We start from the raw sequence: 135436 nt of genomic DNA on the forward strand, positions 1-135436 counted from the left end.
GCCTAAATTGGTTACATTTTGTAAAAATTAGCATTTTATTTTTTATTGTTGGACATAAAAGACTGTAAAAACACCAGGAAATCAGCTTCAAGTGACTTTAATTTTGGAAAACTGTTCCCAAGTATTCCCCGGACAGTAGATCTTATACAAACGTAAGCAAGGCTTGAAATGATTATTTTAGTCAAATAATATATCTGTTTGGGTAGTCTACAAATGATTTGTAATTATGTTCCGGCCACCCACTCAATAAAATAATCATCCCGCGGCTGAATCTATTCGATGATCCCTGCTGTAGCCTATACAATATAATAGTATATAATGTGATTTTTTTTTTCTTCAGAAAAGGCAAAAAGACCAGGAGTTAACGTTGTCGCAAAATTTATTAGGAATTGTATCAAATAAAATAAAAACATGTCCATTATGAATCAAAAGGCCTCAACAAAACATGATGGAAAAACAGCTTACATCTTCAAAACCATTCTCTGGGTGATGTTGGAGCAGTAGCAAATGTTTCAGTTTTAATTGAAGGCCTATTTTCATGTTGGTGTAACACCCAAAGCTTAAAAAATCCACATAAATACTGTTAGGGCAAATATATCTTCCTCTCAACAAATCAATTCAGTGTTTGTTATGATCAAAGCAATCCTATCCAAGCATGAATAATAAAATTAGGACCCTGTGCGTCGGACTATCAACAGGACTAAACTGATGGAAATGAAAAACGGTGGGCCATATAAAGCTAGCTTTAGTTTTTTGTCATTTAGTACATAGCTACATACATACAGTACATATTGTGCTTGAACATCCCATTCCAAAATGGTTTGTTTGAACTTTAATCAGTTCCTCTCAGCTCTTTTTCCAGATGCTAAAAACAACAAGGATACGCGTAAGAATATAATAAATATTTTGGCCTTCTTGAACTCCCTGAGCAAGTTTTCCTAAATACAGAGGTACAATATGCGTTCATCAGCAGTCTCCCAATAGATCACATCGACATACGTCTCATCTATGATCGACTCTTGAAAACACACATTTGGATATGTTGAAAGTTGAAGCCGGGGCATTCTGTCAGGTAACAGCTTCCCGAGGGTCCTTCCTCCCGGGTTAAAACCATCAAGGTAGAGGATACTTATAAATCAGGAGGTATGACCACCATTCACAACTAGTTGAATAAAAAAGCATTTGATAAACAAGTGGATGGTTTCCTTTGACCCAACACTACATTCCTATATTTTCTAAATCCTTTCTATTGTCAGATAATACTTTGTACAGATCTTTGGTTATAATCTCATGCCGACAGAGTTTTGTGCAAAGTGGCAAACTTTGTGGCCCAACTCTTCTTTGTCAGTCTGAGTACCTCCGATCTGCAGGGTGTTCTTAAGGACCCGGGCTCCTGGAGGCCCCCAGAGCTGGGCTCTAGCCCTCTGCAAAGGGTCTGTGTCTGGGGGTCAGTGGCTCCATCTCCAGTACTAGGTCTCGTGGTCGTGGCCCTTTATTCTGCTCCACAACCCGTGGCACCACCGTGGACCAGCGATCTACATGGGTTGGGGAAAGAAAGTAAAATGTTGGCTGATGTGATTTGGCTTGCCCTTATACGCGGTGTATTTGCCTTGGTGAACTGTACGTATGCATCAGCGCATTTTGTTTAGAGAACGCAGTCAAAGAGTCTCACCTCTCCTTAGGCCACGGACGGTTTGATGCACTGTACCAGGGCATTGCTGGGTCTCTGTTATGTTCTTGCCCGGGTCTTCGTTGATTATGGCCAGGTTCTGATTCCAGTGGCACCAGTTGACCTCGTCCACCCTGAAATGACCACAGAAGATGTTTGCCTTTGACTTACCAATCAGACACGTTTCTCTGACGCAGAGAGGGGTGAGAGTTCAGTGAAATTAGCATGTGTACCTGAAGCACCAGCGGCGGTCAGGGGTACCGTCCCAGTTCTTCCCCACTGTCACCATCTCCCCGGACCGGAAGGACTTCCGCAGACACACAGGGAAGGAGCGCTCGATGTCCAGGATTGTCGTAGCCCACTGTTGTTGAAGCATAACGTCAACCAACATGCAGTAATGTTTTTCATACCATACTAATGTGACCGAGAACTAGAGGATGCACTGTGCATAAGGCCATCACCAGGGGTTCCCAGGGTCATATTTACTAGGCACCAAACGTAAGAAAAATGACTGAAACAGGAGGGACTTCCAATAATAAATGTTTATTTTTGTTTTCCGTGACATTTGCTGCGTTGTGCTTTCATGAATAGTGTTTACTGCATAGGGAACCTAGCTGTCCATCAGCTGTTCTCCTCACTCACCTGCAGCTTCCAGATCTTCTTGCTCTCCTTGGACACCTGGCTCACTGTCTCTCCCATCAGAGCGATCAACATGTTGAGCAGCAGCACGAAGGTGAGGATGATGTAGGTGACCAGCAGGATGAGGAAGACAGCTGGGTACTGGGCGCTGCTGACCATGTCCAGATCACCCATTCCGATGGTCAGCTTGAACAGGTCCAGCAGGAAGTTGCTGAAGGTGTCCGTGTCCCGGCACTGGGGGTAGGTGGGGCAGCCGCCTTCCTCCGGACACACCTCGTCAGGCCCGGGGCACACCGCCAGGAGGGACACCAGAGCTGGGGGGTGACATGGGAAACAGGAGGAGATGATAAGGTAGCGTTCTCCTCTGTTTCAACTGGCCGACCGACTGCTGACAAGAAGTGCGCAGTAGGGAACACTGTACCTGACGAGTATCCAATCATGAAGAGCACGTAGACCAGCAGAAACCGGAACAGGTCTTTGAAGAGAATCTGAGTGCCAAGGAAGAAGGATAAATTGTGATCAGGTGTCTAGTGTCCAATTAGTCCATTTGGATTTCAAATTCAATGTGATGAATGAAAGAGTGAAGGAGTCGATACCTTCTGTATCATGATGCTGTAGGTGCCAGTGAGCTTCAGGCCTCTAGTGAAGTATAAAGTGTTCATCCAGCCCAGGACCAGCGCAAACACCATCACAGACAGATAGGCCTCGATACCCGACAGGTAGAGGGCCGCAGTCACTATCACCAGCAAAGAGTAGATGAAGCTAGAGATACAGGAGACTTGTCCAGTAAGAAACCCGTTTTCATTTTCCGATTCAAAATGTTTGGCAACAGTGTACCCTAATGGCCCTTGTGTTCAGATTCCAGGAAACAGCAATAATCCTTATCCTTTCCTACGTGTTAGACACAGAGAACATTCCCAGTACACAGGAATGCCATTCGGGATTTAACGGACATCATGTTGGCTCTCGCAGATGCAGCACTAATGATGCAAACAAAACACCCTTCGGAGCGGCGCTCAACATCCTCCGCTCTTTGTTGGGATCGTGAGTTTAATTAAAGAAGATGTAAACTAGAAAACGTGCCAGGAAAAGGGGGGCTTTAATGTGGAATTAAACCGAAGACTCAATTAAGAGAGGATGATAAATTAGCCTCGGGTACAAGTCAGAGGGTGTTACAAAGGAGCTGAAGGTTAAGGAGGGGGAGCTGGAGTCTTACTAGAGCAGTTGAAAGGAGCCGTCGACAAATAGGGAGTTCACCCCGGGGCATTTCTTCAGGAAGAGGTCCTTAATCTACAAAGAGGGGACAGGGAGAGAGAGATTTTGAGAGAGAGAGAGAGAGAGAGAGAGAGAGAGGGAGATATTTTGAAAGAGAGAGAGATTTTGAGAGAGATAGAGATTTTGAGAGAGAGAGAGATTTTGAGAGAGAGAGATTTTGAGAGAGAGAGATTTTGAGAAAGAGAGAGAGAGAGAGAGAGAGATTTTGAGAGAGAGAGAGAGATCCATTTACAGGGGCGGTCGAAGATCTCTTATAGTGAAAGTGTGTGTTTGTGTACACATCTTGAGGCCTCTTCAAAAACAAGTTGTTAATTGTAGAGTCAACATTCAAAGCTGTAACTCTGATTGGATGGTTCAACCGGAGAGAAGGTGTAGTGGCTGCAGGCTGCAGACTTACGTTGGTGAGAAAGAAGAAGACTCCGGAGCCCAAGGTGATAACCTCCCCTCCCAGACGCAAATAGTCTGTGGAGGTGGTGTAAGGGTACGGAGGCTGGGCAGGGACAAACAGAGTTAAAGCTTTGCTGATCATGGCACCCATACTGTTTATACAATACACATAATAATAATAATAATAATAATAATAATAATAATAATAATAATAATGCCCCTTGGCAAACACTTTCATCCAAACCGACATTGAATAAGTGCATATATTTGTGGCATTTGTATTTGAGTTGTTGGTCATGTACGTACCGTTCCCTGGGATGGGCGGTAGTAGGCCACCAGGGTGAAGATGATCATGGTCACCAGGTAGGAGACAACGCTGATGTAAAAGGTGACGGCAGCAAACTTCTGCCACTTGGCCCTCAACAGCTCGTTGATGGGCTCCACAGCCAGCATCTCATGGCGATTCTACGGACAGTGCAGGAAAACTCACAATAATGATAGGAAGAGCGTATGGTGTGAAAGAGAAATCATACTCCATCTTTCCTACCATGCTGGCTCTCCCTTTATCTCAGGTAAACAAATCTATTACAGACAAAAAGGCAAAAAATCCACACTTGGCCTCTGTCTGCCCCGTCCCACCTCACAATCTCAGCCACACAACAAAAGACACTGTAGACTTGCGTTCGCTCCCAGAGCTTTAGAGTCAAGGCTTTATCGAAGCAGGCTTTCACGCACCTCGATGCGGCTGTTGTAGACCAGGATCTCCAGTACGGACACCTCCTCTCCACAGGTGTCCAGCGAGGAGAGGTCGTACAGGGAGGAGTACACGGGGCCGTACGCCCAGTCCTTGAACTTCCGTGAGAGGTGACGCGCTTCCTCGTCCTTGATCTCCCTGCGAATGATGTGCTGGAAAACCTGGGAGAAATAATAACAACCAAAGCTGACCTTTAGTGTCCGTTTTACAATGCATGCGATTGTTTCTTCTGTCAATAATATGATACAGAATCCAACAAGGCACCACACGGTTATACAAACTATCCCGTTAAGAGTATGATTCCTCATACACGTGACATACGAGTTGGTTCTCACCCCAATTTTTCCCAGCTTTGCTGCCATCATAAGGGGAGACATGCCATCGTTGTTGAGAATGTCCTCCAGGCTGCATTCTGGGTAGAGTTTGGCACACTTGGTCAGCAGCAGGTCGTACATCTTGGTGAGGAAACGGGTGTTGTCCCGGGTGTTGTCGGCGATGTGCACCAGGCCGTGTAGCACTGTGTTGCCGCGCGAGTCCTGCCGTCGAAGGTCAGCCTTCTTATGGGCGTTCTCGGTCAAGTAGTGCACCATGTTCGGCTGGTTGGTGCACGCTGCCAGCGACAGAGGCAGCTCGCCTGGCCAAAGAGATACAGTCAGACACACACAGCAACAAACACATCAATCAAGGGGATCCCATTTTTACAACGGAAGCAATAGAAAAAGACCCAAAAGTGCAAACCCTGCCCAACTGGCATTCAGGCAGTCTCTTTCCACTCTGGGAAGTGATGTAAATTCATATAGAACAGCAAACCACTTTCAACATGTCTTTGAAGGCTCTTTGCCTGGCTACCCAGACTCCTTACCCAGACTCCTTACTCAGGCCAAACGCTACACCGGGCCTATGGATGTGGCAGACAAAAATATGTAGCGAACAACAGAGCTGGCGGAAGAATTTAGTGTGAGTCATCAGGCTAAGCCTACCTATAAGTGGATCAAAAATTGGATTTAGAAACCTTGCAACGAAAAGGGCACAATTAGTACTACTTGTCTGAGGGAGGGGCCTGTGCATTGAAACCAGTGTGCCAAAAGCAGCTACTGAAAACGAGCCGTTGCCACGGGTAACAGATTACCCTGTCACCTCGCATGGGAAATGCTCTTCTTCATGGATTTGCACGGGTGCTTGCGGAGTGTTGGAGTAAGCGCTAAATCACATTAGCCGTCGCCTCTCTGCCAGGTTTCCTGGTTCCCTTAGCGCAAAGCTCCATAGTGAATGACTTGCACTGTGCCACAGACACGACAGGAGTTTGGAATGATTTGGGAATGATAGTCGCACTTAGTGCCACTGGATATAATCCCTCGTGTGATGGAACGTAAAGCATTAATACAATAACAATGGCAGTAGTGAGTTTCTTGGGGGAAATAATTGCCTACTCAAATCTCCTGTCTTTTGCATGTATCTCCTTTATATCCCTTTCACATTCCTGAGCAGAGCTGTAGGTTTCTGCACTGGCCTGGTAAAGCATTCACCATAGTTGCAAACACAGTGCCAGAAAAGACCATGTCAAAATGAAATATCAGTCAGCACAGTCTAGTTCGGGTCAACAGGAAAGTGTGAAAAGGGTATTAGTTTGTTGAACTTGAGGCTGGAAGGGCTGTTGAGGTGAATGGGATGTAGGCTCGTCTACTCCGTCTACTCTGGAGGATCTTCATTTGTGCCAGTTTGCTACAACAGGAAAATAATCCTGCAACAACAGAAAATGTGAATTGTTATGTGGATTATAATTAATGGCAATTTTTGTATGGGTTGATACATTTTTCGTCAAGGGAAAAACAAGTGTGAAATTTCAAAGTGGAAATTTTTAAACCTCAAATACACTACAAGTTTTACATTTCCAGGAAAGTTCTCCTGCAACAGGGTGATCAATTAAGATCCTACACCTGTAGTGGGATGTTGGGATCAGGGATGAGAGTTGCAGGGATATTCTCCAATTAGCAGAGGGCAATATGGAGTGGCAGGTTTTATTTGGAGGCTCTCTGTCAATGGATCAGCAACCTCGGTGAGGTCAGCAAAACAGAGGCAGCCCGCCCATTTGAAGGGAAGTATGTATGTTGGGGGTTTTTCTGTAGCAAGACACAGACACCTTTCATTAAACTGTTTGGAAATACTTGTTGAACTTGTGACATAATTGTTTTCTTTTCTTTTTTGGAGAAGCCTACTACTAATAATGACATTTCTGATGATGTGACTTCAGACTAGTTTTGGGTGGTTATACGAGTTTATCATTAGCCTGGCGAACTGTTCTGACTGTGTTTTCCCAGCCCAAACCTGCCATGTAAAAAGGGAAGGGTGGGCTCTAATCTCACTTAATTTTACCATCAGTGGTGTAAGGTACTTAAGTAAAAATACTATAAAGTACTACTTGTCATTTTTGGGGGTATCTGTACTTTACTATTTTTTTTTATACATTTGCATGTACATTTACTTTTGATACTTAAGTATATTTAGAACCAAATACTTTTAGACTTTTACTCAAGTAGTATTTTAATGAGTGACTAACTTTTACTTGAGTAACTTTCAATTAAAAGGTATCTATACTTTTATTCAAGTATCACAATTGGGTCATTTTTCCACCGCTGTTTACCATGGCAACTGAGAGCATTTTCCAAAAGTTGCTTAACACTACCTTAGTAGTGTAATAGTACTCCAAGTTATCCAACTGCGCAGCGATGCAGTCTTTGTAGGCCAAACCTCTGGGCATGTAAAATAAAAGGCACACTGAGGTAGCTAGAAAACCACTTTTCAAGTGCACTGCTTTTAGACACACTGACATGACCTCACAGTGTCGGGAACCCAGGCGCCTGTCATGGAAAACTACAGACGTGTCATTAAAAAACCAAGAGGAATAGAATATGACTTTAACAGTATCAAAATACTTCCAAAGTTCAATAATACAATGCTAGGGCATGAATGTTACCATAAATCGAACATGTATGAAGTCTCATCATGTGCTTAACTCTTAAATGTAACTACATGTAATCTAAAATGTAAACTACTGTCACGTTCTGACCTTTATTTCCTTTGTTTTGTATTTATTTAGTATGGTCAGGGCGTGAGTTGGGTGGGCAGTCTATGTTTGTTTTTCTATGTTTTGGGGTATTTCTATGTTTCGGCCTAGTATGGTTCTCAATCAGAGGCAGGTGTCATTAGTTGTCTCTGATTGAGAATCATACTTAGGTAGCCTGGGTTTCACTGTGTGTTTGTGGGTGATTGTTCCTGTCTCTGTGTTTGCACCAGATAGGACTGTTTTAGGTTTTCGCACGTTTGTTGTTTTGTTAGTTTATTCGTGTACAGTTTCTTTATTAAAGTACAATGAATAACAACCACGCTGCATTTTGGTCCGCCTCTACTTCACCTAAGGAAAGCCGTTACAACTACGTGATCCCCGAAAGTAATTATTTATCATGAGAGGACCATAAACAATAACTAGCAACGCTGCATACTCCAAGAAAGGCTAAAACCTCACCTTTCTGGTAAAAAAAAGTTAGAAATTGCTGAGGTGCAGTCACTTTTGAGGACACAAGCTCAAGTAAACAGTGCAAATATGATACAAATATGAAAAGATGAAATATTTTATATGACGTATTTCCTATTCAACAAAACTGTTTGAATAAGGCTTGAAATGATTTTATGCTTTCTAAATATAGTATCATCAAATTATAAAATCACTAACTATAATATTTCACCTTATAACTGTAAAATACACTACCGGTCAAAAGTTTTAGAACACCGACTCATTCAAGGGTTTTCTTCATTTTTACTATTTTCTAAATTGTAGAATAATAGTGAAGACATTAAAAACTATGAAATAACATATATCGAATCATGTAGTAACCAAAAAAGTGTTAAACAAATCTAAATATATTTTATATATGAGATTCTGCAAATAGCCACCCTTTACAACCATTGAATCTATATGTTTTGACCATGACAGTTTACAATCGAAGGTAACAGCAAGTAATATAGTCTCCTCAACTTGTTCAACAGCCACACCAATCATTACAGGATTCAGCTGAGGTCTAGAGCTTAGGGAATTATTTGTAACAAATACAATGCTCTTAGTTTTAGAGATGTTCAGGACCAGTTTATTACAAGCCATCCATTCCAAAACTGACGACAACTCCTTGTTAAGGGTTTCAATGACTTCATTAGCTGTGGTTGCTAACACGTATGTGGTTGAATCATCAGCATACATGGACACACTGGATTGTTTAATGCCAGTGGCATGTCATTGGTAAAAAAATAGAAAAAAGTAGAGGGCCTAGAGAGCTTCCCGGTGGTGCACCACACCCTACATGTTTGACATTAGACAAGCTCCCATTAAAGAAACCCAGATTGCTCTGAATCCACGATATGGCAGAGGTTGAAAAGCAATGAAATATTCACTACCGTTCAAAAGGTTGGGGTCATTTACAAATGTCCTTGTTTTTGAAAGAAAATCACATTTTGTCCATTAAAATATCATCAAATTGATCAGAAATACAGTGTAGACATTGTTAATGTTGTAAATGACTACTGTAGCTGGAAACAGCTGATTTTTTAGGGAATATCTAGGCGTACCCATTATCAGCAACCATCACTCCTGTGTTCCAATGGCACGTTGTGTTAGCTAATCCAAGTTTAGCATTTTAGAAGGCTAATTGATCATTAGAAACCCCTTTTGTGATTATGTTAGCACAGCTGAAAACTGTTGTACTGATTAAAGAAGCAATAAAAAACTGGCCTTCTTTAGACTAGTTGAGTATCTGAGCATCAGCATTTGTGGGTTCAATTACATGCTCAAAATGGCCAGAAACAAAGACCTTTCTTCTGAAACTCGTCAGGCTATTCCTGTTCTGAGTAACGAAGGCTATTCCAGGCGAGAAATTGCCAAGAAACTGAAGATCTCATACAAAGCTGTGTACTACTCCCTTCACAGAACAGCGCAAACTGGCTCTAACCAGAACAGAAATGGGAGTGGGAGGCCCCGGTGCACAACTAAGCAAGAGGACAAGTACATTAGTGTCTAGTTTGAGAAACAGACGACTCACAAGTCCTCAACTGGCAGCTTCATTAAATAATACCCGCAAAACACCGGTCTCAACGTCAACAGTGAAGAGGCAACTCCAGGATGCTGGACTTCTAGGCAGAGTCGCAAAGAAAAAGCCATATCTCAGACTGGCCAAAAAAAAGAAAATATTAAGACGGGCAAAAGAACCCAGACACTGGACAGAGGAACTCTACCTAGAAGTCCAGCATCCCGAAGTCGCCTCTTCACTGTTGACATTGAGACTGGTGTTTTTAATGAAGGTGCCAGTCAGTTTGAAGCTGCCAGTCTGTTAACAGGTGCATGTTTATCATCAATTAGAAAAATACATTTCATAAATTCCTCAAGTGCAGCGTCTGGATGCTCCTTGTTAATCAAATCAGACCAACAAATATTTTTTACATCATCCACATTAGTCACAGCAAAAGAAAATCCAAGATCTCTTATACACTATTCTTGGCCCTTCTTTTGGAACCTTGGTTCTCCTAGATATAGCCACTATATTGTGATCACTGCATCCAATGGGTACGGATACAGCTTTAGTTCAGAGTTGTACAGTATTAGTAAAAAATGTGATCAAAACCTGAATGATCTTGTTCCTGTAGTGTTAGTAAACACACTGGTAGGTTGATTAATAACCGGAACAAGATTACAGGCATTGTTACAGTGAGAAACGTCCTCGAGCGGAGAGCTTGATGAAAACCAGTCAATATTCAGGTCCCCAAGAAAGTAGACCTCTCAACCTGTTAGAGCTCTAGGGGCGCTATTTCATTTTTGGATAAAAAACGTTCCCGTTTTAAGCGCGATATTTTGTCACGAAAAGATGCTCGACTATGCATATTCTTGACAGTTTTGGAAAGAAAACACTCTGAAGTTTCAGAATCTGCAAAGATTTTGTCTGTAAGTGCCCCAGAACTCATTCTACAGGCGAAACCAAGATGATGCATCACCCAGGAATTAGCAGAATTTCTGAAGCTCTGTTTTCCATTCTCTCCTTATATGGCTGTGATTGCGCAACGAATGAGCCTACACTTTCTGTCGTTCGCCCAAGGTCTTAGCAGCATTGTGACGTATTTGTAGGCATATCATTGGAAGATTGACCATAAGAGACTACATTTTCCAAGTGTCCGCCTGGTGTCCTGCGTCGAATTCGGTGCGCAATTGCCAGCTGCTTCTACTTTACCATTTGATTCAGGGGAGAAAGCATGTGTCCAAGAACGATGTATCAATGAAGAGATATGTGAAAAACACCTTGATGATTGATTCTAAACAACGTTTGCCATGTTTTCAGTCGATATTATGGAGTTAATTTGGAAAAAAGTTTGCGTTTTGAGGACTGAATTTATGGATTTTTTTTGGTAGCCAAATGTGATGTATAAAACGGAGCTATTTCTAATACACAAGGAATCTTTTTGGAAAAACTGAGCATCTGCTATCTAACTGAGAGTATCCTCATTGAAAACATCAAAAGTTCTTCAAAGGTAAATGATTTTATTTGAAGGCTTTTATGTTTTTGTTAATGTTGCGTGCTGGATGCTAACGCTAATGCTAACGCTAAATGCTAACGCGAAATGCTAACTCTAGCTAGCTACTTTTACACAAATTATTGTTTTCCTATGGTTGAGAAGCATATTTTGAAAATCTGAGATGACAGTGTTGTTTACAAAAGGCTAAGCTTGAGAGATGGCATATTTATTTCATTTCATTTGCGATTTTCATAAATAGTTAACGTTGTGTTATGCTAATGAGCTTGCTGATAGATTTACACAATCCTGGATACAGGGGTTTTTTCATAGCTAAACGTGACGCAGAAAACGGAGCGATTTGTCCTAAACAAATAATCTTTCAGGAAAAACTGAACATTTGCTATCTGAGAGTCTCCTCATTGAAAACATCTGAAGTTCTTCAAAGGTAAATGATTTTTTTGAATGCTTTTCTGTTTTTTTGTGTAAATGTTGCCAGCTGAATGCTAATGCTAAATGCGACGTTAGCCATCAATACTGTTACACAAATGCTTGTTTTGCAATGGTTGAGAAGCATATTTTGAAAATCTGAGATGACAGTGTTGTTAACAAAAGGCTAAGCTTGAGAGCTAGCATATTTATTTCATTTCATTTGCGATTTTCATGAATAGTTAACGTTGCGTTATGGTAATGAGCTTGAGTCTGTATTCACGAACCCGGATCCGGGATGGGGAGATCAGAAAGGTTAACATCATAAACCCTATCTAGAATTTCATACATATTATTTAGATACTGACTGTTAGCACTTGTTGGCCAACAGCAACACCTCAAAATAATAAGCTTTAGATGACTGTAAAATAGATATACGTTCCCTTCAAGTTCTTGGCTTTTTTCAGAACCGCTACCTTGTCCTTGAACCTCAGGATGTCACACCCTGATCTGTTTCACCTGTCTTGTGCTTGTCTCCACCCCTCTCCAGGTGTCTCCCATTTTTCCCATTATCCCCTGTGCTTTTATACCTGCGTTTCTGATTGCCTGTTGCCAGTTCGTCTTGTCCCGTCATGTCCCACCAGCATGTTGCCATGTTTCCTGTGCTCTAGTTTTTGTTTTTCCTACTCTTCCCCTGACCTTTCTGCCTGTCCTGACCCTGATCCTGCCTGCCGTCCTGTACCTGCTTGACTATGATTTGGAATACGACTCTTTGCCTGTGTCGTGATGTTGGTACCATTAATGCGATGACGATTATTTCATCAAATGAATGAACTATGTTTAATTATTACGATGATTACATTCATCTTGTAACAATGAACTCACACGCAATCTTGAGGCACCACGGAAAAAGTTTGTTTAATGTGTTACCGTTTTCCAGACGTAACTCAAGAATATCAGAGTATATCGTTATCATCTTAGTCATCCATGAATTATTATCACCTCATGTCAGTCTCATTCTGAACGTCGCATTATCCGTTAAATATGCATGAACCCCAGTCTCCATGATGACTCAGCGATACACAAATTGGCCTAGTTATTTACATACTAACTAAATAATCACACAGAATGACATAAACACACACACAGGATCGATTATACGTTGATTACTAACAATGCAATGAAAGGTCCCTGGTAGACTAACCCGATATAACGGCTTGGAAAGAGCGGGAGAAGGAGAGACAAAGGAATTCAACTATCGTACATACAGTTGAATAATACGCTCATCATAAATATGGGTATTTAGCACCTAAACAACCGCTCATTCGGATTTAGAAACGCAATGTACATATTTATGCTTGTATGTCTTTGTCGTCTCTCTCTGTTGAAATCACCCAATCAGTATGTGACGACTAGTTTCAAAGAAAGTCTCTGGTTGTCCACCAGAGGTCACTATGCCCTTAGTAGTAGCTTTCTTTGCTGGAAGTGTTCGTTAGACTGGATACAACACGTTCTGATAAGGAAATGTTCTTTTCTCATCTTTGGTTGAGTTTCCTAGACTACATTACATGCAGAGCTGCATGTCTAGTCTTCGTCTTCGTTGAGTTACCCTTTTCTGGTCTGGTAGAGTCTAACCATTTTACCATCGAACCATAGCTCTACACTTTCTGGTCTAGTAATTTTAAACCATTTGTGACGTCTGGCTTACCGTCTGTACAGTTGTACAACTGAAATGTGTCTTCTGCATTTAACCCAACCCCTCTGAATCAGGGAGGTGTGGCGGGCTGCCATAATCGACATCCATGTCCTCATTGCCCAGGGAACAGTGCCTTGCTCAGGCAGTTCGACAGATTTTTACCTTGTCAGCTCGGGGATTTGTTCCAGCAACCTTTCGGTTACTGGCCCTACGCTCCAACCACTAGGCTACCTGCCACCCCTGGTCTGTATTTAAATTACAACCATTTCCATGTGTATCCACCACTCCACGTTTTCTGGTCTAATGTACATTTTGTTAGGAGTCGTTTTATAAGCACTCTGGAATAAGGGGCGTTCCATCCTTTTGGCATAATGTCTGTGCTCACGTGGGCGTGGTTACTAACTGGGTAAAACTTTACATGAAAAACAATTATCTAATTTAGAAGGATAAAATCACATTTCATCTTCTCACAAATAGTTTCATATTTAATCATATGAGTTTTACAACATTTAGACTACAACAACTCTGTACATTGTGAAAGCTCTTAAAGTTACAATGTTTCTGTTACAACATCTTTAATGATACCACAAAATCACAAATGATATGACATCATCATTGTTTTTCATCCCCACCGACCATTTCCCACATTCTTTATGTTAGGAATATTGTTTAATTATCCCCTTTTGGATATTGAAGTTCTTTGGGCAAGAATCTCTTTATACCACTCAAACATTCCATTCGTGGATACTGAGAGGCAGAGGGAGAGAGTTAGAAACCATTTACAACTGGTCGTTAAGTCATAAAACCGACCCCCCCCCCCTTCCTCTCTGGCGGGAGAGAAAGAGAGAGGGGGGGGGCTCTCTTTGATCCTCACCCAGGAGTGAAAGTCATGACACTATCCTTGACCTACCGATTGCCTGCCATCCTGTACCTGCCGGACTCGGATTTGGACTACGACCCTTTGCCTGCCTTGACTTACCTTTTGCCTGCCCCTTGTACTATAATAAACTCTGAGACTTGTACTATCCACCTTGACAACTATCAGCCTGGGCCTGTTACCTGGGCCGGTGTTGGGTTCTCCAGTCCTGTGGGCGCATTCTAACTCTATCTTCATGTGCTCCGTCTTCAGTTTCTCCGAGATAATTTTCCTCACTATGTCCTCAAACTCCGTCCAGATCTCATGTGGAGATTCTGCAATTCCATCTACAACAATGATGTTCCATTTTGATTGTCCCTCGAGATAATCTGATTTCTCTGGCATTGTTATCATGGATTCACATATAGAACGGATGTCCTCTCTCAATGATTTATAGATTTTTGCCATCTTGCCGTTTTCCTGTTTAAACTCATCTAGCTGACCCTGTGAGAACTGCAAACTGCAAACTTCTTCAGGTCCTGGACTTCTCTGCTCCATTATTCTATTAGTTGACTGCCCCAGTATTTGAACACAATACTTGAAGCTATTTTCTTGTTGTTGTAACAACTGCTTGTAGAACTCTTTTTGTTTGTTTAAAAGATCCTTCACCTGTGATCGAGAGACACCACTGTCCTCAACGGTACTCCCACCAGATTTGGTCTTTGTCATGGTAACAACGTAGGCTATGCTGCTACTCCCTGCAATTCCAGGCAGGGCAGGTCACAGGGAAGATAGAAACAGCACCAAAATAGGGATCTAGACAACCACAAGACCAGGATAATCCGCGGTCTCAGCCACAAGGGAAAACCACGTTGTGGGCTGCGTTCAAGTTCTCAAGGAAACCCCTCTAGCTTGATCGGCAGCTAACAGTGGCAGCTAGGTTAACTGCTACGCCAAGCAGCTCATCATCAGACCCTTGGTCGTCAGGATCCCTGGACAGATAGCAGCGGTCCCAGCAACTGACGCCAACCGCGTCGCGGGATCCAAAATCAAAAAGGTACAGTAGCTAGCTAATAACCAAGCTTTTCCAATCAAACACTTTTTCAGCCACATTGTCAGTGGCTTTGACGTGGGGTTCAGCCAGGAGTTGGCCAGTTGGAAGAGAGAATGAAATGGTAGGCGAGACATCTCAGCTTCAAATTGTTTTTGATTTCACATCCCAAGTCACACAGGCACAAAAAACATACTACTGTGTTCGTGGGATGATTTATATGCAAAAATGTTAGTCGGAAGCGGTACCAGCACCTCGCAGGTCCCCTAAACAGGGGACTTTAAATCTAAGAGGTTTTAAACTATACTCCTACACTTAATGTACTGCCACTTTAAGCCCCTGCTGACTGAAGACTTAACAATATTGAAAATATTGAATCTCAAATCTGAATCTTGCGGTTTCTGTAGACAGAAGAATGGATCAGATCTGATCCTAACGTTATGGTGTCTTACCAAAGTAGAAGTAGCCCCCCTCGTCCCTGGGTTGGAAGAAGCGTCCGCGGGCCTGGGCGTGAACATCTGCCCCTTTCTCCACCAGCAGCTCCACGTACTGCTTACAGCGCCTCTCAATGGCGATGTGGAGCGCCGTCTGGCCTGTCAAACCACACAACAGTCAGTCAACACATTGGGTAAAGGGACAAGTGGTTAAATTGGGATTCTTAGATCATTCATATATTCTCTATTCCAGCCTTGCCTGAGAGGGACTGAACTCTACAGTCGATTTATTACATTGTTTGGAGTCTCACTGCCACCTTCAGCAGTGAGGAAAGGTGCATTGACTAGAGGTCTCGGACAAAGACGCAAAAATGACTGGGTCGAAGGTCAACCGCTTTCTTCTCCTATCCACATTTCAACAATGGTATTGTTGAAACTAAGGCGATACCACATTCACTAAGTCCCTGTATCTCATCAATAAATGTGTTTTACTTTTTATGCTCAACAAAGGTGGCTTGGTTCTGCTGCAGTGTCAAATCTGTGAACAGTCATGGCACACAGGCATACAGACATAAACACATTCCTTCTTGCTTGTATGTTCATTAAAGGGGACCTGTACCAACAGTAAGTAGACCATATGGCTGCCATGGGCTCCTCAGCAATCACCATATGTCTACTACTTCATTACTGTGTGGAGGTGGACTATGGTTGTGTTTGAAATGGCATCCTATTCCCTATATAGTGCACTACCTTTGACCAGAGCCCTATGGAAAAAAGTGCACTACATAGGGAGTCATTTCAGACACACGGAATGTGAGATATCCTGGCAAAAGTGTGAAATCCCATTCTAACAGCAAATCTTGAAGTGGCTGACATAGTGTGTGATGAGTGAAGTGTTTTTTAGACAAGGAGTTCATTGTGCTTAGACCTAAGACAGTGGATGGAAGAAATAGGTGTGCTGCACTGCGGTTTCCAAGCTGTAAAGGCAAATCTTGTAGGTGTAACAGCCACATCATCCAGCCTTCCTCTGGAAATAGAAGCCCCATAGAGCAGCCCAGTGTTGGCCCGGAGACTAGGATGTGTGGTCTCTTTGTGCAGAAGGGGCAGTGGAGGACTCGTTGTAGGTAAGTGCGTCTCTATTAAGCCTGCCTTCGTGGAAGTAGTACTGGGCTACGTGTGCATAGTTGGCACTACATTTCAGGTAGGTACTTTTATCTGTGATAATATCAAATTATTGACACAGTCCAAGTTTGAAACAATCTACTTCAATCCTAGTCAAATGACTGGTTAATACAGGGTCGTGTTCATTCGGGCACACAATTAATAATTATAAAGGTTCACAACAGAAACCAAAAGTGAGCATTTCAGTCAATGTGGTACCTATTGAACAGGACCATGGTGTTTTTAGGGGCTAAAATGTGAAGAGAGTTTACCTCTGTAGTAGACGTCTCTGAAGGGCGTGTTGATGAACTCATGGAGGTTGACTGTCTGCTCTGCGATGTCCATCAGCATAGGAATGGTGTCATTCTGGCCACTGTACAGGTTCAGAAGGGCTTTGGGCAGGCATGTCTTGCCTGTAGAAGGTTCTGGGAGAAAATAAAACCAAATTGATGAGGGGAGGGGTACTCCGAAACGACATGTACATGTATAGTTCTGGACATAAAAAAAATGACTTTTAAAATATCCTTTGAGGCAGCAAGGTACATTGTTCATGTGACAAACGGTCTTGCAACCACGGCGACACCAAGTGTCAAGTTCATAAGCAATCACCAAATAAACGATGTAATGAAATGCATTTCTGAAATATACCCTGCACCTCTCTGATTCAGAGGGGTGGGGTTAAATGCGGAAGACACATTTCAGTTGAATGCATTCAGTTGTACAACTGACTAGGTATCCACTTTCCCCAGACGGAGCAGGACCCTCCATTTTGAAGCAAATTCTTTTTCACTGTGCTGCAGTACAGGTTGGTTGAAAAAGTAAAAACTGGTGATAAATCGTTAGTGATAAAATAAGAAAGGAAAGGGAAGCAAGCAAGACATTTCACTAAACATGAAAATGCCTAAAAAACAGGAGAAACAACAGCCAAACTAAATGTGGTGGTCAAGTAAGTTGTCTGCTTCTATTGTTTACTTTTAGTCTGAGTTTTTCATGTAGTCTGTCAAGCCACTTGAGTCATTTTCTTCCCTGAAGGAGACAGTTTGCTGTGATTTCTCTCTGCTCTCTGTTATAAAGCACACACACATACACACACAAACTGGCAACAGGATGCTGTCCTTGGACCCACCTTTGACAGGACAAAATCTCTGACATCCCAGTAGATTCTTTCTCATTACTCTATGGCAGGGGTGTCAGTTATTCAATGGAGGGCCTAGTGTTTGCAGGTTTTGTGGTTTTCAATTAAGGCCTAGACAACCAGTTAAGAGGAGTTCTTTACTAATTAGTGACCTTAATTCATCAATCGAGTACAAGGAAGGAGTGAAAACCCAGACACTCGTCGCTAAGTGGAATGAGTGCTCTATGGAGCCAAGAACAACGGGGAAAGAGAGGACGGTGGAAAAATTAGAATTCAGAGACAGATAACCAAGTCACAGGACAAAAAGGTCTGTTTAGACATCGATACCTATTATCAATACATAAAGTCATGACAAAACTCCAGGATGACACATTAACTGAAGGTGTTAGTCACAGGGCTAAGTGGACTAAAAAGTAAGGCTTCTCCTTTAGTAAGGCAACTGTAACAGATGTGAGATGTTTTGTTGCTTCATGACACCCAATTGGTAGTTACAGTCTTGTCCCATCGCTGCAACTTCCGTACGGACTCGGGAGGTGGCGAAGGTCGAGAGCCATGCGTCCTCTGAAAAACACAACCCTGCCAAGCCGCACTGCATCTTGACACAGTGCTCGCTTAACCCTGAAGCCAGGAAACACTGTACAACTGGCGACCGGAGTCAGCGTGCATGCACCCAACCCACCACAAGGACTCGCTAGAGCGCGATGGAACAAGGACATTCTGGCCGGCCAAACCCTCCCCTAACAACGCTGACCTCTGTGCCACTCGGGAGGCCAGATGTGGCATGTTTGAGATAAAGTTCTGATGCTATCTTAGTCGTACCCCTTAAGCCCCACCCCTTGGGGCGGCAGGTAGCCTAGTGGTTAGAGCGTTGGGCCAATAACCGAAAGGTTGCTAGATCGAATCCCAGAGCTGACAAGGTAAAAATCTGTTGTTCTGCCCAAGAACAAGGCAGTTAACCCACTGTTCCTACGCCGTCATTGTAAATAAAAGTTTGTTCTTAACTGAATTGCCTAGTTAAATAAAATCTAATTCAACAAACACACACTTTCTTTCTTTTCCTCCGACCTTTCTGCGTTTGGCTGTGAAAGCTGAGACAAGAGATATTTGGCACCACAGGGCTCCACCCACCACACCACCAATGGGGTCGTCTCACCTTTGAACTCCTCGTCGGTGAGCCTTTTTTCGTGACCCTGTAGGTACTCCAGCAGGCCGGAGAGGGCCTCTGGGTCGGCCCGTGACACACCATCGAAGAGCAGCACGCGGTTAAACACCTTCAACACCTTGGGTGGGTCCAAGCCCGGAGGGTCCAGACTTTCATTGCAGGACGTCTCAGTCTTACTATGTAGGGACATACATATACTCACATACACTGAGTGTACATTAGGAACACCTGTATTTCCATGACATAACCAGGTGAGTACAGGTGAAAGCTATGACGTCACTTGTTAAATCCACTTCAATCCGTATAGATAAAGGGGAGGAGACAGGTTAAAGAAGGATTTTTAAGCCTTGAGACAATTGAGACGTGGATTGTGTATGTGTGCCATTCAGAAGGTGAATAGGCTAGCGAAAATCTTTAAGTGCCTTTGAACGGGGTATGATAGTAGGTGCCAGGCGCACCGGTTTGAGTGTGTCAAGAACTGCAACTGTGTTTTTCACACTCAACAGTTTCACTGAGTGTACAAAACAGTAGGCACATCTTCCTAATATTGAGTTGCTCTGCCTTTTGCCTTCAGAATAGCCTCAATTCGTCGGGGCATGGACTCTACAGTACAAGGTGTTGAAAGCGTTCCACAGGGATGCTAGCCCACGTTGACAGTTGTGTCAAGTTGGCTGGACGTTCTTTGGGCGGTGGACCATTCTTGATAGAGTCCATGCCCCGACGAATTGAGGCTGTTCTGAGGGCAAAAGGAGGAGCGCCTCAGTATTAGGAAGGTGTTCCTAATGTTTTGTACACTCAGTGTATAACACATACTCTAAGTGTTTATAGACATCATTGGTAGGGACACAGAAATCCCTCAGTGTTACATTACTGATCCGAAATGAAAGATGGCGGCTGTTTACTGGATGATTTTTTAAATGGTGATCTCTGGCGTCTATAGGCCTACAGGTGGTGGGACTAAACAGTGGGGGGTCAAGAATGGCAGTTGGGCCACCACTTTATTTAAAGCCAACAGTAAAATAATGCTTTATCACTTGTTATAAGCATATATGAGCCTTTTTAAATATCTTATTATGAGGCTTTTATGCTTTGTCTCTCTAGCAAATGTTCAATACACTCAAAATGGCTGGTATTTAGTCAGGATCATAAAAATATATGATATGGGGGTCATATATGCTTATGACAAGTCTAACAATGCATTATAACTTCATCACAATTCATCATACCTGTGGACTATATAAAGCGTTACCAGTGGTTCTAGCCTAGAAAAAAAGTTGAAAGTTAAACCATATAAAGTGAACCGGTGTCCAAATTCTACTACTGAACTACTCAATAAATAGACCTCACTGTGAAACAGGTAGCCAGGAACAAGCTCCAGCCTAAATATTACCTCAACGGCTGCGAGGAGGGAAACAACAACACACTCTCTGTTAGATGACTGAATGTCCCTCTGACTAGCCCTTCTGTTTACGAAGTTCCACATGAGAGGGACACACCTCTGTGACTAAACAGTGGCAGCTGAAGGAGTTTCTATATTTTTGCAATGAGCCATTTTTTCCAAGCCAAGCCTCTGATTAATAATGAAAACTGCAATGTATTGTAAAATAGAATATTAATACAACTCTCAGCTCAGAAACCAAGCCAATTTGATCAACATTTTTAGGGGAAATCTCTTATATGGTAGAAATATATAGCCACAATCATAGAGGCAGTTTTTGTGTATCTATAAACCAGATCATCTCTTACGGGAATTTGTCCTTTATATTATATGGTGAGGTGTTAAACATGTCGAACAACCTTCGGTTCCAAGTACAAACCCTATGGTGTGGTCTGTGTAACAGAGATAGTTAGGTGAATCACAATTGTGTGATAAACAACCTTGCCTGACACCTGAAGACTTGCGTTCACTCTCCAAGCCGATGCCTAGGCTTTAAGCTCAGGGGGTTAACACAGTCTTGTGGCATGCAGGAGAAACCGAGTTCGAACCCAGTCGGTCACATTTACACCCCAGAAGTGATTGACTATGCTGCTTCTAACTCCACATGTTGTTCAACAATCTACGCCTCTGCATGCCTCTGCTCCTAGACTCCTGAAAGCCACCATAACGAATGATAGTGTCTACTTCAAAACCGAGGGCCCTCCTCACCCTCGCGGGAGCTTCTTCCTGCGTGGCTTCTTGTTGTTGGTGTGCCTGTAGGTACCATAGTCAAAGAGAGAGTCCATGGGGGCTTTCTTGGGGCCGGGCGCCACGGGTGACTCGTAGATGGTCGACTCCAACATGTCCATGGGGTTAGAGATGCCCTTCTTAAAGGCACCGTGGAACTTCATGCGGAGGTTTTGTCGGCCGTCCCCTGGCTGCAGCTGTCCTGGCCGGTCGATGTCCGGAGCCGGGTCCTGAGGTGACTGGGAGCCCTCCTCACTCTCAAACAGGTCGGCCAGTGCCGACAGATCAGGACAGGTACCATCAGCATCAGGTTGTCCCTCGCCACTTCCTCCTCCCTCCCCTGAGCCCGAGGACAGGGCAGCCTTGTTCGCAGCCGAGGGAGGCGTGTCCGTCTCTGTCATGGCGATGCGGCACCTTCTCAGTAGAGTGGCAGGGGAGCGGTTCTAAAAAACACCATAGCAAAATACACAGGTTATAATTCCATCTGGGTCATAGGTCAAAGGCACGGGAGAGAAACTTAGCAGTCCAATCATAAACCTTGTATTTGGTCTCACTCAACTGTGAATGACCTGGGTCGTGTTCATTTGGGCACACAAGCAGAAAATAGTTTTGCCACAGAAAACGAATAAAAAGTTTCCTGTTTCAGTCTGTTTTCTGTGCTTAATGAACAGGACCCTGAACAAGTATCACTGATTGCACGACAAACAGTTACTTGAATAGAATGAGCCTTTGGGTGATTGGACTGTGTATTTCAAGAAAGAAAATGTATGTCTAAAAGTGATTCTCCTGTATGTAGCCTTGATCCTGAAGTAGCCAGGGCTAAAATGGTACCCTATTTCCTTTCTAGTGCACTACGGGGGTAATACCCTATGGGCCCTGGTCAAATGTAGTGCACTGCAACCCAGATGTGTGTGGGCAGAGCTCTGGCATCCTGCTCATCTTGTGGGCCACGTTGATGGCACAGAATGTCCACCAGTCAGCCATTTGCAGCCGCTGGCAGCCTGGGAACATCATCTGTAAATATTGAGCAATGCATTGCCTGACCATTACTGGCCCAAGATCAGTGCATGGTAGTGGTGCCCAGATTTTTCCATTTGGGGTCGGAGAACAGAGTGGGATGCCTCTGAATTTCCAACCAGTTTACTGACCAGACGGAGAACACAACAGAGGATGACTTCAAATACACTTTTCCCATGACTGAGTATTTTCTCCAAAGCATTTTCTCTTCTTTCCAACAGACACTGGGAGACAAATTCACCTTTCAGCAGGACAATAACCTAAAAGGCCAAATCTACACTGGATTTGCTTACCGAGACCACAATATTTCTGAGTGGCCTAGTTTTTACTTAAATCATCTTGAAAAAGTATGGCAAGACATGAAAATGTTTTTAAAAATGTTAGCAATGATCAACAACCAACTTGACAGAGCTTGAAGAATTTAAATAAGCATAATGGGCAAATATTGTATAATCCAGGTGTGCAAATATCTCAAGAGACGTACCCAAAAAGACTCCCAGCTGTAATCGCTGCCAAAGGTGATTCTACCATATATTGTCTCCGGGGGTTGAATACTTATCTAATCAAGATATATTAGTGTTGGTCGTTGCCGATCTACACAAGATGTTAAACAACAACATCTGGAAAAAGTAAAGCGGTGTGAATACTTCCTGAAGTCACTGTACACAAGTAACCCATTACTTACCCATTACTTACATTATAGTAACGCTATGTAATTTGTGTCTCCCTTTCTTTTGCCGATGCTAACCTGACTAAAACAGAGAGGGAACTACCTGGTTCAAGTAAGGAAAAAAAAACAATTTTGTGCTGCAAAACATGTATCTAATGGCCACGGCCCAGAAGCCTTTTCAAGTGGGGAAACATGCAACCGCCACCTGACAAATTCTGAATGGCTACACAGCTAAATGGTGCATTTTCTACTCGGGGATGACAGAAACAGAAAGCTGGTAAAGACCTATGACCCCTGCGAGTGGAAAGGGCAAATCCCACGTGTGTTCCCCTGGGGTCCTGGGTTCTATTCAGATGGTCCCTTAATCCCTCCGTACCTCATTCATCCCTTATGTCACGCTGAGGTGCTGAGTTCTTCTTCAGGGGAAACTGGAAGTGACGGGGGGGGGGGGGGGGGGGGGGGGTCCTGTTTAAGCAAAAAACAAAAACATTTGTATTTATTAACAGCATTAATACAGACTGGTCGACTGGCAGGAGAGCTTGATAAACTGATGAAAGAGAAGGGTGTCAGAGTAAGTAGAGGTTAGTCCACAGTCACTCCATGGGAAGCTCCATTTGTCACTATGGGCAAAATGTGTGTTCTGGTTGATCTTTTGGTTACTAAACATACACTACATGACCAAAGGTATGTGGACACCTGCTCGTCGAACATCTCATTCCAAAATCCTGGGCATTAATTTGGAGTTGGTCCGCCCTTTGCTGGTATTACAGCTTCCATTATTCTGGGAAGGCTTTCCATTTGGTGATGCTGCGAGGACCTGCTTCCATTCAGCCACAAGAGCATTAGTGAGGTTGGGCACTGATGTTGGAGCGATTAGGCCTGGCTCGCAGTCGGCGTTCCAATTCATCCCAAAGGTGTTCGATGGGGTTGAGGTCAGGGCTTTGTGCAGGCCAGTCAAGTTCTTCCACACCGATCTCGACAAACCATTTCTGTATGGACCTCGCTTTGTGCACGAGGGCATTGTGATGTTGAAACAGGAAAGGGCCTTCCCTAAACTGTTGTCACAATGTTGGAAGCACAGAATCGCCTAGAATGCCGTTGTATGCTGTAGTGTTAAGATTTCCCTTCACAGGAACTAATGGTCCTAGCCCGAACCATGAAAAACAGCTCCAGACCATTAATCCTCCTCCACCAAACTTTACAGTTAGCACTATGTATTCGGGCAGGTAAAGTTATCCTGGCATCCACCAAACACAGATTTGTCCGTCAGACTGTCAGATGTGAAGCGTGATTTATCACTCCAGAGAACGCATTTCCACTGCTCCAGAGTCCAATGGAAACCCATTTCATGAAGCTCCAGAAGACCAGTTCTTGTGCTGACATTGCTTCCAGAGGCAGTTTGGAACTCGGTAGTGAGTGTTGCAACCGAGGACAAACTATTTTTATGCTACATGCTTCAGCACTCGGCGGTCCTGTTCTGTGAGCTTGTGTGGCCTACCACTTTGCGGCTGAGCTGTTGTTGCTCCTAGACGTTTCCACTTCACAATAACAGCACTCACAGTTGACCGGGGAAGCTGTAGCAGGACAAACATTTTACGAACTGACTTGTTGGAAAGGTGGTATCCTCTCGGTATGGGCATTCTATTGCCAGTGTTTGTCTATGGAGATTGCATGGCGGTGTGCTTGATTTTATACACCTGTCAGCAATGGGTGTGGCTGATATAGCCGAATCCACTAATTTGAAGGGGTGTCCACATACTTTTGTATATATAGTGTCGCTTTGCACAAATCAAGCTGTATCCTGTTGGGGAATCATTGGAAACCCAAGTTAAGGTCTCCTGTCAGAATCAACCATACAGTTGCGGGCTGTGTCTGGCCTTTACTATGACAAATCCAGCAACATATTTTTGTTTCAGAGATACACATGCATGCACTTGCACACACACACAGACAAGCACGCACGCGCACACACAGACACACACACACAGAGAGAGACAGCAATGCTGTGTCATCATTCTGGATTCCCCAGGATGTAGTCACCTTGTCTAGGCATTCCTTTAACAGTGAGTTATACAGTACATCCTTGGTATCAACTACAAACATCATAAACTGTAGCATGTCCTTGGCTGTAGAATGTTCTCACTCTCTCTGACAGCACATGGGGTTGACATGTAAACTTCCTCCAAGAGGAGCAACACAAATAGAGAGACTGCAATCCAGTCAGGGAAAAGAGAGTGCCTCTAGTACACTCCAACAAATAGGATTATCAGACTTTACTGTGGAAGGTGAAAAGATGAAAGGATGAAGAGCGGCTTTCTTTGATAAACTCTCCAAACAGAGGGGTGACAAATGAACGAGTCATCCACCAGGCGTGTTTGAGACTACTCTGTTTGAGTTCAAACAAAGAATGAGTCCAGAACCAGGAGCTAATACTATTGTGTGTTCACACCAGTGGAAGCTGGCTTCAATTTAATGGTTCAATGCAGCCATTTTTATCTCAATATCAAAGAATTTCTGGGTAACAATGAAGTACCTTAAGGTGATCGTTTTCAATTAAAATGGTTAAAAAAATAACAAAAATGGCCTCTTAGCAGCTTCTTCAAGCAAGAATTATGCTAGGACTGTCTGGGAGTGGTCTGAGTGGGGATGGGAAAACTAAAAATGTGCTGTTATTGGCAAAGAAGCTTGTAACTCTCTTCTTATTGGTCTATTAACTAATTTACCGCATGGTGATGTCACCATGGAAGGCTAAGACTCCATCCAACAAAAACAGGCTGAACCTTCAGGCAGTCTTTTCAAACAGCTCTTACACTAAAAGGGGATCATTATAAATTGCACATATTCATATTATTATTCCAAACTCATAGTATGGAAATGTATATAAAACATAGGCAAATCAAGTTTTTGACTGCACTGGGCCTTTAAATCAGAGGACAGGCTAATTAATGCAATGGAACTGTGTCAAATACAAAATGTGTACCATTCCATTAATTTAATTCCAGCCACTACTATGAGCTGTCCTGCCTTCATCAGTCTCCACACATTCACACACTCCTCCAACATATTGGTAGTAGTAATGATTTATGATGACATGTCAGCTGGGTCAGACTGAGGATAACCATCCCCTTAGAGACACAGTGTGACTTCCTTAATCCTCCTCATGGATTTAGTGGATATGATCCAGACCACTGGGGAATGTCTGGGTGCAAATATGGTCGTGGGAAAATGGAGGTTAGCAAAAAAAAGTTCCACTATTGTTTCAACCACAGCCCCCGAACTCTACAATAGGTCACCTTGTCTAGGCATTCCTCTACAATTCATGTGGATGCATGCCTGACAGCAGAGGATATGTTCATAACCCCAATGTCTTAAAGCTACAATATGTCACTTTCGGGGGAATCTGAGCAAATTCACATGGAAATGTGAGTTGCAGATCTTTCATTCCCGTTGAAAGCAAGTCTAAGAAGCAGTAGATCTGTTCTATGTGTGCAATTTCTATGCTTCCCATTCTGAAGTTTCGTTTTAGTGTCTTTTACTTTCGGTTTTGAACAGCAGCTTTAAACAGCTGAATATACAAATATGTTTGGTTATGGAAATATATTTCACAGCGGGTTAGATGGTACAATGATTCTCTACACAATGACTGAAATTAGGCAAACTATTAGAATTTTAGCAACTAGGAAATGGCGGAGCGATTTAATTTAATTTTATATTTTTCCCTTTTTACTCAAATCTGAATAGAAAAATTAAAATAAAAAGCAATTAAAGATGCACTATGCAGAAATGGCTCTGTCATTTCCTGGTTGTAAAAATTATAATAAATCGCCTAATTTCAGTTTTTGTGACAAAACAAATAGTCATTGTGAAGAGAATCATTGTAGGCCTACCATCTAAACCACTATGACATATTTTTTCCATAACCAGAAAGATTGTATATTCAGCTGTTTGAAGATGGTGTACAAAACCGATTTTAAAAGACACAAAAACTTCAAAACGGAAAGCTCAGAAATAGCACACATAGAATGGCCACAATATGGTAGATACCTTCATAAAGTGTTCTTCAAATGCAGTTCTAAAAATATGAAATACATAGTTAAACACAAAATACTCTCTGTTGAAAATAGGAACCCTTAATGGGGTAAAACGTGTTCGTGCTTACCTTGTCCTGTAATCAATAGACCTTTTGTGCGGCGCAGTTTTTCTTTCTTAACGATAGGAAAAGTTCTAAAAAGTTTGTGGACAAAACATTTGGATCGACTTCCTCCCGATTTTAGTACCCTAGTTACTTCTTTCTTCAACTATTTTGAATAAATTGGTGATCTGATTTCGCGTGTAGCCTAGTCCAGTCACACACTGCTACAGCGGCATACCTCAGTCCTTTGCTTTCCATGTTCACGCATCCAACTCACCGCCCACCTAAACAAGGGGAGCTTTATTAAAAGTGTTTGTGTGGGGACTAACGGTACAGTGACTACTCTTAACGTCAGTCCCACAGGAGGACTTTTTTGTTTGTAAAACTATAAACATCTTTGTAGTGGAGTTTTTCCTAATTCCATTAATTGTCTATAATCACATGCAGTCTAAATCAGATAGGATACAATAATAACTCAGTCTGAAAACCACCAGAAAGTAACCCAGACGCACCCCAAGTGGATTATAAAACAACTTGACCTGTTTATTTTACCCATAAATGTATCTAACTGAACAAAAATATAAACGCAACATACAACAACTTCAAAGATTTCACTGAGTTACAGTCAATGTAATAAATTCATTTGCCAGCAGCATACTTTCCTGCATCCCACTTCCAGCTTGCTTTTGAAGCTAAACAGGGTTGGTCTCTGGATTGGAGACCAGAAACTGCTGGAGTGGTGTTGGAGGGCCAGTAGGAGGCACCCTTTCCTCTGGTCGAAAGAAAATATTGCAATGCCCTGTGTAGGGTGCTGTCTTTCAGATGGGATGTTAAACAGGTGTCCTGACTATCTGTGGTCTCTAAAGATCCCATGGCACTTATTGTAAGAGTATGGGTGTTAACCCCGGTGTCCTGGCTAAAGTCCGAATCTGGCCCTCATACCATCATGGTTACCTAATCATCCCCAGCTTACAATTGGCTCCTTCATCCCACCTCCTCTCCCTTGTAACTATTCCCCGGGTTGTTGCTTAAATGAGAACGGGTTCTCAGTCCTTACCTGGTAAGGTAAGGGTTAAATAAATAGAAAATAGAACCTTATCTATTGATTTCACATGACAGCGCAAGGGTGCAGCCATGGGAAGCCCACCCACTTGGAAGCCATGCCCACCCACTGGGGAGCCAGTCCCAGCCAATCAGAGTATTTTTGCCCACAAAAGGGTTTTATTACAGACATAAATACTCCTCAGCACCCCCCCCCAGAAGATAAAGAAGCCGGATGTGGAGGTCCTGGGCTGACGTGGCTACACGTGGTCTGCAGTTGTGAGGTCGGTTGGACATGCTGCCAAATTCTCTAAAACAACGTTGGTGGTGGCTTATTGTAGAGAAATTGTGTTGAGTGGCATTTTGTCTCCGGCACAAGGTGCACCTGTGTAATGAGCATGTTGTTCAATCATCTTTTTGATATGCCACACCTGTCAGGTGGATGGATTATCTTGGCAAAGGAGAAATGCTCCCTAACATGGATGTAAACAAACTTGTGCAAAACATTTGATAGAAATAAGCTTTTTGTGCAGATGGAAAATTTCTGGGATCTTTTATTTCAGCTCATGAAAGCAACACTTTACATGTTGCGCTTATAATATACTTTAAACCTAGGCTACCTCAAGAGGCAGCCATTCAGTAAATTTGCACTTTTGGATGAAGACAACTGAAGTGTGTGGCCATGCACCATTGAATTTCACAAAATACGCACACACATTCAGTCATAACAATGCACGATTCAATATGAAATTACAAACAATTGGTCATGGTTTATTGTGAAAATGAGTTTACAATATCAGTTGAAAATAATGTAAATTATCTTGCAGCATTAATGCACTGCAATTAAATGCTTTTCATCACACAAATGTTTTCAGAGTTAAATACATTTTCATAGCCAGAAAAGGAAAAACGGTTCAAATAAGCAATCAATTTTCAGTGTATTTAACGGTTAATTGAAATGTTCTATAATTCCACAAAGGCTTATGACATTGTTTGATGTCCAGGCAACCACACTAATTCCTATTGCATAGGGCATGGAGAGGGAAACATCTCACCAAAACATTCATTTTATAAGATTAAACTAGTTTATTCAGCAATGACAGAGTATGTCAATGTACAAACAAACTTACACAAAGATTATATTGATGCACATGAGATGGTATTAGGAAGAAATTCAGAATTGAAACGGAGGCATCCCAAGCTAAGATACATGACATGGCGCATGATGGAGCAAGACAAACTGTCTACAAGTGTTGTGTTCATTATAAACACACAGTAATAAAACATTTTGGAACCGTAATGAAAAACATGCATTTCTTCCGTTTGGTGCGTAATGAACATGACCCAACTCAAGAGGCAGCCATTCAGTAAATTTGCACTGTTGGATGAAGACAAAGACAGTGAGTTCACCACCTCCCCTGTGTCACTAGCAGAAGGCACAGTTAGATTAACAATATTAGAGGGCAATAGTCTATGGCTTGAATCACCCACTCCAATTACAAAGCACACTTCAAATAAACCTGGTTTACTATTCATATTGAACACGGAATCATGATTTTATTTCACAATTAAATCACATTTATTAAAACAGCCTAAAATTAAATGTTCCCATGGATTGATTTCAATGTCACTCATCAAGTAACGGTAATACAATATTTCCTAACAAAATGGCTTTATTTTTAACACAACACTTTAAGTCTCACTTATTTGAATCTTAAACCTATAAAACAAATCATCACTTTGACTTGAGTGTTTACTTTTGCAGGTTTATTGACGATATGAAAACCAGAGAGATTTAGTTGAGTTCAAAGATGTGATTACATAAAATGACATTTGTATGATTATATAAAGACACTAATCAATAACACAATATATTTAATAACACACAATTCCATTGATGTACCAATGGAATCAGCTCTTAGGATGGAGAATTAATAAAGAATAAATAAAAAAAAAAAAAAAAAAATGTATATTTACTGTCCTAGTGATACAGAGTTGCATTATCAAAGTCAGAAAATTCTAACATGTAAACAAATAAGAAATAGATTACATTTAAGTAGATAGAATCAATAAATCACATACCAGCAGGGTTTAAGGTTCATTAATATAAAATATAAATATTTGTATATAATTATTCAAATATGAGAAAATACATAATTATGAATTAAATATATTTTTGGTTTTGATATTCATTTACCACAATCCTCTAAACATTCTCAAAGTGCATAGGTTACTCATGTGATTGCAAACAATTACCAAATAGCAATTACTAATACAATTACTAATACAATCATTTCCTCTATCTCTACTGTTAGTAGTTTTAAAAGAGTACTATGGAACTGTCCGCTATGCGGTTGTGTATAATAAAATGAAACGTACCTACACAAAGTAATAATACCCAAGTAACTTGTGTAAGATTAATTTATAATTACGGTAATAAAAACATTAAAAATGTATTTCAGTGAAAATAAACTACAGTTGACTGAAATGTTTATCCATAAACTATACTTTCGACAGTCCAGAAGCATCTGCAGTTTTGGTCTATGAAACTGGGTCATGTTCATTGGGGCAAGAAATGGCAAATGGTTTAAAACGGTTTGCAGTGGAAAACAAAAATGATAATTTCTTATTGGACAAGTCCAGGTAGTTCCTCCCCATTTCAGTAAGTTTTCTTTGATTTTGTGCCTAGTGAACCTGATAACGATCAAACACCCATCGCCACTCGGGTCATATTGAAAGCTATTCCCTGTAAGAAAGTTTGAGGCTTTGAAAATAAGCCACAAAAAACAGTTGACAGAGAAATTAAGAGCAGCAAGCAAATGCACTCAAAGGAGATCTTAGAAAGAGCACAGACTGGATGTGTGACAACACCGGATCTAACACACACACACACACAAACCTGTAGGAAAGCATAGCAACTCTCACTGCTTGTAATTGTCCCAATGGGAGGGGCAGATCATTGGTTAGCTTGCGTGGTCACACGGTGTACTCTAGCTCGGCATTCATCTTGGTGTACATCTCATAGATGGCATCATTAGCAGCAGTAAAGTTGACTAGAAACTGTCGGATTTTGTCCAGGCAGTCCTCTTCCTTGACCTTCCGCCCCTTGGACAGTGCCTTCAGGAAATCTGCCTTGTAGGGAGCTGCAAACACGGCTGCCTTCAGTGGAAGACATTCAAGTAAAGTCAGTTCAAAATGCAGACTCGTCAGAACAATAAACAAAGGTTGCCTTTTAGATCTCAGTGAAGGTGACATCACTTGAATTATGGCCACTACTAGCACAACTAACTACCAATCGATTTATTTATTTTTTTAAATCTCTCATTATATATATATATATATATATATAAAAATATCAGCTACACTTGCACAGTTTAAATGGCAATGGAGAAGCTGCGTAATCAAGCAGTAATCCAAAGCAATCATGCTATGGTGAGACGCTTACCTTGAAGAGCTTCTGCACCAGCCAGCCATGGTACTTCTTCAGGGCCAACTCATAAGCTTTGGTGCAATTTACACGGATGAGGTCGGGGTTGTTTTCATCCTTCTCCCCATCCACCAGACTCTGCAGCAGGACCTGGATGAATCGGAGTCCCCTGGTCAATGAAGAACAAGGAAACAAACAAGTCACATAATCAGACAGACAATACAAAAACATGGACCAACATACAGTACCTCTACGTAGACAGACTCAAGGGGAACACATACATTTCAGGGAGAGCGCTTTATATTAAAGCAATTAGGTCCATCCCTTTATTATTATGAGCAGATATGAGGCTTTATAATGTCTTATAATAAGGATGATATACATATCCCTCTATTGAAGTTTCTACTGAATCAAAACGGCTGGTACTTATTAGAATCATTATGAGATGACACGCTCATGACAAGTCTTATAATGCATTATATCTGCATCATAATGCATTACAGCTGTAGGCATTAAGAACCGACTCAAGATCCAAAAGTAAAAAGTTGTCTGACCTCTTTAGCCACATAAGTGCCAGGGTGGCTCCCACTTTGGGCCAGTCTGCTCCATGCAGCTCCTTCTCTGCCTCCAGGATTTTTTGGAGTGTCTTGAACCTGCTAGGGTTGCTGTCAAAAACTGCTTTGATTGTCTAAACAGGGATAGTACAGTAACAGAGTTTGTTTCCATATGGATCTAAGGTTACCAGTTTGAACTTTGACCGTATTAAAATGTTGCTGTAGGCTACTTACCGTGATGTTCCCTACAATGTCTGCTTTAATTGGAGCAAAAACAGTAGAGCCAAGGCAGTCTGTCGAGAGACGTAAAAATACCATGTTTGCCCATACTGGAGAAATAACATCCTCCACAATTCACATGTCAGCTTTGTCTACATTCCCAAGAGCTAGGATAATACAGGAGAGAGGGATACAATTAGCATTATTGCAAAACTATTTTGCTGAAACTTCTTTGTAACTATGAGTAAGACATGAATCCATTTTTTTTGTCAAAAAGCCACCCATGGACATCCCACACCAATCCCAACAACAGGCTGCAGTATCTCTATGTCTGATGAGTAGTATGGAGCTGCGGCTCAAAGTATTGTTTCTTCATCCTATGTAATGTATTCAGTGATGGGTTCTCCCCCCTTACTGTTCAGAGAAATTAGTTATTGAAGTTGTTAGGTTCATGTCCCATCCTGCATCCTGATATTACCAGGTTCTGACAACTGCAAGTAACATCATGGAGTTAAACAATCCAAGGCCTCCCGAGTGGCGCAGCAGTCTAAGGCGTTACTACAGACCCGGGTCCATTCCTGGGCTGTGGTACAACCGGCCGTGTCCGGGTGTCCCATAGGACGGCGCACAATTGGCCCAGCTTCGTCCGGGTTAGCGGAGGGTTTGGACTGTGGAGGAGGGCTTTACTTGGGTCATCGCGCTCTAGCGATTCCTTGTGGCAGGCCGGGTGCCTGCAGGCTGACCCTGGTCACCAGTTGAACAGTGTTTCCTCCGACACATTGGTGCTACTGGCTTCCGGGTTAAGCTGACGGTGTTAACCTCTCTGTGAAATGTGGGACGGTAGCGTCCCACCTCGCCAACAGCCCGTGAAAGTGCAGGGCGCCAAATTCAAAACAAAAATCTCATAATTAAAATTCCTCAAGCATACAAGTACATATTTATATCCAAAAATCTCATTTTACATTGGCGTGTTATGTTCAGTAGTTCCAAAACATACAGTGATTTTGCAGAGAGCCACATCGATTTACAGAAATACTCATAAACATTGATAAGAGATACAACTATTATACATGGAACTTTAGATAAACTTCTCAGTGCAACCGCTGTGTCCGATTTTTGTAAAAACTTTACGGAAAGAGCATACCATGCAATAATCTGAGTACAGCGCTTAGAGCCCAAACAAGCCATAAAGATATCCGCCATGTTGTGGAGTCAACATTAGTCAGAAATAGCATTATAAATATTCACTTACCTTTGATGATCTTCATCAGAATGCACTCCCAGGAATCCCAGTTCCACAATAAATGTTTGATTTGTTCAATAAAGTTCATTATTTATGTCCAAACACCTCTTTTTGTTAGCGCGTTTGGTAAACAAATCCAAACTCAGACGCGCGTGCAAGTCCAGCGGAAAGGTCGGACGAAAAGTCCAAAAAGTTACGTTACACTCCGTAGAAACATGTCAAATGATGTATAGAATCAATCTTTAGGATGTTTTTATCATAAATCTTCAATAATGTTCCAACCGGAGAATTCCTTTGTCTGTAGAAAAGCAATGGAACGAGAGGTAACGCTCACATGAACGCGCGTCACGAGCCCATGGCACTCTGCCAGACACCTGGCTCAATCCCCACTCCTTCAGCCCCCCTTCACAGTAGAAGCCTGAAACAAGGTTCTAAAGACAGTTGACATCTAGTGGAAGCCTTAGGAAGTGCAAAATGACCCTACAGACACTGTATATTGGAATGACAATGAGTTGAAAAACTACAAACCTCAGATTTCCCACTTCCTGGTTGGATTTTTCTCAGGTTTTCATCTGCCATATGAGTTATGTTATACTCACAGACATCATTCAAACAGTTTTAGAAACTTTAGAGTGTTTTCTATCCAAATATACTAATTATATGCATCTTCTAGCTATTATGGCTGAGTAGCAGGCAGTTTACTCTGGGCACCTTATTCATCCAAGCTACTCAATACTGCCCTCCAGTCACCAAGAAGTTAAGGAGCGCGGTTGGTGGGTCATGCTTCAGAGGATGCATGACTCTGACTTCACCTCTACTGAGCCCGTTGGGGAGTTGCAGCGATGAGACAAGATCAAAAATTGGGGAGAAAAAGGTGGGTGAAAATACAACAAAAAAATTATACAATTTAGGACACTTAAACATGGTGTAAAAATGCTAATATAGGTACAATTTATTTGCATTGGATTTGTGCCACAATTGCTTAAAAGTTAGCAGTTGAAACAGTGACCAACAAAACCAAAGCACGGGTGGCTGTCATACTTTGTCAATAGATTGCTTACAGGGTAAGAAAATTAATGTAATTTGGGTGAACTATTCCTTTAACATTGAAGGGAGGGGGGGGGGGGGATTCAAACTTGTGGTCAGAACTTGGTAATATCAAGATGTAGGATGGAACATGAGCCTAACAACTTCAATAACATTTCTCTGAAATATGGAAAATAAACCACCAAATTCACTGGGAATACATTACATAGGATGAAGGAACAAAAAAATACTCTGAGGGGAAGCTCCATACTATATACTTGTTTTTGGGGTGGGATTGGTGTGGGGTGTGTGAGGGGTCCGTGGGTAGCTTTTGACCACTCCTCTGGATTCCTTGTGTCAAATTTTTTTACATTTAAGTTTGGTCCAATTGAGATGTTTGTTACTATATTTGAATATTATATGAATCCTATACATTAAAATTGTCAATTTGGATGCAATCATTTAGATCAAATTATATTTCAACAAAATGACCTTCTGTTTCTAATAACGTACATCATTTCAGAACAATCTGAGATGGTGGGTGTGCTTTTTGAGGTGGAACGAGAGCGAGAGAGAATGAGAGCGAGAGAGAAAGAGACAGGACTACCTGTGGCCTGAATGGCTCACGTCCCTTGAAGATTAACAAAGCAGCCTAATAAACCCCTACGCTCTGTCAAATACTTTTGAGAGGCATACGTTGGAAAAACAAAGCCTTTTCATTAGAACTAGAAAAACACAGGGTTGAGACAAACAGAGAACAGCATTCTGAGCTGCAACATGATCATGTACTTGAATGCTTTTGATACAAAATGGTAGGTCGACAGCAAACTCTTATTGAACTTGAAAATCAACAAAATGCTAAATAATTCACTCTGCTCAGAGCACCTGACAGATTTCTGAAAGCACCAGAGAGACTCATAAAACTTTAAGTAGGTCCTAGTATCGTGCCAAATCCAAATGGGTCTAATCCAATGCATCCCATCATTGGCCCTAGGCCTATCTATGCAACCGGAAAAGGAAATATATCCTCACATCCTCGGTCTCTTTGATCCCTGGCGAGACCTCGAACAGGACCAACATTTTGCCCCAAATTTTCAAACAGTTTTTTCTTCTTCATAGCAAGGTATAGGCTAGTTCTGTATAGTAACCTAGATATGTGCATTCAGTTTAAAGACCTCCAACAGTTTGTAACAATGCATTTCTTCACTTGGCAAAATCTCCCAATAGATAAGGCTAAACAACTTTCCCCAGGCCATTGACATAACTACATAAAAGGGGGCCAGGCTGTTCATTTGGGGTAGCCCAGTGGACGACATACATTCCGACAACACACGGCTTAAAGTGGAGTACAACTGACAACCGTTAGCCCTCAGTTCCAGAAGGCTACCCATTGTGCAAGTGGTAAAGGTATCTTCTCTAGTTACAGAGAAGCCCCACCTTTGTCCTTATCATTTAGAGAGAGACATGAATCCATTGATCCTGAATGTTATTCATTCATGACTACCACCAAAGATGCCCATCTCTCATTTTCCACCCCATACAAACGAAAACCTTTTTCTCTCTCTCTCTCTCTCTCTCTCTCTCTCTCTCAATTGCTTCCACATAATGCTTTTGTGCAGTTGCTTTGGGAGGTCCAGGCTACGTGATGAAAGCAGAGATCATCAATTGTATTGTCGATGAATCCTAACACCAGGTGTAAACATACAACTGAGTTAAAGGTTGGTGGAAAAACAAAGAGAAGATCCTATCCTAGGCATATCCTCCAAAGAAATGTGAAATTCCAACATTATACACACTAGTCACAAATCAATGTAGCAGTTATGTATAATTGAGTTGTGACTGATTATATCATGACAAAATTAATTACAGCATTTTTTTTTTAAGAACACAAAATAAACCATACAAACACTTATCCAGTTTCTTGAGTTGATCAAATGGAAAGTTATCTAAGAAATTATTAGGTCAGTTGGATCAATGACAACGAAATGGAAAGATGTTAATATCAACACCAGACTTCGGTGTTTTCAGAGGTTTCACCTGCCTAATTCAATAGCGTATCTTTGGCATACAGGATGAAGCCACACAATGATGCCCGGTGGGCTACACAGTCAGTGAATGGCCAAGGGGAACTCAACACCGTGCTAATCAATTTTAACAACTTCAAATCGAGGCCAGTGAATTAAATTATTAATGCAAAAGGTTTGTTGACTGCTTGATAAAGAGACATACGATCCCAAAAAAAGATTGTCCCTTATGGCATTTAATTGCTTGGGATTGACAGAGGTGTTTTGACAGATTGCTTCTCACATTCTGAAATCCCAAAAGCAAACTACCCCACAGGCAAATCAGACTATGAAGTTAATTTAAGTCCGTATTCTACACATATGAATACTTCTCCTCACTCCTGGCATTGTCAGGTCAATCAAATGTTGATAACTCTACCCTTGCAGGCATACAACATATTCAGAGAAAAGCAATTTGCTTATGACAAGCTGATGGCTAGCCACAAGAGTATGATCATAAAATTGTCTTTATCCATAATGGGCTGTATTAAATGGTGTGGCTTAACGGACAATAGGTTGTTTGTTGCAACAAAATAGCGAGCAATTTGGATGGTAGTCTATGCACATACTGTGGCTAGAATTCATGTAGCAAGCTCAAATCATAGTTTGCAAGCTACTTACCAAAGAATGGCGGAAGATATGACACCGACTCCAAGAATGATCTAGTTTCCACTTGTTTATCGGCTGGAAGCTGTTTAAATTGGTGCTCCATAAGAAGAGCCATCGTGAACACTACACACAATATCTCTGACAATAACCGCGACCAGTGAAGTGATTTGTAAAACCCGGAACTGCCACCGAAGTGAGTTTGTGAGCCTCTCCAACAGTGCACGCCCCTTTCTGGTCTGAAAGCTGCCTGGGAAGAGCAGAAGCTGACTCAGAATGCTCATTTAAATAGATGGGAAGTAGTGCATCGATCAAGTGAAAAATGAGGGTTAAAACCCTACATGGAATTGTGCATAGGTATCTATCCGACAGCAGAACGTCTCAACATGTAGGACATTATGTAATAGTAGCCTATGCAACTTGTAAAAGCTGCCTTTTTAAATGCTGAATTGGTCAGGGAGCTGGCTACTTTTTAGTGAGGGACATCATTATACGGTCAAGTGGATTATATCCCGTGGTGTAATCATTAGCCAAACAGTTGCAACTAAAACAAGAGTTTCTATTGGACACATTCATATAGTTTCCTCCCAGTTTCGTTCCGTTTAAGAAAGGTTTTGCATCAGAATCGGCGTAATGAATATGCCCCTATTGTTTGCTGCTTTGGTGTCAGTAGATGGATGATGCTCACTCATGTGGTCATTGAAAAGGACTTGTGAAAGTGATGTAGGTATTCCTGCAACTGTCTAGTGATCAACAATACAATTAGAATAAAATTAGCATACTATATTCAAATGTAACATTGTGCACTGCTAGACGTTTCGCAGAGAAAGGAAGATAAAACCTTGTAATTCTGGTCTAATTCCTTGATATAGCAGATACAGATGACAAAGGCCTAGAATTATCTGTTCTCCATTAAATATTTAGCTATATATAAATAATTCATCAGACAATTATGTCTCCACTTTAGGCCTACTCCTGGTGTGCTTCTTTATGCAATGTGGAATCACAACTAGGTGACAGTGGGCCAAGAACGGATTTGCATACAATTGCTGCAGGAAATGTACTCCCGCAAATTCTGAGGGTTACCTCTACCCAGGTCACTGCGACTGTCAGTCCAACACCTTACCTGCTATGCAAAGACGTCTTGACAAGGCCGCTAGGTGTTGTACTTATAGGTGTATACACACAACCCCTGTCTTCAGAAAGCTCGTCCCGTCCCAGATTTCACTCTAACAAGTCCCTTGATCTTGCGCCTACGTTGGGATATGCTGTCGAAGACTACCCAGGTACGTTTCTCACACTGAGCGCTTAGAAGACATCGATGTCTGTTGGGTCATCCCTCTTCTAACACCAATGTAGCGAAGTCAGAGGGCACATTGAACCACATACATAATAGAACTGTCACCCAACTGTTAGCCGTTACGGAGAGATCTGAACACTCATGGTGAGGTCGCTAGGTGTTTGGTTAGAGTCGCTACAGTAGCATACAGTATGTTGCACTGGCCAATATGAAGGCATGCGCTGTTCCTTTCGCTGATTTGTCCCAATCAGGGAAACCACCTACCCATTACCTCACCAATCAATCAATCAGCAAATTCACTAGTTTCAGTTGTTGGCAAAATTCAATACCACCAGCTGGTCTAATGATAAAACGCTGAATTAAAATCATGGATTTGGGTTGAAGTGCTGCGTGTATGCTTGGCATACATTCATCAATTGCCAATCATTTACAACGCCATTCTCGTTGCGCTGTTTGACCCTTGTGATGCGCCATAGTGTAACTAGGAAGAGAATTTGTTACTAAGTGAAACGGGAAGAGAAAGAAATGCAAGGATGTTCTCCAGTTGCAATCCAACATAGCTAGCTAATTTAAATGAAATTATATTTTGGAGAAGGAACGTAGACCGGTAAGCAATGTTATTCAACAGTATCTCTGTAAATACAAATGCGAATTTTACGCTAGCTAACGTTTGCTACGACTTGATAATGTTTTGCTAGTGTCATGATACGTCATGATATTTTGAATCTACGTTAGCTAAATTAGCAAACGTTAATAACCTAGCCAGTAACGGCTTTGTCCATTGCGATTGTCTTTAACAGCAGCAGTTTTGTCTGTTTCTAAATAGCTAACTGAATAGGTGAGTTTTTCAATCTGGATCAATGGCTCTACCAACCCTCTCTGCCCACATTGGCCGAGTCGAGTTCGTTCCTTGGAAAGCCAGATGGTGCGGCAGGGGGAACAGGAGGCACGTTGGCGGCAACACTGGGAGCTGCACTCAATGCACTAAAGGCAACAACAGAACATTGTAAGCAGGCACACTGGAGTTCTCGTCAATCATACCAGCCGAGGTAGGCTAGTTAACAACGCAACTGCATTTTCTGGCCACTGTTTCGTTGATACTCTTGAAAATTATTCAGCCCCCTTAAATTCATACTTTGTAGCGCCACCTTTTGCTGCGATTACAGCTGTAAGTCGCTTGGGGTATGTCTCTATCAGTTTTGCAGATCGAGAGACTGAAATTTTTCCCCATTCCTCCTTGCAAAACAGCTCGAGCTCAGTGAGGTTGGATGGAGAGCATTTGTGAACAGCAGTTTTTAGTTCTTTCCACAGATTCTCGATTGGATTCAGGTCTGGACTTTGACTTGGCCATTCTAACACCTGGATATGTTTATTTTTGAATCCATTCCATTGTAGATTTTGCTTTATGTTTTGGATCATTGTCTTGTTGGAAGACAAATCTCCGTCCCAGTCTCAGGTCTTTTGCAGACTCCATCAGGTTCTCTTCCAGAATGGTCCTGTATTTGGCTCCATCCATCTTCCCATCAATTTTAACCATCTTCCCTGTCCCTGCTGAAGAAAAGCAGGCCCAAACCATGATGCTGCCACCACCATGTTTGACAGTGGGGATGGTGGGTTCAGCTGTGTTGCTTTTACGCCAAACATAACATTTTGCATTGTTGCCAAAAAGTTCAATTTTGGTTTCATCTGACCAGAGCACCTTCTTCCACATGTTTGGTGTGTCTCCCAGGTGGCTTGTGGCAAACTTTAAACAACACTTTTTATGGATATCTTTAAGAAATGGCTTTCTTCTTGCCACTCTTCCATAAAGGCCAGATTTGTGCAATATACGACTGATTGTTGTCCTATGGACAGAGTCTCCCACCTCAGCTGTAGATCTCTGCAGTTCATCCAGAGTGATCATGGGCCTCTTGGCTGCATCTCTGATCAGTCTTCTCCTTGTATGAGCTGAAAGTTTAGAGGGACGGCCAGGTCTTGGTAGATTTGCAGTGGTCTGATACTCCTTCCATTTCAATATTATCGCTTGCACAGTGCTCCTTGGGATGTTTAAAGCTTGGGAAATCTTTTTGTATCCAAATCCGGCTTTAAACTTCTTCACTTCTTCTGCGCTTTTAACGGACCTCTGAGACTATCACAGTGCAGGTGCATTTATACGGAGACTTGATTACACACAGGTGGATTGTATTTATCATCATTAGTCATTTAGGTCAACATTGGATCATTCAGAGATCCTCACTGAACTTCTGGAGAGAGTTTGCTGCACTGAAAGTAAAGGGGCTGAATAATTTTGCACGCCTAATTTTTCCGTTTTTGATTTGTTAAAAAAGTTTGAAATATCCAATAAATGTCGTTCCACTTCATGATTGTGTCCCACTTGTTGTTGATTCTTCACCAAAAAATACAGTTTTATATCTTTATGTTTGAAGCCAGAAATGTGGCAAAAGGTCGCAAAGTTCAAGGGGGCCGAATACTTTCGCAAGGCACTGTATGTGTATATATATATATATATATACACGTTGGAAGTTTACATACACTTAGGTTGGAGTCATTAAAACTGTTTTTTCAACCACTCCACAAATTTGGCTGATTTCTTTTTGCTTGACATCATGGGGAAATCAAAAGAAATCAGCAATTTGGTTGAAAAACAAGTTTTAATGACTACAACCTAAGTGTATGTAAACTTCTGACATCAACTGTGTGTGTGTGTGTATATATATATATACATAACACACACACACACGTATATGTATATATATGGGGTGTCAGGTAGCCTAGTGTTTAGAGCATTGGACTAGTAACCGAAAGGTTGCAAGATCGAATCCCGGAGCTGACAATGTAAAACCTGTCGTTCAGGGGCAGAACAAGGTAGTTAACCCACTGTTCCTAGGCCGTCATTGAAAATAAGAATTTGTTCTTAAATTACTTGCCTAGTTAAATAAATAATATATATATACACACACACACACACACACACAGTTGAAGTCAAAAGTTTGCATACACCATAGCCAAATACATTTAAACTCAGTTTTTCACAATTCCTGACATTTAATCCTAGTAGAAATTCCCTGTCTTAGGTTAGTTAGGATCACCACTTTATTTTAAGAATGTGAAATGTTAGAAGGAATGGTTTATTTAAACTTTTATTTCTTTCATCACATTCCCAGTGGGTCAGAAGTTTACATACACTCAATTAGTATTTGGTAGTATTGCCTTTTTTTTGGGTAGCCTTCCATAAGCCTCCCACAATTAGTTGGGTGAATTTTGGCCCATTCCTTCTGACAGAGTTGGTGTATCTGAGTCAGGTTTGTAGGCCTTCTTGCTCGCACACTTTTTCAGTTCTGCCCACAAATTTTCTATAGGATTGAGGTCAGGGCTTTGTGATGGCCACTCCAATACCTTGACTTTGATGTCCTTAAGCTATTTTGCCATAACTTTGGAAGTATGCTTGGGGTCATTGTCCGTTTGGATGAATCATTTGCGACCAAGCTTTAACTTTAACTGATGTCTTGAGATGTTGCTTCAATATATCCGCATAATTGTCCTCCCTCATGATGCCATCTATTTTGTGAAGTGTACCAGTCCCTCCTGCAGCAAAGCACCCCCACAACATGAAGCTGCCACCCCTGTGCTTCATGGTTGAGATGGTGTTCTTCGGCTTGCAAGCATCACCCTTTTTCCTCCAACCATAACGATGGTCATTATGGCCAAACATTTTTTGTTTGTTTCATCAGACGAGAGGACATTTCTCCAAAAAGTACAATCTTTGTCCCCATGTGCAGTTGCAAACCGTAGTCTGGCTTTTTTATGGCGGTTTTGGAGCAGTGGCTTCTTCCTTGCTGAGCAGCCTTTCAGGTAAATGTCGATACAGGACTCATTTTACTGTGGATATAGATACTTTTGTACCTGTTTCCTCCAGAATCTTAACAAGGTAATTTGCTGTTCTGGGATTGATTTGCACTTTTCGCACCAAAGTACGTTCATCTCTAGGAGACGGAACACGTCTCCTTCCTGAGCGGTATGATGGCTGCGTGGTCCCATGGTGTTTATTCCTGTGTACTATTGTTTGTACAGATGAACGTGGTACCTTCAGGCATTTGGAAATTGCTCCCAAGGATGAACCAGACTTGTGGAGGTCTACAATTGTTTTTTCTTAGGTCTTGGCTGATATCTTTTGATTTTCCCATGATGTCAAGCAAAGAGGCACTGAGTTTGAAGGTAGTCCTTGAAATACATCCACAGGTACACCTCCAATTGACTCAAATGATGTCAATTAGCCTATCAGAAGCTTCTAAAGCCATCATCATTTTCTGGAATTTTCCAAGCTGTTTAAAGGCACAGTCAACTTAGTGTATGTAAACTTCTGACCCACTGGAATTGTGATACAGTGGATGATAAGTGAAATAATATGTCTATAAACAATTGTTGGAAAAATTACTTGCGTCATGCACAAGGTAGATGTCCTAACCAAATATATATATATATATATATATATATATATATATATATATATATATATATATATATATATATATATACTGCTATATATAACACTTAAACAACTGTCCACTTAGGAAGCAACACTGATTGACAATACATTTCACATGCTGTTGTGCAAATGGAATAGACAACAGGTGTAAATTATAGGCAATTAGCAAGACACCCCCAATAAAGGAGTGGTTCTGCAGGTGGTGACCACAGACCACTTCTCAGTTCCTATGCTTCCTGGCTGATGTTTTGGTCACTTTTGAATGCTGGCGGTGCTTTCACTCTAGTGGTAGCATGAGACGGAGTCTACAACCCACACAAGTGGCTCAGGTAGTGCAGCTCATCCAGGATGGCACATCAATGCGAGCTGTGGCAAGAAGGTTTGCTGTGTCTGTCAGCATAGTGTCCAGAGCATGGAGGCGCTACAAGGAGACGTGGAGGAGGCCGTAGGAGGGCAACAACCCAGCAGCAGGACCGCTACCTCCGCCTTTGTGCAAGGAGGAGCAGGAGGAGCACTGCCAGAGCCCTGCAAAATGACCTCCAGCAGGCCACAAATGTGCATGTGTCTGCTCAAACGGTCAGAAACAGACTCCATGAGGGTGGTATGAGGGCCCGACGTCCACAGGTGGGGGTTGTGCTTACAGCCCAACACCGTGCAGAACGTTTGGCATTTGCCAGAGAACACCAAGATTGGCAAATTTGCCACTGGCGCCCTGTGCTCTTCACAGATTAAAGCAGGTTCACACTGAGCACATGTGACAGACGTGACAGAGTCTGGAGACGCCGTGGAGAATGTTCTGCTGCCTGCAACATCCTCCAGCATGACCGGTTTGGCGGTGGGTCAGTCATGGTGTGGGGTGGCATTTCTTTGGGGGGCCGTACAGCCCTCTATGTGCTCGCCAGAGGTAGCCTGACTGCCATTAGGTACCGAGATGAGATCCTCAGACCCCTTGTGAGACCATATGCTGGTGCGGTTGGCCCTGGGTTCCTCCTAATGCAAGACTATGCTAGACCTCATGTGGCTGGAGTGTGTCAGCAGTTCCTGCAAGAGGAAGGCATTGATGCTATGGACTGGCCCGCCCGTTCCCCAGACCTGAATCCAAGTGAGCACATCTGGGACATCATGTCTCGCTCCATCCACCAATGCCACGTTGCACCACAGACTGTCCAGGACTTGGCAGATGCTTTAGTCCAGGTCTGGGAGGAGATCCCTCAGGAGACCATCCACCACCTCATCAGGAGCATGCCCAGGCGTTGTAGGGAGGTCATACAGGCACGTGGAGGCCACACACTACTGAGCCTCATTTTGACTGGTTTTAAGGACATTACATCAGTTGGATCAGCCTGTAGTGTGGTTTTCCCACTTTAATTTTGAGTGTGACTCCAAATCCAGACCTCCATGGGTTGATAAATTTGATTTCCATTGATCAGTTTTGTGATTTTGTTGTCAGCACATTCAACTATGTAAAGAAAAAAGTATTTAATAGGAATATTTCATTCATTCAGATTTAGGATGTGTTATTTTAGTGTTCCCTTTATTCTTTTGAGCAGTATGTATGTATGTATATATGTATGTATATATATATATATATATATATATGTATATATGTGTATATATACATATATATACATATATACATATATATATATATATCTATATATATATATATATATATATATAGATACATATATATATATATATATATATATATCTATATATATATATATATATATAGATGAAGTTGGAAGTTTACATACACCTTAGCCAAATACATTTTAACTCAGTTAAGAAGCGAAGGAGTCCACACTTTGGCAGCTATTTATTAAATAACTAACAAAGTATAAAACTACAAAGGAAACTAACCTGTGATGTGTGAAAGTAGGCATGTGAGGGGTGTAATGGAGATATAGGTCAAATGTGTTGAAGGGTGCTCCTAATCCTTAAACAATCAACCAGATCACAAAACAAAATGGTGCTTATGGAGAGAGCCAGGACTGGGCACCAGGAACTTTTATATCCTCGATGAGCCCAAACCCATGTGCAACTTGTCACCTTAACGACCCAATCAGCTCCACCTGTTCCCGATCTGCGAAGAAGACGAGTCAAGTGACACAAGCCTCATTTGGGGCTATCGCACTGTCCAACTAAGAGAGCCCAGGAGGAGCTTGCATGTCCCCCTTGTTTTTTTTAACTGCATGTGAATTGACACAATGGGATCATCCCCTTTCACCAAAGTGACCTCTGCTTGAAATGTCTGTGTTGTCCACCAGGAGGCGGACTGCAGACTCCTGCCAGACCTGTTGTAGTAGGAGCAAGGGGGAGGGCGGTGGGGGGTGGCGGACGTCGCCTGGAAGAAGATGTCATCGAGGAATAGCTGCAGTTGGAGAGGCGGTGGGAGGCTGTTTGCTGTCCTGTACAGGTTAGTAGTATCACCACTTATGACTCCCACTGCCAGTCTAGGTCTTACTTGAGGGTGGAGATCTGCATTTGTGTTGCAAAGTTAATTGAATGTCTTGTCCTGTCAGGGAGAAGTCCCAGCGTGTTTGGGAGAAGTGGGAGGCAGAGAAGGAGAGGAGAGCCAGGGAGAGGCTCATTCAGGAGGTGAGTGGACTTGAGGGGAGGGCATGTGCAACACACGAAGGAGTGCCAAGCTTGTGTCTTTGTAGTGACAGCAGACGAGAGAATCCCAGCTCTCTCCCTTTGCTCCCTGAAAGGCTCTTGCAGATGGAGCTCAAGATGCAGGAGAACCGTCAGGCTCAGGATGAGTCTCTGAGGAGGCGGGGGGAGGGCTGATCCAGGAGCTGGAGAGGCAGACCAGACGCCGAGAGGGTGGAGGAAGAGGGTCAAAGGACGGCGAACAGGAACAGCCTGTGTTGACTGGGGTCAGTTGTTGGCCTGGGTTAGATTGAGTGGAGGGAGGCCCAATGATGTGGCTCATTGTTCTCTCTCCCCTGCAGGTGTCGCAGGTGAAGGAGAGGGATGCCCTAAGGCTGCAGGAGGATGAACAGAGGCTGGAGACTCATAGGATGGCCCAGCAGAGCTACCAGGACAAGTACTGATCCAGGGTCCAGTTCATTAGGGCAAGCAAAGCCAACGTTTTTACCTGGTAGCTAAACAGATGACAATCAATTTGGCAAATATACACACCCCTCTGTATGTATTTGGAGATAAAAATGGCTAATTTCTAAATAGTAAATCAGATATGCATGAAAATACCTTAAGACAACAGTACAGAATGTCACCTTTTATTTTGACACATTTGATCTTAAATCCAAAATGCTGGAGTATAGAGCCACATCTAGCATCACTGTCCAAATGCATACAGAGTGGGATGTAAGCCTATTGCAGTTGATTTGCATTGCTATTTCTTACCATTTTTTTTGTTAATTGCTAAAGCAATTGATTAGTTTTGTCCCCTGTATATACTCTTGCCTTCCTCCGCTCATAGATTTGTAGCAGACCTCGATCAGCCTGGACGTGAGGCCAAAAGACACAATCATGTTTTCATACAAATAATTATTCTTAATGGGTTTAAAATGTGTCAAGTATTCCTACACCATGCTTATATCAGCTGCTGCATGTGGTGGTTGTAAAGTGTTACATATTTAGCAAACTGGTTGAAGGGTGTTGTAATCTTGGTGTGGGTTTATGTTTGTAGGTTTTTCATGAACTAAAATCATATTTTCCTTTCTTTGCACATCACAATAGTCCATAAGGTTGTACAGTACGTGGCCAAATACGACATGGCACGAGGTTACAATTATAAATTAAGTTTATTTAAAAAAATAAGGATTCCCCTCCCACTGTAGCTATGATTACTGCACAACTGACACATTGTTTGAAGTCCATTCAGAACAAGAGTCAAACACAGAGGGACATTTCCTTGATTACATTTCAAGTACAACACAGCTCTGAACCATCTGCTGACGGCAACCATGCACTTGCAGAATTGTAGTGGAGATATCTACAATCCTATCCAATTAGTTGCACATGTCAAAGCTAGCAGCATTACAGAACGGAGCACAAAAACACATGGAAGAGTTCAAATGATTATTTGCGCTGCAAATCTATCCACTGTCACAGCACTAACACTGTTCTAGCACAAGACTGTGTCTAGCATCTTAGCTTATAAATAAAACATTCACTAGAACTCAATACAAGTAGTACAACATATTGCTGGTGAAGAGCATAATTTGCCCCCCTGAACAAGCATTGAAATGCAATAATAGGCATAGATGGTTCTAGTAGATGCATTTTGAAATGAAAGCAATTACACTTGGATGGGGGAGACATGGACATTGCAGGGATACAAAAATGTGCACAGATGAGTGATGGTTCGACAGATCCAAATCTCCCAACATTCCTCCCTACGCTTGCTGGAATTGTATTAAATGGTATATTAGAATCCCATAGTTATTTATGTAGCTCCAAGGTGTGTAAAGTTTATACACTTATGGCTTATTCATAGCTTTCGCAACATCCTTAACCATGTGGAATACTATGCTGGATCACATTAAATCTGCTTACAGGACGCATTTGGCCTGGAGGCCGCCAGTTTGAGATCCCTGGTTCCAACAAGGAGCATCAAAGTGGATGAGAGGCCTTTCTAAGGAGGGTATAGGTGTTGGGGAGTTTTTAAAAAATTACCAAAAACATGGCTTCATTGGTGTGGGAAATACTGTGTCTGGAAGTATGTAGAACCACAAAACTGCATATTAGCGACAAAGGATCTCCTGGGAACGCCCAATCATCTTGTCAGTATTTGGCTGTACTGTAGATTCCTGTTGTAGCTCAAGACAAAAACAGCTTCTCCCTTCCAGTTAGTAGAGCTACGGATGATTTCCCATAGCTGTTCAGTCTTTTTGTCCCAATATTTATACTCTCATTTTGTAAATAAATAAATTACATGCAAATATCAACAACACTGATTTAAAAAACGACCACAGTAAAACAATGTTTGTTTTTTTCTAACCAGAAGTTAAAGGATGAGAACAATACATTAACAAAATGGAGACGTTACAGGGTATCTAAAAGCCCTGCGACGGTGGTCATGATGGTCAGTTGCTGTTCTCCTTGGTGGTGATGGTGACAAGCTGCTTGGCAGCTTTGGCAATGTCATAGGCACACTGGATAACCTGCTGGGTGACCAGCTGCATGTCGGGCCCTGGGCCTTCCTCAGGGGGCGCTGCCTTCCGACACTCACCCTGGAGCCGAAAGGAGCTAGACGTCAACAGGCGCAGGGGGCCTCTCACCATCTCTGAATGGGGTCTCTGGAAAGCACAAGGTAAGGTGAGATGAGGTTAAACGCATCATGCGACTATGAGCTGGGTTGTGTTCATTAGGCATCAAACAGAAGAGAAAGTTACTTTACAAAACATTTTTAAATACCTTTGCATGTGAGTGATGGAACCATGGAGCATTTGTAAGCTTACCTTGGGAAAGAGAGCAGCCATCTCGGTTACGGCCACATATATTCTTTCGGAGCAGGGTATAAAGCTGTAAAAGAAAAGGCATCAGGAGAGTGGTTAATAAGACAGCCTCTTAACGGAATTATTTCATGGAGGAAACCTTTTTGCAATCCCAAAAGAAGTCACAAGTAAACGTTTTAGTCTGGGGGAGGCAAAACACAACACTGGCAGAGCTACATGCTGGAAAACAAACCCGCAGTCCCAGGTTAGTGCTTGGTTAATCTATTTTACTATTCCAAATATTGCATTCTGACATAGTCAGACAGAAGCTACCATAATTCATGTAGCCTGGATGCCAATCTGTTTCTGCACTATGGAGTAGGCAAGAGAGCAGAGGTAGTGGCAACCAAGCTACTGTATAATTCACGGTTAAACGATGGGAGTGAGGGATTAGAGCTGATCATGTGATAAACTATCAGCTACACCAAAACAAGAAAATATATATATTTTTGAATTGCTCATTTGGATATTAGACAACAGGGCACAATTCCTTAACCTAAACGCATACATCAATTATCTAGAATTGATAAGACTGCTTGGTGATGGACTACTATGGATGCAACTAGCTCCAGCTCTACTCTAAAACACACGGAATACCACACGTGGGTACCTTGAATATCAAAAGCCCTTTGATGGGTTGTCTGAGTTTAGTTGAGGTAGTGGTGTTTGCGCCGATGTTTTGCAACGGAAGAAATTAAGAGAGTAGGTGAGTGAGAGTTGATTAAGATCAGTCTTTCACTCTGCCTAGCAGACGACAACACCATAGCAAAGGAGGAAATCATCGGAATTGGGCAACAGAGCAGGGGCAGGAGAGAGAGAGCGAGAGCGAGAAAAGACACTGTGCCTGAGAGGCAGGGACAGAGGCTAGTAGAGTACCGGGAGACAGGATCTGGGGAGCACTTGCTGAGGGGCTGCACGGGAGAGGGGGCCTTCTCAGCCCAGGGCACCAGGGTGCTGAAACAGCCCAGACTGTGCCTGAGCCGGCGCACACCCTCACAAGGTCTGCTTACAGGAATGGGAAAGGCACGGGGAGACACCCCCACCCCCGAAAGAACGAAATGCCAGCGGGAGGAGGGGAGAACACAGAAAGTGAAAGAGGTGAAATCATAGGGAAGATTTTTTATATATATATATATTTTTAAAAAAACTGAACTGAGAAGAACACACTGTAAAAATGCAGAACTTTAATAAACAGTAACAGTGGGGGAACTCGAGAAGAATCTAGAAAGTGGAAGTACTTTGAATACAAAAAAGGGAAAAGGCGACGCTGCAATAATGAATTTGTTTAAGCAAAAGTGGGGTAGCTATCTGGAACCTTTTCAGGAAACACAGAAAAAGCCTTGTTTTATCTCCATAGAACTCTGTTGTAACTATCTCTGTTTAATTCGGCTTCATTGTTCGAGCTTGTGGCCTGTCACTTCTTCCTCACCTGTCGTGCTTGTTCTCCTGCGCGGCACGGAGCAGCTCCTGGATGTTCTTGGTGATCTGTTCCGTCTTACGGATGACATCCTCAGTGCTGGGGAGCGCTGGGTCCGGTTCTGCCCCCAGGTCATCCAGCTCAGGGATGGAGCTGCCCTCCCCCAGCCAGCCACTGCTCCTCAACCTCCCACGTCTACTAGGGGGTAGATAGGATCATCCAGGATGTTACTACAATCTCTGCACCCTACATCCAGCCCTAACTGTCCACCTGATGTGCAACACAGAAAGCAGGGGCAACTTCAAAGTGACAGTGTGTGTGTGTTCCTACCCAGAGTCCTTCATCTCATAGTCATTGGTTGTGTTGTCATAGTCACTGTCTGGCATGCTGCTCTGCTTGTCCAGCTTGGAGGCCTAACATGAGGGAGAGAAAACGAGAGTAACAAAAAATGTGTCACAGTGACAAATGCCAATGATAATGCAAGCAGAAAGAGGACATAGAATTATAGATACAATCACAATTTCAATGCACTGCATCATACTCAAAACATACAAAATCGTTTCTAGCAGTGTAGCACAAACCATTGCATTATATTCTAGGCCTAAAACGTAAATAGTAGCTGACAGAAATTTGACTTTGAAACAGTTTTACTAACAACTTACATCGTTGTATGGCAGTGACAAATGAAATGAACTAAAACCATGGGAAAGCAACATGGAGAACGACAATGCATTAAACAAGTCAACAAACAAAAGCATGGAAGCACGACAGAAAATCATAGTAAAGCCTTTTACATTTCATTGCCAGGGTTAGTAAAAAGAGGTTATCCGGGGGTTCAAAACATGTTTATTTTCTACCCTCACACAATTGGAAAAAATTGCAAGTTCAATGTCTATAAGCTATTGTGACAGAAACCACACTGGACAAATGGAATGGCTGATTGATTGATTGGTACCATGCCAAGTGGAGATGCTAGGCTGGTTCAATGTCTATATAAACCTTTGAACTCCTGCGTGTAAAAGATGGAGACTTATAGACGATATTCATTAAACCATGGCGATGAAGCAAGGGCCAAATGCATAGTCCAGGAAAAGCTTCAAACACTGCCGCGCTGGCTGCACCCCCTTTTTAAAGGCATATGCCAAGACAGATGAGGTCAGGGATGTTTGAGGAGAGAGAGAAATCACTGGATAGCTATCACACAGAAAGAAACAACCGCTACGGAATTACATCAGAACCATGATCCATTCCAGGTCTCTGATCCAAGACTTTCATTAAGAGTCATAATAACTTTCATGACATGGAATCAAGGTTCCGATGAATTCGGGTCAAAAGTCAAGAGGGGGAAAAAAAGCACTGTGACAATGGACAATTGTGTGGCACAAATTGAACGTAAGTCATTGGCTAAGACGATGCTGATGGAGATACTGCTTAACAAAACGTGTATTTGACCATCTAAAGTTGTCTGTACTCAATACGCAATACTGTGTGGTGCTCCACCCAGCCTGTAAGCGTTTGTGCTGCGTCACGAGACTGGTGGACAATATCGCTTGAGCTGTACTCTTAATATCAGATAGGAAGCTTTGGGTGCACAGCACTGACCCCGCACTGTCACATCCGCGCAGATCCCGCCCTCTTTCTGCACAGAAGAGAAACTATGTAGAGGAGGTGCGTTTTCAAAGAAAGGAGCAGAGACAAACACCAAGAGGGACACAGGCCACATACCGTACAGTTACATACCCTTTCCAGCCTAGCCCAAAAGACCCGCTCAAACAACATCCTCTTCCTGTCTGCCGTGCAAGATGCCAAGACCCGCACAAACACACACTACAGCAAACTGCCGAAAGTGGGATTAGCTCATACAGGTGTTTTGTTGATTTCTCTCCCACTGGGCTTGCAGTTCTGCACATGTCAGTCAAAGGCCCAGTCCAGAAACAACCTCTAGCCCCTACCACCTAGACACTTGTGGAGATCTGAGGAGATTTGATAGGTTTGAGCAATATGGTGATAGCTTCACCTTGCCCTCTGATAGGTTCGGTGGAATTGTTTTCATATTGCTTTAAATCTACTAAATCCTCTCAGATCTTCGACAAGATCTCAGCAAGTGTCTAGGGGGTAGGGGCTGTTTGCTTCTGGAAAGGTCCACAGTCTCAGTGAGGAACAGACTCTTGGATAACCGGAGAGTTTGGGTGTTACTAGAAGGGAGGGAGGGAGTGCGTGCTGGATGAAGCTCACTGGGCGACAGCCGTGTGCTGATTAGAGATGGAGAAAAGAGGTCATCAATTTTTTTTCAATATAGCAAAATGTTGGCTCTGGAGGTGGAAGGAGCCCAAGGCTTTTTGGGGGGTTAAAATTAAGAGCATGAGGAATGTAAGAAAGAAATCTCAATAGGCTGAGCGCTTAACCTGGCAGCTGGTCTCAAAGAGGGTTGGCAAACCTTCACATTGAGATGGGTGTGTGATCTTGACGCATAGTGCTGCTACATTGAAAACCTTCTAGCTGATTGTAACAGGCGCGAGGATGAGGACAGTGATGGTGATGAAGGGAAGGCAGCCCATGGGGTGGTGGTTTGGCTCATGCAGCAGGACAGGTAGGGAGGGAGAACAGCCCCCCCCCAGTAGATTTGCTGCGTCCCGAGAGGCACAGACCAAGTGAGGAGGTACTTAACCCGTAGAGCAATTTTGTCAGGACAGGGTGGATGGGAAGGAGGGGAGGGATGAAGAGGTCACAAAAGCACCCCTTCCTGTCTAGAAAGGTGTTCAAATTATGTTTGTTTTTTAACTAGTTAGTGCTCTCAGGAACAAAGCCTTGTTTAAACCACATCATGCACTAAAATAAAAATAATTATTCAAGAAAACAAAACCATAGTAAGAATGAAGAACACCATAAATTGTGATTATGACAAGGAATTACACTTAAATAACTGCATTTCAATTCCTTGCTGGATCTGAGCATACTGTACCTCAAATCCCATACCTTGAACATTATAAAACATCTAGACAATGAACATGTTTTATTATTTGATATCGCAGAGTACACGTTTGTTTCCTGGACATTGAAAGGGGCAATCCGGGATTCGAACAGCAACAAAGCGTCACCCGCCACCGGTTTTGGTGAACAGCTGAGGGAATGGGGCTGGAGAAATGCAAACCCTCAAATTCACAGAGCTTCAGATGAAAGGACAGACCATCCATGAGATTGCAGGGTAAAGCTAACTTCTTTTAAAAACATTTTTTAAGCTAGACTATTGTTTACAATTACATTGTTAACAAATAATGGCGTGAAACAATCTTGCACTTTTGAGTTCTGACGGTGTAGAACAAATAAATGTGCCAACCCCGAATTGCTCCTCTTGAAAATACTGTACCAGAACTAAGAGATTCGTGACAATTAGAAAAACACTACATTCCCGTACATGTTTAATTAAAAGAGAAATGACAATGCACCTGATTAGAACCACAAATGATCTTGTTAGTCGGAGACAGAATCAAATAAACACTGAACAAATGTTGAATGGGATGTTTAATTCGGATTTGAAGTTACATGAAAACCTTCAAAATATTTCAGATTCAACCTTGAAATAAACAAAAAAGGGATCATGACATCTTTCCTACTGTCTACCTGAGAAAATGTCTGAACAGAGTACCTCCGAATACCTTCGAATGCACCCAGACTTTTCTTTGAGGAAATCGCTGATCTAAACACAGCAACATTGGTGAAAGCAATAAAGAGTGGAAATGTTCGCACACGTCCATCCACTTAAAGATCAGTGGTTATCTCAAGGGAGAGAGGAAGGATGTGTATTAAAAGGAATTAAAACAGAGCCCAGGTAAACATTGTGGAAACCAACAGCCCTGAGAAGAATCCTATGAGCCTGCAGCCATTCAGAGCAGACACCGAGTTGAGAGTGGCTATGTGTGACCTGTGCGCTCGGCATTGTATTGGCTGATTATCACCATCAGGTTCCAAATCACAGCTACAGGCAAACACTACCGGTACACCCAAAAAACAACAGATTTGAGTAAAAGTAGAAAGGAAAGGGAACAATCAGAAAGAAAAAGGACTGCAGAAACGGACAAAATGAGATAAAAAGGAGGAGGAAGAGGAGAAGATGCCTAAAAGATGGAAATGGGAGAGGAAATAGCAAAGGCTGGATGCGTGATTTTTACTTACATGAGGTGGGAAGAAGGGTTGCAGGGTGGGGGCACCCTCCTCTAGGTAGGGGGTGTCCCCCTGAGGGAGGTAGGGCTTCAGACCTGAGCCAGTCTCATAAATAGACATGGACATGGGCCGGCTGGCCCGCGCCGACTGCCGGCGCTTCATGGCCGAGGGACTGGAGGAAGAAGGGTCAGTGTACTCTGACCCGCTGCTGATGGGGACCTGATAGATATGGGTGGTTGGGCCCTGCCGCCTGAGAGACGTGTTCTCGCTTTGCAGAGAATGCAGCTGGAAGAGACGAGTCAGCAAATAACACTAAGAGGACGCTTTTCTTATCAGCGAGCAGGGTGACTTGTTTCGGTCTAGCTTCAACGCATGCTTTATTCTCCACAGGGCGAAATCCTAACTTTCACCTAAGTTGAATTTCACTTGGTCATGAATTGATGTCAATAGGAGACGAAGTGAAAACGTAACTCAAGCGGATGTTAGGATTTGTCCCCATTTCCCTACCTCTAAATGTTCAGGTGTTGGGAACTGTCAGCATCCATCTGTACGAAGCGAAGGCCAACGCCAACACTCATGTCTTTATCACGTCTTTATAACAGTCTTGTTAAGCATTTCCCCGCTTGTGTTACTCATGCTAGGCATCCGAAAACTTCACTCAAAAAGCAAGGGGTAAGAGCAAGTAGAAAGTGTTGCAGGCAAGCAAAACAGTTCAGATAGCTTGTCTCTGTCTAGTCTATCTGCCAGAGACAGGAGCTATCTGAACTAGATAGATAGGACAGATGGAAAGCCCTCAATGGCGCCCTCTAACCAACCCTGTGGTCTGTGCTATTTATTCAAAGAGGGCAACAGGGAAGTTCTCTGACAGCTAAGACAATCGAATGTGCCATCAGTTCAGTAAATGCCAGCCCACACAGCCAAATCACATACTGTACACGTCCACCACTGAGGAATGCCAGTTTGACTTCTGTCTTTTCCACAGAATATTACTGAGATCATTTTTTATTTTTTTATTTTAAAGGATGCACGACCCAGGATAAAGAAGGGGTTCAAATGCACGATCCGGAGCCTACATGTCTGCAACAACAGCTGTTCAGCCCACGACAAGAGCATCTCACCACCGTGTAGAGTCATACCCTATATTTCTATGGTTACTCAATAGTTCTCGTAAAAGGCCGTTTGTCACCATTTATGCCTTTTAGGTTGAACAGAGGCTGTTGATTGGGGCAACGACAGTTTGGTCTATTGACAAATCAAGTGGTGGGCCTGCTGTCGGGCTGAAACACACTCCGGATTGTGACTTTAAAATCATGAAGGATTTTGTATGATAAATCATAGGGGTCATATGGATAAGGAAGACTCTAATTTTAGAGTCAAACGATAGTGTAACACCGACTGTGGAGGAGAACTCTGAAAGTGACAGTACTCCTGGGCATTAAAGATCCTTATGAATGGACACAGGGGCCCTGACCCTAGATCAGCACTCCTACTCTGAGACGCTTCAGAAATACAGCTTTGGTAGGAAACAATCAGATGTAAAGAGTCCTACTAAAACCACAGCAGAGGACAATTGGAATGTTTTTCGAATGGCAAAGGCAAATGGTGCACCATCCAACACCTTCGAGAGGAGTATTCTGATGAGCGAACATTAAGGTTAAGAAGAAAATCCCGTATAATTGATGAGCTTGCTGAAATCACAATGCAGGGTCACACAGATAGAACACAAAATAACAACAACAATGCTGTGCTTACTATGTTAAGTCACCATAGAAACGACTAGAGGAGGGAAATTCACAGTGCGAGTGATGTCATGCTGTTTACTTGAGCATGCCTGTTAGTCGTACCATAAGAAAGAACACCACTTTTAGTGTATGATACACTGTATCCAGGGGGAGGGAGACAGTTTCCCACAATAAAGAGATGTATTCTTGCTCCACTCTAACACAAGTAAACAAATAAAAATGCTAAGAATTTGTCAAGCTATAGAAGGCATTGTCTGAACATGGACTGGCCCAAATAGTGGAGCTAGATGGAGAGCAGTCTTGCATTGCAGGAGAACCTTCCCAGCAGCCTGGTGGTTACCGGTTAGCATCCTCACTCGAACCAGTGTGTGAAGGGAGGTTACCGTGAGGGGAGGGACCAGAGCTCGGCTGACCAACCGCTGTGCCCCCCTCAGTCCAGCCCTCCGTCTCATTGGTCGAGTGGCAGACGGACCGAACGGTGTTAGTGATCTGATTGGTGGATCTCTGCAGTGGGCGGTACCTTTTTCTGCATCAGCCGCAGCTCGTCGCTCAGGTTGCTGTTGACCTTCATCAGCTGCTGGATCTTGGCCTCCGAGGCCGACAGGGCGTTCTTCACCTCCAGGAACTCCTGCACTGTGACAGGCCCGTCTGACAGGTCTGAGTCCAGACTCTGTAGGGGGAAAAGTCAGAGAGGTTGGGCTTTAGGACTTGTCTGAGTCCAGACTCCGGGCGCTCATTTTCAGGATAAGTAAGTACTACTTGAAACCCTTTACTTGGTTTGCGTGCCAAGAGATCACATTAGTTACCTTGGTCCGGTCCTTGCCCGAGGGTGGCTCCTTATCCGTGTCCTCGTCAGAGGCCACGCTGTCGTAGTCCGGTTGGTCGTTGTCCAGACCCTCGCCACCACTCCGGCTTTTTAGGATAAGTTCAACGTTTTCTGTAACCACAAAGCAAAAGTGATCCCTTTCTCATTTCATAGAAAGACATGCAATTTTAATTATGACCATTAGCCATGTGTGTCTGAGATAGTAGGTTCATTATCTTCCAGTACTTTACCTTTGGGACTTATCATAGAGTTCCCCAGCTGTCGACGTTTCGAGTCACTTAATATGTCGATGACAAGAGTTGCAAATTCATGTGCGTTAAATCTCGCAAGCTTTTGCCGTCCCTGGAGAAAAAAGAAAAAAGCCTAGCAAAATGCATCCTCTCCTACTGCATCTGCAGAAACTTCACTGAGGCAACCGAGGATCAGTCATATTTAAAGGAATGTATTTAACTAAAGCAATCAGTATCAAAGGGTTAACTAGGGAAGGACTTGTGCAGCAGGCTTGCCTGGTTTCGTGTTGATGAGTACTCTGGGTTCACAGGAAGGAAAGGCACCACTGTGGTCTCTGTCACCAGGGTGCTGTGGTTCTGTGTTGCCAGCCATACTGTGCAGAACATAGGAGTGTTGCATCAGGGCCATATTCATTAGGAAACGCAAACGGAAAATGTTTTGCAACGGAAAAAAAAGTGTATTTCTTATTGAATAAGTCTAGGTAGCCCCTCCCTGTTTCCGTCCGTTTGGTGCCAAATTAACACCACCCAGATGTTTGACTGGACATGGTGGACTGAATGCTTAAAAAACATGCACCGACCGTTACGCCACTACTTCGCATCACCGTCTTACCAGCATCGGTCTCCCTTCGGTCCACTTCGTCAAACACGTCCATCGCCAGCTCCTCAAATAAATGATTACTGAGCTGAAATGAAATGTGCGATTTGTGGAAAAAAAATCAACACAGAACTAGTTGTATGAATATGGTTTTGATCACATATGTCTCTAGATTGTAATATCATACATCTAATCCATTCGAATCTTAAAGTGAACACTTACAGACTGGAGTTTCTTCTTTGCCGCCTTTGCCAGTTCTGATAAATCTAAACTGCTATACATGGGGGGGGGGGGGGGGGGGGGAGATAAATCTGCTTAGCCTCATGTTGAATGGGAGGGGAAATGGTCAAACCTCATTATGATAAAATACTTACATGTTCCTTATCCATCAAGACAGCAATAAAAAAAGACAACATGTTTTGTTTGAGTTGAAATATCAGAACTATGCTAAAATAAGTTAATAATATGCTATAATAAGACCAGCCCAACTGTAGCAATTTAACTCAGATATGTATTATTATGGTGCAATAATAATAACAATACTGTAACAATACTGGGCACAGTCACACTATTCAGATTAATAAAATAGTTTGACTAAAATGTTTACGTGCTTTGCAAGAAGAACAATTTCCCTAATAATCCGGTTTACATGGACACATCTGAAATCAGGCTACCTGAAGGGACTTTGACAAATGCCAAAAATGGTCAATCAAAATAAATGTTCTACCATGTTATTTTTTGGAAGCCATTTTGATTCTGAGTTCGGCCTACTGCCATAATCTAATTATTAGTGTGCATGTAAACATACACAACGATTTAAGGGGAAGATTATGATCTTGACAACATGTAACAATTGCTTCAGCCTGTTTCATCTCATGCCTGTTACAAAAAGCCACAAAATATGTCCTGGCAGGCTCTAGAGTTGGATTGCACTGTCAAACAGCCCACGTTTTCTTTGCCCTCCCCAAAAAAACACATTTAAAACTTCCTCCGTTTTACTTTCTGGTCCCAGAATGGTTTAAGCCGTCTCGCCAACTCCTACGGTCATTGTCATTTGGCAATGACAACGACGAAAGGGTTCGGCTATACAACACAAAGTCTGGGACCAGGCTACTATTTTATACATCGCGCCACACAATGCTTCCTTACCTGTCAGCCATCTGTGGGACGATGAAGTGTTGGCCATTTTTATGATCTGAAAGTAAGCACAGATGGGTTGTGGCGATAAGAAACTTCATGGGAGACACTGTATGCGATCAGTTGAGTAACCCCTGAAACTAGGCTGCAAGCATTGCGTATGCATTGTTTCTTGCCTGCTATACCAGAACCGTAGAGGCAAACATGTCTCTGCCTTAGACGTGAAGCGGAAAAAATGACATTTTTAGCGACCAACGCTTTGCTTCACTGACGTGCTATTTCTGTGGCTGGTGTAGCATTTCTCACTGATTACTGTGGGTTTGTTTCAGCTGTGGCTGATGGACGCTAGGATAAGCGGACACGCAACACTTGCAGTCTAAATTTGAGGAGGCGAAAGCCTCTTCTCACTTACTAGGCTTTCTTCCACAGAGATAGAAAGCCAGTCTGTCAGTGAGTTCATACTGGATCTCTACCAGCCTATCAGCTAGGTCATGGTAGCCAGCTTGCCTGAGAAAGAGACACACAATAGAAATCAGTTATGCCTCTTTTCTTGCCCACAAAGCCTACCTGGTCACACAGCCACTAAGACATGAAAAAAAAATGACTTTGATAAAATAAGTTTACATCCTAAAGGTTAAACTATGAATGTTGCAGTACCTTGCATAGTTGATGGGGGTCTTGGCGTTGGAGTCGGGGGCTCCGGGGTCGGCCCCGTAGACGGTCAGCAGCTCTGCCTGAGACACCTGCCCTGCCTTGGCAGCAACATGCAGCGGCGTATTCCCTTTTTCCTGGAGAGAAGGTAAGACACCACCCATACGGGGACAATTAAAACTGGGGGGGGGAATGTACTAAAATACATAGATAGGGTATGAGAAAGGGTAAGGATCGGTTCACTCTGCTTGCCGACATTTAACTGGTTGTAGCGCAAGGTTGCAATTAATCCAATGAAAAGGTTTCCTTTTTGGCATAGTTTTTTTTCTTCCACAAGCAGTGTGAACGGCCCTTCCCTCTTTCTATTAAGTTGCTCTCGTACCTGTGTGGCAAAGCAGTATTTATGGAAGTAACACTGTTGTATTAACATGTTGTTAAGGATATGTTTAGAAGCTGGATTGGGGGAGAAATGAGATCTCTTACTGGGTCAAAGAAATTGGCCTGGGCTCCAAGAGAGAGTAACCTCAGGCACGTCTCCAAGTTACCAGTGCGGACGCTGGAGTGAAGTTGCTGAGGGAAAAATAAAATCAACATTTATTAGTAAAATATTTCTCATTCAAGCTTGATACACCTTCATTAGGGAGTTGTGTGGGCACAGAGTGGCAGATGTCTCACCTTGCTTAAGTCCTTGGCTGTGAAGCTGTCGTCATCTCGACAAGGCATCCGGTGGACAAAAGCCAGCATTTGGTATTTGGCCTTTATGAACTCTGTCTTGTTTGGGCTTCGGGAATAACATAAAACAGAGGGGGTTAAACAGAACAGTAGAGCATTATAGGAGGATTTCAATTGAAGCACTTCCAATTTCAAGCAACAATAGCTTTTAGGTTCAGGTGAATTGACCCGATCATAAGTTAACTGAAGCAATTCAGGTTTCTCCAGCATTGTGTGTTCCTGCTGAAACCCACACACGTTTCATGCTATCATGCTGAACCAAACCAGTACATTGGCGGATGTGTATCCAGGCCAGTGCAGTTCAGCCAGTTAATTTCTCATTTGGGTCTCGAGCTGAAAAAGCTTAAGAACCAATGTACTAGTGAAACTGGGCCAATTGCCTCTCCTTCACTAGTGATCAAACTGCACTCCTGGCTCACTCGGCAGCCATCAAAAATACATGACTCACTGCACTTTGTCCTGAGGGTTGGCCTTGCGTTTACCACTCATCATCGGGTCCAGTAGACAGTGCTCCCATATCGAATTTGCACCGTTGTTGTATAACGTCTGAACCATCTGATTAAAAGACAAAAGAGAGATTATCCATTAAATGAAATATACAGACCGCCTATTCTATCACAAAAGCAGAAAAGGGGATACCTTTGACCAAGGTAAAGACTAGTGTGTGTGTGGAGATCTTACTTGTAGCTGTGTAGGAGCCCATGGTGTGTGAGTCAGGTGACGCACTTGGGAGCTGTGTCTGCCCAGACTCCGATGAACACCACAGCACTCGTCGCAGATCAGCACGCCCCTGTTCACAGAGGCCCAGCGGGGCTCTAAGCATAAAGGAAACAAATACGTGTACTAAATAAACACAAAGACAATCATCTGAACATCACCTCAATTGCAAAGCCTTATTTAGCTTTAGTTCATTCATTCGTAATGCCACGTAGTAAATATACTGCGGGAGGACACGTGGGAGTAAATACACTGACACAGTGCTTGTAACCTATTCTTAAAAACCTATTGCTTAATAGTCACTCATTTTAATAACTGGGCAATTCCACAGTAACAGAATTGCAAAAATCTAAAAAATATATTTCACTTCAAATATATTCCAAACAAAAAAAACATTTGATTTCAAAGTTTAACTCTATGCACAAGGAGTACTTTTAACCATTTACACTGAACATTTAACAAAACCACATTTACTGGAACAACTGTGCAGATCGTCGTGGCTGAATCAGAATTAGTTAGGTGACGTAGATAAGATGTATTATCTTATTTTTATGCTTCGTAAGAAGCATTTCAAGGTCCTGGAGTGGCCTAGCCAGTCTCCAGATCTCAACCCCATAGAAAATCTTTGGAGGGAGTTGAAAGTCTGTGTTGCCCAGCAACAGCCCCAAAACATCACTGCTCTAGAGATCTGCATGTAGGAATGGGCCAAAATACCAGCAACAGTGTGTGAAAACCTTGTCAAACGTTTTCTGTAAGTCTTCACCTCTGTCATTGCCAACAAAGGGTATATAACAAAGTATTGAGATAAACTTCTGTTATTGACCAAATACTTATTTTCCACCATAATTTGCAAATAAATTCATTAAAAATCCTACAATGTGATTTTCTGGATTTTTTTTCTCCTTTTGTTTGTCATAGTTGAAGTGTACCTATGATGAAAATTACATTTTTTTGTGTGTGTAAACAACAAACTCAAATATCTTCTCTGAATTAAGATTCGAATATGTCTGAAGAAAGAATTGGGTGTCAGCTATGACTTGACATGCTTGACTTTGAAAAAGTTTTACACCAGGTAACGGAATTGCAGTAACGGAATTTCCTTATGGGTCCCTTATCTGTAAGACACAGATATGAATAATTATGGAAAGGAACATCATTACCTTCATAGTAATGTCCTGTATTATAAATAGGTACACAAATGTAGAAATATGCAATATCCTCATTTGCATATTATTCTACACACTGGCTATTATTTTAATGAGCTCTCCTCCAAACAAGACCATATTTGGTTGGTCCGAACGAACCAAATCTGAACCAATCATAGGCATCTATGTTTCACAAGTTTGGACATCAAAGTACAGCACAGTAGAGTCAGGGTTTCTATTAGGAAAATGTTGCCTGTCAAATGTTCAGTGCCACATATTAATTTACAGGACTTTTGGCGTAAACTAATTAGGGCGTCCACCCACGGTGCTCAGAATTGCATAATTCCCATTTAGAATATGGTAGGCTAATTCATATTAACAGAACATGCAAGTGTAGGATGCAACCATTCTTACTGAATTCTGATGTGCACTTTGAACATGTTAGAATAACTGCCCACATTTACTTTTCCTCGAGTACCAAAAAGCAAAATCACTAGGCTACGTTAATCTACTATAGTAGAAAAGTTTAGGCTATTCTATTGGTCAGCTTGTCGTGAATGAAATTGCCTATTCCGAACAGACTCTGGGACAGTTGTGGGACGACAGATCCCAAATTCATACAACCTAGGCCACACTAAAAAAAATATATAATAATTAAAACACACTTTTAAAAGCAATAACTTTGATGCAACAGATCAGAACGTTTAAGCTTAAAATGTTGAAAAACTATTATTTTTTCACATTATAAGCGCAGCAATGCACACAAGGCAGTATGTTACACATGAATGTTCGTTCTATAATTAGTGGGGAAACGCCGTTATCAAAAGGGCACCGCACATCAAATCAAATTTTATTTGTCACATACACATGGTTACCAGATGTTAATGCGAGTGTAGCGAAATGCTTGTGCTTCTAGTTCCGACAATGCAATAACTAGGAACGCGAAGCGAGGCGGCCATCTCTGTCGGCGCCGAAAGTCGCCACAGTAAGCGGTTTCACGTGACAGAGGTGAAAATATCTGTTAGAGATTTTGAAAGAGAGGAGACATAATTGGCATTCCTCATAATATGTATAAAAACGTTCAGGTTTCAAAACAAGTATAGGCTATTTGTATGCTGTACGATTCTGATTAATAAGATACATTACTAATATACTGTAACGACCCTGGGTTTATAAGCGCGGAAAATCGACTCTGCCGTTCGAGCATGCTTTTGCGGAACAGTCGATAGCGCGCCGGACCTCGGGCTCGAAGGTCGAGGGTTCGAGACCTGCTTCCTGCTGTTTCATTACACTGGTGTCTGTACACACACACACCAATTTAAATGACACAAAATTATGGAAACTACCTATAGACGAATAAGCATGACCTGTCAAATGTATTTCCATCAATTAATAAGTTAAAAAGCATTATTTCGCAATGGGATTTCTTCTTCTCCCAGACAGTTGGCCAGTGCCTATTTATTTAAATCGGCTTTTCTATATATCCTTTTTTATAAATCGGACAAAAGCCGGCTATTACCGGCTAATGGAAACCCTGAGTAGAGTAGAGTTCAGTGCAGTATAGTAGATTTCAGTACATTAGTGTACTCAACTCTAATGTGCTCTACTGTGTACTGTAATGAACTCTACAGTACAGTACTCTAATTTACTGTACTCTACTGTGCTATCCAAACTTGTGAACCCAACCGCAGTTTGCAGACTACTATGATATCCCACCTCCCCCCCATTTTCAAACAGTCCATTTATATTTTCCAACTGACCTGTAGCTGCTGCTCATTCCGTTTGCTCGAAAATGGATAAATTGTTTTTTTAAAAGTAAGGCCCGCGTCCTGCTACTTACCAGCAGTACTACACCTGCACCTGTCGATGACACAAGTTGTTCTGCTTCCACGAGCACATCCAATGCTAGCATCAGTAATTCTACATTTGTTTTTAGCCCAGCTAGCATGGACAATGACGGTTGTGAATCTGATGCAAAGAGCTACTGCCCCCTTACCCGGGAAAGCACCGAACAACAGACAGGGACATTGGATCATCGAAGAGGCACAAATATGATGAGAACTACATTGATTTGGGGTTCACTTATATTGGGAGTAGTGCCTTTCCTCAGGCACAGTGTGTTATATGAGCAAAAGTACTCTCAACTTGATGAAGCCTTCATTCTTGCGCAGACATTTAGAAACAAAACATGCCAATTTGAAAAATAAGCCACGGGAGTTTGAGTGAGAATTAAGACGACTTTCGAGTAGTTAGACATGTATCAAAGCAACAAATACCATTAATAAGAAGGGTCTCTAGAAGCTCTTATATGGTGAGCTACCAAGTGGCTAGGACAGGCAAGCCCCATACTATTATGGAGGACTTAATTCTTCCTGCTGCTGAGGATATGGCTGGGACAATGCTGGGGGAAAAGGCAAAAAAAAAAACTATACAGACTAGAGGTCGACCGGTTAATCGGATTGGCCGATTAATTAGGGCCGATTTCAAGTTTTCCTAACAATCGGTAAATCTGTATTTTTGGACACCGTTTATGGCCGATTACATTGCACTCCATGAGGAGACTGCGTGGCAGGCTGACTACCTGTTACGCGAGTGCAGCAAGGAGCCAAGGTAAGTTTCTAGCTAGCATTAAAATCTTATAAAAAACAATCAATCTTAACATAATCACTAGTTAATTACACATGGTTGATGATATTACTAGTTTATCTAGCTTGTCCTGCATTGCATCAAATCAATGCATCGAATCACAGCCTACTTCGCCAAACGAGTGATTTAACAAGCGCATTCGCGAAAAAAGCACCGTCGTTGCACCAATGTGTACCTAACCATAAACATCAATGCCTTTCTTAAAATCAGTACACAAGTATAGATTTTTAAACCTGCATATTTACCGTAGTTAAGATTGCCTGCTAACATGAATTGCTTTTAACTAGGGAAATTGTGTTACTTCTCTTGTGTTCCGTGCAAGCTGAGTCAGGGTATATGCAGCAGTTTGGGACACCTGGCTCGTTGCGAATTGTGCGAAGATCATTTCTTCCTGACAAAGACCGTAATGAATTTGCCAGAATTGTACATAATTATGACATAACATTGAAGGTTGTGCAATGTAACAGTAATATTTAGACTTAGGGATGCCACCCGTTAGATAAAATACGGAACGGTTCCGTATTTCACTTGAAAGAATAAACGTTTTGTTTTCGAAATGATAGTTTCCGGATTAGACCATATCAATGCCCTAATGCTCGTATTTCTCTGTGTTATTATATTATAATTAAGTCTATGATTTTATATTTGATAGAGCAGCCAGACTGAGGGGTGGTAGGCAGCAGCAGCCACGTAAGCATTCATTCAAACAGCACTTTACTGCTTTTGCTTCAAGTATTGCGCTGTTTATGACTTCAAGCCTCTCAACTCTCAACCGAGATTAGGCTGGCAATACTATAGTGCCAATAAGAACATCCAATAGTCAAAGGTATATGAAATACAAATGGTACAGAGAGAAATAGTCCTACAATCCCTATAATAACTACAACCTGAAACCTCTTACCTGGGAATATTGAAGACTCATGTTAAAAGGAACCACCATCTTTCATATGTTCTCATGTTCTGAGCAAGGAGCTTAAACGTAGCTTTTTTACATGGCACATATTGCACTTTTACTTTCTTCTCCAACACTTTGTTTTTGCATTATTTAAACCAAATTCAACATGTTTCATTATTTATTTGAGACTAAATAGATGATGTATTATATTAAGTTAAAATAAAGGTGTTCATTCAGTATTGTTGTAATCGTCATTATTACAAATATATATATATATTTTTTAAATCGGTTGACCTCTAATACAGACAATGCCTTCATCAAACAACACTGTTTCACGACACATCAGTGACATGGCAGGAGAAGTTTTGAAACAATTACTGTTTCGCATACAAGCCAGTGAACTCTATGCGTTACAGCTGGATGAGTCAACAGATGTGGCGGGCCTGGCACAGCTCCTGGTATATGTCCGTTACGTTTATGGGGGGGTCAATTAAGGAAGACATCCTCTTCTGCAAACCACTGGAAACCAGGACAACAGGAGAGGATATTTCTTAAGTACTGGACAGCTTTGTGACATCAAATGGACTTTGGTGGTCAAGATGTGTTGGTATCTGTTCTGATGGCTCAAAAGCCATGACATGAAGACATTGCGGAGTGGTAACGAGCATACAAGCAGTTGCTCCCGACGCCACTTGGGTACACGAGAGGCTCTTGCTGCCAAGGGAATGCCTGACAGCTTGAAAGACGTTTTGGAAACTACAGCGAAAATGGTTAACTTTGTTAAAGCAAGGTCTTGAACTCTCGTGTATTTTCTGCATTATGCAATGATATGAGCAGCGGCCATGTAACACTTTTACAACACACAGAAATGGGCTGGTTATCAAGGAGCAAAGTATTGACATGTTTTTTTTAAATTGAGAGACGAGCTTAAGTTCTTTACTGACCATCATTTTCACTTGTCTGACCGCTTGCATGATGACAAGTTTCTCACACCACTGGTCTATCTGGGTGATGTTTTTTCTCACCTGAATGATCTGAATCTAGGATTACAGGGACTCTCTGCAGCTATATTCAATGTGTGGACCAGAATTGAGGCTATGATTAAGAAGGAGCTCTTCTCTATCTGCATTAACAGGGACAACACACAGGTCTTTCCATCATTGTATGAATTTTTTGTGTGCAAATGAACTCAAGCTTCCGGACAATGTCAAATGTCATATAGAGCAGCACCTGAGTGAGTTGGGTGCGCAATTACGCAGGTACTTTCCCGAAACGGATGACACAAACAACTGGATTCGTTATCCTTTTCATGCCCTGCCTCCAGTCCACTTACCGATATCTGAACAAGAGAGTCTCATTGACATTACAACAAGCAGTTCTGTGAAAATGTCATTTAAATCAGAAGCTACTGCCAGATTTCTGGATTGGGCTGCGCTCAGAGTATCCTGCCTTGGCAAATCACGTTGTTAAGACACTGATGCCCTTTGCAACCACGTACCTATGTGAGAGTGGATTCTCGACCCTCACTAGCATGAAAACTAAATACAGGCACAGACTGTGTGTGGAAAATGATTTAAGATGGTGACTCTCTCCAATACAACCCAACATCGCAGAGTTATGTGCATCCTTTCAAGCACACCCTTCTCATTAACCTGTGGTGAGTTATTCACAATTTTCAGTGAAACAAATAAGGTTTTAAATGTAAGATGGTTAAATAAAAAGAGCAAAATGATTGATTATTATTTGTTCGCTGGTCCTATAAGAGCTCTGTCACTTCCCACGAGCCTGGTTGTGACAAAAACTCACATTTATTAAACATAAAAATGTGTGTATAGTGTGTGTGTGTGTGGCAGGCTAACAATGATGGCAAAAAACAATATTTGAGAGTGCGCTGACCCTGTTGCTAGAGGGGATACGCCGCTGGAGGTTGAATGTTTGAAGGGGTACGGGACTATAAAAAGTTTGGGAACCACTGCCTTAGACCTATCAATTAGTTAGAGTTTATCATCTTTACTTGTTACTTCTGTGAACTTTCATTATTCTCCCTCATGAGGGAGAGAAATTAGAATATATCTTAAAGATGTGGGTATTGGTAACGGAATTTCATGTTTCTTAAAAAACTTACAGAAGGCAGAAACATTTCCCCAAAAACAAATTGTTGAAATTAGTTGGCAGGAGTTTATTTATATCAACATTGTGTTTTGCTGTATTTGGAAAACTTTTAAAGACTTAAGTCTTGTTTACCAAGACTCCTTTTCCATCTATTTGACCAGAAATCTAAGCATTTGCTTACTCCAAATTTTTAGGATGGAAAATGGTTCTGAACTCATGGATACCATTTGTATGTCTCTGCGTGAAGTTTGAAAGAAGTTGCTAACCAGCACTAGCGCCATTGCTAACTTGCGCTAGCACAATGACTGGAAGTCTATGGGTATCTGTGAAAATGCTACCAGACACCAACAGACGTCCAGTCATTGTGCTAACGCTCAATAGCATTGGCTTACAAAACTACCTCTAATTTCATACTGGACACAAACATAGAAATCATTTCCACAAGTTCATCTGACTCTAGGGAAGTACAATTAGGGCCCCAATGCCAAAATCCCAAAGTGTCCTTTTAAGTCCAGAGAAGTTTCTGAAATCCATCTTCAAGCTAACACTTAAGGCGTCCACATGCTTCCCAGCCGAAACAGTTTGGAAGTTTGTGCATATAGGATGACAACATTTTGTGGCGTTCTCATTATTATTATTATTTTTTACTTCGGTAAGGGTTTTTCCGGAGTTGATCAGGCACAAAACATTTTGAGGCAAGCCGGAGTCGGTATCCGAAGTCTACACCCCTTCGTCAGTGATTGGTCAGCAGTAAGGATTCTTCAGTAAAGTCTGTCATTCAACGAGAGACGACTCGTTTTCATGCACGTTTTTTCATTGAGAAATACTGCACCAATCAAACATCTTAGATGTAAAATTGCATGACTAAGATCTCCTCAGCAAAAACGTTATAATTAGTGACAGATTTCTTGAATTATCTTAGATTATTTCTGACTATTTTGAGGAAGTGGCTACTGTCTATGGCGTCTCAAAATGAACAAACAGTGCAATTGACACGTAAAAAAAAATATATATATAGTTTTTCAACAAAAGGTCTTTCAAAAAAGTATCCAAGCACACTTGTTTGGTTTGCATAGCCGCCTTCGGCTAGCTGAACTGAAGCATGCTGATGTCTTTAAACAATCACAGCTTATCTTGGTTTCTTACACGTTCCTTATGACTGGGTTTTTCCACTGCTCCTCACATTCATTATTCAAATCTCTGGCATGCCACCTTTGGCCTCTAGGCCACTTCACGTCTCACTCAGCTGCAAACTCACTTTGGCCCCAGCCTCTCCATTCTTGTGGCATCCCAGTTAGGCTACATTGACGGGACAGCCGATCCAGACACACCTTTGGAACCTATATGCCTGAGGTCGAACTGGTCCCCCATAAATTTTCCTTGTGAGTATTGAAATAGATTTTCCATGTGTCCTTATTCTCCTTTTTAATAGATGCCTTTGTTGATTAAGGAAACCCTATTTAGGCTCATGTAACCTGGAGACAACCTCGGGGCACACTATTCTGATAGCAGATAAGAGTGAGGCATCTAGTCTGGTCAGTTAACTTATTGTGAGTTTTTTTCATAGCTGGCATATGCAGTGCATTCGGAAAGTATTACGACCCCTTGACTTTGTCCACATTTTGTTACATTACAGCCTTATTCTAAAATGCATTTTTTTTTTTTTAAATTGTCAATCTACACACAATACCCCATAATGACAAAGAAAAGTTATTGTGCAAATGCATTACATTTGGTTTTATTTACTTAAGTATTCAGAGCCTTTGCTCAGGACTTTGTTGACGCTTTTGGCAGCGATTACAGCCATGTCGTCTTGGGTATGACGCTACAAGCTTGGCACACCTGTATTTGGGGAGTGTCTCCCATTCTTCTCTGCAGATCCTCTCATGCTCTGTCAGGTTGGATGGTGAGTGACGCTGCACAGCTATTTTCAGGTCTCTCCAGAGATGTTCGATCGGGTTCAAGCCCGGGCTCTGGCTGGGCCACTCAAGGATATTCAGAGACTTGCCCCAAAGCCACTCCCGCATTGTCTTGGCTGTGTGCTTAAGGTCATTGTCCTGTTGGAAGGTGAACCTTAACCTGCTCAGGACCTCGGACTGGGGTGTTCATCAAGGATCTCTATACTTTGCCCCGTTTATCTTTCTCTCAATCCTGACTAGTCTCCCAGTCCCTGAAAAACATCCCCACAGCATGATGCTGCCACCACCATGCTTCACCATAGATATGGTGCCAGGTTTCCTCCAGATGTGACGCTTGGCATTTAGTCCAGAGTTCAATCTTGGTTTCATCAGACCAGAGAATCTTGTTTCTCATGGTCGGAGTCCTCTAGGTGCCTTTTGGCAAACTCCAAGCAGGCTGTCATGTGCCTTTTACTGAGGAATAGCTTCCATCTGGCCACTCTAACATAAATGCCTAATTGGTGGTGTGCTGCAGAGATGGTTATCCTTCTTGAAGGTTCTCCCATCTCTACAGAGAAACTCTTGAGCTCTGTCAAAGTGACCATCGGGTCCTTGGTCACCTCTAGGAAGAGTCTTGGTTGTTCCAAACTTCTCCCATTTAAGAATTATGGAAGCCACTGTGTTCTTGGGTACCTTCAATGCTGCAGAAATGTTTTGGTACCCTTCCCCAGATTTGTGTCTCGACACAATCCTGTCTTAGAGTGCTTCGATCCCATGGCTTGGCTTTTTGCTCTGACATGCACTGTCAACTGTGGGACCTTATATAGACAGTTGTGTGCCTTTCCAAACCATGTCCAATCAATTTAATTCACCACAGGTGGACTCCAATCAAGTTGTAGATACATCAAGTATGATCAATGGAAACAAGATACACCTGAGCTCAATTTTGAGTCTCATAGCAAAGGGTTTGAATACTTATGTAAATAAGGCATCAGTTTTTAATTTTGTATAAATGAGCAAAAACATTTTTAAACTGTTTTCGCTTTGTCATTATAGGTTAGTGTGTAGATTGATAAGGAAAAACATTTATTGAATTCATTTTAGAATAAGGGTGTAACATAACAAAATGTGGAAAGGGGGAAGAGGTCTGAATACTATCCAAATGCACTGTAATTACAATGCTAGTAATAAGAAATAGCAAATAGCTCCCATATACACTCAGTGTCCAGTTTATTAGGTATACCATCTCGTTCACAAAAATGGTTTGCTTCTACAGACAGTGAGTCACGTGGCAGTGGTTTGCTATATAAAGCAGCCATACAGGCATCCAGTTACTATTCGATTGGCCGTTAGAATGGGCAAAAAGAGGCTGGTGGCAGTGGTGTAACTGTGTGTGGAATGTTTTCCCTTGATACAACGTTTCCATGCCCCAGACAATTCAGGCTGTTCTGGAGGCAAAGGGGGGTCTAACCCAGTACTAGATGGGTTGACCTAATAAACTGGCCATCTAGTGTAATTGGCCTATAGCGATAGATAGATAGATATCTATCTATAACTCTAAACTGTGCAACCCCCAGTTCACTACATTTAGGTAGTGACGTCATGCAGAACGCAAAGGGGAAGTTAAACCACACACTTCCATATATGGACAGTGTCAAAGAGACTGCACCAACATCTCGTCCTCTTATGTTTTGTAGCTGAGAGAGCAAAAGAGACATTTCCTCTTTCACCTACTTCCGTACAACCAGCCACAAAATATATGCACTTCACAGGCATGTGCACTCCACTAACCAATACATGGGGATGGTAGTCTCATTCTAGACTCATGATGTATTGCAGGGGTCTGAGTGGATACAATGACAAAAGGACTGTGCAAGAGACATTCAGCGTAGATCACACAGAGCTTCAAAGAGGATCGCTAACTGCAGAGAGAAATGAAACTTGTTTGAACTTGTGCATACCGTGCTGCTGGTAAAGTAACAGCAAACACACAGAGAGAGGGAGGGATAGGCCTTCTGAGACAGACACAGTCTCTACAAAATAAAATAAAAGTCTGTATTAAAAGGCTTGCCATTAGATTTCTCTGACTTCCTACTTGAAGCAACAGTCGTTCCCCTAATTTAATTTATTTTACTTCCTACTTGAAGCAACAGTCGTTCCCCTAATTTAATTTCTTTGAAGGTGTGGGCGCAAAGGCATCCAAAACATGTTAATCTATTCTAATCTTTATTTGTCAATTGAAACCAATAGAAGGCAAGCTTCCTTTGAGGTAGGGGGCAACAGAAGTAACATGAGGACTGCCTCAACGCCCCAGGCATGCATTCTCCTCATGTGATCCCATAAGCCCAAGGAGAGAAGTGATCAACTGATCTGCATCTCCATTTAGAGAACTCTCTGTATTCTCTACAACTGAGCCCTAGAGTCAAAACTAAATAGGGTAGGCTGTGGTTTCCCTTCTGAACCAGTTTATAAAAATACTGAACAAAAATATGAACGCAACATGTAAAGTGTTGGTCCCATGTTTCTTGAGCTGAAATAACAGATCCCAGAAATGTTCCTTACGCACAAAATGCGTATATCCACCTGACAGGTGTGGAATATCAAGAAGCTGCTTAAACGGCATTATCAATAAAAGGCCACTTTAAAATGTGCAGTTTTGTCAAACACAACAATGCCACAGATGTCTCAAGTTGAGGGCTGACTGAAGGAATGTCCACCAGAGATGTTGCCGGAGAATTTAATGTTAATTTCTCTACCATAAGCTGCCTCTAACATCGTTTTAGAGAATTTGGCAGTACGTACAACCGACCTCATAACCGCAGACCACGTGTAACCACACCAGCCCAGGAGTCTGGACCGCCGCATCCAGCTTCTTCGCCTGCAGGATCGTATGAGACCAGCCACCCGGACAGCCAAGGAAGGTGTGGGTTTGCACAACCAAATCATTTCTGCACAAACAAACTGTCTCAGGAAAGCTCATCTGGGTTCTCGTCGTACTCTCCAAGGTCATAAGCTGACTGCAGTTTGGCATTGTAACCAACTCCAGTGGGGAAATGCTCACCTTTGATGGCCACTGGCATGCTGGAGAAGTGTTCTCTTCACAAATGAATTCCGGTTTCAGATGAACCGGGCAGATGGCAGACAACGTGTATAGCATTGTGTGGGCGAGGGGTTTGCTGATGTCAACGTTGTGAACAGAGTGCCCCATGGCTGCAGTGGGGTTATGGTATGGGCAGGCATAAGCTATGGACAATGAACACAATTGCATTTTATCAATGGCAATTTGAATGAACACATATAACGTGACGAGTTCCTGAGTCCCATTATCGTACCATTCATCCGCCGCCATCACCTCATGTTTCAGCATGATAATCTACAGCCCCATGTCACAAAGATTGGTACACAATTCTTGGAAGCTGAAAATGTCCCAGTTCTTCCATGGCCTGCATATTCTCCAGATTTGTCACCCATTGAGCATGTTTGGGATGCTCTGGATGTATGTGTACGACAGCCTGTTCCAGTTCCCGCCAATATCCAGCGACTTCGCACAGCCATTGAAGAGGAGTGAGACAAGATTCCACAAGCCACAATCAACAGCCTGATGAACTCTATGCGAAGGGGATGTGTCGTGCTGCATGAGGCAAATGGTGGTCACACCAGACACGGACTGGTTTACTGATCCACGCCCATACTTTTTTTTTTTAAAGGTATCAGTGACTAACAGATGCATATCTGTATCCCAGTCATGTGAAATCCATAGATTAGGGCCTAATAAATGTATTTCAATTGACTGTTTTCTTTATATGAACTGTAACTCAGTCAAATCTTTGAAATTGTTGCACGTTGTGTTTATATTTTTGTTCAGTGTATGTTTTGAGATTAGACGTTCACCTTCCTTCCCTGGGTGACTTGCTCTAGCACTTCCTTATGGTTCAATATAGACATGTAGAACCTTCAGTCAAGAATTTTGGCGAGTACTGCAATGAATATCTAAATATAATGTTGGGGGCAGTGTGTTAGCTTAAAATATTGTTTATGTGGCATTCTATTGAGCTGAATGTTGCTAGCTCAAGTTACACTGACCAATTTATAGGCTATTGACATAACGGGAGCAATCATAACATCTAAAATGACTGAGTTTCACTGACAAACTTACCAACATATACTGTTGGTTGGCTGCCAGATTGACCGACAAACTAACAAACAAAATTGCAACTCATAAACAGACATGCAAAAATTGCAAATGAGTGGCAGTGGGGTTGTCACATCTCCCTGGCGACAGCTGAAGTGTGTGTTTAGGGGAGGGGGGAGAAGAGGGGGACATGGGCTGTGGACCAGGCTCTGACACCTGGTCCACCGTTCTTTTTTAATTTCACTAGGCAAGTCAGTTAAGAACAAAATCTTATTTTGTGATACAGCCCTGGATCGAACCAGGGTGTGTATTGACGCCTACTAGCACTGTGATGCAGTGCCTTAGACCACTGCGCCACTTGGGAGCCGGAGCTCTGTTTGTCTCTTCGTCTTCCTTTCCAGTGAGAGATGGGTGTTATCAAGCCTAGTCAACAACTGGTAACAGACCCACAGAGGGGCAGTCCAGGCCAACTGGTGTTGGGAGGGAGGGACCTTGACAAATTCATTGTGATGGTCAGAGAATTGGATATTCGGGGCGGCAGGGTAGCCTAGTGGCTAGAGCGTTGGACTAGTAATCGAAAGGTTTCATGTTCAAATCCCAGAGCTGACAAGGTACAAATCTATCGTTCTGCCCGTGAACAGGCAGTTAACCCATTGTACCTAGGCCGTCATTGAAAATAAGAATTTGTTCTTTAACTGACTTGCCTAGTTAAATAAAGGTAAATATAGAAATATGCTGAAATGGATGTAATGAACTGCAGTGAGTGGTCTATCTGTTGGTAAATCCATTAGAAACCTTTTTTACAGCATTTATTTTCTATTTTTTTGCCCATGGAAGAAATGGTCAGAATGTGACTTTTTGGAACTGAATGCTAAAACATTCCAGAGATAAGTGTTCAAAGTTGACCCATTTTGCATATGAGAGATCCATGTCTTCATCACTGGAAAAGAAAAACTGATGACTTTGATATAATTTAAAAGCTTACCAACAGGGTATGCAAAAGGGGTCAACTTCGAGCATTTTTATCTCTTTAATGGTTTTGTCATTCAGGTCCAAAAAGTTACTTTCTGAGCACTTTGGAGTTGTGGCTGAACAAAGACATGGATATTATACATCTAGCTGTTTTTTCTATGCATAGTCAAGACTGAACGGCAGCTTCGGGTAAGGTTAAGGGGGAGGTGTGTGTGTCTCTTTGTTAACAACAGCTGGTGCGCAATCTCTAATGTTAAGGAAGACTAAAGGTTTTGCTTGCCTGTGTTAGAATACCTCGTGATAAGCTGCAAACCATACTATTTATTAAGAGAGTTTTCATCTATATTTTTCATAGCCGTCCATTTACCACCTCAAACCAATGCTGCCACTAAGACCACATCAACGAGCTATATAGGCCCATAAGCAAACAAGAAAATGCACATCCAGAGGCGGCGCTCCTAGTGGCCGGTGATTTTAATGCAAGGAAACTGAACTCCATCTTACCTCATTTTTACCAGCATGTCACCTGTGCAACTAGAGTTGAAATAACTATAGATCATCTTTACTTTACACACAGAAATGCATACAAATCTCTCTCGACCTCCATTTGGCAAAGCTGACCATAACGCTATCCTCCTGATTCCTGCTTACAAGAAAAACTCAAAATAGGATGTACCAGTGACGTGCTCAATATGTAAGTGGTATGATGAAGCGGATGCTAAGCTACTGGACTGTTTCGCAAGCGCAGACAGGAATATGTTCCGGGATTCATCCGATAACATTGAAGAATTTACCACATCAGTCACCGGTGTCATTATTAAAATGCATCAACGACGTCGTCCCCACAGTGACCATACGTACATATCCCAACCAGAAGCCATGGATAACAGGCACCATCCTCACTGAGCTAAAGGTTAGAGCTTCCGCTTTCAAGGAGCGGGACACTTATCCGGACGCGTATCAGAAATCCCGCTACGACTAAGATCAAATCCTACCACACCGCCTCTGACGTGCGTCAGATGTGGCAGGGATTGCAAACTATCATAGATTATAAAGGGAAACCCAGCAGAGAGCTGCCCAATGACGCATGCTTACCAGACAATCTAAATTTCTTCTATGCTCATTTCGAGGCAAGCAACACAACCATGTATGAGAGCACCAGCTGTTCCAGACAACAGTGCGATCTCGCTCTCCATAGCTGATGTGAGCGGGCGGAATACCGGTATTGATGTACGGAGTGGTTTGGGTTTTAAATTGGCCTTATATAACGGTATTTGAATTTTTGGTTTGTTAAATGTGAGATGCCGTATGTAACATCCATTTTTACAGTTTACTCCACTACTTGAGTCATCTCTCTCCACGCCGCATTCCACGCAGACCTAGCCCCGAACCCTGCCTTTCCTCGACCATGAGACACTTGTGTTCAGTCTGCATGGTCAATGCAGCACATGCAACAATGTTGATGACAACAATGCTGTTTTCACTTTGCTTCTTAATATAAATCCACTAGCATTCTAAAATTACACTATTAGTTTTTTTCTACATCTGCAAACAGCTAGTTTGTCTTTTCTTAGCAAGTTGGGCCTAAATCGTGTCAGCAGCTAATGCTAATTGCTAGTTAGCTAGCTAGCTAATAAATGTACTGAGTCAGAGCAAACATAACTAGCTATACAGCCTGATAACACCAGTGATACTGCAGACTAGAGGTCGACCGATTATGATTTTTCAACGCCGATACCGATTATTGGAGGACCAAAAAAGCCGATAACGATTAATCGGACGATTTTTTAAATATTTTTTTTCTGTATTTGTAATAATGCCAATTACAACAATACTGAATGAACACTTATTTTAACTTAATATAATACATCAATAAAATCTATTTAGCCTCAAGTAAATAATGAAACATGTTCAATTTGGTTTAAATAATGCAAAAACAAAGTGTTGGAGAAGAAAGTAAAAGTGCTATATGTGCTATGTAAGAAAGCTAACGTTTCAGTTCCTTGCTCAGAACATGAGAACATTTGAAAGCTGGTGGTTCCTTTTAACATGAGTCTTCAATATTCCCAGGTAAGAAGTTTTAGGTTGTAGTTATTATAGGAATTATAGGACTATTCCCCTCTATACCATTTGTATTTAATTAACCGTTGACTATTGGATGTTCTTATAGTCACTTCAGTATTGCCAGTGTAACAGTATAGCTTCCGTCCCTCTCCTCGCTCCTCCCTGGGCTCGAACCAGCAACACAACGACAACAGCCACCATATCGAAGCTGCGTTACCCATGCAGAGCAAGGGAAACAACCACCCCAAGGCTCAGAGCGAGTAGCGCGTGCTAACTAGCCAGCCATTTCACTTCGGTTACACCAGCCACATCTCGGGAGTTGATAGGCTTGAAGTCATAAACAGCGCAATGCTTGACACACAACGAAGAGCTGCTGGCAAAACACACGAGAGTGCTGTTTGAATGAATGTTTACGCGCCTGCTTCTTCCTACCACCGCTCAGTCAGATACTTAGATACTTGTGTGCTTGTATGCTCAGTCAGATCATATGCAACGCAGGACACGCTAGATAATATCTAGTAATATCATTAACCATGTGTAGTTAACTAGTGATTATGATTGATTGTTTTTTATAAGATAAGCTAGCTAGCAACTTACCTTGGCTTACTGCATTTGCGTAACATGCAGTCTCCTTGGTCGGCATGCAGCTCCTTGGCAGGTCGTTATTCGTTGGACTCGTTAACTGTAAGGTTGCAAGATTGGATCCCCCGAGCTGACAAGGTGAAAATCTGTTGTTCTGCCCCCTGAACGAGGCAGTTAACCCACCGTTTCTAGGCCGTCATTGAAAATAAGAATGTATTCTTAACTGACTTTCCAAGTTAAATAAAGATTAAATAAAGGTGTAAAAAAATAAATAATAATAATCTGCAAATCAGCGCCCAAAAATACAGATTTCCGATTGTTATGAAAACTTGAAATCAGCCCTAATTAATCGGCCATTCCGATTAATAGGTCGACCTCTACTGCAGACCTAAATCAACATGCTGTTTGTGCAACAGTATCTTCAAAATCAAAGAGGAATACGCAAAGCATGAATATGTTAGCTACATGAAGTAGCTAAGACAAAAAAATGTAATGTAGCCAAAGATTATAGTGCCCCCTAGGAAACATTCCTACCCTGTCACAATAACTCCTCCCTGGCAGTTCCATTCATTGTCATGTCAAACAACACTAAGTGCCCAATATTATATTCTAACTATTTCCATGATTTCTACAGTCCACCCAAGAGTTTGGCTCTAAATCACAATATATATATATATTTTTTTGAAGTCCTAAATTGTTTGCCCATATTGTGCATGGCAGTGTGGAAATGATCTCAAATGAGCACAGGAAATGCAGAAATTGATCAATTATTTTTGGTTGAAGTTGAATTGAACAGTATAAAACAAATCAGAATGTAGAAAGACCCATCGAAATCACAGAATGTATGTGTTGCCACCCTAGGGTCGCGTACTACTCATAGAAAATGTATAACTTTTATTATTCAAAAACATAAATACAGTCATACCGTCATTTTATTTTTAAATACCGTGATAGGATATTTTGGCCATGTCGCCCAGCCCTACTTTAAAACAGGTTAAGATTGCCAGATTACTAGGATGCGTACTCAGAGCAAGCACTGACCAGCTGGCAAGACCCTTCACTGACATTTTCAACCTCTCCCTGACCCCATCTGTAACACCTACATGTTTCAAGCAGACCACCATAGTACCTGTGTTCAAAAACGCCAAGGTAACCTTCTAAATGACTATCACTCCGTAGCACTCACATCTGTAGCCATGTAATGCTTTGAAAAGCTGGTTATTGCTCACAACAACACTATCAAAGACCCACTAATTCGCATACCGGCCCAACAGATAAAAATTATGCAATCTCTATTGCGCGCCACATTGCCCACTTCCACCTGGACAAGAGGAACACCTACGTGAGAATGCTGTTCATTGACTATAACTCCACGTTCAAAACCATAATGCCCTCCAAGCTCATCACTAAGCTCAGGACCCTGGGACAGAATACCTCCTCTGCAACTGGATCCTGAACTTCCTGACGGGCCGCCCCCAGGTGGTGAGGGTAGGCAACAACACATTCGCCAACGCTGATCCTCAACACGGGGGCCCCTCAGGGGTGCGTGCTCAGTCCCCTCCTGTACTACCTGTTCACTCATGACTGCATGACCAGGCACGACTCCAACACCATCATTAAGTTTGCAGATGACACAACAGTGGTAGGCCTGTATAGGGAGGAGGTCAGTGACCTGGTAGCATGGTGCCAAGACAACCTCTCACTAGACGTCAGAAAGACAGGAGCTGATCGTGGACTACAGGAAATGGAGGGCCGGACACACCCCAATCCACATTGAAGGGGCTGTAGTGGAGCGGATCAAGAGCTTCAAGTTCCTTGGTGTCCACATCACTAAGAAATGATCATGGTCCACACACACTTCCCCTCAAAAGGCTGAAAAGATTTGGCATCCGACCACAAGGCGCTACAGAGAGTAGTGCGTACAGCCCAGTACTTCACTCGGGCTGAGCTCCCTACCATCCAGGACCTCTATTTTTATTTAACTAGGCAAGATAGTAAAGAACAAATTCTTATTTACAATAATGGCCTACCCTGGCCAAACCCTAACCCGAATGACACTGGGCCAATTGTGCGCCGCCCTATGGGACTCCCAATCATGGCCGGTTGTGATACAGCCTGGAATCGAACCAGGGTCTGTAGTGATGCCACTAGCACAGATATGCAGTGCTTTAGACTGCTGCGTCACTCAGGAGCTCTCTACCAGGTGGTGTCAGAAGAAGGCTCTAAGAATTGTCAAAGACTCCAGCTACCCAAGTCATAGACTGTTCTCTATACTACTGCACGGCAAGCGGTACCATTCTACCAAGTCTGGAACCAACAAGACCCTGAACAGCTTCTACCCCCAAGCCATAAGACTGTTAAATGGTTAACCAGACTATTTATATTTATCCTTTTTTTTAAATCAAAATTGGTGCTGTCAAAAAGTGAATGAATTGAAGTGTGGGGAATTCCATTGGGAACAAGTTGGTATGGGCTAGCCTACTTCAAATTGACCCTAGGCTAATGTATACAGCTTAGGCCTAACCTAATTATTGTGACAATAAGTAAGCCTAGCTGTATGTACTCTTGTCTTATAGCTGGTTCTCTCTCAATTGAACCTGGGGAAAAGGTTATTTCCCAACAAGGATATCCAATATTCTAACCAAGCAGTGTTCCTCTTTTAACTAAGAACATCAACCACTGACAAATTACATCTAACCTCCATGTTTAAAAATAAAAAATATAAAAAATGTAGACAAATATTTTACAAGGAAACGTGCAGATGCTTGTTCAATAGGCTTAAACTGATTTAAAACTCCCTATGATAGAAGAACCTACTGAGAGCCGTGGAAGAAAAGTACAAAAATAGGTGAGGCACATTTAATTCTAAGTCAAATACAATAGCCACAATTCTCACTGCATCCTCAGCATCCAGTCAATTCACTCAACATCCTGTTTTTCTTCCTGTGCTCATTGGACATCACGTCATTCCTGTACGAAATAGTCTAAACATTATGCAAAACAACCCTCATAACACTTACACAGCGAAGCAGGACGTGACATGATTTCTACACATTTTGGATGAGCTCTAAATTGTTAGGAAATTTTCATTATTCTATCAGATAAACAATGTATGGTATTTGTAGTGGATTTTGTTTACTAACCACTGATTAAGAGCCTCTTAGTGGAGTGACAACATCAAATTGGACGGCACACCAGCATCATTCTTAAATCGCAGGTTGACAGATGGTTCATTTCCCCAAAATTAACAGCAGTGTGAGGTTGTAACTAGGGGACCCATCCAAAGTTCAGATGTGGAAGCAGTGTGTACCTGGTCAGCTGTTCTCCTACTCTTGTCAAAACTCATACCAGAAGGCAATTGAAAAGAAGCAACTCTAGGTAGTAGAATCTAAAACCATGACCACGGGGCAAATTCTTCTCCCCTCTTGTCATGACTCTTCAGAAGCATGCAGCCAGACAGGCACAGGAAGACAACCAACAACACTAAAGCGCCACAATCAGGTGTGCAAAAGGGCAAACACACTGAACTACACCAGATTGTAACCATCTTCTGATATTTTATAGCAGAAAGAGACTTGATTGTTGTCTGTGTCCCATGTCATACATATTTTACCTTGGCAGATGAGAAAGGAGATTTGCATGCCATAACTTAAACTGAGACTAAGAGACAATGGCCTGTCTGAAACTGAACATATTACTTCACTTGCCAACCCGATTAAATACATTGTGGCAGCCCTTTGACAGGAAATCGTATTTGAAATGGTTATTCCTGCAAAATCAAAACACCACTACATTGGAATAACCGCACCATGATCACATCACGCAGACTTGCATGACTCACGCAAGGACTCAGGAGATAGCTTGATTGTTTATTTTAAAACCAATGACCCAGCAGTAATTACATTTTACACTGTAGTTGATAATGTTGGCTTCATAGAGAGAAGACACCGCTTGTAAAACTGTCATAACTAGCTAGTTTAGTTAATCTAATCGCATGCTTACGTTTGAGCTCAGTGCTAGCTTCAAAAACCAACACATCAACTATTTTACTGATCAACGCTGGGTAGCTAGAAGCTAGCCAAACCATACAAATATATATATATCAGCTATTACTTGCTAGCTAGCAAGTACGCAAACAAGTAATAGCTGATAGATAGATCTATTAGCCATGTTAATATAAGTATTCTGCCTGAATGATGTATGGCTTGGCTAGCTACCCACCTTTGATCAGTAAGTGACTTACCTGGGACACTGCAATCCGCGCAAACCTCACTATTCCTTAATCGTTTAGACATCCTTTGCAGAGGAAAAAAAAGGCCTTCAAAAAAAAAAGTCAAGGGAATTGATGTGCTTCTTTTCTCATTTGATAACCGGGAAGAATTTATCTAAGCGAATTACATATGACCAGTTGTTTTAAAAAAGCAGTTGATTGGCGAGGAGCAAAATAGCTTCCTCTTCAATCTTAGTTTCTTGCCCCAACCAAGCTACCGCTAGCTAGCTTGCGCACAACAAACAGCTGCGATTGTCAGGAAGGAAACTCTTGCCGCAAGTGGTCTGTAGCCGGATTTTCACTAGTTACTCCAGCCACAGTCAAACCTCGTCTATTTCTCAAATATATCCTCTAAAAATCTGAAAAAAAACATAATCACACTGTCTTGTTTTATTATATATATATATATATATATACACACACTGCTAACCTTTTACCCAACCCTAACCTCGATTGAAGACCCAAAAGCAAATGTTGTTTTCATGAATTTTTAAGATATAGCCAATTTTGTTGGCTGTGGTAACTAGTTAAAACTATGTAGCCGAGTGGTTACGAACTATCCGTGGACAGCAGTAACACTACATAAAACATACTTTGTAGATTGTGGTCAATCGGCAGTCGCCCAATGTTAAACGACTAGTCAACTACTGACATTCGTTTAATTTAAAATAAATAGATGTAAACCGGTAGAGTGTGCCAAAGATTTGCGCAAACTAGTACCAAAGATGATGGATAAATTAAGATAGTTCACTCAGGCAGTTAACCATTGACAAAAATGGTCAATTCCGGGCTACTTAACTCGGCGTGTCCATATACACCAATGTAATAGCAACTGGGTCTAGTCTACTTAGTTCATTGACTTGCATCGAACCAGGAGAAGAAAAACAGCGAGTGGGGTGTCTCGCTTCCTCTTCCCTCTCTGCCAGTACTAGCTGTGGTACAAGTAGTCGGAAGAGGAAGCGAGACATCTTACTCCCTCATTTGTTTCAGTGGAAGTCAATGAACTAAATAGACCAGTCCCAGCTGCTATCACATTGGTGTCTTTGGGAGAGCCACCCCTTAAGTACCCCGGCATTTATATTTTGTTCAATGGTAAACGGCCGGAGTAAACAATTTTCATTTATCCATCATCTTTGCTATTAGCTAGTTGTTCAGTGGTCATGGCTAGAAGGCTTCCAACTTTTGTCAAATTCATTTCAGATTTGACGTTATGTAACAGGTTAGGATAATTAGGTTAAGGTTAGGAAAAAAGTTGGGGTTTGCTATACTGAACAAAAAAATATAAACGCAACATGCAAAGTGTTTGTCACATGTTTCATGAGCTGAAATGAAAGATCCCAGTAACTTTCCATATGAACAAAAAACATATTTCTCAGAAATGTGCACAAATTTGTTTACATCCCTGTTAGTGAGTATTTCTCCTTTGCCAAGATAATCCATCCACTGGACAGGTGTGGCATATCAATAAACTGATTACAGCATGATCATTACACACATGCACCTTTTGTTGGGGACAGTAAAAAAAATATATTTAAAAAAATCAAAAATGTGCAGTTTTGTCACAGAACACAATGCCACACATCTCAACAAGTTCAGGGAGCATGCCATTGGTATTCTGACTTCAGGAATGTCCATCTGAGCTGTTGCCAGAGAATTGAATGTTAATTTCTCTACCATAAGCCAACATTGTTTTAGAGAATATGGCAGTACATCCAACTGGCCTTACAACCAAAGACCACTTGTAACCACAACAGCCAAGGAAATACACATCCAGTTTCTTCACCTCCTGGATAGTCTGAGACCAGCCAACCAGACAGTGATGAAAGTATTTGTCTGTAGTAAGCTGTGCTCTGGACACCATATGTGAACTGATTGCCCCCCATCTATTTTCAGAGCTCGTGCTGCTAGGCGACCTAAACTGGAACATGCTTAACACCCCAGCCATCCTACAATCTAAGCTTGATGCCCTCAATCTCACACAAATGATCAATGAACCTACCAGGTACCTCCCCAAAGCCTTAAACACGGGCACCCTCATAGATATCATCCTAAACAACTTGCCCTCTAAATACGTACACCTCTGCTGTCTTCAACCAAGATCTCAGCGATCACTGCCTCATTGCCTGCATCCGTAATGGGTCAGCGGTCAAACGACCTCCACTCATCACTGTCAAACGCTCCCTGAAACACTTCAGCAAGCAGGCCTTTCTAATCGACCTGGCCGGAGTATCCTGGAAGGATATTGATCTCATCCCGTCAGTAGAGGATGCCTGGTTATTTTTTTTAAATGCCTTCCTAACCATCTTAAATAAGCATGCCCCATTCAAGAAATTTAGAACCAGGAACAGATGTAGCCCTTGGTTCTCCCCAGACCTGACTGCCCTTAACCAACACAAAAACATCCTATGGCGTTCTGCATTAGCATCGAACAGCCCCCGTGATATGCAGCTGTTCAGGGAAGCTAGAAACCATTATACACAGGCAGTTAGAAAAGCCAAGCCTTTTTCAAGCAGAAATTTGCTTCCTGCAACACTAACTCAAAAAAGTTCTGGGATACTGTAAAGTCCATGGAGAATAAGAACACCTCCTCCCAGCTGCCCACTGCACTGAAGATAGGAAACACTGCCACCACTGATAAATCCACCATAATTGAGAATGTCAATAAGCATTTTTCTACAGCTGGCCATGCTTTCCACCTGGCTACTCCTACCCCGGTCAACAGCACTGCACCCCCCACAGCAACTCACCCAAGCCTTCCCCATTTCTCCTTCTCCCAAATCCAGTCAGCTGATGTTCTGAAAGAGCTGCAAAATCTGGACCCCTACAAATCAGCCGGGCTAGACAATCTGGACCCTTTCTTTCTAAAATTATCTGCCGAAATTGTTGCCAACCCTATTACTAGCCTGTTCAACCTCTCTTTCGTGTCGTCTGAGATTCCCAAAGATTGGAAAGCAGCTGCGGTCATCCCCCTCTTCAAAGGGGGGGACACTCTTGACCCAAACTGCTACAGACCTATATCTATCCTGCCCTGCCTTTCTAAGGTCTTCGAAAGCCAAGTCAACAAACAGATTACCGACCATTTCGAATCTCACCATACCTTCTCTGCTATGCAATCTGGTTTCAGAACTGGTCATGGGTGCACCTCAGCCACACTCAAGGTCCTAAACATATCTTAACCGCCATCGATAAGAAACATTACTGTGCAGCCGTATTCATTGATCTGGCCAAGGCTTTCGACTGTCAATCACCACATCCTCATTGGCAGACTCGACAGCCTTGGTTTCTCAAATGATTGCCTTGCCTGGTTCACCAACTACTTCTCTGATAGAGTTCAGTGTGTCAAATCGGAGGGTCTGCTGTCCGGACCTCTGGCAGTCTCTATGGGGGTGCCACAGGGTTCAATTCTTGGACCGACTCTCTTCTCTGTATACATCAATGATGTCGCTCTTGCTGCTGGTGAATCTCTGATCCACCTCTATGCAGACGACACCATTCTGTATACTTCTGGCCCTTCTTTGTACACTGTGTTAACAACCCTCCAGGCAAGCTTCAATGCCATACAACTCTCCTTCCGTGGCCTCCAATTGCTCTTAAATACAAGTTAAACTAAATGCATGCTCTTCAACCGATCGCTGCCTGCACCTGCCCGCCTGTCCAACATCACTACTCTGGACGGCTCTGACTTAGAATACGTGGACAACTACAAATACTTAGGTGTCTGGTTAGACTGTAAACTCTACTTCCAGACCCATATCAAACATCTCCAATCCAAAGTTAAATCTAGAATTGGCTTCCTATTTCGCAACAAAGCATCCTTCACTCATGCTGCCAAACATACCCTTGTAAAACTGACCATCCTACCAATCCTCGACTTCGGCGATGTCATTTACAAAATAGCCTTCAATACCCTACTCAACAAATTGGATGCAGTCTATCACAGTGCAATCCATTTTGTCACCAAAGCCCCATATACTACCCACCATTGCGACCTGTACGCTCTCGTTGGCTGGCCCTCGCTTCATACTCGTCGCCAAACCCACTGGCTCCATGTCATCTACAAGACCCTGCTAGGTAAAGACCCCCCTTATCTCAGCTCGCTGGTCACCATAGCATCTCCCACCTGTAGCACACGCTCCAGCAGGTATATCTCTCTAGTCACCCCCAAAACCAATTCTTTCTTTGGCTGCCTCTCCTTCCAGTTCTCTGCTGCCTATGACTGGAACGAACTACAAAAATCTCTGAAACTGGAAACACTTATCTCCCTCACTAGCTTTAAGCACCAACTGTCAGAGCAGCTCACAGATTACTGCACCTGTACATAGCCCACCTATAATTTAGCCCAAACAACTACCTCTTTCCCTACTGTATTTTATTTATTTATTTATTTTGCTCCTTTGCACCCCATTATTTGTATTTCTACTTTGCACATTCTTCCACTGCAAATCTACAATTCCAGTGTTTTACTTGCTATATTGTATTTACTTTGCCACCATTGCCTTTTTTTGCCTTCACCTCCCTTATCTCACCTCATTTGCTCACATCGTATATAGACTTGTTTATACTGTATTATTGACTGTATGTTTGTTTTACTCCATGTGTAACTCTGTGTCGTTGTATGTGTCGAACTGCTTTGCTTTATCTTGGCCAGGTCGCAATTGTAAATGAGAACTTGTTCTCAACTTGCCTACCTGGTTAAATAAAGGTGAAATAAATAAAATAAAAAGTAAAGACCTTTTCTGTGGTGAAAAACTCATTCTGATTGGCTGGGCCTGGCTCCCAAGTGGGTGAGCCTTTGCCTTCACAGACCAACCGATGGCTGCGCCCATGCTAAATCATGTAGATCCATAGATTAGGGCCTAATTTATTTATTTAAATTGACTGATTTCCTTATATTAACCGTAACAGTAAAATAGTTGAAATTGTTGCGTTTATATGTTTGTTCAGTATAAAAAAACAAAGAAATAAAACACTTTTGACGTCCATTTGACAAAAGCTGGATCCCTTCTAGCCATGGCCTTCGTAAGTGCTTGTTGTTGCGGTTAAGGGATGTGACGTGGATGGTAAATAGGCTCACATTAATTGTTGTAATTGATTTGCAGTTTAATTGCGCAAATATTCACTACTTGAAGTAGCTTTCTATATTTACAATACTAAAATTATATGTACGAAAAAGTATTTGTATTTGGCACAAATTAGTAAAGCCCCGCTTTCCCCGGCCATAGTGTAACATGGTCACGTGCTTGCTTGAAAAAATATATATTTTCGCGAGGATTATTATTATTATTATTTTTAGCAAATATTGAACTTAAAAACGTGTATTTTTAATAAATATATACATGTAATAATATGTATTCATAAATATAGTCCTATATTAGTCTTTATCCTCAAATAGTTTATCTCAAACACCCCTACCACAAGTCTCAACGTGACACTTCCTTGTTTTTCGAAAAGTTTTATTTGGTAGTAGTTGGCTATCTATGGCTAGCACAATTTGACATGGGTCCTGTTGGAAAATGAGATGAGGTGCATTGATTAACATTTCTTCAACTTTAAGGTTTAGCTTAGGTTGTCCATGGCTGTAAATATAGGCTAGATACATTGAGAAGTGTAAACTAGCAGGGGAAGATGTTATCCGCGGCCAACGAAGATTTCAGGGTGAAGTTTCCACTACATTCCTTAGTCTGGGAAAATGATTACAGGAAATTGGAAAACGACTCAACAAAGGTAGCTATGTCAAAATATGGACAATGAGCTAGCTATATGTACTTTTCTGTTTCGCTGCCTTTAGCTAACTAACTACAGATGTATTTGCTTCAAAGTGTCTGAAGCTAGCTAGCACGTTACTAACTTGGCTACCTTGATAGCTAACGTTAGCTACTTGGCCTGACATGGATAACCATATACTTTGATTGGCGTAATTCCTAGGCTATGTATGCTCTGCCAGTTTAAGGGTTCATGGAATGCCATGTTGCATTATTGATCATATTAACTACAGTACACATTTCATTCAGCATAGCTAGCCGTCCTGTTTACATTACTACTGGCTACTTTGTTCGACATCTGGCACAGGCTGGCCACTGATTCTTGAAACGCATTAAGAGCTTAGAAACGGTATTTTCCTACTATAATAACCTAGCTGAGAATTGATGTGGATAATTATCAGGAAATCATAACCCAAAGATATGGTTGCTTTTCTCCATTCTAAATGTTTTTGTGGTCAGTTGAGTATTTGTTATTAACAGGAAATGAGGGAGTTCTTTTAACCTGAGCCGCGGTGAACCGGTTTATGGCCCGTGAAGTGCAAAAGTGGTGAGGGAGGAGCGCCCTTCACAAATTAACAGTAATCTGAGCTGCTCAGATTTAGCCTCTTTTAGAATAGGAGAGTGAAATACACTCTCGTCTCTAACATGTAGGCTCAGCATTCCGGAACAGTCCCATTCCAAGTCATAATGTTGAACAAACTCCATTTCAACTTACTTCACCTGTTGTCTTCTGATTTTGCCACTATGTCTGAGGTAATCTGATACAAAATATCCACAGGGAAGCGTTATCAATCAGACCTTCAGTATGCTGGTCTGTGTATTGATTTGTGTTTTTATTTTCATTACTGACACAATTCGCACAAACAGTTGCACAATATGGCTGAGCCAAACCGAACCACAGGGTGCATGTTGTCCCGCACAATCAGCTGGCAAATTTTACTAACACTTCCAGATTGAGGAAATGTGCTTCGGATGATATGTTTGGTTACATTTGGCTATTGTTTATATTGTGCAATGCGTCAGGAGATTGAAAATACAAGCGGCAGAACCTACCGGTGCTGCAAAAAGTTGGGTAAACAACACTTTCCTGTGTATACCCTATCTCCACCTCCTAACTTCAAAAGGACCAACAGCATGTACAACCGGTAAAGTAAGTGTAAATATAATTGTATTCAACATTCTGGCTTGTAGGGAACTGTTTGTAAGCAGATTTCTTTCAGACTGAATATCCATGAGGAAATCTAATTCAATCACTTTTCACCCGGTGCAAACTCCTCCCACCTGGGTAACCCGGGCCAGATGATCGAATCTCCTCAGTGTAGCTATAACTCCCAGTGTGTATGATGTCGATCTCATGGAGATCTCGAGAGATTCTCTTTAGGTAGCTAGGCTATTTGTTTTTGAAGCCATTGCAATGCTTGTTTGTTTGTTTCTCTCAGAACGACGTAGAGGCTGTGGATCCCAGGGGAAGGACACCGCTCCACCTGGCTGTGTCGCTGGGCCACCTGGAGTCGGTGAGAGTGCTTCTGAGAAATGGCGCTGAAGTTACCAAAGAGAATGCCAAGAATTGGACAGGTTAGGCCGGCTTTCCTCCATGACATACTGCAATCCAGACCTCTGTGCTTTGCCTTGATTAGCCCTATAAATAGTATGCCAAATTCATGATATTTATAATAAACATTTACGTTTGGATATTGTCTTTTTTATTTGTAATGAATAAAATAAATGTATATCCAAATGTAAATGTTTATTAATACCATTACTTTGGCAAACTATTTATATGGCTATGGCTTCATCTGACACGCCTTGGTATAGGTCTATTTGTTGGTTGTTAAATTGTGTGATCAAAGTCACTTCCACAAATTGACCTTGGGGGTTTCCGTCACAATTTCACACATTATGTACGCTTGAATCAGTAGGTGTCTATTCCAGTCGTAGTGGGACACTCTATTTCTTTCTACTGCTTCACACAATACCTCTTGTTACTACACACACAGCTTACTGGCTGATGCTGGCCATAACAAATGTTTACAAAAGTAAGAATTGTTATCACAGAAGTATGTTATATGTTAAAAATATCTTCTTGTCGTAAGCATGTGTTTGTGTGTAGTGCTGCAGGAGGCAGTCAGCACCGGCGACCCAGAGATGGTTCAGCTAGTGCTCCAGCGGCGAGACTACCTCAAAGCCTCTACAGCTCTGGGAGGAGTGCCTGAGCTTCTGAGCAAGATCCGTGAGGTGTTTTCTCTCTCTCTGTTTGCTCCCCTCTCTGAAATGTTTTTCACTCATCACACTCGTCACAAAAAACTAAGAACTGCAAACTCAAGCCTCTTTTCAATCTCCCCCAGTCCCAAGATTTCTACATGGAAATGAAATGGGAGTTCACAAGTTGGAGTAAGTTCTACTTGAAAATCCCCCTTTACAATTGGCCGTGTGTGTTTGCAACGTTGTAGTTTACATTGCTTTCCCATCCTTTCCCAGTCCCTCTCGTTTCCCGGGTTTGTCCCAGTGACGTGTGTCGGATCTGGAAGAGTGGGGCCAGCCTGCGTGTGGACGCCACTCTGCTAGGCTTCGAGAACATGACCTGGATCAGAGGTCGTCGGAGCTACATTTTCAGGGGAGATGGTGAGTCCCTTTTTCCCTGAGTGAGGCTTACACACAATTGTGTCCTCCTAACCTGTGTTTTAGCAGGCCGTCTCATCTTTTATCTCGCCTTTTGCTCTGTTGGCTTCTGTTTCATAGTGTGTGTTTGTGCTCATTGGCAGATGTCTGCACAGAGTTGATGGAGGTGAACCATGACGAACAGGTGGTGGACACGGAACGCTTTGACATCTCCAGGGAGATAGAAGACGTAACGCTGGACTCCATGCAACCTGCAGAACAGGAAGTGGCCAAGCGGCTGACCACGCCCATTGTCAATACCTTTCTGGACACCAGGGACATTGCTTTTGAGAGGCGAGACCCAAACCGTACCCTATCGTGTTTCTCTATTGTGTAGTATAACGTGTCTGTTGAAGGATGTGCACATTAGTATAGGGATTTATAGTAACATGACATTTAAATTGTTTTTCACAGAAATAAATCTGGGATTTGGGGTTGGAGGAGTGACAAAACGGAAGTTGTCAATGGTTTCGAGGCGAAGGTTTGTGCATTTATTAAAGCATTCTTGTGTTGTTGATGTTTAATTATTTTGTCGCTTGTCTAGGTTTGCTGACCTTACGCAAGTCCCTTTCTATAATTTGACCAGATCTACAGTAGATTGCCAGCTTCTTTTAAAAAAATAGTTAGTTATTTTTCTTTTAGTACCAGTAAACGGAAGAATAGTATGCGGTATACTGCACGAGTTGTTTTTCTTTTCATTGCAGGTTTTCACTGTGAACAATGTAAACGTGGTGATCCGGACGAGGACAGAGCATCTCACCGATGAGGAGAAGGCTAGAATAAAAAGTATACACTCTATGATCCCTCAAGGAGGTGGTAGAGGGACATACCAGTTAGTCTGTATCTGAAATGGTTCCCCGTTCCCTGCGTAGTGCACTACTTCTGGCCTAAGAGACATGGTCCTTATCTCAATGTTTAATAAGCAGAGTTTCAGTTGCAGTGTAATGCTAGGAGACTCGTGCACAGCTATAATAACCCAGAGAGACCTGTCTCGGTTTAGAAGGGGACTTGTTGGAGACCAGCGCTCTGTCAGACACAATAACACTTTGTGTGGATTGTCTCTTTTTTTGGCTTCTAGGTGAGAGGAATGTTCTGGAGTCTCTTCTGGGCACAGTGGAGCAGCAGATAAGTGCTCAAGGGGTAAGAGATCAGCAGACCTGAATTTGAGATTATTGCGGGATTATCCCATCAAATTTCAGTATTACCTACATAGACAGACTCTTACTTGCCTATTTGGTTTATAATGGCTTCAATAAGAATGCTTCGTCTTGGTTCATATTGACTTCAATAAGAACGGTGAACTTGGTTTATAACGGCTTCAATAAGAATGCTTCGTCTTGGTTCATATTGACTTCAATAAGAACGGTGAACTTGGTTTATAACGGCTTCAATAAGAATGCTTTGTCTTGGTTCATATTGACTTCAATAAGAACGGTGAACTTGGTTTATAACGGCTTCAATAAGAATGCTTCGTCTTGGTTCATATTGACTTCAATAAGAACGGTGAACTTGGTTTATAACGGCTTCAATAAGAATGCTTCGTCTTGGTTCATATTGACTTCAATAAGAACGGTGAACTTGGTTTATAACGGCTTCAATAAGAATGCTCTACTCTGGTCATATTGTGGATAGGACCTCACTCTGGAGTACGCGACAGCCAACAACCCCACCGCCATCACACCAGAGGAGTACTTTGACCCTGCGTTTGACCTTGAAGACCGAGACATTGGCCGGCCCATTGAACTTACCATCCGAACCCAGAAGTAAGAAAATTATGCTGCAAAACCCAGGAGAGAGCGAGACTTTCTGATCAGTATTCATGTCATCAGAAGTCTTGATTGTTTTTCTAACAGGTTCCCTCTCAGATCATATGAAGGTGTTGGTGTTTAGGTTTTAGCGTAGGGGTGATTGTATTGAGATGGGACTACTTTGCAGTGAGCATAATCTACAAATAGCCATATCTACAAATCACTACTCATGATGGGATCAAGATTAGCGATTCTGCGCTTCCTCAAGCTGATCCCTCAAACACGATGAGAGTGTTTTCTGGTTCGTATTCATTAGGCACCAAACAGAAGAAAATGGGGCTGAAACAGGAGGGACTGCCGTAACTTGTCCAATAAGAAATTCTTATTTTCATTTTCCGTTGCGAAATGTTTTTCTACAGTGTACAATAATGAATTCAACCCTGATGTGTTCAGGTTCAAGGGTACATTGTGGATGAGCGAGGAACACCCCCTCTCCCTGGTGGAGCAGGTCACCCCCATCATCGATCTCATGGCCCGGACCAGTACCCACTTCGCCCGGCTGCGGGATTTTGTCACCCTCAAGTTCCCTCCGGGGTTCCCTGTAAAAATAGGTACAATCACACCTCTGGAACAGCGTGACGAAATGAGAATGGCACAAGCATTTTGTGTAAACAATCAGCTCATTCAAACACAACTGTATCAAGCGTCTCAGAGGAGGTCTGCTGAGCAAGGTTCAGTCCACCCTGTCCATATAACCTTATTCCTTGTGAACTAAAAGGCAAAACGGACCCCAAATCAGCCCTCCTACTCTGAGACACTTCATACATACAGGGCCTGATTGAGGAAAACCTTGTATGTGTATGTGCAGTTATCACAATGAAAAGCCCACCATTGAGGCGTTTGCTTATAGATAATGGGATCTGTGGAGTGACCCGTCTTTGTTTCCTCTCACACAGAGATTCCCCTATTCCATGTGCTCAACGCCCGCATTTCATTTGGCAGTGTCAACAAATGCAGTACGGGCGAACCCTTGGAGACACCCCCCTCCGCTGCCACACCCGAGGAGGAGGAGGAGGAGGAGGAGGAGGTGAGGGAGGAGGGAGGCTGCGGCGAAGCTGCAGGTAGGCAAAGCATGCCCATGCCGCTGACCAGGGTGACTCCGGCAATCGTCCCCATGGGGTCTGAAAAAAACAAATCGCACATTTAGTCATTTCTCAAATGTATTTCTTCAGTTGCATCTAACAGATGAACAACCAATATTAATGTTTCTATCCATATTGCTTTTGGTCGTAATGTCAATATTAACAGCCACCACTAGTAACATCCTTCTGTATGACTGTTCCCTCCACCCAGTTCCCCCTCTATTCCAGGTGTGCCCGTCGGTGTTTGAGGTGCCCTCACATTACCGCCACCGAGGAGGGGGTGGCAGCCGCCACACGCCGGTGTCAAATCATGACGAGGAGCTACTGCAGTATGCTATCCACCAGAGTCTGCTGGAGTCCGGTGGGGGAGCCCCGGGACAGGTCCTAGATCACTCACACACCCCTCCTACTCATCTGTTTGACTCTCTATCTGGTCCTCTTGCGCTCACGGCCATCCGCCTTCGTGTTCAACCAGTGCTCGGTCTGTTCAGGAAGCTGCAATGTTGTAAAACTTCCAGATAGAATGGATTGCGTGGAAACGATAGTATTGTCTGACATAAGGAGTAGGGAACTCTGTCCGTTACATTTATGCAAGTTTTATCTGCGACGTGCCAGGAGTTTCACCTCGCTAACTCCACCTTTTTTGTTTTGTCCTCTAGGAAGTGACCTGGGAGGATGCCAATGGTGACCTCACAGACCCCATACTCAGTAGCCAGAGTGACGGGTACACCAAGTATTCATGCATATCATTATCTACACTTTTCACTTTTGTCTAAAGTGATTTCCAGTTAGCACATACAGTATATTCAGACTATATCCATATCCCTCTGTTGTTCCAGAAGCATCCCAGAGGGGGTGCTGGTGGACTTGGGAGACACCACGTCGAGTCAGGCGAGCTCGGGCACCTCGGCCTCCAGCCCCGACACTGACCTCCGCATGGCCATGGAGCTGTCGGCCCGGGCCCAGGCCGAGGAGGAGAGGAGGAGGAAGGAGGAAGAGGAGGAGCTGGAGAGGATATTGCAGCTCTCGCTCACAGAGAAGTAAAAAAAGGAAAATAGGAGGGAAAGAATAATAATTAAGGCCACGCCTTGCCATAACTGCATTAACTTTTCGTTGATCAAGAAGCGGCCACCACCACACCCCCAATCCAGCCCCACCCCACCCTCCTTCACTACAATCTGCCATGACACCGGAAAAACATCCATGTAACATATGTCAAATAAAACCATCTGTATTTAATACTTTAATACCTATTTTTGGTTTAAAAAAAAAAACCGAACAGATGTATTGCTAGATTTGTATTTCTATATAACACTTAGGCTCTGTCTTAAAAGTGTAGAAGCTGTCAAATCCTTGATTCCTCCTGTCCTTTTAAAACAGAGCCAAAGCCACTCCGCTCTCCCGAAGAGGTATCCAGGTATTCTTTGATATTATTTTGGGAAGGATTTCCATTGGAGTGTAAGGGTTCCAACAAGTGATTGTGTTTGTTGGGTGTTGTGAAGATCAGGTTAAACTTGGGACCGACCGGTAGCTGCTTTAGTTGTGACTCTGGAAGGTTGTTGTTTTTAGAGCCCTGGGTCAATTTCATTAGGCACCAAATGGACGGGAGCAGAATGAAACCGGGAGGGGCTACCTGCACATTTTCAGTTTCCTGTTGCAAAAAGTTTTTAAAACATGTTTTATTTTTTTATTAAGATGACCCTGGAAATGGCATTCCAGTCACACAGCCATTCGAAAGATTGAATATCTCAGGGTTCCATTGTCCTACAGTCCCTCTGAAACTAGTGAAAGTGCAGTATGTTAGTTTATTGTAGACACATCGAACATGGTTTTCTGGTCATCGATATGGATTTTTTTTCTACTTTGAACAGAATGTCATCAAACAATATGACTTGCTGGTGCTTCCAACCCTTTTTCCTTCTCGTGCTGCAAGAATTCATGTTTTGTATTCGTGTTGTCATTGTCACAATGTTAAAATGAAAGTGAGCTACATGATCATTCAAACAGGTTTTGACTTGCCCCAGAAACCAGGTTTTATTCAATTGGGCTAAGGGCTTGTTATGCAAGAGGGTTTGATCTTGTTGGCCATGGTCACTGGGCACCATCAAGCATCAGAACCTCAACAAAGCAATAGCAGAAGCCACTGTGCCTACCTGTGGATGTCAAAGGAGCATACACACGGTTCAGTGGTGCTCGCAAACAAACAAGGTCGAAAACATTGATTATCGTAGGCATTGTCTAACACTTTCCTTTCTTAAATGTCAAAGAATCTGTCCATTAGACTTCAAACTCAACAGGGTTCTAAGGACTCCTGTTAGGGCTGTCTTTAAAAAAAAATGTATCTTGAAACTACAGAGACCTGTGAAATGAGTGACGCGTCAGATCTGCTCCATGTAGCATAATTTTGTACTGAAGGAGGCGATCCCCTCTAACGTTCCCAATCCCAAATGGAGCTTACCTACAGTGCCTTTGGAAAGTATTCACACCCCTTGACTTTTTCCACATTTTTGGTTACAGCCTTATTCTAAAATGGATTCAATTGTTTTTTCCCCCTCATCAGTCTACACACAATAACACAATGACAAAGCAAAAACAGTTATTTATAAATAAATTATTCAGACCCTTTACGCAGTACTTTGTTGAAGCACCTTTGGCAGCGATTACAGCCTTGTGTCTTTTTGGGTATGACGCTACAAGCTTGGCACACCTGTATTTGGGAAGTTTCTCCCATTCTTCTCTGCAGATCCTCTCAAGATTTGTCAGGTTGAATGGGGAGCATTGTTGCACAGCTATTTTCAGGTCTCTCCAGAGATGTTCGATCGGGCTCTGGCTGGGCCACTCAAGGACATTGAGACTTGCCCCAAAACCACTCCTGTGTTGTCTTGGCTATGCTTAGGGTCGTTGTCCTGTTGGAAGGTTAACCTTTGCCCCAGTCTGAAGTCCTGAGCACTCTGGAGCAGGTTTTCGTCAAGGATTTCTCTGTGCTTTGTTTCGTTCATCTTTGCCTCGATCCTGACGAGTCTCCCAGTCCCTGCAGCTGAAAAACATCCCCATCGCATGATGCTGTTACCACCATGCTTCACCGTAGGTATGGTGCCATGTTTCCTCCAGACGTGATGCTTGGCATTCAGGCCAAAGAGTTCAATCTTGGTTTCATCAGACCAGAGAATCTTGTTGCTCATGGTCTTTAGGTGCCATTTAGCAAACTCCAAGCAGACTGTCATGTGCCTTTTATTGAGGAGTGACTGATTGGTGGAGTGCTGCAGAGATGGTTATCCCATCTCCACAGAGGAACTCTAGAGCTCTGTCAGAGTGACCATCGGGTTCTTGGTCGCCTCCCTGACCAAGGCCCTTCTCCCCCTATTGCTCACCTTGGCTGGGCGGCCTGCTCTAGGGAGAGTCTTGGTGGTTCCAAAAATTTGCCATTTAAGAATGATGGAGGCCACTGTGTTCTTGGTGACCTTCAATGCTGCAGACATTTTTTGGTTCCCTTCCCAGATCTGTGCCTCGACACAATACTGTCTCGGAGCGCAAAGGACAAATTCTTCGACCTCATTGTTTGGTTTTTGCTCTGACATGCACTGTCAACTGTGGGACCTTATAGACGTGTGTGCCTTTCCAAATAATGTCCAATCAATTGAATTTACCACGGGTGGACTCCAATCAAGTTGTAGAAACATCTCAAGGATGATCAATGGAAACAGGATGCACCTGAGCTCAATTTCGAGTCTCATACCAAAGGGTCTGAATACTTATGTAAATAAGGTATTTCTAAAAACCTGTTCACTTTGTCATTATAGAGTATTGTGTGTAGATTGCTGAGGATTTTTTTTTGTATTTATCCATTTTATAATAAGGCTGTAACGTAATACAATTTGGAAAAAGTCAAGGGGTCTGAATACTTTCCAAAGGCACTGTATGCTCTTGTGTAGACCTGAGAAGATTTGATAGGTGTACTCGATATGGTAATAAATTGAACTTGCCCTCTGATGGGCTAGGGAAATAATTTAAAAAAATCGTATTGCCAGTTATATCTCCACAAGTGCATAGTAGGGTCTTGATTCCATTTGGGCTTGGGCCACAGACATGATTTGGTTGGGAGGATCAGTGTTCTACTGCTACTCAGGCCAGACCTACAGGCCAGACCTACTAAAGACAGCAGAGAATATTTGAAATGTCTCATCTTTAAAGCTGTGATCGAGGGGCTTAATGTAGTTAATTACACTGATAACCAACAGCACTTTGGACATGTTACTGATGTGTCTTTTCGTCTGTTTTCTGGGGACTAGAGCTAAAAACGGCTAATGATCAAGTTGCCAAACAGCAGAACATTCTCTCTAAAGTACCTGAGTTCACTTTGATTAGATTTCTGGGGAACAGTCTTCGTACTGCTTAATTTGCTAGCAGGTAAGCTTGTTTTTTTCTAACTGAATTCAAGAAAGCATTTGTTAACTGTGATGTTGGTTTCAAATTGTTTTCTTTCTTAAATAAATGCACTTTATTTCAATTTTGGTGAACTATGGCTTATTCTTTTACAAGTAGCCTGCTTCTTGCTAAGAATAACAGCAGATGGCGCAAAACCATTATTTTTTTCTGATCATAAAAACATAATCCTTAATTCGTTTTTCAGACACAAATCTGCCCTGATCATTGACCGTTGAATGACCCCTGAATTGCTGTAAATTTCAGATTTTACTGTTTTACAGGACTGGATTAATTGGTCACAGCAATGCCCTTTGCATTGTTTCATCAATAATCATTGGTATATATGGTTAGATTATCACATAGGTCTATGAATGGATGGTATGTTTTGTTAGGCTAAATATAGTCACCGCCTTCATTCAAATCCTGACATCTGCTCTGTGCGTACCACACTGACCAATTAGAGCATCTGAACTGTTTACCGTAATCCAATTGGACGCTATAAGAATATTATGGTGGATATACACGGGCACCATATTGTGTAAGAGGAATCAACTCTGAAAATGGAATCGAAAATTCTATTAGCCCTCTCCATGAACTGAGAGCGATTATTCATAATCAAACAGCTGTCATCTTTCCAAATCTCACATTTAAAAAAAACAAGATTAGACATAAAATGAGCAACAGGGAAATGGTTTTGGTGTCTTCAACTATTTCTATTCATTGTTGATTTTATTACAATTTGTCATTTTAGTCGAGGGATCTGGTTTGAGGTAGATTTTCATTGTAGATGCTTGTAGTAATGCTGACCTTTTCTAAACTTGACAGCATGTGAGTGAGTACCAATTGTGAATCTCTTTGAAAGTGACAGCTACATCATGGTGTCATGTATGTATGTGTGTGTGTGTGTGTGTGTGTGTGTGTGTGTGTGTTTTAAGCACCATGCAACCAGTCTCACTTCAATGTCTCCTGTAATACTTAAAAAGGGAAAAACAGGCAACAACATAATATATAGGCATTTGAACACTAAGAAGGTGATTACACACGGATGTAGCTTGCAAATGGTGAAAAGGTACTGTGGAAAATTGCATTGTTTACCTTTTTGGCAGCTATGGGAAGTCTCTTTTTTTTTTTCAGTTATCCATTTAAGTTTATTTTCTAGCCAACTATTACCTGATAAAGGTACGCGCGCTAACTTGTCTAACTAACAATGACGATCAATGAGAAGCGGTCCCATTTTTGTAAGATACCTTAATGCTCTGTCACAGCTTGGTGTTTGGGGTTCTTTTTCACATGTGTTAATTCTTTAACTCTCAAGGCAACAGATGGCCCATCTCTAATATGCTTCTCTACTGTTCCAAATTATATATTTTTTCTCCCTATTGGGAAATTTGTTGTGCAGTCAAGGTTCAAAACTTTTTTAAAAATCAAATACATTTAAAACCGTGACAACCATCGATATACACACATGAAACAATGAGATGGATAAAAAGGAGTAATCATTGTGCAAAAGTGCAGCAATAGAGAGACATTTCATGTGCACATTCAGAAAGTTAATGGCCTGTTACAATAACTATTTTATCGCATCTGTTGCTATTGAGTTTGGGAAGTCTATGATGACCTGAGGGGAGGAGTGCAAAATGGTCAAGGAGGGAGTGACCAAGACAGTCTGATACTGTTAGTTCTCTTCACCAGTTGCTTTCTGAACGTCACTGAGCTGTGCCTGTTGCCTCCCGTTGATCTTGCTGGCCACTTTAACCACCCTGTACAACCTGTTTCTGTTGCAAACATTAAGATTGCCAAACCACGCCGCCTTTGAGAACATCAATACGTATTCAATATAACTCCTGAAAAACTGTATCATCATGGTCTTGCTGACATTAAGAGTTAATCTTTCAATTTAAATAAAAAAGCCACTGGTGAACTTTTTTTTTTTTACAGATGGCATCGGTGTTCTTCTCAAACATCAACTTGTTGTCCAGCACTGTTCCCAGGTCCTTGTAGGTACTGACCAGCTCAATGTCGTGTCCCATGACCACAGTGGGTGTGAGGTTCAGTGGCAGCCTTCTAAAGTCAATGGCCATATCTTTAGTTTGGGAGACATTCAGTTGGAGGAAGTGTAGCCGATGTGAAATGGCTAGCTAGTTAGCAGTGGTGCGCGCTAGTGGCGTTTCAATCGGTGACGTCACCTGCTCTGAGACCTTGAAGTAGTGGTTCCCCTTGCTCTGCAAGGGCCGTGGCTTTTGTGGAGTGATGGGTAAAGATGCTTCGAGGGTGACTGTTGACGTGTGCAGAGCGTCCCTGGTTCGCGCCCAGGTCGGGGCGAGGGGACGGACGTAAGTCTATACTGTTACAGAAGCAGTTCTCACACTATGACACAAAGTCATCTACCACAGGCTCATGCTCAGACTCTCCGTCCTGTAGTAGACTGACGAGGACAGAGTCATCTACCACAGGCTCATGCTCAGACTCTCCATCCTGTAGTAGACTGCTGATGACAGAGTCATCAGCAAACTTGTTTTCATATTCTCTACGACAGTCGTTAGTGTATAGTATGTATAGGAGAGGAGAGAAGACACAACCTTACCAACTGGTGGAGGAGCAGAGCTGCTTTGACATGATGCCATTTACTCACACTTGTTGGGACTGGTCGGTAAGGAAGTCCACTATCCAGCCCACAAGGCTCACATCCAGCTTGATGTGGGAGGAGCTTCTCTGCTAGTATGTGAGGCTGGATAGTATTGAAGGGAGATTAGAAGTCCATGAACAGAAGCCTCAAGTGGGGGTTTTCTGCCCTCCAGGTGCTTGTAGAGGTGGTTGAGTAGGGTTGGAGTGGGGTCCTCCATCCCTCGCTTGGCCCTGTAAGCAAACTGCAGGGGGTCCAGGGAATACTCAGCCTGACGCAGTACATCCTTCTTGATTAACTTCTCAAAATGATTTAATCTCCAAGGATGTCAGTGCCACTAAAGTCATTTAGCACCTTGGGGAATTAGCTTTTTGCCACAGGAACAACAGTAGCATGCTTCCAGAGTTTAGGCACCTTCTGCAGCTCGAGTGAAAATGTGATAAAATTCCACTGAATTGTTTGGCACTTGGCTTTGGTACCTGTCCACCAATGTTGTCTGGTCCTACGCTCTTTTTAACTTTGGTCTGTCTGAATAGGCTCATGACACTGGATGCTAAATTCCATTTTGGGAGTAGCAATTGTCCTCATACGCATCTCAGTGATTCCTCCACTAAAGTTCTGATTGTCAAATCTGAGATAAAACCATTTAGCTCATCAGCCAGTCCTTTGTTTGAGTTAAAACCATCAACGTGTATCATCTTGTTTCCCTTGTCCACAGTTCTCATTCCGTCCCAGGCAGCTCTCAGATTGAGGATGAACTCAGTAGCAATAATCTTCTCATATTTCAGTCTAGATTCCCTCTTAGCAATCACATAGCCCTCATAGAAAGCGATATTTATTTTACACAATAAGTCCTTCAAGGGATAAATAGTCAAACTTTTGCTAGGATTTCTGTATTTTCACAGAAGGAGACGTAACTGCACACCACATCTATATTGGCCCTATAGAGACTCAAGAGTCTGGGATTAAAACGGTTTAACCCAGAATATGCAAAATGCAATTATAAAGATGACCTAATGTAGAGGAATAAAGTTCAGACAACTTTTAGATTTCTAAATGTATAGCCCTGGGAAGGTTAGTATTTGACTCAAACCCAATCCCCATCTGGTGGTTTGAATAGAGAGCCAACAATGGGGGCATGTGTTGATCCCTCCCTCGGGCTCTCGGCACATGCCCAAATTGCTTGGGACATGATCCGAACTCCTACTCTGAGAAGCTTTATGAATATGGGCCTGGGTCCCGTTTTCCACCACTTTAACATAAAAGAAGGGACCAGATCCAACAGAGCACTCTGTTTCCATGACTTTGGACTAAGGGGATGAGTTCACTCAACCACCTTAACCCGTTTTTTAATGAATGTAAGAACGAATGTAAATCTGATGCTCATTGATGAGTGGTGCACATGTGAAAATAGGCTTTGTTGAGTGGCATGCCCCCAGAAATGACTGTTTGTCTGTTGCCCTCTCATTCACATTTACACTGATGCTTCAGTCCATGTCTCAAATCTGAATTCTAGTTATGTTTTTTATATTTTTTTAAGTAACTCGCTTTGGACTCAATAATGCCTAACTCTTTATTATAACTTTAATGAATAAACATGAATAGACTATTTCTAAACTATGAATAAGTAACTTTAATAATCTGAAATTCTTAAACAAGTATAAGCAGTTAATAAGCATTTAAAATATGAATAATCCATTCTAAATGGTTTTAGATGAGTTATATTATACTGAACAAAAATATTAACGCAGCATGTAAAGTGTTGGTCCCATGTTTCATTACCTGAAATAAAATATCCCAGAAAGGTTCCATATTAGCACAAAAAGCTTATTTCTCTCACATTTTGTGCACAAATTTGTTTAAATCCCTGTTAGTGAGCATTTCTCATTTGCCAAGATAATCCATCCACCAGATAGGTGCGGCATATCATGAAGCTGATTAAACTGCATGATCATTACACAGGTGCACCTTCTGCTCTAAAATGTGCAGTGCTGTCACTCAACACAATGTCACAGATGTCTAAAGGATTAATGTAGCATGCAATAGACATGCTGACTGCAGGAATGTCCACCAGAGCTGCTGCCAGAGGATGGAATGTTAATTTTTCTACCATCAGCCGTCTCCAACGTTGTTTAAAACAATTTGGCAGTGTGTCCAACAGGCCTCACAACCGCAGGCCACTTATAACCATGCCAGCCCAGGACCTCCACATCTGGCTTCTTCACCTGCGGGATCGTATGAGACCAGCCACCTGGACAGCTGATGAAATTGTGGGTTTGAACAACCAAAGAATTTCTGCACAAACTGTTAGAAACCGTCTCAGGGAAGATCATCTGCGTGCTCGTTGTCCTCACCAGGGTCTTGACCTGACTGCAGTTCTGCGTTGTAACTGACTTCAGTGGGAAAATGCTCACCTTCAATGGCCACTGGGATGTGGAAATGTGCTCTTCACAGATGAATCCCAGTTTCAACTGTACTGGGCAGATGGCAAACAGCGTGTATGGTGTTGTGTGGGTGTGAAACAACTGACGCCGGAGACAAGAAGCAGGTACGGAGAGTTGACATTTAATTAGGAGCAGACAAAGAGCAAAACAGAAATGGCGTCAGCCCACGGATACACAATGACAAATTATAATCAATGCAGCAGTGGGGAACAGATCTGGGGAACTGACAAATATTGGGGAGGTAATAAACAGGTGATTGAGTGGGGGAAGGCAGGTGTGCGTAATGATGGTCAGGAGTGTGCAATGCTGGGGATCCTGGCGCCCTCGAGGGCCAGGGGGGAAGAGCGGGAGCAGGCGTGACAGTGCCCCCAGCATTGCACACTCCTGACCATCATTACGCACACCTGCCTTCCCCCCGCCACGCGCATCAGCGATTATTGGACTCACCTGTACTCAAAGCCCCCCCCCCCTCTCTAGGGGCGCCGCCCGGCGTCCCACCTGGACAAGCCTGGTGCTGGACAAGCCGGCTGGGCGTGAGAGCCTGGCGAGCCGGCTGAGGCATAGGAGTCTGACGATCCGGCTGAGGCATGAAGGCCTGTCGATCCCGCTGAGCCGGGGGAACCCGATGATCCAGCGAAGTCGTAGCAGCCTGACGAGCCGGCTGTGCGTAAAAACCTGACGATCCGGCTGAGGCTTGGCGTGGGATGGGCGCCTTCCGAGCCAACCGGGGCACAAAACCTCTCAAGCCAGCTAGGGCATGTCAGCCCGACAGGCTGGCTTAGGCACCCCCGGTTCAATCAGTGTTGTGCCCCGGACCCGAAGTCACCACCATCCGGAACGTCAGCACTCCCAGATGCTTCGTATGATGTCTGCTGCATTCTGTAATGACCGACACCAGAAATGAGAAACAGGTACTGGGAGTTGACATTTAATTAGAGACAGAAAAAGAGCAAGACAGAAACAGCGTCAGCCCACGGATACACAATGACAAACGGCAATCAATGCAGCAGCGGGGAACAGAGATGGGGAACTGACAAATATAGGGGAGGTAATAAACAGGTGATTGAGTCCAGGGGAGTCCAATAATCGTTGCTGTGCGTGACGGGGAAGGCAGGTGTGCGTAATGATGATGGTAGGAGTGCGCAATGCTGGGGAGCCTAGCGCCCTCAAGCACCAGTGTGGAAGAGCGGGAGCAGGTGTGACAGTGCAAGCGGTTTGCTGATCTCAACATTGTGAACAGAGTGCCACATGGTGGGGTTATGGTATGGGCAGGCATAAGCTACGGACAACGAGCAATTGCATTTCATCGATGGCAATTGGAATGCACTAAGATACCGTGACGAGATCCTGAGGTCCATTGTCGTGCCATTCATCCGCCATTATCACCTCATGTTTCAGCACGATGATGCACTGCCCGATGTCGCAAGGATCTGTACACAATTCCTGGAAGTTGAAATTGTCCCAGTTCTTCCATGGCCTGCATATTTACCAGACATGTCACCCATTTAGCATGTTTGGGATTCTCTGGATCAAAGTGTACGACAGCGTGTTCCAGTTCCCGCCAATATCCAGCAACTTCTCTCAGCCATTGAAGAGGAGTGGTACAACTTTCCACAGGCCACATTCAACAGCCTGCTGAAGGGGATGTGTCGCGCTGCATGAGGCAAATGGTGGTCACACCAGATACTGACTGGTTTTCTGATCCACGCCCCTACCTTTTTTTTTAAGGTATCTGTCATTATCAGATGCATATCTGTATTCCTAGCCATGTGAAATGAATAGATTAGGGCCTAATGAATGTGTTTCAATTGATTGATTTCCTTATATGAACTGTAACTCAGTCAAATCTTTAAAATTGTTGCATGTTGAGTTTACAGTGCCTTGCGAAAGTATTCGGCCCCCTTGAACTTTGCGACCTTTTGCCACATTTCAGGCTTCAAACATAAAGATATAAAACTGTATTTTTTTGTGAAGAATCAACAACAAGTGGGACACAATCATGAAGTGGAACAACATTTATTGGATATTTCAAACTTTTTTAACAAATCAAAAACTGAAAAATTGGGCGTGCAAAATTATTCAGCCCCTTTACTTTCAGTGCAGCAAACTCTCTCCAGAAGTTCAGTGAGGATCTCTGAATGATCCAATGTTGACCTAAATGACTAATGATGATAAATACAATCCACCTGTGTGTAATCAAGTCTCCGTATAAATGCACCTGCACTGTGATAGTCTCAGAGGTCCGTTAAAAGCGCAGAGAGCATCATGAAGAACAAGAAACACACCAGGCAGGATCGAGATACTGTTGTGAAGAAGTTTAAAGCCGGATTTGGATACAAAAAGATTTCCCAAGCTTTAAACATCCCAAGGAGATCTACCAAGACCTGACCGTCCCTCTAAACTTTCAGCTCATACAAGGAGAAGACTGATCAGAGATGCAGCCAAGAGGCCCATGATCACTCTGGATGAACTGCAGAGATCTACAGCTGAGGTGGGAGACTCTGTCCATAGGACAACAATCAGTCGTATATTGCACAAATCTGGCCTTTAGGGAAGAGTGGCAAGAAGAAAGCCATTTCTTAAAGATATCCATAAAAAGTGTCGTTTAAAGTTTGCCACAAGCCACCTGGGAGACACACCAAACATGTGGAAGAAGGTGCTCTGGTCAGATGAAACCAAAATGGAACTTTTTGGCAACAATGCAAAACGTTATGTTTGGCGTAAAAACCACACAGCTGAACACACCATCCCCACTGTCAAACATGGTGGTGGCAGCATCATGGTTTGGGCCTGCTTTTCTTCAGCAGGGACAGGGAAGATGGTTAAAATTGATGGGAAGATGGATGGAGCCAAATACAGGACCATTCTGGAAGAAAACCTGATGGAGTATGCAAAAGACCTGAGACTGGGACGGAGATTTGTCTTCCAACAAAACAATGATCCAAAACATAAAGCAAAATCTACAATGGAATGGTTCAGAAATAAACATATCCAGGTGTTAGAATGGCCAAGTCAAAGTCCAGACCTGAATCCAATCGAGAATCTGTGGAAAGAACTGAAAAGTGCTGTTCACAAATGCTCTCCATCCAATCTCACTGAGCTCGAGCTGTTTTGCAAGGAGGAATGGGAAAAAATTTCAGTCTCTCGATGTGCAAAACTGATAGAGACATACCCCAAGCGACTTACAGCTGTAATCGCAGCAAAAGGTGGCGCTACAAAGTATTAACTTAAGGGGGCTGAATAATTTTGCACGCCCAATTTTTCAGTTTTTGATTTGTTAAAAAAGTTTGAAATATCCAATAAATGTCATTCCACTTCATGATTGTGTCCCACTTGTTGTTGATTCTTCACAAAAAAATACAGTTTTATATCTTTATGTTTGAAGCCTGAAATGTGGCAAAAGGTCGCAAAGTTCAAGGGGGCCGAATACTTTCGCAAGGCACTGTATATATATGCCCGTCTGAAGTTTGCCAATGAACATCTGAATGATTCAGAGGACAACTGGGTGAAAGTGTTGTGGTCAGATGAGACCAAAATGGAGCTCTTTGGCATCAACTCAACTCGTCGTCTTTGGAGGAGGAGGAATGCTGCCTATGACCCCAAGAACATCATCCCCACCGTCAAACATGGAGGTGGAAACACTGCTTTGGGGATATTTTTCTGCTAAGGGGACAGGACAACTTCACCGCATGAAAGGGACGATGGACAGGGCCATGTACCATCAAATCTTGGGTGAGAACCTCCTTTCCTCAGCCAGGGCATTGAAAATGGGTCGTGGATGGGTATTCCAGCATGACAATGACCCAAAACACACGGCAAAGGCAACAAAGGAGTGGCTCAAGAAGAAGCACATTAAGGTCCTGGAGTGGCCTAGCCAGTCTCCAGACCTTAATCCCATAGAAAATCTGTGGAGGGAGCTGAAGGTTCGAGTTGCCAAACGTCAGCCTCGAAACCTTAATGACTTGAAGAAGATCTGGAAAGAGGAGTGGGACAAAATCCCTCCTGAGATGTGTGCAAACCTGGTGGCCAACTACAAGAAACGTCTGACCTCTGATTGCCAACAAGGGTTTTGCCACCAAGTACTAAGTCATGTTTTACAGAGGGATCAAATACTTATTTCCCTCATTAAATTGCAAATCAATTTATAACATTTTTGACATGCGTTTTTCTGGATTTTTTGTTGTTATTCTGTCTCTCACTGTTCAAATAAACCTACCATTAAAATTATAGACTGATAATTTCTTTGTCAGTGAGCAACAGTACAAAATCAGCAGGGGATCAAATACTTTTTTTCCGTCACTGTATCTGGGGAAGGGTATAAACATTGTTGTGTTGAAAGTTTCTGAGAACACAGCGGTCTCCATCATTGGGAAATTGAAAGAATACGGAACAACCCAGACTCTGCCTGGAGCTGTCCGTCCGACTAAACTGAGCAACTGGGCAAGAAGGACCTTTGCCTGCCCTCGACCTGCCCTGGCCTGTCCCCTCATAAATAGTATGAGAACTGTACAATCCGCCTCCTGTGTCTGCATCTGGGTAATCTCCTGAGTTGTCATAGTCCGGGAGGTGACCAAGAACCCAATTGCTCTCTACAGTAATTCAACAATCTTGGCTTTATGGGAGAGTGGCCAAACAAAAGCCACTCTTGAGAAAAAAGCACATGACATCACGCCTGGAGTTTGCAAAAAGGCATGTGAAAGACGGAGATCAAAAGGCAAAAGATCCTGTGGTCTGATGAGTCAAAAATGTAAGTCTGGCCTGAATGCAAAGTGCTATATCTGGAAAAAAACAGGCACAGCTCATCACCCGTCTAACACCATCCCTACTGTGAAGCATGGTGCTGGCAGCATCATGCTATGGGGATGTTTTGTCAAAGACCCCAGCCACCCCAGTCATAGACTGTTCTCTCTGCTACCGCATGGCAAGCGGTACCGGAGTGCCAAGTCTAGGACAAAAAGGCTTCTCAACAGTTTTTACCCCCAAGCCATAAGACTTCTGAACTGGACTGTTTGCATTGTGTGCCCCCCCCCACCACACTTTTACTCTGCTGCTACTCTCTGTTTATATTATATGCATAGTCACTTTAACTATACATTCATGTACATACTACCTCAATTGCCCGACCATCCAGTGCTCCGGGCTATCTGCATTGTGCATTGGCTAACCGGGCTATCTGCATTGTGTCCCACCTCCCGCCAACCCCTCTTTTACACTACTGCTACTCTCTGTTCATCATATATGCATAGTCACTTTAACCATACCTACATGTACATACTACCTCAATAAGTCTGACTAACCGGTGTCTGTATATAGCCCTGCTACTCTTATTTTCAAATGTATTTTTACTGTTGTTTTATTTCTTTACTTACCTAAACACACACACACACATACTTTTTTTTCCGCAGTATTGGTTAGAGCCTGCAAGTAAGCATTTCACTGTAAGGCACACGTGACAAATCAACTTTGATTTGATTTGATTTTCCAGAGGCAGGGACTGGGAGATTGGTAAGGTTAGAGGGAACAATGAATGAAGCCAAATACAGGCAAATCCTTGATGAGAACCTGCATCAGAATACAAAACGACAGACTTGGGGTGTAGATTTACATTCCAACAGGACAATGACCCCAAGCATACCTCAAAAGCAATGCTGGAATGGCTTCAGAATAACAATGTGAAAGTCCTTGAGTAGCCCAGGCAAAACTCAGACTTGAATCTTATTGGAAATCTGTGGAAAGACTTCTTGATTGCTGTTCAATGCCGCTCCCCATCTAATTTAACAGAGTTTAACAGGAAGTCTGCACGGAAGAATGGAAGAAAATCCCTAATCCAGATGTGCATATCTGATACAGACATACCCAAGATGACACAACTGTAATCGCCGCCAAAGGTGCTTCTACAAAGCATTGACTCCGGGATGTGAATACTTATGTCAGTGAGATTTCTGTATTTATTTTCCACTAAATTGGCAAACATGTCTTAAAACATGTTTTCACTTTGTGATCATGGGGTATTGTGTGTAGATGGGTGCAGGGGGGGCCTGAATTCAGGCTGTAACGATAAAATGTGGAATAAGTCGAGGGGTATGAATGCCTTCTGAAGGTGCAACTAATCATCCAAATATCTCAGGGTAACTAAGCAAACATCTTCAAATAAATACAACAATGCCATGAAATAAAAGATGAATAACATGAACAATTATTTAACAGCAGCAGGAATATTACGTCACATAAAAAAAATACATCAAATCATGTCTACGTAACATTGCAAAAATCAGAAACTTTCTGTCGCAAAAAGGATGCAGAAAAATGAACCCATGCTTTTGTTACTTCTAGGTTAGACTACTGCAATGCTCTACTTTCCGGCTACCCGGATAAAGCACTAAGTAAACTTCAGTTAGTGCTAAATAAGGCTGCATATGGAATGGTCTGCCTACCCATGTGAGAGATGCAGACTAGGTCTCAACCTTTAAGTCTTTACTGAAGACTCATCTCTTCAGTGGGTCATATGATTGAGTGTAGTCTGGCCCAGGAGTGTGAAGGTGAACGGAAAGGCTCTGGAGCAACGAACCACCCTTGCTGTCTCTGCCTGGCCGGTTCCCCTCTTTCCACTGGGATTCTCTGCCTCTAACCCTATTACAGGGGCTGAGTCACTGGTTTACTGGTGCCCTTTCATGCCGTCCCTAGGAGGGGTGCGTCACTTGAGTGGGTTGAGTCACTGATGTGGTCTTCCTGTCTGGGTTGGCGCCCCCCCTCCCCCCTTGGGTTGTGCCGTGGAGGAGATCTTTGTGGGCTATACTCGGCCTTGTCTCAGGATGGTACGTTGGTGGTTGAAGATATCACTCTAGTGGTGTGGGGGCTGTGCTTTGGCAAAGTGGGTGGGGTTATATCCTTCCTGTTTGGCCCTGTCCGGGGGTATCATCGGATGGGGCCACAGTGACTCCTGACCCCTCCTGTCTCAGCCTCCAGTATTTATGCTGCAGTAGTTTATGTGTCGGGGGGCTAGGGTCAGTTTGTTATATCTGGAGTACTTCTCCTGTCCTATCCGGTGTCCTGTGTGAATTTAAGTATGCTCTCTCTAATTCTCTCTTTCTTTCTCTCTCTCGGAGGACCTGAGCCCTAGGACCATGCCTCAGAACTACCTGGCATGATGACTCCTTGCTGTCCCCAGTCCACCTGGACGTGCTGCTGCTCCAGTTTCAACTGTTCTGCCTGTGATTATTATTATTTGACCATGCAGGTCATTTATGAACATTTGAACATCTTGGCCATGTTCTGTTATAATCTCCACCCGTCACAGACAGAAGAGGACTGGCCACCCCACATAGCGTGGTTCCTCTCTAGGTTTCTTTCTAGGTTTTGGCCTTTCTAGGGGGGTTTTCCTAGCCACCGTGCTTCTACACCTGCATTGCTTGCTGTTTGGGGTTTTAGGCTGGGTTTCTGTACAGCACTTTGAGATATCAGCTGATGTACGAAGGGCTATATAAATTGATTTGATTTGACATCAAATAATATGGTCTAACCGAGACACACAATCCAGTGGTATGAACTTTATTAGTCTAAGCAAAACAAAAAAATTCAAATGAATAAAAGGTTTTTACAAATGATGGACCCTGTCCCTTATGTCTTATATTTCTGTTTATCTCATCACATGCTGACTAGACCGGGCATGCGTGTGCGTCCTCGTGCGCATGTCGATTTTATCCATCCACACCAGACGCGATCAGGACACACAGGTTGAAATATGACCAAGTTCTATTTTAGCGCCTGAATACGCTTGTTGACTCACGTGAGCAGTTTGGATAAATTGATTGAATAACATGTACGTGTCAATGGCTTTCTTAGCATGACGTCGCTGCACTGCTTCACCAGTGATGCAATGGTTTATAAACACAAACTGCCATGACAATCGTCACCACCAGGGAATTTGTGTGACCGGACCTTCTCAAACAGTGCTTGAGTACCCCTGGGCAACAGTAACCCACATACAAACCTTACCCAAATGTTGATTCTGTAGGATCACATATGCCCTGAAACAAAAGTCCTACAGGAATCATGCAGGACTTCAACCATTTGTGAATGAATTGTTCAGGTATCCTGCAGGGATCCTGTAGGCTTGATAAGTCCCTGATGCTCCTGCAAGAGTCCTGCATAAATGTTGAAAGTCCTGCACAAACATGACAATTCATGCAGGAATCCCGCAGGACCGAACCCCGCAGGATTTTGATATTCTTGCAGGATATGGCAATTCCTGTAGGACTAAGTAAATTCTAGGTCGACTCCTGCAGGACCGAACCCTGTAGGATTTTGATATTCCTGCAGGATATGACCATTTCTGCAGGACCAAGTGCATTCCTGCAGGAATCATGTAGGAACAAACCCTGCAGGATATGGCAATTTCAAGTTAACTATAGGATTTGAGATACAGTATGTTGTGATAACAGAGCAAATATACTTTTGAAATATAGTGCAATATCAGACATTTCAACTCAACAAATGATTAATGTAATAAATGACAATGTCCACATGCAATAAATATAGTGTGTTATTTTTATTTGATAGATACCAACACAATTGATAATGGTTTCAGTAGGCCCACACACATCATATTTGGGTTCCCAAGTGGCGCAGCAGTCTAAGGCTCTGCATCTCAGTGCTAGAGGTGTCACTACAAACCCTGTTTTGATTCCAGGCTGTATCACAACCGGCCGTGACTGGGAGACCCATAGGGCGGGGCGCACAATTGGCCCAGCTTCTTCCAGGTTAGGGTTTGGCCAGGGTAGGCCGTAATTTATCTCCCTCACCAACTTCAAACATCTGCTATCTGAGCAGCTAACTGATCGCTGCAGCTGTACATAGTCTATCGGTAAATAGCCCACCCAATTTTACCTACCTCATCCCCTTACTGTTTTTATTTATTTACTTTTCTGCTCTTGTGCACACCAATATCTCTACCTGTACATGACCATCTGATCATTTATCACTCTAGTGTTAATCTGCAAAATTGTAATTATTCGCCTACCTCCTCATGCCTTTTGCACACAATGTATATAGACTCTCTTTTTTTTCTACTGTGTTATTGACTTGTTAATTGTTTACTCCATGTGTAACTCTGTGTTGTCTGTTCACACTGCTATGCTTTATCTTGGCCAGGTCGCAGTTGCAAATGAGAACTTGTTCTCAACTAGTCTACCTGGTTAAATAAAGGTGAAATAAACATTTTTTTAAAGAATTGTAAATAAGAATTTGTTCTAAACTGACTTGCCTAGTTAAATAAAGGTTAAATTAAAAATAAAAATATCATGCTGCCAGTTTAAGAAACACCTTCATTCATACATACTCTGAATAAATAAATATACAATTGTGGGGGATTGCCAAAATGGAGGCACGGTGGCTTCAAAACACAGTATGTTAGTTGCGTAGCCCATCTATCACTCAGTATCATCTAGTCTAGTGATTCTACTCAGTTTCTTATTTAATTAGGCCTAGAGTGTGACTTGCAGTTAAGATATGTTTTGCTTCATTGTGATTTTACATTAGATACTGAATAGGAAATTGTGTACAGTAGAGTTATCATATCGGATAGAATAGCAGTAAAGAAAATGCAAGTTATTTGTACTATACTGTATAACTTTGCAAGACTAGCCTATTCTGTGTTTCTCTTTGAGTATGTTGGTTTCTTTTCTCTTATATTATGAATTCTATAGCCTACTAAACATCTGTTAAAGAAAGAAAACAACTCAGTTATCATAGATCATGTAAGTGTGGGCTTCCATCATTACATTCCCGACATTGATTAATGTCAACGAACCAATGGGGTGAGGTCATAAAGGTCAAGATGCAGACCTTGGGGTTGCAGACTCTAACCTAATAACGCGAATGACTGATGTATTTGGATTTGACCACTTCATCTGTTGCAACAAGCAAAGCAGATGTACCATTACAAACACTCTTTTCTGCTCTTAATGATGAGCCCCAGAAGTGTAATGTGTTCTGGAGAGTGTCTCTACCACATAGGGCAGGAAATGAAATTGGAGGCTTCCTGGCCCCATAAGTCATCCACTGCAACAAGGAACCTGTCGGAAACAGTAAAGAAGCACTCCGGAACTAGACTTCTCCACCAGTGCAGCCATGCTGCGTGATTTTGTGGCAGGGGTAAGATATTGTTCAGAGACAAACGAGTGGCTGAGTTGATGTTATATTTTGCAAGGACCTGGGAGATTGTGGCAATTATACATTATGCTCTCTCTCTCTCTCTCCCTCTCTCTCTCTCTCTCTCTCTGTGTGTTGTTCACTGTTGCTTTCGAGGTTTGACCGATGATGAGAAGGCATGCACTCAGGCTCTGGACTAGATGATCCATTTGCAAGCAATCACTCTGTTTTTGTTTTTAATGTTGTTATTTTTCTATATTTGGAACATGAACTTAGATCCGAGGTTAACATTGTATCTCTTTTCTTCCCTAAAAACCAGATGGTCCATCTACTCTGTACTTGCGCTTCATATTGATTGACAGCCTTGAAATGAAACTTGATAGATTACATATCGGGTAGCCTAGAGGTTGGAGAGGCTGGTTGCTAGTTCAGATCTCAAGAGTGATTTCCCTGATCTTAAAATGACAAGAGACAAAGTATGCTCCTTGTGTGTCTGATTTTAGTCTGACATTGTGTCAAGCTGTGTAGATCCTCTGGTTACAGTGTGGCCCTTACATTTCTCTGGTGTTTCTTCATCGCACAGTGAAGTTTGCCGAGCTGTTCATTTCTGATGGTAAAAGAGCAGCCATTGAGCCAGCGCTCCTTTCATGTGTCTCCTCTGCAGGTCTGTTTGAGAGACAACTCCACCGCAATGGCCCACACAAAGGAGCTTTGATGTGTGTCACTCAGCTTCCCTCTGTAGAAATACCCAAATGAGCAATTGTCTAATCCCATTGATATTCTCTTCTTCTCATACCAGAGGTCCTTGACGTGATCAAGCCTTGCTTAGCAGAGTTGTGTGGGGGGACTATGGGTTGTGTGTGTGTGTGTGGGGGGGGGGGGGGGGGGGGGGTTCTGTTTAATAAAACATTTCATTAAAACCATTTGAAGCGATTCTATTACCTTGCATTTTGATCGTTTCTGGATATTGCAAATCAGGCTGTTAATTAGAATCTCTCATTGAGGTCTACAGCGACAGCTACCACAATGACATGAGAGGGGCAGCTATCAGTAATGGACATCCCTGCTTCGGGGCACATGTTTGGCTCTGCGCGTTTCTTTACATTTACTGTTTCAGTCAAGTTGAACAGCAGCAAGCAATCAAATCAGTGGCAAATATGGTTAGTTGAAATGTGGCACGTTAAGATGGTTTTGTTCTATTCTATTCTAAAAATGAATAGTTAGCTCAAGAAGGACAAAGACATAAGGGTGTAATACACACGTTTATATATTCAGTATCTTTTTAAACTTCTCATTACATGTATACGAGAAAGTTGCCGTCACATCCTACAAATACAGGGACCTGCTTCCTTTTTTTTGTTACTTAGAAAGGTAAGACTGAAATCACAAAACATTCCAAATATTATATAGCATATTTAAAACGACTCGTCAAATTATTCTCTGGAGATAAGTGAAACAAAAGTTGAGCGTAAATGGAAACGTGTTACAATCCCTGATAGGCTTTGATTTGGGATTGAGTAACAGTTCAAAGAGTCTTATCACATCGAGAAAATAAAACCTTGTTTTTTGTTTGTCTGGAGAGGCATAATATCAATACAGAGTTTATAATGCTTTGACGTAGCTACAATATTTAGGCAGATTTAAGGCAGAATACACCCCCGGAGGTTGTTTATCCCAACAACAAACACTTAGGAGAAAATAAGTTAACAATTTATTTTGTAGTCCCATTGTAACTGGAATATACCAAGAAACTGCTAAAAACGGGAACCAACCAATAATGTATATAAACCCTGGATTGCTGACGCTATGTATTGGCCATTGAGAGGCTTTGAAGCCACCGGTCGGCCATATTGGTACTCCCCAGTAGGAGCAGTCCTCCATAGGAATGAATGGAATTCTACAGTATTTAAATTAAATGTTTAACTGACAAAATTACATGTATTTATGTACTTTTTGTTGTAGTGGGGACAGTAACTAAAAATGATACTTTCAGGGAAATGTATGAATTTAAAAAAACTTTATGTTTAGCTCACATAATATAATTTAAAAGAATGCATTAAGGTGGGTAATAGAATAAATGTTGCAAAAACGAATGTAGACATTGGGAAATGCATTTCTATAGCTTTTAGAATATTATTTTCTCAATGGTGGTGGAGTGCCAAGATGGAGGCACAGTGGCTTCAACACAGCGCCCACAATTAGACATCTAGTGTATATCTAAATAATTGGTACCAACTGGTTCAAAAACAATTGGTAAACACCCAGGATACCAATTACGTAACAATAATTATGTAATTACCATTTTACCTTCATTTCCAAGAAAATTACAAGTAAATAGCGGACTATGAAATAAAGAATAACCTAAAAGGTAAGACTTTTAGCAGCGTATTTGGTCTCATCCGCTACCTGCATTCTTTGAGGTAATCCTTTTAACTTGCATGTTGGTGAGGAACTATTGTCGGTTAAAATCTGTTCAAAAAAAAAACCTTTAAGACATCAACCATTCGTCAGCCACACAGTGTAAATTGTTACTTATCACACAGAACAAATGACATTATCTGCTATACTTTGTATGAAACCCAGTTATTAATAAAGGGGTTTCTGGTTATTGATCTTATCTTCAACACACAAGATACTTTTCTTAAAAAATCTCCACTGCATGTAATGTTTTGGGATTGTAATGAGACAATTTCCAAAGCTGATTGTCACTGTGGTTGCTTAAAAGGGTACATCATAAAAATAAAATTAAAACATGCAAGGGTAATTTAATGTGACTGGGTCATGTTTTTAACTGTTAATAATGTAGCAGGAAGAAGTAAGGGTGGCAGGTAACCTAGTGGTGAGAGCATTGGGCCACTAACCGAAAGGTTGCTGGATTAAATCCCCGAGCTGAGAAGGTAAACATCTGTTTTTCTGCCCCTGAACAAGGCAGTTAACCCACTGTTCCCTGGTAGGCCGTCATTGTAAATAAGAATTTGTTCTTAACTGACTTGCCAGGTTAAATAAATAAACAAGTAATTGGTGAGAAGTGCCTTACAGCCTTATCTTAATAGCTGCAGAAGTCTGTCTTGTGATCAGACCTACATTTTTCTGTCCAAAATAAACTGTATACTGACAGTATTTGAAGGACGCGTTCACACTGAATATTAATTCATATGAAATGCTTTCTCTTTACATTAAAGTCCCCTCTTGCAGACAATTTGTGTTTATTGTACTTACTGAGCAAAAAAAAAAAAAAAATGATTTGTTGAACACTCCATGAGATTGATCTGTATCTGCTGAGTTGGTTCTCATTCAGGAGCCTATTGGTAGAACGTTATGTGCCTGGCTGGGTTCTTGGCAACGTAGGTGCTTCTATGGAACAGGACTCATGTTGAGGGAGTCTGTGTGGATCTCTGGCATGATGGTCCTCTCAGGTCTCAGACAAACGGCTAGGCGCTGGGAACAACAACAGGTAGAGACCAGGGATGGAGTAACAAGAGATTGCAACACGTGTGTGTGATTAATTAAACCATTTGCCATACACTCATCACATATTGAAATATATTAACTATGCGCTTCTTTTTTTAGGACAATAAGTGACACTGACCACACACTACACATCCATTTCTTGTCAATAGTCAACACAGTACATGAGTCCATCAGACCTGTTTCAGTGATCCGGGGGTCCACACCAGCTTGTAGACCATATAGATAGGGATCCACATGAAGGAGGAGGCCCCGATGACGTAGCCCACCGTGATGCTCCAGTCTGGGTACTTGTAGTCAAAGAGTTGGAGGGGGGGTGGCTTAAGCAGGGAGCTCACTATTATATACTGTGAAAGGAGAGAGACAAGTCTCAAAGGTCATGCTCCTATTTTTCTCAATTAGAATTCGCATATGTGACAATGGCATTTAGACGCCTGTGTGCCTCAACAACAACAACAAAAGCAGAAAAGCCATTTCGATACATAAAAAGGTATATCTTTATTTTCACGAGATTATCACAGACCGACGAGGGAGATGAGAGCAGAAACAATTTAGCCCGTACAATAAAAGGGGGGATAATAAAGAAGTTAGCTTGGGGGAAAATGTCAGCTCTTTCAGCAGCGGGAGGCTAAGAGAGATTAAAGGAGACGTATGCAAAGTGGAGGCAGGGATATTACGTTATGCAGGTGAATAAAGTTGACATTTAGGATTGTGGAATATGAACAGGAGGAAAAAAAGGATGAGACATTGAGGCTGGAGGGAGCTGGGTGTCCTTTACTTGCAGACTGAAGAATGGAAGGTGGAGGAGGGTTCTATGCTGGGGGGAAAAAAATGGTTGGAAAACTCTTCACTTAAAGTCTGCACGTATAATGCATTACGGTGTTATTATAATACATTGTAATACTTGTCATGAACCTTCACGACCCTCTTACAATGTCTTATAATCATATCACAATGAGCCTGATTAAATAACAGCCATTTTGAGTCAGTTGAAATGTTGAAACGTAGAGACAAGTGGCATTTTACAAACTGTATATTAAGCCACTATAAAGGATGATACATGCTTATTACCAGGTACAACGCGTTATACCTGCAGGATTTAAGCAAAATATTACCATACAATCTCTAGCAAAGTCCTAATGAAATGTTAGCACATCTGATCCTACACGGACCATCCACCCATGTCATTTAACCTGCCGTTACCAGAAAGGGCCAATAAGGAGGATTTGAAGTTTGCGATATACGAGAGTTTTACAAAAAACTGTGGCAACTTTCATTACACACACCTGCTCCCCATCGTTATGCACACCTGGACTTCATCATTACCTTGGTCTTCAGGCAGTATTGGTTCTGTTCGCGTTCTGTACGGTTCTCCTGTTTTGTTTATCTGCTTATTCTCATTACTAAACTCACCTTCCGCACCTGCTTCCTGACTCCTAGCGCATACGTTACAGAAACTCCGTGACAGGGTGCTGTAGGCCAATCAGATTGAGTCACCTGATTTGCGTCAGATTAGTGAACTAGTGGATGACGAACACTGTTAAATCAGTTTTAATTGTCCAGAATGAGGGTATGATAACAAAGCTTCCTGTTAGGTGGATTCGACAATATATTCCGTCATTTCAAATCTTATTGGTTGGTTTCCCCTCCGGCTCTGCTTACCGCTAGAAATGCAGGACTGATGGCCACCCAGCACACCTTCCAGAATAATCCAGGAGAATAGCCTAACATGGATTTAATGTCATTGCTGAATCTCGTGATACCTGGAAGCAATACAAATTGAAAAGAGAGCATTCAACAACACTATGATAAGAACTATTATCAAAACAGTTTCTTGTCATGTGAAACCTGTCAATATAATGTAGGAGTCAGTAGGATGCATACTACAAGAAAAAATAAATGATGATTTCTGTCTCATGCAAGACTACTGGGAGTATAGGAAGCGTGAGATGTAACATCACCATTAAATCACCATTCTTACCATAGAACCAGGAAACGGCAATGGCCTCAAGAAAACCAACTGCAATGATGGAGGAACCCACCCCAAACTCCTCCAGCAGTTTCACCACATAGGCACCGCCCTGAGAGAAACACATGCCTGTCACTTATGTGGTAAAAGGTTCCTTCTGGACAAGTTGATCAAACTAATATAGATTGTAGATTGTAGATTGTAATTCTTTGATTAATCCTGTGCTATCTTATTATGACTACTGTTGCATCAGGAGCTTCCAGATCCCTCATGTGCCCTTTTTTTGTTTACTGTTGAAAAGTTTGTGTCTTCAAAGTGCTACATTCTTATTTACATGTTACCTACATTGGTAAGGGTGCTGAGGGAGCCCAAAAAGCACACAACAACCAAGCCCAGAACAAACAGCTCCCGTCTGTTCGCCAGGTAACCAGGGTATTCATCCATCACAGCAGTAATGATAGCCTCCAGTCCTCCAAACTGAGACAGAGACGAGAGAGGGCCATGTCAATGAGTGTGATTACATCACTTAGTTCAGAGATAATCTGATACATCCAAGTTATAGGCAAGTCTCCCTCTTTTGATGAGACACTTCAACCCAAGTTCTGTCATACCGTGCTGTCGAGCCCAAGCGTGATCATCATCACGAAGAAGATGATGGCGAAGAATGTTGACCCTGTCATGTTGGCTATGGCTTCTGGATAGGTGATGAAGAGTAGGCTTGGACCTGGGGATGAGGTGTTCGGGGGTAAATCCCATTTTGATAACAATCTAAAGGCTACAATTTCCTACTGTTGCACTAGATATAGAAATACATTCCTGTTGAACATGTTCAGACAGTTACTTAATAAAACAGACAAATACACTTAAAACAGGTATTCGGGAAAAAAATTTATTTATCTAGAAGAGTTTTGGCCACTGACCCTTGTCTCTGGCTACATCCTCCACATTCACATTTCTCTTCTCTGCCATGTACCCCAGCACAGTGAAGATCACAAAACCAGACATGAAGCTGGTCAGGCAGTTCACCAGGCTGGTCACTATGGCGTCACTACGGCATCACAACATAGAGACAAACACGGTGCCTGTCTGATCATCTCAAGTATAGTAATTCATTCGTATATATCTTTCTCTGGTTTGGTTGGGAACAGTGGTTACATCTGGATTTTGTAAATGGAGCAACTGTCCCCAACATGGATCACCTTTGTAAGACATTTTCGTTCACTTGCTAGCAAGCAAACACAAACAGTGAGTGGACCATTGAGATATACACTCATCTAAATGCCAATTCTATTTATATGTCGTGGGCATTCACTTTGTTTAATTAGGATAACCCTGTCAGCAAGAGTAAGTCCATTCAGACTCTGTGTGATTCATCAAGTTCTCTGAGAAGCAGCAGTGCCACTGTTTCCTCACGTGTGTCACTGATACTGTACTAATGACATTAACCACGCACGTGACAGCCGTCTCACAGGGAGCACACAATTCAATTTCTTCAGGAGAGCCCCCGTGATCCTTTCATCTCCCACCACGCTGGATTCACCACTCCCTTCTCATAATTGTAATCACATTGTCTTAAAGAGTTGCTGTGGGACATCCGTTTGAGCTCATCTATTCAACACATCCTAAATAAATCCCCTTGATTGGCCGGCGTTTCCTCCTCCTCGACGACACAGGGCTGATGCGAGTAAAAGTGAGGGCCATGGTTATGGGTTGCCGGAGACGCATGTTTTTGTCACTGGATATCAATGCCTGACGGCCTTTTTTGAGAGCGATTGGAAGCGCTACCGTAGAGATCCAGCCATGCTCTACACCACTGGTGTAGGGGACATTCAGGAGGAGCAGCCTCCTCTTCCATCCTGGACACACGTACCTCCTCTGAGTCATTCTAGTTTGAACTTTTTACTTGTTTGGAAGTGATCGATATGGTTGACAGGTTTTTTTTTATTTTTTATAACCCTTCTTTAACCTGTCTCGTCCCCTTCCAGTACAATGATCGAAGGGGATTTAACAGGTGACATCAATAAGGGATTATAGCTTTCACCCGGATTCACCTGGTCAGTCTATGTCATGGAAAGTGAATGTCATGTTTTGTACACTCAGTGTATATTTATTATTATTTAAGGGAGTTTTAGTATCAGCTCTTACCGATAACAGTTGTTTGTGAACGGGTTGTAGCTGGAGAGGGCAAGGAGCACCCCAAAGCCTGGCCCCAAGGAGAAGAAGATCTGAGCCGCAGCGTCTACCCACACCTACAAAAACACATGGATATGAATTACACACAAAACGACCGAACCTGAGGGATTTACCTGCAATCTCAGAATATCAGATTCAGTGCTTTGACTTGTACAGCATCCCTGTATATCTCAACAGTGTAAAGACCTGTGTCAAGCTACTGAAGCCTAACTGTTCCTGTCTGTCACCCAGCCAGTGTGTCTGTCTAGCTTTCACAATCCTCTGCTATTGCGGAGCTTTAGATGTAATGCTAATTCATTTCTTATGTTCAAATATCTCTGTTGGACTGCTGATTCCCTCCAAGCATCCAAATCCTATCATATCATATCTGTGCACAGTGTTTCTTGTTTGATACAAATGCATATAATAAGTGACAGGTAACACTTGAAATTAAAGTCTGCACATGTAATAATGTATTACTAGTTAGTGTGCTTGCTGAAGGCAAGACCACTCTAGATTTCTTACATGTTCATAACTTTTTTTCCACTCACTCTAGCACTTAAACCACATAAGTTATTAACACTAAACCAACTTTAGAATGTGCAGACAGACCATCTTCAGGTTGCCTGAGAAAATATCTTTGATACTATTTATAGTTTTTGTACTACAACCATATTTGCATAAAACTCAATGTAAGTCATGGCCGTAAACTTGAATTAAAAAAACTTTAAAAACCTGACATCCCTTTATTTCAGTTTTTAAGCTATCAACACAAAACCAACGTTGAGATGTTCCGACTGACCCTACTTAGATTGTTTGCATTCAGATTTTTTATACTATGTATACTTTTTTAAACTATAACAATTTCATGTACATACTACCTAAATTGGCCCGACCAACTAGTGCTCCCGCACATTGGCTATCTGCATTGTGTCCCACCACCCGAAAGCCCCTCCTTTTACGCTTCTGCTACTCTCTGTTACTGTGCGTGAATGAGGACCCAAAAGCGAATTAACGTAAACAGAGCTTCTTTAATAACAAAACATAGGTAGGCTCAGATGGACCGGCAGATTCCGACAGGACAGGACAAGGTTGCAGCAAACATGACGATAGTCTGGTTCAGGCATGAATAACACAAACAAGAATCCGACAAAGACAGGAACAAAAACAGAGAGAGATATAGAGGACTAATCAGAGGGAAAAAGGGAACAGGTGGGAAAAGGGGTGACGAGGTAGTTAGGAGGAGACAAGGAACAGCTGGGGGAAAGAGGGGGAGAAAAGGTAACCTAATAACGACCAGCAGAGGGAGACAGGGTGAAGGGAAAGGACAGAAACAAGACACAACATGACAATACATGACAGTACCCCCCCACTCACCGAGCGCCTCCTGGTGCACTCGAGGAGGAAACCTGGCGGCAACGGAGGAAATCATCGATCAGCGCACGGTCTAGCACGTCCCGAGAGGGAACCCAACTCCTCTCCTCAGGACCGTACCCCTCCCAATCTACTAGGTACTGATGACCACGGCCCCGAGGACGCATGTCCAAAATCCTACGGACCCTGTAGATGGGTGCGCCCTCGACAAGGATGGGGGGGGGGGGGGAAGACGAGCGGGGGCGCGAAGAACGGGCTTGACACAGGAGACATGGAAGACCAGGTGGACGCGACGAAGATATCGCGGAAGAAGAAGACGCACTGCGACAGGATTAATGATCTGAGAAATACGGAAAGGACCAATGAACCGCGGGGTCAACTTGCGAGAAGCGGTCTTGAGGGGAAGGTTCTGAGTGGAGAGCCAAACTCTCTGACCGCGACAATATCTAGGACTCTTAGTTCTACGCTTATTAGCAGCTCTCACAGTCTGCGCCCTATAACGGCAAAGTGCAGACCTGACCCTCTTCCAGGTGCGCTCGCAACGTTGGACAAAAGCCTGAGCGGAGGGGACGCTGGACTCGGCGAACTGAGATGAGAACAGCGGAGGCTGGTACCCGAGGCTACTCTGAAAAGGAGATAGCCCGGTCGCAGACGAAGGAAGCGAGTTGTGGGCGTATTCTGCCCAGGGGAGCTGTTCTGACCAAGACGCAGGGTTGCGAAAAGAAAGACTGCGTAAGATGCGACCAATAGTCTGATTGGCCCGTTCTGCTTGACCGTTAGACTGGGGGTGAAAGCCGGAAGAGAGACTGACGGAAGCCCCAATCAAACGGCAAAACTCCCTCCAAAACTGAGACGTGAATTGCGGACCTCTGTCCGAAACGACGTCTGACGGAAGGCCATGAATTCTGAAAACATTCTCGATGATGATTTGTGCCGTCTCTTTAGCAGAAGGAAGCTTAGCAAGGGGAATAAAATGAGCCGCCTTAGAGAACCTGTCGACAACCGTAAGAATAACAGTCTTCCCCGCTGACGAAGGCAGTCCGGTGACAAAATCTAAGGCGATGTGAGACCACGGTCGAGAGGGAATGGGAAGCGGCCTGAGACGGCCGGCAGGAGGGGAGTTACCGGACTTAGTCTGCGCGCAGACCGAACAAGCAGCCACGAAGCGACGCGTGTCATGCTCCCGGGTGGGCCACCAAAAACGCTGGCGAATGGAAGCAAGCGTACCCCGAACGCCAGGGTGACCGGCTAACTTGGCAGAGTGAGCCCACTGAAGAACGGCCAGACGAGTAGGAACGGGAACGAAAAGAAGGTTCCTAGGACAAGCGCGCGGCGACGGAGTTTGAGTGAGTGCTTGCTTTACCTGCCTCTCAATTCCCCAGACAGTCAACCCGACAACACGCCCCTCAGGGAGAATCCCCTCGGGGTCAGTGGAGGCTACTGAAGAACTGAAGAGACGAGATAAAGCATCAGGCTTGGTGTTCTTAGAGCCCGGACGATAAGAAATCACGAACTCGAAACGAGCGAAAAACAGCGCCCAGCGCGCCTGACGCGCATTAAGTCGTTTGGCAGAACGGATGTACTCAAGGTTCCTATGGTCAGTCCAAACGACAAAAGGAACGTTCGCCCCCTCCAACCACTGTCGCCATTCGCCTAGGGCTAAGCGGATGGCGAGCAGTTCGCGGTTTCCCACATCATAGTTACGTTCCGACGGCGACAGGCGATGAGAAAAATACGCGCAAGGGTGGACCTTGTCGTCAGAGAGGGAGCGCTGAGAAAGAATGGCTCCCACGCCCACCTCTGACGCGTCAACCTCGACAACGAACTGTCTAGTGACGTCAGGTGTAACAAGGATAGGTGCGGATGTAAAACGATTCTTGAGGAGATCAAAAGCTCCCTGGGCGGAAACGGACCACTTAAAGCACGTCTTGACAGAAGTAAGGGCTGTGAGAGGAGCTGCCACCTGACCGAAATTACGGATGAAACGACGATAGAAGTTCGCGAAGCCGAGAAAGCGCTGCAGCTCGACGCGTGACTTAGGGACGGGCCAATCAATGACAGCTTGGACCTTAGCGGGATCCATCTTAATGCCTTCAGCGGAAATAACAGAACCGAGAAATGTGACGGAGGAGGCGTGAAAAGAGCACTTCTCAGCCTTCACAAAAAGACAATTCTCTAAAAGGCGCTGGAGGACACGTCGAACGTGCTGAACATGAATCTGGAGTGACGGTGAAAAAATCAGGATATCGTCAAGGTAAACGAAAACAAAGATGTTCAGCATGTCTCTCAGGACATCATTGACTAATGCCTGAAAGACAGCTGGAGCGTTAGCGAGGCCGAAAGGAAGAACACGGTATTCAAAGTGCCCTAACGGAGTGTTAAACGCCGTCTTCCACTCGTCCCCCTCCCTGATGCGCACGAGATGGTAAGCGTTACGAAGGTCCAACTTAGTGAAAAACCTGGCTCCCTGCAGGATCTCGAAGGCTGAAGACATAAGAGGAAGCGGATAACGATTCTTCACTGTTATGTCATTCAGCCCTCGATAATCTATGCAGGGGCGCAGGGACCCGTCCTTCTTCTTAACAAAAAAAAACCCCGCTCCGGCGGGAGAGGAGGAGGGGACTATGGTACAGGCGGCAAGAGCTACAGACAAATAATCTTCGAGAGCCTTACGTTCGGGAGCCGACAGAGAGTATAGTCTACCCCGGGGGGGAGTGGTTCCCGGAAGGAGATCAATACTACAATCATACGACCGGCACCCCTGTCAAATCACCAGGCTCCTCCTGTGAAGAAGAGACAGAGGAAACAGGAGGGATAGCAGACATTAAACATTTCACATGACAAGAGACGTTCCAGGAGAGGATAGAATTACTAGACCAATTAATGGAAGGATTATGACAAACTAGCCAGGGATGGCCCAAAACAACAGGTGTAAAAGGTGAACGAAAAATTAAAAAAGAAATGGTTTCGCTATGATTACCAGAAACAGTGAGGGTTAAAGGTAGCGTCTCACGCTGAATCCTGGGGAGAGGACTACCATCCAGGGCGAACAAGGCCGTGGACTCCCTTAACTGTCTGAGAGGAATGTCATGTTCCCGAGCCCAGGTCTCGTCCATAAAACAGCCCTCCGCCCCAGAGTCTATTAAGGCACTGCAGGAAGCTGACGAACCGGTCCAGCGTAGATGGACCGACAAGGTAGTGCAGGATCTTGAAGGAGAGACAGGAGTAGTAGCGCTCACCAGTAGCCCTCCGCTTACTGATGAGCTCTGGCTTTTACTGGACATGAAGTGACAAAATGACCAGCAGAACCGCAATAGAGACAGAGGCGGTTGGTGATTCTCCGTTCCCTCTCCTTAGTCGAGATGCGGATACCTCCCAGCTGCATAGGCTCAGCACCCGAGCCGGTAGAGGAAGATGGTAGTGATGCGGAGAGGGGGGCAACGGAGAACGCGAGCTCCTTTCCACGAGCTCGGTGACGAAGATCAACCCGTCGCTCAATGCGAATAGCGAGTTCAATCAAGGAATCCACGCTGGAAGGAACCTCCCGGGAGAGAATCTCATCCTTTACCTCTGCGCGGAGACCCTCCAGAAAACGAGCGAGCAAAGCCGGCTCGTTCCAGCCACTGGAGACAGCAAGAGTGCGAAACTCAATAGAGTAGTCTGTTATGGATCGATTACCTTGACATAGGGAAGACAGGACCCTGGAAGCCTCCTCCCCAAAAACAGATCGATCAAAAACCCGTATCATCTCCTCCTTAAAGTCCTGATACTGGTTAGTACACTCAGCCCTTGCCTCCCAGATTGCCGTGCCCCACTCACGAGCCCGTCCAGTAAGGAGAGATATGACGTAGGCGACACGAGCAGTGCTCCTGGAGTAAGTGTTGGGCTGGAGAGAAAACACAATATCACACTGGGTGAGGAACGAGCGGCATTCAGTGGGCTCCCCAGAGTAACACGGCGGGTTATTGATTCTGGGCTCCGGAGATTCGAAAGCCCTGGAAGTGGCCGGTGGATCGAGGCGGAGATGGTGAACCTGTTCTGTGAGGTTGGAGACTTGGGTGGCCAGGGTCTCAACGGCATGTCGAGCAGCAGACAATTCCTGCTCGTGTCTGCCTAGCATCGCTCCCTGGATCTCGACGGCTGAGTGGAGAGGATCCGAAGTCGCTGGGTCCATTCTTGGTCGGATTCTTCTGTTACGGTGCGTGAATGAGGACCCAAAAGCGAATTAACGTAAACAGAGCTTCTTTAATAACAAAACATAGGTAGGCTCAGATGGACCGGCAGATTCCGACAGGACAGGACAAGGTTGCAGCAAACATGACGATAGTCTGGTTCAGGCATGAATAACACAAACAAGAATCCGACAAAGACAGGAACAAAAAGAGAGAGATATAGAGGACTAATCAGAGGGAAAAAGGGAACAGGTGGGAAAAGGGGTGACGAGGTAGTTAGGAGGAGACAAGGAACAGCTGGGGGAAAGAGGGGGAGAAAAGGTAACTTAATAACGACCAGCAGAGGGAGACAGGGTGAAGGGAAAGGACAGAAACAAGACACAACATGACAATACATGACACTCTCTGTTCATCATATATGCACAGTCACTTTAACGATACCTACATGTACATACTACCTCAATCAGCCTGACTAACAGGTGCATGTAGCCTCGCTACTCTTTTTTCAAATGTCTTTTTACTGTTGTTTTATTTCTTTACTTACCTACACACACACATACCTTCTCTTTTTTATCCGCACCATTGGTTAGAGCCTGTAAGTAAGCATTTCACTGTAAGGTCTATTGGGCGCACGTGACAAATAAACTTTGATTTGATTTGAAGTGGGCAATGTTTACATTAGCCTCAATGGCTACCATGAGAGGTAGATTTTCACAGTGCCGCTGCTTTCTAACAATTCAATCTAGAAGCTCCAAACCAACTTTAGCATGACGGAAACACTTCATAGATTCAAGCATTCTTTCATTCTTCTATAATTTAATCAGTTTACATTTCCTTAAATGTGCATATTAGAGCAAACACCGCCACTCTGTAACCGTATAAACAAGTGGTTTCCAAAAATGTTTGGTTACTGTACCACCAAACTGAATTCTGGGGAACATTTGTCTGTGGTACTTCTCTTGAACCGTTTAAGCTATCAATTCCAAACCAATGCTGAAATATGCAGACTGACTCAACATATTTTGCTTTCATACAGGTTTGTGATACTATTTATACTTTTGAACTATAACCATTTAAAATGTGCATAAATTAACATGAGTTTAAACGACAACCATTGGAATACAGAGGTACCTAGACATTCAAAATGGTCCTGCTCCTTGGCCTAAAAAGCTACAGCACCAACTTTAACATTCAGGCTCTCCTGATTTCAAATTCTCTTAAACATGTATGCATTATAATCATTTGAGTTAGCACTAATTAGCATACCACTTAATGGTTTCAATGACAACCATAAGAGCACTGTGGTAGACATTATACACGCTACTGTTCTTAAATCATTTCAGCTGCAAACATTAAAACAACTTTAACATGTTCAAACGTTATAAATTATAACAATTTAAATTAGCCAACATTTGCATAAAATAACCCACCAGCAGTAATAGTAACTCTTGAACCGTTCAAGCTAGAGAAACCAAACCAACTTTTACAGGTTCAGACTACCCTGTCTTATCAACCTTAAGTATTTCAAGACAAGCTAGCAAGCACACACATTTTCTTTGGGAAATTTACTTTTCTAGCTATTTCCATGTGCCTTTATAATGTCTACACACATTTGGCTCTTTTGTCAGGATATTAAGACATCATAAAGGGGTCATTCATGCTGATGTCAAATTTTGCAACGCATTGCACATCATAATGCATTATCCGTGCAGCGTAAGCACAAATTATAGGGTGTTCATTGAATAGCCAAAATGGTCATATTTTCCAATGGATTACTGTGACCTGTCGTGTCCAATGACATTTCTGCTAAATGATAGCCTCATACAAATCCTATTTCACAGCTGTACTGAGAGAGATCTGAAGAGAAGCACGCACTTGTAAAGAGAGAAGGAGGACGAAAGAGAGAGAGAGAGAGAGTGCATGTGTGCGTGCGTGAGAGAGAATGGGTGTGGGGGGGGGGGGGCTTTGTTAATGGAAAAAATCTAAACCAACTACGCATCTCATTATCACGTGGCTTATTTATGCATCTCATCTCATCCATATTCCCTTGAACCAAAGCGCTCACTCATACTGAGCCAACAACACAGCACTGGACCGTCAGAGAGTAGAACGCAAGAAAGCAAAGTTAAAGGACACTATGGTAGAGGAACTTTCCACGGGCTGGCAGAAAGTGTATGTTTACAGTTTTCAGGGATTCAGTATTTTCAACCTAACTTCCGTTTCCCCTGAAAAACAGATGTGGGGACTCTGCTCAGGCATCTTTTAACACCTTCTATGTTATGGTAGAGGTAGACTCAGGCTGTTCCCCAATATACTGGTTGCAATGACATCAGGCTGACATCTTTTGTGATGTCATGGTCAGGTTGTTTGAACAGCTTTATAGCCACCAGAAAAAATACCTCCCCATAACCAGAACACCAGTGTACAGATGCATTATTCAACCTCGGACAACATTTTCTCAGGAAGACCAATTCCCCATTCAACCACTGGTGAAATCCCTTCACAACGATCTGTGTTTCTAATACACAATTAAATGAAACACATAATACCCCTTGCTAATCAGTAAACTCTTAGGTATGTCGTGGTGGACTGTCATTGCAATTGCTTCACAGTAACCTGGTAAAATGATGTTTATAGTGTGGCTAGCCACTAAAAGGCTCTGAATTCACTGTCAGCATGCAGTCTGACAGTGAGAGCTATATCCACTTTTGGAGATAACTCGTGCTCTCAAATCATATCCTGATGTCGGCAAAATATGTATTCATAACATTGCTAACTTAGCTAGTTAATATACATTCTGAGAAAACAAGCAAGAGACACGCCTGGTGCCCAAATTGATGACATTAGTCAGGCAGCGAGAGTCGAGTGGAGACAAACGGATTCAGTTCAGTCAGTCGAGCCCTTCCTGTTGAGCCCTTCCCAGCTAGCTAGTTTATGCTTGTGGCTAGAAACTTCAGAGAGAATTTGAAACTTCTCTGCCAAAGTTGGGACTTGGAAGTGTTCAGAATCATTCCATTTTTATCGGAGTAATAGTATTTTTTTTGCACAAAAATGTAACATTAGATGTTAATGCCGTAGTTGTACATTTTCGGTGAAAATCACTACAATAAATGTGATTTAGCTGTCACACTGGCCTGATACAGGCTACACTATCTAGCACAGGGCTGGGAAATTCCAGTCCTCCAGGGCCTGATTGGTGTCACACTTCTTCTCCATCTCTAGCAAACACAGCTGATTAATCAAATTGCATTCTAAACTGAAGATCATGATTAGGTGATTATTGGAGTCAGGTGTGTTAGCTTGGCTGGGGCAAAACTGTGACATCAACCAGGCCCTCAATAACTGGAATTGCCCACCCCTGATCTAACAGCTACCCTCTCCTTACTGCAGCAAGCGGGAGCGACTGACACTATGCCCCGTGTTGTTGTGTTGTCGGCTTGCAGCGCAAACTCTCCCCATTGAGCAGTGTAGACTGTATCACTGTGACATCCAAATGGTTACTTCCAATAATACAAGTTATTTCTCTTGTAGGCTGCTGTTACACTCTGAATAAAATGATGTTGGATGGAACAAATTGGAGATGGTGACCAATACTACAAGTTATTTCTCAAAATAAACAAAACTTTATTTTACAAGTTTTAACTAGCGCCATACTGCCGTTGTTGCCAGCTAGCCAACATAAACTAGCTGGGAAAGGCTCATCAGGATGACTGACTGAACCGAATCCATTCGTCTCCACACTCAACTCTCAGCGGCGTGTACTGTAATACAGTAACCTCCCAGAAAACAAGTTATATTAAGTGGCTAGCTAGCGTATGCAATGTTTGGTGGTCAATGAGTCATAGTCAGCTAACCAGCTGAGCAAGCAAACAATGTAACAAAAGTATAATTTCACATTCTAAAAATACTCCATCAACAGGCTCTGCATTTCAGGAATCACAGTAGCAAGTACTTCTGGTGCACTGTTAAATTATTTAGCCATTTAAACATTCATTTTTTTAAAGAAAACTCCATTTCTCTCACTGGCTTTCATGCCATTTAATCGTGAGCTTGTCTGAGGTGTCGGACTTTACAACAGTCGTTATCCATTGAAGCACTGCGATTGGTTGTGCAAAATTATGGGGCGGGGCTTAGCGAAAGGTCAAATTGAAATAACAGATGCCACATCCTCTTCATCACCAGGGACATTACATTATTTTGTATAGGATTGACTGTGTTGGATCACTGCTGTGCACTGCCTTTCTTTCACCAATTTTGACACAGGAGAGTGCAAAATGCTGTGCTGTGCTTTGACACACGCAAGAAAAATGACTGCATCTGTACATACAAATAACAACATTATAAACAAATTGTCATTTGAAGCGGTACCAAAAAGATCAGACAACACTGCGAAATTCCTCACCCTATTTTAGTGTTTCCCGCTCCAAACAGACGATCATATGGAATTGATGTGATAATGGACAAGTGTTCTGTGTTTCTTCTCTATAACTCACACTGGTCTCGAAGAGTTTCTCCCATTTTGGCTTTAGGTAGAAGACCACTCCCTTCCATGCACCTGGTAGGGTGGCACCACGGATCAAAAGGATGAAGAGCACCACATAGGGCAAGGTGGCCGTCACCCACACTACCTGGCACGGGAAGGGCAAAGCAGCAGAGAGAGAGAGAGAGAGAGAGAGAGAGAGAGAGAGAGAGAGAGAGAGAGAGAGAGAGAGATGGGGACAAATGAGAAGGTAAGATAAATGGAGATTATAGACAAGTAAATCACACTGGACGTTGCATTGTAATGACCCTAGTACTTGATAAGCCGATTGTGAACATCACCAACTGAAATATTTCTCTGTGGCTAGTGCGTTAGCCTTGGGGTCGGATGACCCGGAACGGTACTAACCACAGCCGTTTTGCCACAATGTACAACAATGATCCGGAAATGATCCCCACACACTGATGCGGTTTCCTGGAAGAGTGGCTGAGACATGCTACCTTCCCTGATGTCTTCACTCCCTTCCAGAGACTGAAGTAAACGATAGTGAAGATGAGAAAGAGGCAGAGCATCAGCTGCCAGCGAACACCCCCCACGTTACGCAGCCCATCGGACTTGTGGATCTCCAGAACATTCCTCCTGTATAGGAAAATACATTAGTACTGTGTTTGGATTTTACTTACCTTTACCTGTAGGCTTACCTACATTGCTAAAACTAATGGTGCCTTGTGGCTCGATATAGATTGATTTTTAGGGCTATATACGAAGCGAGCCATTGAACTCTTTTTGTTTTGATAGAGCACCATTTCTTGTTGTCCATCAGCTTTACATAATCACAGCATGTTTCAGCACTTGTGAGCAAGTGTTTAATTGAAACGTTTAAATGAGAATACAATGAAAATCTATTTTGAAACATTTGAATGCGATGAAACGATGATGTCAAACAATTGACGTGGCTATTCAAGGTCACGGTAACGTATTCCCTGTGCTGTCCGCCACTTACATGGACTTACGTGTAAAATTCCTCAGCAGGTGACCTGGAGTAGTTGTTCCAGGTCACGTTGTCTTTCAGGAAGTAGTTGGTGCAGTTTTCAGTGTTCCAGGCGTTGTCACAGTTAGTCCAGGGCAGGACGCTGGCGAAGGACGAGTAGAAGTAGAAAAGTGCCCAGGCGATGATGGTGTTGTAGTAGAAGGAGACGTACAGCGCGATGACACAGATCGCATACCCAATGCCTGAAACCATGGACAGATGGATCAGTGAGATCAGAGATTAGAGACACGTGCCTCTATGCAACATGATGCCATTTTGAAATGACCAATTACTATGTAGTTATAGGCCTATAGTGTACGTTTCATGTACTGAGGACCGTACAGTACTTTACATCTCAATTGACCCACTTTCCAAATGATTCCATAGTTGCCTTGTTCTTATCAATAAACTGTTGAATTGTCAACAGCAAGTGCCACGTGAACGTGAGAAGAAGATGTGTAGTATGCAAGTAATGTAAAGATGTGCACTGATGTGGGGTCAGTGAGATGTGAGATGGGTTGTTTTGTAAATGATGCTTGTCCTACCTTTGAAGATGGGGCATATGTGTTTCCATATGGATATGGCGCCAGTTCTGTGGAACTGTCCCAGGGCCAGTTCCATGTAAAATAGTGGCACCCCTCCAAAGATGGCCATGACAATGTAGGGGATGAGGAAAGCCCCTGTCCAGAGATGTAAAGAGGGAAAATCACAGGTCGGACTCATGACTATATGGAGATCACATTGTGTTGATGAAGATGCAGGCCTAACCTCGTCCCCAGGCTTTTGCCACTGTACAAGTGTCAGACGTGCAAGACGTGAGATGTATTAGGAAGGTCAGTCACGTGACAAATTGTTACTTTTACTACTTAGTAGTTTAATATGTACGGAAATCTGGTAACACGTTACCTATAGAATCCATTTCATGCATTATGATGAAGTTGTAATGCATTGTAAGACATGCAGTAATAATGCATGTAAAACTTTTAAGTCATGTGTGACCCATTTGTAATGTATTGTAACCATTTCATAATGATCTGGACTAAATAACAGCCAGTTTAAGACAGTTGAAATGCTATGCATAGAGAGACAGAACATATTATTTATAAGCCTTGCTATAACACATTAAAAGGCCCATACAGTATTATCAACTCATAATAAACTGGCGGGGGGGGGGGTGAACATTTTTATTTGGCCTTACTGCTATTAACCCATACACGGAACAACATCCCTTTAAGGGGGTTTTAAACAGGTTATAAAACATCATACCTGGATGCTTTAAGTTAAGTGTTTATCTTTAACGAAGCAATCAGCAGTTGAAACGATAACAAAGTGTAGTCCCAGCCTCTGTTTTGGCAAAAAGCTGAGGGATAGGGGTGGAGACATCTAACCACTCTAAAATGTATAAACACAGCTATGGATGCAAGGACTGACCATTCATGATATCAACATTATAGTTTTAACCACGTTTTGAGGATAAATAGTGTTTATTTACATTTACATTGGAGTAACACATGCTTATATTTTGGGTTATGATGGGGTACAACCGGGGCATTTATAAGTTATTCTTCAAGAATTAATGGGTACATAACATGAATATATAAGTACAAAAATGAATGTAGCAACTGCAGATTGTCCCTTTAAATAAACATTGACTACTTTTTGCACAAATGTATGTGTATTTATGTATTCAATGTTTTGGCGACAGTTTTTTTAATTGACATTAATTACATTCATATCATCCAAAGATTTGAAAAGTCTTTGCTTCTTAATCAGATCATCTGTCAAATGATTGGTACACTCTTAGAAAAAAAGATGCTATCTAGAACCTAAAGGGGTTCTTCGGCTGCCCCTATAGGAGAACCCTTTCAAGAACCATATTTGGTTCTAGGTAGAACCCTTTCCACAGAGGTTTCTACATGGAGGGTAAAAAAAGGTCCTACCTGAAACCAAAAAGGGTTCTCCTGTGGCGATAGACAAAGAACCCTTATGGAACCCTTTTTTTTTAGATTGTAGGGATTTCTGTATATCCCTACACATTTTATAACTTATAACAAATATTTTTTCAGAACAGAAGTTACATGCAAATGGATACATGGTCTTGCCTACTTTTAGACAGTGGTGGAAAAAGTACCCAACTGTCGTATTTGAGTAAAAGTAAAGATACCTTAATAGAAAATGACTCAAGCAAAAGTGAAAGCCATCCAGTAAAATACTACTTGTGTAAAGTCTGAAAGTATTTGGTTTTAAATATACTTAAGTATCAAAAGTACATGTAATTGCTCAAATATACTTAAGTATCGAAAGTAAAAGTAAATGTATAAATAATTTTAAATTCCTTATATTAAGCAAACCAGAAGGCACCATTTTCTTTTTTTTTTTTTCAAATGTACTGATAGCCAGGGGCACACTGCAACATTCAGACATCATTTACAAAGGAGGCGTGTGTGTTTAGTGAGTCCGCCAGATCAGAGGCAGTAGGGATGACCAGGGATGTTCTTTTGATAAGTGTGTGAATTGGACCATTTTCCTGTCCTGCTAAGCACTCAAAATGTAATGACTACTTTTGGGTGTCGTGGAAAATGTATGGAGGAAAAGTATATTATTTTCTTTAGGAACGTAGTGAAGTAAAAGTAAACGTAGTCAAAAATATCAATAGTAAAGTAGAGTACAGATACTCAAAAAACGACTTAAGTAGTACTTTAAAATATTTTTAGTTACGTACTCTACACAACTGCTTTTAGAGAAGCAGTTGTGCCACTGTAAGGTGCATAAAATGACCGTAACAAGTGAAATATTCCCTCTAGTCAAACCGCAAACGGTAGCCTTCTACACGTGAGGTGCAAACACAACGGTAATTACAGATGTAATACAAAACAACAACAAAAACAGTTTTCATGCAACCAAATACAATATTGAGAAACGTTTTAATTCGTTTATAGCCTATAATCTCGATAGGCTAGACATCTTCCACTTTCCATTTCCCATAATACTGATCAGATTAGAGGCAGGCCTATGTTTTGTAGCCTCATTCAGTACCGCGTCTGACATCGTTTGGGACATTTTAAACTAGTCCATTATAGAACGCTGTCTTTTCGAACTCATCTTGGCGGATGAACTTTCCTAATAGTCTAGGTAATAAACAGGAAAACCTATGCTATACATAGTACACTACTTTATTTAATTTTATGCTTAACTAAAATGTTTTACTTCAGTGTGTTTCAGTGAGTTAATTGTAGTGGGTTGCAGGCTCTCGAGCATGTGAAGCTAATTTCAGCACCATGGACAGCAGAAGGTATAGCCTTCCCAATTGCGCGCATGAGAGCCACTATCTTTATCGAATCCTTAATCCAAACATATGCTATATAAAGAATAATACAAAAAAAATGTTATATATCTAATATTAAGAAAGATAAGAAAGATAAGACCACATAAATGTAAGTAAGGTCATAAATTAGCCAACTAATATAGAAAGCAAATAATTAAGAAATTGGACTCTTACCGCCTCCATTTTGGTAACAAATGTATGGAAATCTCCAAACGTTTCCTAAGTCTACCGCGAAGCCAATGACTGATAAAAGAAAATCCATCTTTTTGCTCCATTTGTCTCTTGAGTTCGTCTGTGTGATCACAGGTACCGGCGCTGGGTTGTTGTTGTAACCGGTGTTTGAGGGGCCCTGTGCGCTCAGGCTTCCCGTTGGGGTCGCTGTGTCTTGGCGGGTCATGGTTGGCGGACTATCAAACGCCAGTCTGCCGTCTGAGCAGGTAAGTTTGAAAAAAACTGACAAGCTTCAGAGGCACAGAAGATTCTCATATTATGGGCGATGACAGGTCAGAGTGGGAGGTGTAGGAGGGACTGCACATTGCCTACTTGATAGAGTTGTCAATCACTAGGCTCATGGAGTAGAATTACCTCTGCACACATTAATATCAACAAAATGAGCTCCACTCCAACCTCAACGAGTTTTTGGTTCCCTAAATTTGGCTACAATTGTAGAAACCCTGGCCTCTATTCACGCACATTTTTAGAAACTATGATTTAACAACACCAGCCTACAGCCTTTTCAAGAGATCTACTATTTGGTCTACTATTTGATAAGCGGCTTGGTTGAATTTATGTATTGTTTAGGTTCCCTAAAGCCCAATATCATTATTAGGCTACTGTATGTGTCTTGATGTATCTTGTCAGAATCCATTTTTGAATTCATTTGAGAATTCATTTGAGTATTTAGTATTTAAAGAAGGCTGTGGATCTACATGGTAACTTGCGATGGAGGGGAGGAGGA

General features: G+C 42.6%; 5 protein-coding genes and 1 long non-coding RNA gene across 18 annotated transcripts; 2 read left to right on the forward strand and 4 right to left on the reverse strand.

Moving 5' to 3' along the window:
* Positions 1-361: 361 nt before the first annotated feature.
* LOC110535765 (transient receptor potential cation channel subfamily V member 4) lies at positions 362-23516 on the reverse strand. The gene is made up of 16 exons (XM_036935560.1): positions 23422-23516; positions 21341-21801; positions 19186-19370; positions 17170-17322; positions 15755-15895; positions 5060-5358; positions 4706-4885; positions 4277-4435; positions 3981-4073; positions 3525-3598; positions 2905-3070; positions 2730-2796; positions 2312-2622; positions 1903-2030; positions 1673-1803; positions 362-1535 (listed from the first exon to the last, which is right to left on the reverse strand). The coding sequence occupies exons 1-16, from the start codon at positions 23428-23430 to the stop codon at positions 1417-1419; spliced, it is 2676 nt and encodes an 891-aa protein (XP_036791455.1). The 5' UTR covers positions 23431-23516; the 3' UTR covers positions 362-1416.
* A 5440-nt stretch (positions 23517-28956) lies between these two features.
* On the reverse strand, positions 28957-37622 carry gltpa (glycolipid transfer protein a). The gene is made up of 5 exons (XM_021621006.2): positions 37372-37622; positions 32434-32492; positions 32200-32333; positions 31664-31814; positions 28957-31377 (listed from the first exon to the last, which is right to left on the reverse strand). The coding sequence occupies exons 1-5, from the start codon at positions 37472-37474 to the stop codon at positions 31195-31197; spliced, it is 630 nt and encodes a 209-aa protein (XP_021476681.1). The 5' UTR covers positions 37475-37622; the 3' UTR covers positions 28957-31194.
* A 1451-nt stretch (positions 37623-39073) lies between these two features.
* On the forward strand, positions 39074-46451 carry LOC110535769. 2 transcript variants are annotated; one of them, XR_005034641.1, is made up of 6 exons: positions 39074-39263; positions 39483-39662; positions 45413-45561; positions 45668-45743; positions 45857-46024; positions 46100-46451. It is a non-coding gene; the product is annotated as an uncharacterized LOC110535769 (long non-coding RNA). The 2 variants fall into 2 exon arrangements; XR_002475306.2 differs by having other exon boundaries at positions 39077-39263; positions 39483-39705.
* A 445-nt stretch (positions 46452-46896) lies between these two features.
* LOC110535767 (ARF GTPase-activating protein GIT2) lies at positions 46897-82323 on the reverse strand. Of its 10 annotated transcripts, none has more exons than XM_036935566.1 (20): positions 82131-82323; positions 60786-60919; positions 60553-60659; positions 60048-60153; positions 59856-59942; positions 59379-59509; positions 59134-59228; positions 58734-58779; positions 57959-57964; positions 57807-57858; positions 57600-57672; positions 57263-57360; positions 56987-57098; positions 56737-56867; positions 56451-56600; positions 54201-54473; positions 50358-50440; positions 50040-50225; positions 48575-48638; positions 46897-48412 (listed from the first exon to the last, which is right to left on the reverse strand). In XM_036935566.1, exons 3-20 carry the CDS (start codon positions 60657-60659, stop codon positions 48200-48202), a joined length of 2013 nt encoding a protein of 670 aa, XP_036791461.1. In that variant the 5' UTR covers positions 60786-60919; positions 82131-82323; the 3' UTR covers positions 46897-48199. The 10 variants fall into 10 exon arrangements, with proteins under 10 accessions (XP_036791461.1, XP_036791458.1, XP_036791456.1 ...); XM_036935563.1 differs by lacking the exon at positions 82131-82323 and adding an exon at positions 81511-81913 and having other exon boundaries at positions 50040-50222; XM_036935561.1 differs by lacking the exon at positions 82131-82323 and adding an exon at positions 81511-81911 and having other exon boundaries at positions 57807-57855.
* Positions 82324-86809: 4486 nt separating this feature from the next.
* ankrd13a (ankyrin repeat domain 13A) lies at positions 86810-95166 on the forward strand. Of its 3 annotated transcripts, none has more exons than XM_021621016.2 (16): positions 86810-87261; positions 88323-88449; positions 88739-88874; positions 89410-89534; positions 89645-89690; positions 89778-89921; positions 90062-90251; positions 90372-90438; positions 90662-90743; positions 91036-91097; positions 91590-91720; positions 92159-92316; positions 92662-92826; positions 93059-93228; positions 93507-93580; positions 93687-95166. In XM_021621016.2, the coding sequence occupies exons 1-16, from the start codon at positions 87227-87229 to the stop codon at positions 93889-93891; spliced, it is 1917 nt and encodes a 638-aa protein (XP_021476691.2). In that variant the 5' UTR covers positions 86810-87226; the 3' UTR covers positions 93892-95166. The 3 variants fall into 3 exon arrangements, with proteins under 3 accessions (XP_021476691.2, XP_021476692.2, XP_021476693.2); XM_021621017.2 differs by having other exon boundaries at positions 86812-87261; positions 93507-93571; XM_021621018.2 differs by lacking the exon at positions 88323-88449 and having other exon boundaries at positions 86814-87261.
* Positions 95167-113741: 18575 nt separating this feature from the next.
* On the reverse strand, positions 113742-134926 carry slc6a4b (solute carrier family 6 member 4b). The gene is made up of 13 exons (XM_021621020.2): positions 134653-134926; positions 131699-131833; positions 131137-131356; positions 130624-130762; positions 130137-130271; positions 120071-120174; positions 118846-118973; positions 118537-118649; positions 118271-118402; positions 117938-118037; positions 117619-117719; positions 116136-116303; positions 113742-115926 (listed from the first exon to the last, which is right to left on the reverse strand). Exons 1-13 carry the CDS (start codon positions 134873-134875, stop codon positions 115843-115845), a joined length of 1782 nt encoding a protein of 593 aa, XP_021476695.1. The 5' UTR covers positions 134876-134926; the 3' UTR covers positions 113742-115842.
* Between the last annotated feature and the right edge of the window lie 510 nt (positions 134927-135436).

Source organism: Oncorhynchus mykiss, chromosome 11, assembly GCF_013265735.2.
Source record: "Oncorhynchus mykiss isolate Arlee chromosome 11, USDA_OmykA_1.1, whole genome shotgun sequence".
Classification (NCBI taxonomy): domain Eukaryota; kingdom Metazoa; phylum Chordata; class Actinopteri; order Salmoniformes; family Salmonidae; genus Oncorhynchus; species Oncorhynchus mykiss.

Coding starts and splice junctions, on each gene's coding strand:
- gltpa (XM_021621006.2), bottom strand. CDS start 37,474: ATGGCTCTTCTTATGGAGCACCAATTTAAACAGCTTCCAGCCGATAAA. Junction 32,334..32,433: donor ACATTGTAGGGAACATCACG/GTAAGTAGCCTA, acceptor ATCCCTGTTTAG/ACAATCAAAGCAGTTTTTGA. Junction 31,815..32,199: donor GCACTTATGTGGCTAAAGAG/GTCAGACAACTT, acceptor TTCATTGACCAG/GGGACTCCGATTCATCCAGG.
- slc6a4b (XM_021621020.2), bottom strand. CDS start 134,875: ATGACCCGCCAAGACACAGCGACCCCAACGGGAAGCCTGAGCGCACAG. Junction 131,357..131,698: donor CATATGCCCCATCTTCAAAG/GTAGGACAAGCA, acceptor CCATGGTTTCAG/GCATTGGGTATGCGATCTGT. Junction 118,038..118,270: donor CCCTCAGCACCCTTACCAAT/GTAGGTAACATG, acceptor TGTTTCTCTCAG/GGCGGTGCCTATGTGGTGAA.
- LOC110535767 (XM_021621011.2), bottom strand. CDS start 81,562: ATGTCTAAACGATTAAGGAATAGTGAGGTTTGCGCGGATTGCAGTGTC. Junction 50,441..54,200: donor AACCCTTCTTCCCACCTCAT/GTAAGTAAAAAT, acceptor CCCTCATGTTAG/GCCTCCAAGCTGGACAAGCA. Junction 50,226..50,357: donor TATGAGATGAAGGACTCTGG/GTAGGAACACAC, acceptor TCTACCCCCTAG/TAGACGTGGGAGGTTGAGGA.
- LOC110535765 (XM_036935560.1), bottom strand. Junction 17,323..19,185: donor CACCGACGAGGAGTTCAAAG/GTGAGACGACCC, acceptor ATTTTCTCCCAG/AACCTTCTACAGGCAAGACA. Junction 3,599..3,980: donor TCTTCTTCTTTCTCACCAAC/GTAAGTCTGCAG, acceptor CCCTCTTTGTAG/ATTAAGGACCTCTTCCTGAA.
- ankrd13a (XM_021621016.2), top strand. CDS start 87,227: ATGATTACAGGAAATTGGAAAACGACTCAACAAAG. Junction 91,721..92,158: donor CTTACCATCCGAACCCAGAA/GTAAGAAAATTA, acceptor TGATGTGTTCAG/GTTCAAGGGTACATTGTGGA. Junction 92,317..92,661: donor GGGGTTCCCTGTAAAAATAG/GTACAATCACAC, acceptor CCTCTCACACAG/AGATTCCCCTATTCCATGTG.